Source organism: Elgaria multicarinata, chromosome 4, assembly GCF_023053635.1.
Source record: "Elgaria multicarinata webbii isolate HBS135686 ecotype San Diego chromosome 4, rElgMul1.1.pri, whole genome shotgun sequence".
NCBI lineage: Eukaryota > Metazoa > Chordata > Lepidosauria > Squamata > Anguidae > Elgaria > Elgaria multicarinata.
Window position 1 is genome coordinate 58,552,958 of NC_086174.1, and position 144,179 is coordinate 58,697,136.

The window sequence follows — 144,179 nt, forward strand, 5'->3', positions numbered from 1 at the left end:
CGTGACCGCAAGAGGGGGCGCGGGGAGCGAGCCTGCGCGGCCTAGTGCGTGATTTGGATGCCTATGTTGCAACTGCTGGAGGGGGCGGGCTCCTCTGTTTCCTTGGTGACTGGAAGTGGAGAAGGGAGGGCTTGAGGAGGCAGGACTCCTGCGTGCTATGGGCAGCAGCAGGAGTTGGGCGCCGCTGTCGCTGTCAAAGGGGTAAGAGCGGGGCTGGCGGAAGGCCGGGCTGGGCGAGGCGGCTGGGCGCGGGCGGCAGGAGCAGGTAAGCGACGCGAAGGAAGTGGAGTCGCCGTGGCTGTGCGGGGCCTAAAGAGGAGGAAAGCGGGTGCACGTAGCAGAGTTGCGGGCTGCCACACACGCAGAGGTGGGGGGGAGGCTGCTCTGCCACGCTGCACGCCAAACTCCCCCCCCTCCTCCTCCGATGTTGCACTATCAGTTGTTTGCCCCGACAGCCTTTTACATGCACCTCTCGACAGTCCTTCCCCTCATCCTTTCCAGTGGTTCGCCTTGCAGGGACACCGGGGTGGTGGTGGTAGGGAATGGCTGTGGCCCTTTCTCCCCCTCTTCCATTGTGCCGGTTCACTATTGCCACTGCTAAGTGACTGTGGTGAGGTAAGAGATTGGAGAGCAAGGCTGTCAGATGCTGCTCATCTGATAGGATTTCTTTCCCTCCTCTTAAACTCCTGCCCAGTGTGATGGATATTCCAATATTATTATTTTATTATTATTATTATTTTATTTTATTTTATTACTTTAAATGGTTGTTTCAGACAGTTGATTTCATTGCTCTGCGTTGTTCCTGGTGGTGGTGTGATTTGGCAACCTTGCGGGCAGCGGGTAACTTTCTTTTTTGTAAGAGAGGAAGAGCAAATTTGCATACTCACTAGAGATTTCCCCCCCCCCCCGCATCCTCTCCCCATATCCTATTCTCATTGGTGTTGCATAGTCATAAATGGGTTTCTGTCCGTGCCCCCCTTCCTTCCCCCCCTGCCTGCCTTTCATAATGTGTTCACCGCTCGCTCTGCATTATCATCTCTGACATTACTAGCTTTGATGAAAACAGTACTTGCCAGGAGGTTGATACTCTAGGCTCAAATCAACTCCCCTGCGTCTAGCTCTGAGCATCAGACAGGCTGCAGGAGGGTGGAAGGCAGGCAGTGAGAGTAATTAGCCATAGCAATACCTCAAGTTGTGTGCAGAGGGGAAACAATGCATTATAACATTGGTCATGAGTCTCATCAACACAGCAGCAGAATGCAGTTGCCAAGTGAAGGAGAGGAGTTCATTATAGCAGAGGATAAACAAGCATTGCTGGAAGCCTTAATGAAATGCATCTGTGTTTTCTCTTTTCCTGAGCTGCCTTGGACAACTTCCTCATATTGTTCTTGATTGCCCCTGCCACTGTCAATTTCGTTATCCTCCATGTTACAGCAAACTTGAGTCCCAGCAGGTTAAGAAATACTATGGTTCAAGCTGGGAGAGCTTACTCTGGTTCTTGGCAAAAAGGAAATGGGAAGGATTAGGGCTGACTCAGTTTAGGGTCCCAGAGGAAAGCAAATAACCTTCAACATTACAGAGGTGCCCCTCAGTACCAATGCCAGGCTCTCACAATATTCTAATTGGAAAAAGTGCAGGCTGTCTTTTCAGATCCAAACTTGATTCAAGTGCAAAAGGACCAAGCTGAGACAGGGCATGGAGGGGCTTTTGCTGCTTTTATGCAGAAGGAGCTCTGTTTCTTTTTGTCATTCATAGTGTGATAGGTCTTTCTTTTGTGTAACTACGTTTAGGATTGCAGCCCCAGGGTGATATGGTCTGGGAAAATGGTGATCCATGGTACACATTTCATTATTTATTTAACATTATAAAGATGTGTATTTTTTTTTAAAAAAAGCAACAACATTTAGAATGAAATCTATGGTGCCTTAGTCTTACAAAAGTTGCAGTAGTAGAATATCCTAGTGCATTCTGTTTTGTGTCAGTTTTTCCACTTTTGTGTATCTGGGTTCATCTTCTTACCACAACTCTCAGGTAGACTAAGTTGAGAGATAGTAACTTGTGCAAGGCTATCCAGTGAGCTCTGTTGCTGATTGGGATTAGAGCCTGTATTATGTTGTCTCTTAAATGTTTGTTTTTAACAAGAATTTAAAATATTCAAGGCATATTGTCATCTTGATAATATCTGCTGCTGTATGAAAAACACATCCAATAATTTGAGATCATTCACACTGATAACGCATCTCTTATCCAAGCCCTGGTGTTTAATTTTCTTCAGTGTAGTATGGCAAATTGCAATCTGTCCATTGAACAAACACACTTAAAGGGCATAGTTCTGCACCTATTATATGTTATCTTTTCTAGAGACGCAATTGCCATTTATTATTTGTAAAAGCACCCTAGAGCCACTAAGGTCTGCATATCTATAAAAGAATACAGGTCCCTGCCCAAAGGCTCTTACTCTAGTACTTAAATCACATTGGCAGCTTTCCACAGAACAGTTCTTGTTAAATATCTTTAACTAGATTTTTAAAAAGATGAAGTGGCTTTGTTAAATATGAAGGCCCTGTTACTTGTCATCTTTACCTAATGAGTTCTACTTTATAGTTCTACTCGACACATGTGACTTTTCAGTGACATGAGGAAGGTGAAGATTTTACATCATTGAAAATGTACTGCAGACAACCACAGCTGAAAAAGAAAAAAGTGCTAATGTTTGCTATCAAAAATCTTCATTGATCTTCTTCTGGTATTAATTTGAAGTTAGGGTTTCTCGTTGTCTCTGCCCTTCTGTTTGTGTGGAAACCTGAGTGGAGATCTGTGGACAACCAGCTTAAAGACTACCTCAAACTAACCTCAGGAATTTCCATTACATCCTAGTCTATATAAATCTATGAACCTTGAATCCAGATTCTAATGTGGAATATAGGTTGAGTTTGGATGTATAACATTCCTACATTCCACTTGAATGCAGTATGAATTTAACATAAAATGTAAATTAAAAATTGTTTTACTTAATGTATATAAATTCACTATCCATATGCATCATTTTGTTATTCTTATGCCTAGTAATAGAGGCACATCTCTTACTCCCCACTTCTCCCCACCAAGAATAAAACATGTTGAAGTACTCGCACAATGCATCAAATGCTAGAAAAAGATATTTAATTGGGAAAAAGCTATTGTTCCAAGTCAAATACCTTTGTTATTTGCAATGAAAGATAAAATGTAACTCCTGCTTTTGAAAGAATAAAACACACACACACCTCACAAGTGTTTAGATGAAACTTTAGATAGTTTGTTTACTCTAGGCAGACTCCTAATTTGCCCTTAAAAGAACTAGATGACTTGAATACATAAGGATATGAAAGCAAAATAATTACTCACTTCATCACTTGTGGCTAGTGAGAAACACATTAACCAGGCAGAAAAGGCAGTAAAAAAATAAGTTGATTCTTCCAGATAATTGATTATCATATTAATCATTTGTGGCAATGTATTGGTGGGATACCAAAAATGTGTTGCGACTAGTAACATCTGTAGACTTCTTTTTATTATTATTATTATTATTATTATTTATTTATTTATATAGCACCATCAATGTACATGATGCTGTACAGAGTAAAACAGTAAATAGCAAGACCCTGCCGCATAGGCTTAAATCCAGTTTATTTGCTCTAAACATGAAAGAATGAAGAAACAAAAATCTGTTTGCAACTTTTTGAAAGCAGACACGGCCCCAAATTGTTTGCCTGTCCAATTTCATATTGACCAACTCTGAGTCTAATACAGCAGTGATAGCATGACTGTATTGTGACATAATTTTATACTGAAGTCCAAAAATTCCGTTATTTTTATGTATATGAGAATTGTGACTTGCAATTTACATGGTGTTGGCATACAGACTTTTCCTTCTCTAGCTAGCAGGGCTGTTCACGCAACACGCTTACTCACACTCAGTGTTTGAGTGTGGCATGTTGTTAAACCATGGTTTGTTTGTTGAACCATGGGTTAGTATGTTGTCTGAACTCAGGACATTTTCTGCAGGGTAGCTTGTTAACCATGCAGTATGGCTTACCTTTCTCAAACAAAGCACCTTGAGAAGCCATGGTTTGTTGTTGTTAACCATGCTACACTGCATGTTTAACAAGCCACCTTGCAGAAAATATCCTGGGTTCAACAAACAAACCACGGTTCAAAAACAACCGGGTGAGTGTGTTGTGCAAATCCAGTAAATGGCTGTTTGTTCTACAGATTTGCATACCTCAATTAAATGTGTTTCTAGCTTGTCCATATAGAGGTGCAATGTCCAAGACTAGTAAATATAATCAATTCATGTAGTGTTGCTGTGAATGAAGAAATCATCACTTATGAACTTGAAACTGATGCGAGTGAGGGCATTGGTCTATCTAGTCCAGTAGTGCTACCTTGACTGGCAGCAGCTCTCCAGAGAAGGGATAGACAATCTTTTGTGGCTATGGGCACTTCTGGAAATTTGAGGAACTCTCCTAGACGCTATGACAAAATGGCTGCTATGGGAGGTATGGCAAAGCACAAGTAACCTGCCCCAAAGACTGAGTATAAGGCAAACAGCTCTTTTGAGTCCACAATTATAAGCACCAACAGAAACCTATTTCACAGCAATCCAGCTACTTGGAATTGTTTTTTTAAAAAAGAAAAAAATGGGAGGGTAGGGCACCTTGGTGAGCACCAAGAAAGGTGTCTGCAGGTGCATTGGTGCCCTGAGGCACTAGCTTGCCTACTCCTGCTCTAGAACCTCACACAGAGACCGTTTTCACCTCTGCTATTGGAAATCCTTTAACTGGAGATGCCACAAATTAAACTGGGACTTTTAGCATGAGTTGTACCACAGGGACTCAACCTGCACATTAGGCCCTTTTGTGCAAACCTGGATTTGCTGCAATTTCATATAAGAGTGTCTGTGTGTCTCAACAGGGCACATGGGTAGATGCTTAACTGGAGGCCAGGAGAGCACTCCCTCCCCAAAGTCTCTTTCCTGATGTCACCCCAGTAGATACTGATGCTGGAAGTGAGCCTGGCTGGCAGAAAAATGTCTTGAGGAGAGGCTTCAGCAAGGGTTCAATATCCCTCTCATGCACAACTTTTGTCCTAAAAAAACCAAATTCCCACTCCTCTGCTTTGATAGCAAACCTAGGTTTAGTCACATGCAGTTTTAATCCACTGTAACTGACTTACAGCATCTCTTATATTACTGAAAAGAGCACCAGAAAACAATTCTCAGCACTTTTTAGATACAATTTGGACATTTTGCTTGACACTTTTTCTTGTGTCCTAAGCAGTGTACAAGTACTATCACTTGCAACAAAGTCTGTCTTAGTGATGTATGAGAACCAATAGATATGATTCAAAAATTTTCATTTCACCCTTGTTATTAGAACCATTTCAGCTGCCTTTATACCATCAAGAGTTAAGTGATGTTGGGGATAATATAGTTAAATCTGAAGGGGTTGTCATGTGCCTCTTAGGATTGATGTATTGCATCCTTAAGGGCTCTTTCTCTGTATGTAATATAAGAGAAATGACAACAGTACTGTAATGTCTTATTGCCTAGCTTTTATTTATCATTACTCTGTTTAATTGAGTGCACACACTACTGTTTTCTGAAAGCTCACTTCATGAAACATCTTGAAATAAATATAATTCCTCCTAATAAAACAGGTGTTCTGTTTGTGTGAAAGCTCTTAAAACAAGAAGAGCTGGAAGACTGTAAGAATTACACTGGGTAATTTTGCTTTGTGGTCCATTTTTAGTGTGCTGTTGGTATCCTGATGGAGCCTAAAGTAATGTTTTTGACCTATGCGATATAGGCGTAGCTGGCTCAACATCTGACTTTTTTCAAATAGCATAATGCCAAATTATATCAGAGGTCTGCTGAAACTTATTTGAAAGGCTGCTGCTGGCAAGATGCTCCAAGAAACGTTATAGTTTTCTTTGATCGAAACTTTCATTTTGTTATACTTCTTCCCTGGAAGACTTTGGGGAGAAAGTAATATTGCTTTATGGATTCCTTTTTGAAATGTTTCAGAAGATAGAGAAGCTTATTGAATGTGGTTATTCTCCCCCACCTCCTACTTTAAATCATGGAATACCCAGAAGCTAGGACACTTTTTATCCTTATATGAAATTCATTTAGAATAAGTTTGGATGTATAAGCTGTATGATGTTTGATACTGGTAGTTTGTTTATATTTTAGCTGCTAAGCCACCTCCAGTTTTTTCCATCCACAGTGTTAACTTTCATTTCAGATTTCTATTGCCAGTGAATGTACTCTGGAGTAGGCCCTCTTCTTTCTCAAGGTGTCTGCTTACTAAAGTGCCAGTATCACCTCTATACATCAAAAGTACAAGCATATAGAAGTCAGACTGATTTTATTCTCTTGGGAAGGTGGAAAGTACTTTATGGCTTGTGTATGATGTACAGCAGTTGTTTTGCAGATTTTCTGCCTCCAAGGAACCTTTTTTCTTTCACATGGAGTGGTCTGTCAAAGAAACCCTGCATTTTGGCCATAGAACCTCTTCATAGTGCTTTGAACTTGCTCCATTCTCATTTCTTGTGGGATGCTAGCTAGGCGCATGGGGCCTATTCTGTGTAAACTGAATGTTTGACTTAGAGTACAGAATTGCAGAGAAAATTTGGTATTAATGACTAAGCTGCTTTCCAGGGACGTCTGTCTGCCATTACTGATCTTCTCATCAAGGGACCCCTGGTAAGCTTGCAAAGAACCCTCAGATTCATTAGAGAATACTTTACAAACTTTTTTGGCTTAAATAATGGATTATCTTAATAAGAAAGAAATTTGTAGACTTCCCCCTTCTGCATAACTTTTTCCAGTGGAACTATTTTCTGTGATGCTAAGTCAAAGGTACTTCATTATCATAAAACCCTACATGCCCTCCAATATCATTTTTGTGTGATAATGCAAGATGAGAGTAGAATTGTCCTAACTTCCCCTGACTTGATCCAGGGAGTTCTTTCTTTCTTTCTTTCTTTCTTTCTTTCTGCTTTTGGGACTTGCAGAGTTTGACAAATAATTCCTGGATTCTGTCCTAGGTGCACAATGTCCTGAACCAACCTATCCTTGGATTGAACTGTGTGGGGTAATACCTGTCCTCTGTAAGAAATAAATTTTGTTTCTAATGCATGCAGCAAACTTTGGCTTTTTGTAGCTGAATGTGTTTCATCTAACATCTTTCCACAAGGTATCCCAAAAGTAGAAATAAATGGCTCTTTGCTTAGCTTTTCACCTTCCTTTCTATGCAATGATCTATGTTGCACGAATGAATGAATGACCTATGTGGCTGAAGGTTCCTAATTTGGCTTTGATTTAGATGTGATATACAAAAGGAAAGCTTGACTTCAGAAAGGGTTGGACCTTGTATTAGAGAGGTTACTATAGGGTAGTCTAATTGAGGGTAATAGCCAATTGAGGGTAAGCTAGCTATTTAAATACCTGTGAGAGCCAGATTCTGTATCTATCATATTTAAAAATGACAGTAAGTCAAGCAAAGCCAGCTGAAGAATCCCTTTACTATTAACAAATAAACACAAACATTTATTTATTTATTTATTTATTTATTACATTTCTATACCGCCCAATAGCTGGAACTCTCTGGGCGGTTCACATTTATAGCTTCCTTGAAAAAAATCAGCAATATGTTAGTGCAGCGAAGATAGCCTCAGAGAAGTTTATACTGCGTAACTGTTTCTTAGCATACAAAATGAATGCCAATGGGTTAAAGGTATTTACTAAACATCCCACTGGAGCTGTGGTTTTGTTTTGCCTGATGTCCTCAATTCCTATACCCATTCAAAAACTCACACTGTGACCCTTGGGTGATAGCAGCGTCTGGTTATAACCAGCCATGCATGTTCGGTTGGTTGCTTGGAGTTATTCATGCACACAGGGTTGCTGCATGTGTTGGAATGTGTGTGGGGTTTAGTGGGATCATTTGGGGGTTCTTGTACTGAAATGAACAGGAAGTACAGACAGGTAAACTTTGGATATCTGAGTCCTTGAGAAGATTAGCAGTTGCTAATATGTGAGTGTGCGAAGGGTTTCACACTCTTCTTACAGTGGGATATGGCAAGGAAGCTTTTAAAAATAATAATGGGTAGCCCCTTAGGTTCAACTTGAATTGTGTGCATGGGGTCAGCAAGGCATTCCACTTTTCTGTAGAAGAGGAAGATACAATCTGTGTACTGAATGGATTCATTTGGTGAAACTGCTTAAAAGCAGTTATTCCATTGAACCCCAACTATCTTGTTCTTAGTTTAAAAGCAGCTTGTGGGGGCTGCTACGGGGAAACACAGATAGGACATATTTTCCCTTTATTGTTCTTGCACTAGCATCCTATAATGTGGGTTAAATTCTGAAAGGTATGTTCTGCTCATTAGATGTTGATTCAGAAGCTAGTTATAGTCACTTACCTCCTTTTATTACCACATGCAGCCTCTGGCAAATGAATGGGCATATTTCAGGGAACTAAATTAGTACTGACTCCCTATTTTCCTAGTGCTCCTTAGTACTGCCTTAGTACATAAGAATAGCTCTGCTGGATCAGGCCAAGGGTCCATCTAGTCCAGCACTCTGTTCATACAGTGGCCAACCAGCTATCGACCAGGGAACCACAAGTAGGACATGGTGCAACAGCACACTCCCACCGCCCATGTTCTCCAACAACTACTGTATATAGGTTTACTGCCTTGGATACTGGATGTAGCACATAAGCCATCAGGACTAGTAGCCATTGATAGTCTTCTCTTCCAGGAATTTTTCCAACCCCCTTTTAAAGCCATCCAAATTGGTGGCCATCACCACATCTTGTAGTAGTTAATTCCAGAGTCTACTATGTCCTGTGTGAAGAAATACTTCCCTTTATCTGCCCTGCATCTCCCACCAATCAGCTTCATGGAATGACCCCAGGTTCTATTATTATGGGAGAAGGAAAAATGTCTCCCTATCGAAATTCTCCACACCATGCATAATTTTGTACACCTCTATCATGTCCCCTTAGCCTACTTTCCCCCCGCCCCAACTGAATAATCCCAGCTGTTGTAACCTTCCCTCATAGGGGAGATTGTCCAGCCCCTTGAGAACTTTAGTTGTCCTTTTCTGCACTTTTTCCAGCTCAACAAAATCCTTTTTTAAGTGTGGTGACAAATTCTACACAGTGTTCTAAGTGTGGTCACACCATAGCTTTGTATAAGGGCAGTATGATACTGGCGGGTGGTTTTTCTCTCAATTCCTTTTCTAATAATGCCAACATGGAGTTTGCCTATTTTGCAGTGGCCACACATTTGGTGGACGTTTTCGTCAAGTTGTTCACCACAACCCCAAGATCTCTTTCTCGGTTAGTCATCGCCAGCTCAGATCCCATCAGGTTGTAGCTGAAGTTGGTATTTTCACCCCCAACGTGCATCTATTTGCACTTGCTTACATTGAACTGCATCTGCCATTTGGATGTCTGCTTTCCCAGCTTGGAGAGATCCTTTTGAAGCTCTTCACAATCCCTTTTTGTTTTAACCACCTTAAATAAATTGGTGACATCGGCAGACTTGGCAATTTCACTGCTCACTCCTAATTCCATTTACAAACAAGTTGTAAAGAATTGCTTCCAATACAGATCCTGGTAGACCCCACTATTTATTTCCCTCCTTTGGGAGAATTTACCATTTATTCCTTCTCTCTGCTTTTTGTTCTTTAACCAGTTGCTGATCCATAAGAGGACCTCTCCCCTTATTCCATGGCTGCTAAGTTTGCTCCGGAGTCTTGGTGAGGGACTTTATTAAAAGCCTTTTCGAAGTCCAAGTAAACAATGTCCACCATATCTCCCCTGTCTACATGTCTATTCTATTTCCTGTTGTCTCTTTAATGTGGTATTGGTTTTACATGGTATTGTGATCTGCCAGGAGGTAGGCAAGTCCTTATGATTTCCTAGATTTTTTTAAAATTACAATGTACTCTTCAGATTGCAAAACACTTAGACATAGCAGACATAGTGACCCAAATTAATGGGACATCCTGCTCAACTTTCATCATCTTTCATACATCCATTTTGCATACCTTGTGAAAATGTCGTGTGGCACTCAGGCTCATTTGCTAAACATAATTACCTTGATCTGTTTATTTTGGACAGAATTGCTGATCTGTCATTGTGGCGTTACTCCCCACAAGTCAGTTCCCAAATGTATGTCTGCAGTTTGTAAGTCTGTGGGTTTTAGAATGTTGGCCTGAGTGGGCGGAGTTAGAATGTCTTGGGAGGAGGGAGGAGTGATATATAAGGGAAGGACTGAGGGGATTGTGGGGGACTTGTTAAGTACTCTTAGAGTCTTTAGTGCTCTCTGTGTTTAGGGTACTTAAGTTCTGGGAAATTTGAGGGTCAGTGTAGAGAGTGGTGTCTTTGGAGTGTGGTGTGCACGTAGTTGATGTATATTAATCAATACTGATAATAAAGAAAGTTCAAGATTGATTGTGTGAGAAAAAGGAAAGTGCGTATGTGAATGAGTGAAAGGATTGGATGAAAGGTTTCAAAAAGGTTTTTAAATGTTTTATTTGAAACAAAACTTGTGAACTTTTAAAAATAAAATTTTAATTATTTTGTTTTTAACTACCATAAAAATCCCCACGTGTCTGTTTGGCATTTATCATCTAAGGTTTACACATTTAGCACCCACTCTGACAATAATTCACCTCAGCACATATAACTCACAGTGTTTTATTTTATATATTGAAATCCTTCTCCATTTAACCCCTTTCTCCACATAGTTTGGAGGAAGGTGGTTTTTTATCCCTTGCCTCAGGCGTATCACGCGGTGGTGCTTGGCTTGAGCAGGGAGTGGCCATGGCCGGGTCTGTCGTCCAGAGCCTGTGTCGTGGCAGTCATTGCATACAAAAATCCTCAGCCTTGCTTTCTTGTTTGTGAGGATTGTAATACATTTAGTAAAAAGAAGGGATCCTTCTAAAATTTTGCATGTGTGGATTTCAAAACTTGCCCTGTTCCTCTCTATTAATTTAGTGGTACAGCTGTAGAGTTGCTGGGAGAGAAGAATGGCAAGGAAAATGGTATATTATTATATTGTAAAATTAAATCCATATTAGCATTTTTCCATTTTGTGTGATACTATTTGGCTGAGAAAATCTGTCACTTAAATAGTCCAGTGCCAACAATAGTACTCTGAGCATGTGGAGATGCTCATTTAAGAATTGGGGCCTGCATTGAAAGAGATCTTTGGAAGAGATGTATCATGAGAAGTCCTTGTTGGAATGTAGGGAGCAAGCACAACTAGATTCAGTATTGGAGTGGCAATCCAGAGACGTTGTTCAGTGTAGAGGAGTCTGTGTGTGGGAAGCTGGAATAGGATAGGGTAGTCACCTGACTTAAAGAAAGTCTTAGTTAGTGGATGTATGGGTTTCTGGTTCATGTGTCATGATAATTCCTAAGTCGTTTCACCCAGGAATTGTTATGGCTGAGTGGCATCAAGCAAGTATGCTGCCTCCTGTCTGTTTGTCCCTTTTTCTTTTAGTTATTACACTTATACCTCACCTTTCTTCCATCATGGAACTGGAGGTGGCTACATGCGGTTCCCAGGTGGTCTCACCTCCAAGCACTGGCCACACTCAGACCTGTATACTTTCAGACCATGCGCTAGGGCCATGGCCTTTTTCTGGGTTGTTATGATGATGTCCAAACCCAGAACTCTGGGTTGTTTAGGGGTTACACAACCCAGAGTTTAACCCGACAACAGATCATGGGTAACAGAATTACTTTTAAATCTTAAATGCAATTTCAATCTGAGATTTGGACAATTCCAATTAGTATTTGTTGACTAAATTAGTAGTACTTTGTTTCCCTGGCTTGTATAAAATATGTTTAGATGTTTTTGACACATTCTTCTTCTATAAATAAAAAGTCATTATTTATAACACATTAGTTGAAGGAATAAACTAATAAACTTGTCCCTCTCTCCCAAGTTAGTGATTATTGTGTAGGAAGAATCCATGTTATTTCTTCCATGCACATGTTTTCACACTTCTCATGTAATTATAGTAATGTGTGGAAGAAGCTGGGGAAAAGTAGGACCCATGCTGCTGTAGTAAGATATGAAGGGACCATTTCTAGGGCATTATTAGACGAGTGTTTATTGTACATTCATTGCTGGGCATTCATGGATTTTCGCGGGTCCCTCTTACAACGTCGTTTGCGTCCTGTGCTCCCATTAATACCACTTCATATATTTCCTAAACAATGGTGCAAATCTGGCCATTAAATCATGTTAATTTAATTCTATATTTAGTTGTATTGTTTTTATTCTTACAATCAAGATTTGCATTTGTTTGTTACACCATACATTTTGCATACACCATACATTTTGCATATATTTTAACCTATAAATGGAATGCCTTTAAAATATTTCATATAGGTTCTTTCTTAAAACCAGTAGCTGTAACAGTTTGTGAGGACAAGTGTGAGAACATAAGAAGTTGGCCATTGGATGATTTTGGTCTCCATTTTTTTCTTTCCTATGTTGCTCCTTTCTGCTTTATTATCCCTTGATCCAGCCCCATCCTCAAATCAATGTAATAAACAAAAATGAAATATCCGACAGGATAGAAGCAAGTTACTGGGCAAACTTGAACAGAGTTTTCCACTGTTGTTTCTTAGCTCAAAATAGAATTGCTTAATATAACAAAGGTTTATCTTTCCATTTGATACTGATCTTTCAGGTTAAATTTTCTTGTTGTTTTTTCCAATATAATAAATATTTCTCGGGCTGGTGTTTCATTATTCTCTTAGACTTGTAGTTGAAGTGAATATATTGTAATGTGTAATTATTTAGGATTGGATAAATAATAATAATAATAATAATTGGAATCAGAGTTAATAATTCCTTCATGGGAAGAGGCAGTTTTCCTCTAATACTGAAAGGTGAACAGGATAATTCCGCAATGCAAACCAGTATTAGAATATTATTAGACTAAATTCAAGTAAAATTAAAGCAACAGTGACTTTTCATTGTATTGTGATTCTAATGTTCAGTTTTCAGCCCAAAATCAAACACATGCAATGCTATAAAGTTAAACAAATTCTAGTCCTATTGGCTTTAACAGGGGAGAGTTAAGCATTTGTCTAACTCCCCTGTTGTTGCTGAATGATCATAAAAGTGCTTGATTTTGGGTGGATTACATCCCAAGCCATATACCAGAAAAATGGGTAAGGCTTAGGATACATTTGTCTGTCACCCCTATTGGGGTGTGGTTCCATTTGGCAATTTGCAAAACTCCTGGGCACCACTACAAAATAGCTGCCACGGAAATTATGGCAAATGACAAGTAACCTGCCTAAAAGACTCTGCCTCTGTCTTTATCTCAACCCGTTAAACAGTTTTCATTACCAGCAGAAATCTATTTCTCATTCTAGCTGCCGGTAAGAATATGTGTTTATTTTTGTTAAAAAAGAAAAGGGCACCATGATGGGCACCAAGAAAAGGGTCCAGAGGAACATTGATCTAAACCATAATTTACCTGACTTACATAACTGACAATGAGCCATGGGGAACTTTGGGGGTTATGTTTTCTCTATGCATAAGAGGGGAGGAGAATCGAAGCTCGAGGTTGTTTTTGTTTACTAAACAGGGAATGTCCCAGAAGACTGTGGTTGAGAATGAACTAACTCAGGTTCGACCCTTTCTACACCCAAGAGTTATCCCAGGAAAATGGAGAGATCGTCCCTGCCTGCTCCCGGGAATCCAGGGATGATCCGGGGGGGGGGGGGAGGCGGTATACTAACAGCCTTAGAATTAGTTAAACAAGGCTATCAAACATTGTTCTCAATAAACTGGATCAATCTAAACAATCTCTTTAATTGTCTCATGAAGCTGTTGTATTTATGGAATTAAGGCTTCAGCTGCACACTTGAACATTTTGCTATCATGTGTCTAGAATCCTACAAGGGAAGGGACTGGGAGGAAATATGTCTTGGGGGCGGTGTTGAATGGTCGAGATTGAGAACCTTTCGCCTCCCTGCTTCCAAATTTCCCCTTTTGAAGCAACTTTTCCTAGAAGAAAGGGTAGTTTGAACTTGAGTCATGGGACCGAATCCTTTACAAATTAGGTCTGGCATTTTTTATTATATTTTATTATTATATTACTGGGACTTGAGGCTTTTTTATAGCAAATAAGATGAGGCTTCCTCATAGTTTTTACTAATAATTTATGCAGAAAATTTAAGCGTGAATATACATGAATCTTGGGTTGCTGAGATCACTTTTTAAAACATTGTATTGACTTCTGATGACCTTTCTATCTGCTAGCTTTGAATGCGGGTCTCCTTTATTTAGTGCTGCTCCCTTGTCGTCTCTGTTTACTTCTGTGTATGGATTGAGATGGGAGTAGTAGAAGAAAATACATTACTTGCCAGCCTATTGAGATTTTTAGGGATTAATTGCATGTGCACTGGCTTTTATGCTAAAGGATGCCTAAAAATGAAATGCAGAGCACAGCTTTATGGGTTGCATTCCCAATAAAGAGAAGGCTCCGGATTTGGAGCCCACCAACTATCCTATGCCTTCCCAGCAGGAGCCCGGCAGGGTCAGAGGAGGACAAGAGGCAATTTTGCTTTCTTTCAAAGTACAACAAGCAGCTAGACTGGTCTCAGAGCCTGCCTAGCTGACTTGCCTTTTGGCGGATGGTGCGGGGAGGATATTGTGTATCCGGGCTTCTCCATTCTCCTCCCCTCCCTGCTCACCAGCATGCTCCCTTTTCTCCCTCTCCAATTTCTCCTACGACCAACCTCATAGGAGAAACTTTATACAGTGGCTGGGAGGGGGAGGGGTGTGGGAGGGCAGATTTGTGATTGGATCTCCTCCTCTGTACTCATAGCTCTGTCTATGGGCGTGAAGGAGGTGATCCATGGCTACCCAGGGCCAAAGGATTGTCTAGGGGCCATAGGATTGCTCTCTAGCACATAGGTTTATTAGGCGTTGACTATGCATTTTATTTTGACTTCTGGATTTGTCTTGTTTTACAGGCCATTTATCAGGGGAAGTACTAAAATAGACCTATTTAACACTTCATAAAATACTATCAATGACAGAGGAAGTGTAATCTCTGGTGAGTCTTTAATATTGTATGTATTACAGATAAGATAATACAACAAGTATATCAATACAAGATCACATTGTCTGAAGAATCCAGAGAACAAGACAGCCTATTGTTTCCATACTGTGCATGTTTAGCAGTAGTAAATTGTTAACTGTAACTAAAAAAAAACCCCACAAACCATCCAGTGATATTGCATGATTTGTGTGGCCTTATAACCAGCAAATATATTTATGTTGTTTCTCTCATACATTTGAAGTAAACCTGGGGTTTCTGTTAAGTTAAAATTAGTAATAAAAATAGTCTTGTATTCTTATAGGAGTTTAAGGTCACATCTTAGCTGCCTATTATTATTATTAGTTATGTTATCAATATCATTGCTAATCTAGTCGTTTCAGTGGAATATTTTGAAACATAACAGAAGCTCAAAATTTGAATTTTCATCAATTTTGCATTTATAGACCTTTCTCTTGTTTTCTTGTCATATGTGTTCACTTGGCCTTATAAAGGACATCCCATATAGCATTTACAGAGCAGTCCTATGGCTTCCCAGATGGCTTCTGAGGAGCCATAGGATTGTGTGGATTCCCCCCATCAAAGAGTACAGACACAGTTATGACCTTGGGGGTGGAAATCTGAGTGTAATTTTTTCTGCCCTCCAGTGCTAGCAGCTGCTGCAGAAAACACTGCAGCGGCTTCTCTACCGAGGGCACAACAAAGTCCTTGGAAGGATTCGTGAAGGTAAAAGGGGGGCATTCCAGTAGGTGAGAAGGGGGAGGAAAAGCCTGATCAGCTGGAACCAAGAGCCTCTCCGTTGCCATCCGTGCCCACTGCCTGGTAAGTCAGCTAGACGGGATGAGAGGCTCATCTAGTTAAAAACACAAACAACAACAACAGAGGAGCAAGAGGCTTTAAAAGCCTCCATCTTCCTGCCCTGCCTGGCTGTTGCTGGCAGGGCTTTGGATGGACAGAGGGCTCCAAGATTGAAGCTCTCTGTCTATCAACTATCAGTCCGTTAGGATTACGCTCTTAGTTATTTTATTACCTTTGGTCTTTCCTCCACCTTCCAATATTTTATTTGAACAATCTCTTATATCACAGTTAAAAAATGAGTTTAATGGGACTGTTGATACTATTTGCTTTGTTATAATTGCCATCTCCTTCCAAAAACTTTTAACTTTGTCACATTCCAACTTAATATGGATTTCATTTGCATTTGATAAGTGATAAGAATTACCAGACAAATTTCTATAATGTCTTCCTAACTGGGAGTCAGATGCCAATTATATAAAACTTTGAAATGTTTTTTATGTATATTAGTGAAAATTATATTGTGCTTAATTTTGAAATAAAATATTTTCATATCTGCTCTGAAATGCTTTGGCAACAATGGATCCATCTTACATTTTATTTTTTGTATTTTTCCTTTCACATTCTGTTCAGTTGAAACTACAATAGGATATATCTTATCCAATTCTGTTAATAGTGTTTCAAAATCTTACAATTGTCCATTGACTAGAAATCAATGAATCAAATCTTGAAAAGATCTGAAACCTTGGGAAGAGTACTCCTCCCATTTTTTTGGAGAAATTATGTCATATTGTAAAAGTTCCCAATTTTGGGGGGGAAATGTTAATTATACCCATACCAGTGTGTTGCCCAATAATAGTTTTTAAACTATTATTATTAAATATTGGTAGCAGTGATGACATATAAGATGATTTCTTATATGCCTTTTCCCAACATACTGACGTTCTAATGAGAGTGTGGAACAACACATTCTTCTAGCAGTGGAATCCATAGAAGCTTCCATCTTTTCTAATGAAAATTATACTTTTGTATATTTTGTCATGAACATTATATTATACTATATTAACACGTTCTATGTATTACGTTGATAAACTGCAAACACTTTCAGTCAATCTTCCTTAGTTCTTTGGAAATTCAATGTGAAGTCTTGAAAGTAGGTTAGTTCTTTAACTTTCTTTCTTTCTTTCTTTCTTTCTTTCTTTCTTTCTTTCTTTCTTTCAATAGCTCAGACATGAGCAGTGCTAGTAACTCACTAGCACGTGAATTTTTGTCAGATGTCAGCCAACTTTGCAATGCGGTGGACCAAAGGGTGGAAGCCAGGGAGGAGGAAGAGGAGAAAACGCACATAGCAGCACTTGGACAATATCTTGTCCAAGGTCATGGATTTGTTTTGCTTACTAAACTTAATTCCATAATTGATCAGGTAATATTTTATTTTTCATAAATGTCAAAGTGTAATAGATTTGGCTTTTGCATAGAACTATGTATCAGAATTTGTTTCAGATCCAGAAGGCTGTGAGTGCTATGGAAGGCAGCATAGTCTCTATTATTATTATTATTATTATTATTATTATTATTATTATTATTATTTATTTATTTATATAGCACCATCAATGTACATGGTGCTGTACAGATAACACAGTAAATAGCAAGACCCTGCCGCATAGGCTTACAATCTAATAAGTTGTAGTAAACAATAAAGAGGGAAGGAGAATGCAAACAGGCAGAGGGAAGTGTAAACAGGCACCGGGTAGGGTGAAGCTAACAGTATAGAGTCAGAACAAACTCAATATTTGAAGGCTATAGGGAAAAGAAAAGTTTTTAGCTGAGTTTTAAAAGCAGTGATTGAGTTTGTAGTTCTCAAGTGTTCTGGAAGAGCGTTCCAGGCGTAAGGGGCAGCAGAAGAAAAAGGACGAAGCCGAGTAAGGGAAGTGGAGGTCCTTGGGCAGGCGAGAAGCATGGCATCAGAGGAGCGGAGAGCACGAGCGGGGCGATAGTGTGAGATGAGAGAGGAGAGATAGGCAGGAGCTAGACCGTGAAGAGCCTTATGGTTCCAAAAAGTGATTGAGGTCCATCAACTTCAGCTGGATAGAAGAGGTTACTTGGACTAAGTCTGGATACCCCTTTCATTCTGTGCTTAAATGTTAGGCTGGGTGGGCAGGAGGTGTACGCTAAGTGCATCCCTGATCCCACAGTTCTTATCAGCTAGTTGGTGCTGTTATGGGCTTCATTAAGAACGTTCTTCATTATGCCAGTATAAAATAAGAGCCAAGACTGCCCCCTGCTAGCTCACTGTACTAGTAATGAAAGCTGTTTTCTCCCAATAAAGTAGTATGATGTGAACCTCCCTGTAGGGCAGATCTATGTAAGACACTCTTATTTCTATCAGGATTGCTCTTACTATGTTAGGTTTTATTCCAGTTCATTTCAGTGAGATTTCATGCATATATATTCATGTGAATACTGTAAAGAAGAACAGTGAAACAGCAGCATTCATTTCATTGCTCTTTATAGTCACGGACACATAGTATGCTAAAGAGCAAATATGTGTACGCATTTACTCCTGTGAGAAGCAATATTTGAAATCTGTGGCAGATGATGATCTCTAACTTTCCCCCAAAATGGAATATAAACAAACCTTTGTTTCCCAAATAGGAGTTGACCTGTCGGGAAGATCTTCTTACTCTCCTCCTGTCACTTCTGCCACTAGTATGGAAAATACCTGTACAAGAAGAAAAGGCAATAGGTAGGTGTTCTTTACATATTGAAGGCAGTATCTGATATTGCGATTGTGCACTGATATTGCCACTCCATCTATTGTGCCTGTGGAATCAATCATTAGCGCAACACCTAAAACAACCCTAGAAACAAGTGGAAACGCTGGTTTCCAGAATGCAACAGGTCAGCAGATCTCCCTTTTGTGAGCTCGTTGGCATACCCTGTTCTGGAAACTAGCATTTCCCCTTGTTTCTAGTTACTTCATTAACCACTAGTTTCCTATTGTGCTCGCAGTGGGTCCCATTAGCACTGTTCATGAACTGCAGAGAGCTTGTAGCAGTTGGTCTGTGGGAAAGCTGGGATTTTCACCAAACTCTTCAAAATGTAAGAGTTTGGTATCAAATTTTAGTCTCCATGGGCTTGCCTGTTCCATTGGTCAAGTTTTTACAGTGCTGCAGCTAGCATTATGAATTGTTATGAGTTGAAATTATGCCCCAAACTAGAAAATACTCCACAGTTTGGCTTCAATTGACTTTTTAACTTAGTGCACTACCTAAAATTAATCTCTGGCTTTGCTAATATAAGGACTGTCATGTTTCTCTTTAATTCTGCTTTCTGCCTACCCAGGAAATTGTGTGTTTTTCATAAAGCAAGAGACAGATCAGAGCTACTGTTGTCCTTTGTGTCTTCAGAAATGGGCCTCAACCATTGCTTCTTTGTCACATAATGCGTAGTGTCGTTGATACTTGCAGCACCTGAAGATTCTATGTGCACAAAATACAACTAGGACCTGCTCATCTGTGTGGGCCTCAGTTCACATTAAGGGTCCCTTGTGTGATGCGGGAGGCCATATGAGCCTGAGGCTTGCTCTCATATTTCCCCCATAGGCTAAAACATGAAAATGTTCATCTGGGGGAATTTGCTCATTTCTGGGACTGTGCATTTTTGCATGTCTAAATATGCCTAAATATGAATTTGTGCAAATTTGGGAAATTGGAAAAAAACTGATTCTGCACAATCTGTCCATCCTTGGATTGAACACATACAGGATACCATATCTCGCTGCATGTATTAATTCCTGAATCATGTCTGAGCTGGCTGTGAGACCTTTACATGGTCCGAAATTATCTAACTGTAATTTCTGTCTTCCAATAGATTTTAATCTACCCTTCTCAGTTGATATATGCTTGACCAAAGAGACAACTTCAAGTTCTCTCAAATCTACTCAGGAAAAACAAAATATAGAAGAAAATTCTTATCTGTCCACTCAGGCGTCTGTAAAATCAAATTCTTCGTGGAAAAGTCGACGTCAGCGCAAAACTACCCATCGCTATTCTGTAAGGGATGCAAGGAAATCTCAGCTGTCCACCTCTGATTCAGAAGGCAATTCAGATGAGAAGACTACCATAATGATGAAGCACAGGAGGCCACAACTCCTACAACCTTTTCTAACAAACCCTCCTAAGGAACAATATGTTGTAGGTAAATCTACCTTTCTAGACACTGAAGAGGTCCAGAGTTGTAATCCCAGTAGAGAGAATGTAGATGACTCCAAACAGATCATTCCAGTTCAAGAAATTGGTTCTCCGGCTTCAGAAGAGCCAGCTTCTTCATCTGTCAGCTGCTTAGATAACTCTCCCTTTGACTTGTGTCATGTCTTAATGTCATTGCTAGAAAAAGTGTGCAAGTTTGACATTGCGTTGAATCAGAAGTCTGCCTTGGCAGCAAATGTGGTATCCACACTAACTGAGCTCTTGTCAAAACTTGGAGACTGTTACAGTGCAAACGTTGCTGCTGAAAATGAAGTAGTTTCCTCAAGCTGGACAGAAGAATCAGTTGCTCTGGTTCAGAGGATGCTCTTTAGGACAGTGTTGCATCTTATGGCTATGGATGTTAACAATGCTGATACCATGCCTGGAAATTTGAGAAAAAATCTTATTGATTTACTTAAAGCAGCTTTAAAAGCTAAATGTTTGCTGGAAAAACCATATGGTCTTCTTGCTTCAAGACAGCAGGGAGCTTTCCAGAAGGCAATTCAGGATGACATTGCCTTTTCAAGATACCGCCACAGAGCACTTCTCTTGCCAGAGTTTATAGATGGAGTTCTGCAAATCCTGATCTGCTGCCTTCAGAGTGCAGCCTCCAATCCAATTTATTTTAGTCAAGCAATGGACCTGGTTCATGAATTCATACAACACCAGGGATTCAAACTGTTTGAAACCACAGTACTTCAGATGGAACAGCTGGTTGCGAGGGACACTGAGGTAAATGCAGAGGCGTTGGACTATCTAAAAGCCCTCATCAATAGCATCATGAAAATAATCAGCACTATCAAAAAAGTGAAGTCAGAACAACTTCATCAGTCTGTGTGTACAAGAAAACGACACAGGCGATGCGAGTATTCCCACTTCATGCATCACCACAGAGACCTCTCAGGGCTGCCAGTTTCTGCTTTTAAAAACCAAGTCTCAAAGAGCCCATTTGAGGAAGTGGCAGATGGGGAGGTTCATTATCCTGACCGCTGTTGCTGTATTGCTGTTTGTGCTCACCAGTGTCTGAGGTTGCTGGAACAACTCTCTCTTGGCAGCACATGTTTTCAGATCTTATCTGGTGTCAATAATGTGGGCATATGTTGTTGCATGGACCCCAAGTCCGTAATTATCCCCTTACTTCATTCTTTCAAATTGCAAGTATTAAAAAACTTCCAGCCACATATATTAAGCGTCCTTAATAAGTTTATTTTGGACCAACTTGGAGGAGCTCAGGTTTCTCAGAAACTGACACAGGCCTCCTGCAACATTTGTACCATTGACTGTGACCAGCTTGCTGAACTAGATGATGTGCTACACGGAGACACTGCTGACGTTGTTTCTGCACCAAGTTCTTCAACTTCCTATCGCTTTCAAGGAATTTTGCCCAGTAGAGAATCTGAAGATATGTTGCTGAAGTGGGACGCCTTGGAGGCATACCAGAGCCTTGTTTTTGAAGAAGATGACAAACTGCGCTGCATGCAGATAGCTAGTCATGTTTGCAATTTGATCCAGAAAGGCAATGAAGTCATTCAGTGGAAACTGTACAATTACATATTCAGCCCAGTGCTCCAAAGAGGTGTTGAATTGGCTCATCATTCCCAACAACTAGGTGTTACTACAACTTTCAGTCAGACAGGCAGCTGCCATAAAAGATGTTTGCCTCAGGAAGTGCTTCAGATCTATCTACAGACTCTACCTGCACTGTTTAAATCCAGGTTTGTTCATTTTCTTCATTGTTGTGTGACAAAGAAGTGATTGTACACTTCTCCACCCCTCTGGTGTACTGAAAGTCGGGGAGTTGGGACGAACATTCATAGATATTAAACGTACTAATAGGTATGAGCAAATTCATCAGCTACTGCTGCTAAACAAACTCCACTCTTTAATAGGTCTGGAGTGGAGTTTTGTATGTTCCCACGAAAGTAAACAGAGGTTTCACTGATGCAGGACTGTGCGAATACTGATTTGGTTTCTATAATGTGCCCAGTGTTGGAAGATGTCTGTTCACCTGAGGTTGGATCCAGACTTCCACAAGTCTTCTCCTGCTTTTCATCTATTCCCTTCTGGCAGCCCCTGTGCCTTCCAAAAAGGGGCCGTACAGACTTCCAGATGGTTAAGGGGCCTATCTGGGTGGCACTCTCTGAGGTATGATGAGCTGATAGAAGAATCTTCTCCACGGTGTGTGCATGTGTGGAAGCACTTTCCACTCGCACAAGGAGCAGGGCTGGATCCAACTCAAACACAGTATAACAGCTCATATGTAGTATTTTAATGAGAGCATATAATATAATGTAGTTATTGCATCTCATATCATATCTCTAATTCCATTTTTCATACATTTTATTTAATTTTGTTTTGTTACATATAACACATAAAGATTAGAAATGTAACCATTGATTGATTACAAGTGCTGGGCTTTGAAAAGTCAAGAAGGACAAATAGGGCCCAACTTGAATCCCCGGCATCGTAGGGCTGGAAAAGACTCATGTATCAAACCCTTCATGGCTGCTGCCAGTCAGTATTGACAATACTGAGCTAACGTGGATCAAAGTTCTAAGTCAGGATAAATCAGCGTTCTATGTTCTTATGTGTTCCTGCAGCCTTTCTAACAAAATAAGCATACTATATGCAGATGAAGTCTATTTGGAACCATATGCTAGTGGCTAATCACTTTTTACTGTATTTCTATTTGGTCTATACGTAAGGAAGTGTTTGCTGTTTGTCAAAACCCTAAACAATCGTAGTTCTCTTGTGCTTTTAATTCTGTTGTGAAAGCCCCTTCTCTCTTCATTACTTACTTCCTCTTTTCCAGTTGTGTTTGTTTTTTATTTTCCCTTTAATTGTTTAGTAACAATGGCTATTCAGTAAAGCTAAGCACTTGACCCATTGATTTTACCATGAAAGTTACTTTATTCTCTCACTGAAATCATTGAGATTTAAATGTGCTTAGATAAGGTTTATAAGCATTTAATTTCCAAATGTTTCATTTATAATTTGCCCTAACCTAACATTGTGAGACAGATAGTAATGGGGAAAAGGTAACAGAGTATAAATACATGAAGATGAAATAGATGTGTCCTGTTGAATGAAGGGGAAGGCCATTGAAAATCTCTAACTGAATACTATCATCCTAAGACTTGGCATGCAGGTGATATAAATGAAGTTGGCATTCTCAGCTGATGATAGGAAAAATGGCTGTGATAGGATTTAGGGAAGCAAGTGATGTAAGGCCCAAAGTATTTTATACTTTTTAGGTCAGTGTCAATGCCTTATTATGTCCAGAATCTAGAACATTGGCTTAAGGTGTTTTAACTAGCTGTTTCAAGTCCTCAGATATGAGCCATCACACCCTGAACTGCCTACAGTCTGCCAACAAACCAAAGCAGCCTTCAAGATTGTTGTGAAAGTATAAATGTCAATTTTAACTGTTACACAGAAATAATGCTTTATTTCAATACGGAACCCATCCATTTCTAGAGTTTGGAACTGATTATAATTTCATAGGGGCATAACATATATCCTAGGGGTGGGAATTGGCAGAGATTCTATTCTAAAACATCAGGTGCTTTAACCTTGTATAGAAAAAGCAAATGAGGAAGTCTTTTGAAAAGTTTTTTTTTATATATATATATATTTTATTTTCTACAATACTTAAACATACACATTACATTTTGAAAAGTTTTTGAGCTTTAATTAAAATACACACTGGGCCTTTTTAGACAACATGCTAAGCCATGGTTGGGCCACTAACCTTTTTGCAGCAAATGGTTATTGAGCTTGTTTATACTGTGGTCATGTAGCTACCATGGTTAGGAATGGTTCACACGTCACGCTAATTGGTCATTGTTCACAGGATATGTTAAGCCATAATGTTTAGCTCAAAATGCTTAACCACCATGGCTTAGCGTGTTGTCTGAACAGGGCCAGTGCGATCTTGCTTAGTGAATGGCCAACATAATCAATTTAACATTGTGTTCAAATGTAGATTTATTTTACATTAATGTTAAAAGCCAATCTAGTTCATCTGAGATAATTTAGAAGTATGTTTATTGTTGTTTAAAATCAATTTTAAACATTGTTTTAGTGGCACACCTAACTCTGTGTTGGATTGTAACCCGAGTAGCTAAAAGATAATGCCAAAAATAGTGTATTAATTTTTGTCCTTGTTTTATCTAAATTTTTGCCCTTGTTTTATCTACTTAGTATCTGCTTTTCTCCACAGAATAATACGAGAGTTGTTCTTAAGTTGCAATGGAGTAAATCAAATGACTGAACTAAATTACTTGGACTGTGTACGAAGTTATTCCTTGAAAGTATTTGAAACATTAATATTTTGCCTTGGAGACCAGCAGATGGACCAATTGATGCCAGATCTAGATGGCTTAGACAGTGAACAAAAAAAGTCTGCATTAGACCTAAGTGCTCTGGTCCATAGGCAGCAAGAAGCTCCAGATGTGCCTCAAAGCCTAAGCAAATTTTATGCTGGGCTCAAAGAAGTTTATCCAAAGAAGAAGAAATCAGTCAGTCAAGATGTTCACGTCAACATGATAAACATGTTTCTCTGTGTTGCTTTTTTATGTGTCACTAAGGAAGCAGATGCCGATCGAGATTCAGCTAATGATTCCGAAGATACTTCGGGTTATGATAGTACAGCTAGTGAACCTTTGAGCCATAGACTGCCATGCCTCTCTCCTGAGAGTCTGTCTTTACCTTCCTTGGAACATATCCACAGGGCAGCAGACATTTGGTCCATGTGTCGCTGGATCTATTTATGCAGCTCAGTTTTCCAAAGACAATTCCATAGGCTTGGTGGCTTTGAAGTATGTCATAGATTAATAGCCATGATTATTCAGAAACTTGCCATAAAAGGAGCAAAGGAACAAGGTGAGGAGGAGATTTTTTTCAAAAGTGGCTCCTCACAGTTGGTGCTGAGCAATGAGAGAAGCCAGTCAGACCGTGATAGTCTTGATGAAAATCATGACAGTGGAGAGCAATGTGAATGGCTTTATCATGAACATTCCAGTACAGAACAAACTTCAGCTGATGGTACTGCGGAATCAAAAACAGCTTTAATGCAAGAAAATGAGTGGTCGCTCCAAGGTATAAGACTTTTGGAAGCTCTGCTAGCAATTTGTTTACATAGTGCAAGTAATTTCCAGCAGAAGACAGAAATGGAATCTCTTCTCCAGGTAACGTGCCATTAACACTCATGCAATAATTACATCCACAATGTCGATGGAAAGCTGTTTTATGGATGGGAACAATCTGTTTTGTATTTTAAACTAATACCTTTCATTCTTCACGGCAAACTGAACTTCAAAGCACATTTAATAAAATTACAGGAATATAATTATAACAGCATTTTAGAGGCTGGAGAAAACCAGGGTCTGAAATTCATCTCCAAAGAGATCTAGGCACATTGTTCAACCTGAGGGAATCTAATGAAAGTAGCCTAAATATAAGCCGCATGGAAGCTTAGCCACATCACACCATTTCCCCCTAGTTTGTAATGTAATATCTTGGTACTCACTTTCGCAAGGCTTGCATATTGTAATTGGTTTTTTGTTGTTGCCAATCATAGAGTTTTCTAACTTCAGAACAAGTCCATGGGGCTTTACAGGGTTCAAGCCATATATATTAGGTGTGAACTCAACAGAGAAACAAATAGACTTATCTAGAGATAGTCATGGCAACCTGTACGATGAGCACAACATGCAAACAAACCTGTTCACAACTGCATTTTAGTTCTTGCTTTCAGCAATTGTGAGAGGGCTGGGAATGCAAATAGAGAAGAAACTGTAATTGCATTTAGGACTATTTTCATTCTCAAATGCTGTAAGCGTAATTGTTTGTACTTTAATGTAGAATGTTTGTGTGGAAGACATATTACTTGAAATGAGGGACCAGCTTGCAAAATCTAGAATAATGGAAACTGACTTGGTGAAGCCTTTATTTGACTGTTTGCTTCGAGTTGCACTGGGAACTTATTTTGCTGATCTGGATCATTCTGAAGAGAAGAAAGAAAAGGTATGCAGACTAAAAATGCATGTTTCCTGTTCCTTGCCTGTTTGTCAGAAGTCTTTGTGGTTGTTAGGCTATTTCAGGTTTCCCGGTCCCTCAGGCAGGCACATGTTCTAGCAAACTGACATAGGACACCCAAATCAGTGAGATTTCTTTATTGTAGGAAACCCCATGGCAAAAGCTTAATGGTTACACACTTCAGAAATCATATAGCTGATGGTCAGTAGCTATAGGCTCCAAGAAATTCCAAGAAATTACTACCATGACAAGATCCCCGTCAATGTGGTTTCCCTGTTGCTATATCCACAGTTCCAAACCCATACATGGGTTCCAAATCTGGACAAGGGAGAGGGATGATTCCTGACATGATCCCTCAGGTAATCAAAGCAGTAAATTCTAAAGAGAGCAAGTCCAACCTCTAATCATATGTCTAGGTTTAAACAAGATCAAGGGAAGTTCCGTGGAGTTCCCTGCCAGTGCTTTCACACTGGCAATGCCTCGCCGCATGAGTTTAGGCAAAGGAAAGAAAGTTCAACAGTTGATGATCAAGCCCAGTCTGCCGGTACACGGAGCTGACGACAAAGATACACAATCCACAGCAAACATGAGTTCAAATCTATGAAAAGCCTCATAATACTTTTCATGGCAAGTTCTTAATAATTCAAATTTCCACTTAGGAGGGAGTATGTACAGAGTGCCCCCAAGTCTCAGACAATGAGGGGTCCAAACAGGGAGGTTTTCTGGGAATGCAGACCAGAAGTTCCTAGCAAAGGCTCCTCCCCTTTGCACCAGCTTAAAAAGGGAGGCATAGGCCTCTTCCAGACTACTTGTCAGACAGAAGCTTTTGACCATTCAGCAATGCCCCTGTCCAAACAGGGTGGCACTGCTCAGCCCACCAAGATGATGCTTCAACCTGGGCGATCCTTCTGCAAACCTCCACTCTTTATCAAGTTCTCACAGACAGCTTCTCTGCCAAGGCCAAGACAAGGAGGTGGCTGAAGGGAGTAGAGCAACTCTCCATTCCTGGTCCGAGGAAGCTGACAGATCGATTCACACAAATTCTAACATTCCAGAGGCTGAACAGGCCTAAAGCCTTCTAGCTTGCTTCTAATTAAATCTTAGCTAAAACTACAAGACCCCACGGCAGTGCTTTAACTATCCCTGACAGGCTGTCTTGATATGATAGAATGTTCATAAACATTGTAATTTCCCCCTCAATTGTTAGCAACAAAGTAGGCTGTTTGCAAGCAATTCTGCTTTGCTTGGGGATGTTACTGATATTTCTGAATGGGAAAATGTCACACAGGGCCTAATGAGTGAGTAGCTTTTTGAATATAAAAGCACAAGAGGTTAGCTTATCCTGAGTTGGATCACTTATCCACCTAGCCCAGTATTTTTATTTTACTTAATATATTAAAATATTTATAAACCATTTCATCACAAATAGATCAGGGTATTAAGCAATAAGTATGACTAACAGTAGTCGTACTGTGATTGCCTGTGTTCTCAGTTCAGCTACCTGAAATCCTCTTGTTCAGGGGTGGTCCTGAACCTGTGGCTCTCTAGATGTTGTTGAACGCAAACTTTCATCCGAGCCAATCAACATGGTCAGTAGTCAGGGATGCTGGGAACTGTGGTCCAACAATATCTGAAGGGCTACAGGTTCTCCATCCCTGCTCTAACTGGAGATGCATGGGTTTGAACCTGGGATTCTAGATTCCAAGCAAGTCCTTCTTTGCATGCGTTTCTAGGTTGGCTTGGAAGCTGAATGCTGAGAAATACTCTTTTTGTATATACCTTGTTGTCAGTTTGCATTTGTGTGTGTGCGCAAGTTTGTGTTCTCATTTGGGCAAGGCTTCCATTTTCTATAGGTAGTCTTCTTGGTTCTAATAGTACCTTTGACTTTGCTTGTTAACAGTGCTGTCACCTTCTTGGACTTGGAAGTACCTTTCTTGATCTGCAGTATACATTCTAGCTGAGTTTCTATTATTGTGGTTTTGAATAACTCCCAAGCTTTCTGAAGAGAGTTAGTCCTCTTGACTTTCCCTTAACATCCTCCTTTCTGCCGGTCCCCTCGTTTTTGAGATGGTTTGAAAAGTACGGCTTGAAGAAAGTCTCACTCATGACCTTACAAGCAGAAAGGTCTGTGTTCCTTTGACTGCAAGGAAGTGGGGGGATCAGGGCAGGTAGCCTGGAGGATTGTGGGCCAGAGTATATATGCAAATTTGAATGGACACAACACCTTTGGTTGCAGGCTTCTAGTTCATTAGGTAAATGCAGTCTTGCTAATTTCTTGAAACTACTTAGCCTGAGTTCAGAGTGCTTTTAGCTTTTTTCTGTCAGCTTTTGTGTTTCACTTCTAATTTCTGCACAAGAGTTAAATAGTGATATAACTATGGTATCCTTCTGGATAGGTTGTCTGGGTTGGGAGTTAGAGGCACTGTGTTGCAGTGGTTCCGCAGTGGATGGCTGATTCCTGAAGGTGGTGCTGGCGGATTATTGCTCTGTGTGCCATTGCATTTAGGCCATGGGTTCCACAGGGCTCTATTTTATCTCCTATACTGTTTAACATTTACATGAAAACCCTGGGAGAGGTTATCTGGAGATGTGGGTTGAGGTGTCATCAATATGCGGATGACACCCATCTCTACCTTTCCTTTTCATCAAACCCAGGTGAGGCAGTGAATGAGGGCCAACAAACTGATACTCAATCCAGACAAGATGGAGGTACTGTTAACAGGTGGTTCATCTGTCTGGCTAGGTGATGTTCAACCTGTTTTGGAGGGGGTTGCACTCCCCATAAAGGATTGGGTTCGTAGTTTGGGGGTGCTCTTGGATCCAGAACTGTCACTTGGCTCAGGTGGACTTAGTGGCAAGGAGCACCTTTTATCAGCTTAGGCTGATATACCAACTGTGCCCTTATCTGGACAGAGATAGCCTAACTACAGTTATCCATGCGCTGATATCCTCTCGTCTGATTTACAACAATGCATTATATGTGGGGCTGCCTTTGAAAACCGTCCAGGAACTTCAGATGGTACAAAACCTATTTTTTTAGTTGCTCAACTTAAACATTTTAAATATGAATGCCACAGGTCCATCAATCTGAAGAGGAGCCTACACCTCAGCCTGGTGATATATCTGAAGAAGCTGAAGAGTCACAGTGCTGTAGCTTTAATTTTTTTGCTGAAGAAGAAGGCTATGATGCAGATAGTGAAAGTAATTCTGATGACAGTGAAAGCAAGGATGAAGGTAAGCCTGAACTTTGACTTCAAGAAGTTTACTAATGACTTTCTGAAATATTTCTTGATCGCATTCTAGCAGCATTTATGCATGTGTGGAACTCTCCAGGCATTGTGGTTTCTCAGCTCTTTCTCATGAATGAAGGAATATGTATTCTTTCATTCATCATGTGCATCACATGTGGAGTATGATCCACAAACAACAAGCTGTATGTTGGGCATAGAAATTCAGGATGTGCTCTTGTGTGTAGCTTTGGCTTGCTAGTAAAATCTTCTTGAAGAATCAATTGAGGCATTTCCCCACAGCTCTGAATTTTAATGATCTGAAAAAGTTTTACTCAGGACTTGGTGGAGAATCCTCCAATTTAAATACAATACATTGCTAACTTGTTGGCTTCTTCATTCTGAAAACTTGTATGGATGAATCTGTATTCAATCTTGAGCTCTCAGCTGTCATCTTGAAGTCTCTTTGGCACTGAAATAGAGAAGTGATTATCATAGAATCATAGAATAGCAGAGTTGGAAGGGGCCTACAAGGCCATTGAGTCCAACCCCCTGCTCAATGCAGGAATCCACCCTAAAGTATCCCTGACAGATTATAAACTATTTCTCCTTCCCATAGTTTGATTATAAGCTCCTAGTTACAGATAATGTTTCAATGCTGTCTAATGAGCTGTTTCGAAAGGCACACATATTAACCTTTTACTCTTTTCTTTTAGTTCATGTTTGTGGTCTGCTTGACTAAGATAGGAAAATATAGGCCTTGTTCACATGTAACGCTAATCCATAGTTTATTTAAATCATGGCTTGTTGTCCTACCCAGGATTTGTCTAGCAGACAGTTGAACAAACCATGGTTTGTTTTCATAGCTCCAGAGTGTTTGTTTCCCTCCTCCTTCACCCGCGCCTTCCTTGTTTCCCAATTGCCTTTGTAGTACTGGCATGTAAGAAGGCTGAGTTTTTAACTGCTCTTGCCTGCTACCTCTGTAGGCTGGTGAACAACTCATGATTCTGGATTTGCACATGATGGCAATCCATGGTTTAAACAACCCACAATTTACAACCCAACAACAAACAATGGGTTCTCTTAGTGGTTTGTTCATGGTTAGCAACTGTAGTTAACCCATAGCTCTGGGTTTGCATGTAACAAACCACGATTCAACAAACCATGGTTAATTAAATCATGGTTTGTCTTTACATGCAAACCAGCTCATAGTGGCAGCAGTACCTATGGTCTGGAAAATTCCAGAATGTTATTCTTGTATCACAGCAGTTGTTGCTGTTGTATTCCTCCTGACCTGATTACTTCACAAACTTGTCAGATGAGTAGGCAATTCATAACATTGTTTTTTGCTTATGGGGGCTGTATTCTGATAGTGGGAGTGTCATAAATCAAAATATTACAACCTTTATAAAGCAGTTACCTTTTAGAGTTAAGGGTTTTCTTGAAAAACCCAGGCACAAAGTGTCTGTGTGTAGTATGGATGTACAAATCGGTCTGGGTCTAGTCTGGGGGATCCCCATCATGGGGAAAACTGGCCGCCTTGGGGTTTGACAGATTTTTCCGGAGTCCTTGGCCCAACTTGCAGATTTCAGCTATTTTTTTCCCTTTGAAAATGGCAAGATATGTAAATTGTGTAAACAATTTGCATACGTGGAGAAATTGTGGCCATAATTAATGTCTTTTACAGAAATTATGGCTTAGTTATACGTAAGTTGTACTGCAATTTACACATAAATCAGCACTTAATGGCTCTTCTGCTCTCCCTGCTGGTGCCAACATGAGCAGGAAGAGCTGGTCTCCTGAAGATTTCGAAGGAATCCAACCTCACTTAAATCCGTTGAGGATTTCTCCAGCGTCCCTAGTGTGTAGTAATGGTGGTGAGTAAGTACATCAATACATTAAAGATTTAAAAATGGATGATTATGGTAGTGAAACCATCTTGCAGTATTTACAGGTGTACTTGTCAATCTCCCACCCACTGTCAGGTCTGTCTCGTAGCATACAAATGTGCACGTTTGAATTTTACATTTCTCTAAGGTAATTGGATGCTTCAAGTTTACACAGGATCTTGGACTGGGCAGAAGATCCTGATTTCTGATAACCCCACCAGTTCCTAACTAATGAAATGTTATTGCTGGGCAATACGTATAGGGTTCAAACAAATAAATAGAGCCGATAGCAGTTAAATTACTGAATTTCAGCAGATGACCATGTGTTCTCTTCCAGGAACAGACACTAAGAAAGAAAAAGGATGCTTTGGTTATTCCAGTTTTCCCAGTGACCTAACTGAAAACCTTATTCAAGGGGAATTAATATACCCTGAAATCTGCATGTTGGAATTGCATTTACTCTCTGTTGGCAGCCCAAGCCTAGATGTGCTCTCTCATGTCTTCCAAAGCTTCTTGAAAGTAATCAGGCTGAAAGGAAAGAATGCAACGTTACTTATGCAACAGGTAAATGAAGCTATGTCTATGACCTAGTAGTTTTATTATTTACCTTGGTTTATGCTTTTAATATATTTACATAATATAAATAGATACATTTTATACAGCATAATCAAGAAGTTCTGCACAGATCTCCATCCATCTCTTTCTGAATTGCTTAGCCAGCATGGGTGGGAGAGATACCACTGGAGAGCTGCAAAAAATGTGAAGATAACGCACAGTTCGAGAAACCTTCAACTGGGAAAGAGCATCATTGCTCCATATTTTCTCCCCCTTCTCCACCCAGAACAGCTCTCTTCTGCTTTGGAGAGCCATCAGTATGTGTTGAGATGTTAGCAGCCATTACACTAACTCCTGTCTCCATCTAAGACCTATTTGAATGCTTAACCAAGACACCTCACACTAATCAAAGAGGCAGAGACTGCCAATCTTAGTTTATTTATTTATTTATTTATTTATTACATTTCTATACCGCCCAATAGCCGGAGCTCTCTGGGCGGTTCACAAAAATTAAAAGCATTCAAAGTATAAAACAACAGATGTAGGTATAACAGAAGTGAGGTACGGTCTGGAAACACAGTGATAGTGCAAGATTTAAGGAAACAGACATAGAATTTCCAAGGCTTGGAGCAAACAAAACCAAACACTGCTTATTAAGCACATGTGCATCTCTAGGCCACGTTACCATACCACCTACTCAACATTTGGTGGTTATTTTGAGAATGTGGCTTCAGCTAAAAAGAGTGAAGAAGTCAAGGGGCTGAAGTTGAGACTACTGACTGGGGGAGGAAGCAAGAGCTAAGGGGATAGGTCTGGTACAGAGCTCTTGAAAGAGACATTGGGGCTGGCACATAGGCACTTAGCTGTAGTCCATGGACAAACTTGCCCATCTCTTGGTGGATATTTTATTAATGTATGATAATTGTTCAGTACATAATTTTTATTTTTATTTTTGTTCTTATAGGGAGCTGTAAAGAGTCTTTTGGGAGGATTCCTCAACATATTGACACAGACAGATTCCAGTTTTCATGGTGAGTTATAAATCAAAGCAGTGTCTCCTTTTTATGGTGTTCATCACTTGGGCAGGAAATGTTAAGGTATAAATTTGTATATCGGCAGAAATAAATGGTTAAGAATGTTAGATTTTTATGCACAACTATGTGGAATCTTTACACTGAGAGATTCTGAAAGCTATAGACACAGCCAATCAACGATAAGCACTTTTAAGTTCCATTGATTTTGGTGGGAGAATCTTAAGCATGTTCTTAACTTTCCCTATAAAATCAATGAGATTTAAGTATGTTTAATTTTGCTGAATTGTAACCTAATTTTGCATGGAAATTAATACTTAACTTCACATGGCATGGCAATAAGTCCCCGTTAGGCCAGTTTATATATAGGGCCCCAATATTCTGCATAAATCTTATTCCAGGTGTCTTCTGTTAGTAATATATGTCCTTTTGGCTGATACGCCAGCTGCGCCCCTTCCTAGTGTTCAAAGACCTAAAGGTGGTAGTGCACATGCTGGTAACTTCAAGGCTTGACCTCTGTGCCTAGTGCAGAAACTTCAACTAGTGCAAAATATGGCAGCCACGTTGGTCACCGGTACATCTAGTGGTGACCATATTACACCAGCTTTAAAATCACTACAATGGCTGCCAATTAGTTTGACTCACCCCACTGCCCCCTGTCCTGCTGTACTCCTCCTGCCCAAGCAGTGGCACTGTTTCACCTCTGAAGCGCTGGAGGTTTGCAGGATTGATTCAAAATTTCACACAGTCTCCTCCAGTAAGGAGGCACCCAATCTACCATCAAACTCCTGCAGAATAACTCCAAGGAGGGAAAATCCTGAGTACCCCCCAAAGCAGGAAGTGGCTAGAAAACCTTAGGAGTTTGCAGGACTGGGACCAAACTCCACACACAGCCTCTCCTGGTTGGGAGGCACCTGATCCATCATCAAACCCCTGTGGATTTACTCTAGAGGAGCAAAAATCCTAAGTGCCCCCCAAAGGGGGAGATGCCTAGAAAACCTTGGGGGGGGGGGTTGCAGGATCGGAACCAAACCTCATAGCTAGTCTCCTCTACGAGGGAGGCACCTGATGTACTATGAAAACCCAGCACCCTAACTCTGAAAGCAGCGAAAATCCCAGGTGCACCAAAAAGGGAGAGCTGCCTATAACACCTTGGAGGTTTGCAACGTCAGGACCAAACCTCATAGATTGCCTCCTCTACACAGCTGCCTTGGTTGCTTTAACATGTTGTTAAACAGTAAGCCAGTGAAGATCAGAATGGCAGCTGTTGTGACCGCACTTGCTGCACAGCTCTGTAGCCAGCCAAAATAACCCACTGTGATCACCACGCAACACAATAACTCATGATGGGTTAAGTAACCCACTTTGCAGATTATTTATTTATTTATTTATTTATATCCCACCTTTTTCAAGGCAGTTCACAAGATTAAAACATACACAATTAAACTTTGGGTTATAAGAGTGGGTTATTTGGCCAAATAAGCCATTGTGGGTTTAAAAAACTCACCAGATGACACAATAACCCATGATGGATTAATTTAGCCATCCTGGGTTATTGTGACATTCGAACCCAATCTCCATCTAAAGTAACCTTCCCAAACCTGTTCTACAGATGTTCTGGTCTGCAACTCCCAGCTTTCTTGATTATTGGCCATGCTGGCAGGGGTGTATGGGAGTTGAAGTCAAAAACCTCTGGAGGGTACCAGGTTGGGTAAGGCTGGTCTAAAGAGTATAGAGCTACTGAATATAGCAAATAAACTACATGGGAAATGTCAGAGAAACTAGTTTAGGGGAGAGGATGGGGTGGCAAAACGTGTCTCTGAAATACCTTTACAGTTGCGTTGCTTACAAAACTAATCCATAATGTGACATAAGAAATCAAGACCACAGATACATGTTCAGTACTTACTTTTTTCTGTCATCTTGCTCAGCCATGTCCTTGAGCAGATTTCTGAAGAACATAGCTTTGTTCTTTGTACTCAAAATAGTATTTCTTTCTAAACTACTCTGAAATTTCTGCCAATGCCAAAAATGTTCAGAAATAATTTACTCTGAAGCCATTTAATTGACTTCAGTAAGATGATTCTTTGACTTGTACATTACTCTCTCAGCATTCAGAATATTTGTTTCCCCCCCTCTAATACTGCAGTAGTACACTTCAAACAATCTGCACATTTTTCTGAGTATTTAGTTTTCTAAACAAAAGATTCTAAACATAATGTAAAATACTATGTGCAGGTGTATTCCAAGTCGATAATCCTTTGTTATATATGTTTGTGTTAAGTAGATTGCTGTAATAGGATGAGAATGCTATGACTGTAAACCAAAGAGCTTATTCAGGTGTAAAAACACGCACACTTGTGGACATGGCTCAGGAAATTTCACTTTCTCATCACATCTATATGCATCATCAGAGGTTGCTCTCAATTTTTCTATGGACTGCTATCAGAAGGGAGAGGGAATTAGGAGTCTTACTGGATGGCTTATTGGATTGCAGCCTGTTTTAACATTTTTATCAGAGTTTAGAATAATTTGTGATAACTTTAAAATAAACCATGATGCTTCTTTTCAGCATGTCAGGAGGTATTGGTGGATCTGCTAGTGTCTCTGATGAGCTCAAGAACATGTTCAGAAGAGCTAACGCTTCTCTTAAGGATCTTTTTAGAAAAAACTCCATCTACGGTAAGAATTATATAATAAGAATTTTATAATATAATAAAAATTTTATAATATAATAAAAGAAAAACACTTTGAAGTACTGTATTTTCCGGCGTATAAGACAACTGGGCATATAAGACGACCCCCAACTTTTCCAGTTAAAATATAGAGTTTGGGATATACTCGCCGTATAAGACTACCCCTCTTCCAACGCACACCAAATAAAAATTTAAAAAACATCAGATTTGATTTCAATCCTATTACCTCCTTCTCTGCCTCTCAGATCTCACACACACACACACACACACACGCGTGCGCACACACACACAGAACACAGACCTCCATCAGGAGTTGCTCGCCCCCCCCTCTCTCTCCTCCTTCCTTCCCTCCCTCGCGCACTCTCACTCGCTTTCTCTCTCTCTCTCTCTCACACACACACACATGCGCGCACACACACAGAGAACACAGACCTCCATCAGGAGTTGGTTGCCCCCCCTCGCTCTCCTCCTTCCTTCCCTCCTTCGCGCGCTCTCACTCGCTTTCTCTCTCTCTCTCTCTCACATACACACACATGCGCGCACACACACACAGAGAACACAGACCTCCGTCAGGAGTTGCTCACCCCCCCCCGCTCTCCTCCTTCCTTCCCTCCCTCACGCTCTCTCTCTCGCTTTCTCTCTCTCTCTCTCTCACACACACACACACACGTACACACACACAGAACACAGACCTCCGTCAGGAGTTGCTCGCCCCCCCTCGCTCTCCTCCTTCCTTCCCTCCCTCGCGCTCTCTCTCGCTTTCTCTCTCTCTCTTGCTCACACACACGCACACACACAGAACTCAGGAGCTCGCGCTCCCTTTGCCTGCCTCAACCCCCGACACCCTCAGAACCCAAACAGTAAGTTTGGAAGTTACAGCACCCACCCTAGACACCCGGCATATAAGACGACCCCCGACTTTTGAAAAGATTTTCCTGAGTTAAAAAGTCGTCTTATACGCCGGAAAATATGGTAACAATGTTAATATAGTAGCCATTTGGGGGTGGTTTTTTTTTTTAACATTGGTTTCTGGCTGAAGTAATATGTTAATCCTTTAACCAGTGTTTTTGCAGTTTTCATAACATACAATGTTTTTCTTGGAAATTTGGGGTCAAGTAAGCTGGGAAGATGAGATAATTGCACTTTGCAAGAATGCTATTAGAAAACAATTGTGCCCCCTCTTATTCAGCCCATTTTCATGAATCACATAGGGACTCCCGGATAAAGAGGCTGTACAAAAGGCTTAACCAAGTCAGGCACTGGCAGGACCCAAAGAGCCCCTGCATGCATGCCTAGAGGTTGTGCCAGTTTTTTTCTTCTAGCTGCAGTTCTTTGTGTTGTTTGGAGACTGATCTGGAGGATTTTCTGACTTTCAGAAGTGGCTTGGTAGGGTAAGGGGGGGTGGGGTGGCGTCGATGGTATGGAGGACCAGAAAAGCCCCTCTGAGTGTGTAAAAAGCCGCATACAACCCTCGCAAGAAGTGCTGGCACCTGATTTTCAGCATCCTTCACCCCTTGAAAGGTGCTTTTGTGGGGACTTGAAGCGCTGAGTGGAGGAGGAGATGGTAAAGACAAGTTCTGATAGCACTCTTTCAAGCGTATTTCTCTGAACTCATCCTTTTGTGATTTTTATTGTGACCGTGTTGGTCAAGTGCATTTTGTCTTATCAGTAAAAATACTGAGAAATTGGAAAACTCAGAAGAAACGTTATGAGCTCCATTGCACCAGCATTTTATCGCACTCTCTTCATTCCTGATTTGTGGTTTTGCATTGTGGTACTCACACGGCGGCGTCACAGTCCTGCACTCATCTTGCCTCTTCCCCTCCCTATTCTGTCTTATTTTGGACTGGGGAAAGTCCGGTTTATTTTCTCTTTGTTGGTCCCTGGTCAACAGCTGGTTGACCACTGTGTGAAAATGGGTTGGAGGGAGACGCACCAAAAGTATGTGCAAAAGGAGGGAGACGCTGGCTCTGGTGCTGGTGCAAAGATTCTTTATTTTTTATTTTTCTTGTTAAAGAGGTTTTTGTTTTGGTTTTTAGACTTCACAAATAGTTTTTAAAGTTTAAAAAACAAAACAAAACAAAAAACCTTTTTAACAGGAAAAATGAAAAATAAAGAATGTTCTCACCAGCACCAGAGCCAGCGTCTCCCTCCTTTTGCACTGACCACTGTGTGAACAGAGTGCTGGACGAGATGGACCCTTGGTCTCATCCAGCAGAGCTCTTCTTATGTTCTTAAATCTGTGAATAGAATAAGTAACAGCAGGAATTAAAGGAAGATAAACTTAAGAATTGGCACATTTTCATAACTACATATGAGAGTAGCTAAGCAGCTGTGAGAGGGGCTGCTGTTTGGATGTTTTCAAGAAGCAATTATATGTTCAGAATGCTTTTGTTACTTGATAATTCTGTCTTTAAGGAGCAGGTTGGGCTAGATGATTCACTGAATCTCTTGCAGTGCTAATCGTCAGTCAATAAGAATTTTTCCTTGCTAATATGACAAGAGAGACAAACAATTTCATAGTATATTTCATGTAGATTGTAGTCAATTAAACTTTTGACAGAGATTAGGGATAGACAATTATTTTCTAACAGCAATGCTTTGGATTTGCAGTGTTCAGATGAAATACTTCAACCTTAATAAGAACCGCTCCTTCAGTCTATAGTTTGTAGCTTCAGTCACACATAAAATTTAACATGTTTTAGCATTATATGCATGAGTCTCTGGGAGCCTGATTAAAGCCTTGGGCTCATGTGCTCCCCTCTCCTCCTGCATGCCCAGGAGAACCAATACAATTATGATTCAACTCACTTTCCTTGATTCTTGGCTTGTCCTTACATACGAACCAGGAAAGGTGGTTTAAAAACAAATGATAACCAATTGCTAAATAAGCCAAAAACAAACCCTGAATTAAAAAAACCCTAGAATTTGTTTTTAAACTATGTTTCCTAATATTTGTATATAACGATAAATCATGAATTGGGGAAAGTGAAACAAAATCATACTTTATTCCTCCTCCCAGTTGCATGGGAGAAGGGGGGTGGGGAGAAGTGTGTGAGCCTGAGGCTTTGCTCAGATTTGCAGGGGTTTGTGCACATAACGCCAAATCATGGCTTTACATTATGTGTGAACCAGACCATTATATTTATGATTTCTGAATATATGTTGTCTCAAACTAGGCATACAAAAATAAGTAGAGTATTTTCTGCCAGTATTTTAAAAAATGAGCAAATATAAATAGATTTTTAATTCTTAGATATAGAATATATAGCATATTCAATATAGAATGTTGTAGTGGTCATTTTATTTTGTTCATCTCTCCTAAGAGTACGCTGCTTAAAGGAATTCTGAAGATTTTGGAGGCAAATACCGAGATGACGCCTTTACAACATATCTCATTTCCTTTGCATCAAATGCCAAATTTAGGAAGCAGCCCTTCCCAAAAACCCATTCTCAGTCTCAACAGCAAGACCATAGGACTACTCAGGCGAGCAAAGCTTGCACAGACAAAGAAGGAGCCAGAGGGTGAGAGCTTGTCTCACCATCTTCTTTCTTCCTGGCATGTTGCTCCAATCCATTTGCCTTTGGTTGGGCAAAACTGTTGGCCACATATGTCTGAAGGTTTCAGCATCTCATTGTGGTTTTATGTGGAATGTGTTCATGAAGCAGACAATTCCCTGGAGAAAGCAAGAAGAATGAAAAGGAGGAGCAAGTCCTTAATTTCGCACGACAGCAGTTTTGATGATACAGGTAAGTCATATCGTTGATCTGTAATACAATGAAATTCAATCTGTAGGAGTTCTGATGTGCTTAAAACGATTCAACTCGGAAAGGCATGAATTTCTAACTATGTATAGTGCTGTATATTCAAAGGACAGATGTTGATTTCAAAGAAATCAATGAATCTAACGTAACACAAGTATTATTTTTGCTGTGCTAGTGTGAAAGAGCTCTAGTGCAACACCAGTAGTGTTAGCCAGTATGTCAGGATTCCCTAGAAAACCGATTGGACTAGCTAACCCCATTGGCATTATGCTATAGGTCCTTTATGTACTGCAACATAATTTATGTTAGCATTTGCATCACATTGGAAATTACCCTTAGTTTGCAACCATAGACTTTTAAAAAAACCTTATTCTTTTGTAAGGTGTTTGAGATAGTAAGACATATACTGCAGCATTCTGTTTTATTAAAGGCTCGATCAAGAGTTCTTGTTCCTCCAGCAGGAGTGTCATTGAGTGGAATTCCATTGAGGAAATGCCTGTTGATGGAAAGTTGGGGAGTCCATCTTTGCCGATTTCCCCCCTTCCTCTGGAGCTTCAAATGCTACCACTTCCACTGTTCCAGAGGGTCTCCTGACCCTCCAGAGCATACTTTTGGGGGACATCAGAGGCTGCCGGGGAGGGGGGGAATCAGCAATGGTCTCTTCCTCACCATGCCTTCAGCCATTAAAAATGTTTGCTGAATCAAAAGTCTCTTGCAGACGAAACGAGTTCTTCCATCCTAGGGAGGCTTTTGCTGGTTCCAACCCAATGTTTATTAGTAGATGATGAGAACATTTTGGAAATATTTTTTTCTCAGAAATGCATTGGCCCTTTATTTCAAGTTTCGGCCATGATTAATTATGTTTAAAGGTAACACCTCTGAATGAATTACAGTACTGATATAACTAGTCTTCATTCAAACAAATGCTTGGTAAGTGTTGACAGATATAGAAATACAAAAGAGGCTTATTTCTCTTTTTATTGGAGACAGTCGGATGAGGAGAAATTGGAATGAATAAGAGTAGAAAAATAGATTTGCTTAGCTGAAGACAAAGCATTTCAATGTTATTGAAATATAGCATAACTGAGGAAGTGAGCCAGATTCAAGCTGAAGACACTTTGTAACATGAATGCAAGGGTGTATAAAGCAGAGGGAAGAAAGCCAAAATTTGGGAGAGATCAGATAATGAGTGTGCTAGGTAGAAAGCACAATGAAGTAACGTTGATAATTCAAAGAGGAAACTGAGGTTGACAAAAGGAAGTATTGCATTAGGTAAGCGACAAAAGCATAAGCATCAGGAGAAATGAACAAATGTTACATACAGAAGTAATAGGAGAAACAGGACTCGAAACAGGAATTGAAGGGGAGTAATGATGAATGGGGAGGGGGGGAAAACAGTGATTTGATGCAGAGTCGGGTGAAGTTGGGAAATGTTATCACAGAACAGTAGAAGGGATCCAGAGAAATGCCAGCAGAAGGGGACAGGTGGAAGGAGGTTGTCATTCCTGCCTTTCCTCCCTTGGCAGCTTCCTAAGCACGTCCCCCTCTGTAAAGCCCTGCCCAAGGGCCTGTGGAACCCTGCTGAATGGGGTTGATGGGGAATGGGGATTGCTGAAAATTGAATGGAGGCACCTTTTTGAGCAGAGCTGTCAGTCATGAAAGGTGTCTTCACCTCATCTTCAGCTATTCCCCATGGTCACCGCCACAGGGAGGAAAGTTGCCTTCATCCACCGTGTTCCACTGGCATTTCTGTGGATCAAATCCAAGAACTAATAAGCAAATCAAGAATATGATCAGCCAGATGACTAGAAATGGAGATAATAATTCTCAAGAGGTAAGAAGTGAAATAAATAAATGAGACCATCAGAATTATTCTCCCCTATAATAATTGGTAATGAAGAGGGTAAAAGAAAAAAAGCCAGGATTCAAAAGTACACAAAAAAAGAAAAGAAACGGGCCCATATTGCAAAAAAGAGAAAAACAATAAAAACAGCCACTTAACAGCTTTAGGCCCAAATAGATCATCGTTGGTTTCCAACTGCTTCATTTTGAATTAAAAGTAGTTGCAAGGAATTGCAAATCTGGATCAATGGTGCTGGAGAAGTTTTTTTAAAAACACACAAAACATTTCTTCCTTGCATTCTTCCCTTGATCCACCTCCTCTCCCATCTGATATGTCTTGCAGTGGTAAACATACAACCAACTGGACTAATATCAGCATAGGGGGGATTTGTGTTGGGGAAGCTATGCAGGCAGGAAAGGTTAATCTCCTCTGCTTTGATCAAAATTGAAATCTTCTGTAGCTGCTTTAAAGTGAATCTCTTGTACCTCATCTGTTAACTGCAGAGTTAACAGAGGTTTTTTTAAGCAAGAAAATAGGAATAAGATTAGCACACCAATGTTGGTTGAGATAGAAGATCAGAATTAGATGGAATGTCACTGATGAGTAAAAGAGGAGATGCAAGAGAGAATTATGCATAAAATAACTCCAAAGGATACATAGTTTCAAATTAAAGTTCATATACAACACACCCATTGGCCCCATTCAGAAGACACCTTAAACCACAGCTTTAACCATGGTGGTTAAGCCAGAAAGCCGGGCCGTGTTCAGAAGACACCTTAAACCACAGCTTTAACCATGGTGGTTAAGCCAGAAAGCCTTATTCACTATGGTTAAAACCGTGGTTTAAGTTGTCTTCTGAACACAACCCGGCTTTTTGGCTTAACCACCATGGTTAAAGCTGTGGTTTAAGGTGTCTTCTAAATGGGACCATAGTGAGAAAAGTACAAATGTGTTTCTTAAGTGAAAAACACTGATATCAAATCTTAGCTAGCTATATATTTATTTATTCTAAACTTGGCTCACTTGAAGGAATGAATAAGGGGTGATTTTTTTTTTATGTCTAAAAATTATATGTCAAACCAAACTAGGATTTCATCCATCTTATGGATTGCAACCTACAGTTTTATACTTTACAGAACGCAAGACAGCTATACCTGTTTAACTTTCTGTGCTTAACTATGCACTTGTTTTAACAAATGTTCTGTGTTCTAGAAGAAAGCAAACCTGGAGTTGATTACCTCAATTTGGGAGACAAACTTCTTGAAGATGGCTGCCTTCATATATTTTCATTGGGGTCCAAAGCATTGATGATACAAGTGTGGGCTAATGTGAACAGTGGAGCATTCATATTTCGGTACCATAATATAAATAGATCATACATTGTTTTGTCCCAGTGGAATTGCTGTAGTTAGTGCAAGGATGAACAAGTACATTCCATTAGCAATGATATATATTATGCACTAAAGATGTGTGAAATTTAGACAGACATTGCTGGGCTTGAGCTCAGAGACACATAAAATGGGTAAGATTATATTTTTATTGGATCAATTTTAATCGGTAGCAGAATGCTAGCAGTTGTGTTTCACAGAGTCTTGCTGAAGAAGAGATTTGTATAGCATCAAAAGCATGATTATCTAGGCTTCCTAGAAAAGTCAACATTCACTTTACTCTTAAATGTTTGATTTATGCTAATACCAGTTCAGCTCCATTAATGCAATTATCCTGTAGGACTCAGCTGAAATGGGCCTAGTTTTGTGAACTACCTCACAATGACATTCATGAAATATGAAGCAAACCAGGAGAACATATAGCTCAGTCTTAATGCCCTATCTCAGTATAATGATCGAAGGGAGATGGCAATTAACAGGAAGACTGTTTTAAAAGAACTTCGAGTTATGTATAGGAGAAGGAAAGGGTTACAAGTTTTGAAGAGCTAAATTTTTAAAAGGGAAACCAGTTCAATTGCAGGAGGGCATTGTTACAGGAAGAAGGCTAGAAGTGGGGACGTCATTTTAACAAATTGACAAATTCTTGTCACTGTAACAAATTGACTGCCTGTGCTGTATTTGCATTGCACAGTGCAGCGCCTCTATAGAAAGAATTAAAAACGAAGTTTTGTGGACGTAACTTCCACAATAGCCAGTTGCTAGGGGCAGAAGTCAATGTTGCATGAGCAGAAGGGGACTTTCTCCTATTTCACAGGGGGTGCAGTGGGGAGGAGGAATTGGTTTCTCTCGGTTCTGTTAACAGAAGCAGTTCTGTCTGTGGGAATCCTATGATGAAATATTAGACCACTGGAGCACGTGTGGTTGAGTAAAATAAACTAAAGCAGTATTTGGGAGTAGAACATTGTACATAATTGTAAAGGGTGATAGACTGGCAGCTTCTCAGTGGTTTTCCTCTTTGCTCTTCTCATAGTATGTGTATGGATCCAAATGATGAAATGAAAGCTGGCCTGTTAGCACAAGCTGAAACACCAGAGAACACTTTTCTTATAGGCAAATGGCAGCATTTAGCATTAACTTACCTGGAACAGCCAGAAAGCAAGAAGAATATCCACGGAACACTGTCACTATGGATTTCTGGTCAAAGGTAATTTCCCCGAGTTGTAAATGATATAAACAAATGATTAAAGAGACCTACTGTTTAAATTTGAATCTGGTGAAAAATGGAGTACTAAGAAATGCTAGTAACAGAAATAATGGAATGGTTGTTTATTTGTTGAATAAACTTTTCATACTAGAATCCTTCAGTATCTCAGGTAACAGTGGTAAATTGTGGGTTAATTAATTACCCCACGATTTGCCAGGGTTGTGTGCTGTTCCCATTTTGAATATGCAAGTTCTGATCAACCTGTTCAGAGTTTTTTCGTGATGTGCAAACCTGGACAGTATAGTTTAAGGGAGGGTTAAATAACCTACAATTAGTTCTAAATTACGATTTACCACTGTTATGTATGAATGGGCCCAGTGACTTGCAACCCTAATTGTGGAGATACACTTACAACCTTAATGTCAATGGGAGCTTTGTTATTGCGATGCGTATTTGACCATACATGGTACTCAACTGATACTGCATATGAACTGGTGACAAAACCTGGATGCATATGGAATTGCATATTAGGAATCAGTGGAGCAAGCAGCATAGAACTGGCAATGGGCACCCATTTCAGGACAAGTTGTTAAAAAATAGTGAAGGGTCACATCAAAGAAGTTTTCATCAGGTTGCAGCAGAGAACAAGGATGTCTCTTCTCATAATCCTTCCAGTGTTGCTGTTGTGGGGACATCTGATTCCTTCAACTCTTGCCCTAGAGAACACATATATCTTCTTGTTAAAGTGAGCTTATAGATACATATTTTTCTCTCTCTTGGATGTGCCTTGTAGTAGGGTTGAGCACAGAAAAATAATTTGCTTCTGAACTTTGTTGTTTGGATACGGTTAATCTAGGCTAATTTGGGAAAGACTGCTTCACTTCAGACTTAAGTCTCCATTGCCTTAACATAAAGGGGAGGGGGAGAATTTGCAACACTGAAAATGGCTAGGTGGAAGCCCCCCATGCCAAGGACCCTTGGGGTAACAAGGTCCTTGCTGGGGAGGTGGGCTTTTCCTCTCTCCTTTGGGGTGTGCAGCTTCTCTCCCCCGTGGAAGTCAGTGGAGTTCTGTCTCCACTGATTTGGCTGGGGGAGGAAGCTGCCCCTCCAAAAACAGCTGAAGTTTGTGGGGGGGGGAGCCCACCCTCAAGCATCCTTGGGGAAACAGAGTTCTTGTTGAGGGGCGGGCTTCCTCCCAGCTGTTTTCCAGAGGTGCATATTTTCCTCCTCTTAACAGGTACCTATATATGTGCCTTTGGTGCAGTAACTGCTTGCACTGTCAACGCAGAGACCTCCCTTAATGAATTATTACATTTATATCCCACCTTTTTTCCCTCCAAGGAACTCAAAGCGGCATATATATAATCCTCCTCTCCATTTTATCCTCACAACAACAACTCTGTGAGGTAGGCTGGGCTGAGAGTCTTTGACTGGCCCAAAGTCACCCAGTAGGTTTCCATGGCTGAGTGGGGACTAGAACCCGGAACTGCCGACTCGCAGTCCAACACTTTAGCCGCTACACCACACTGACTCCCTTAAGTTGTGCATCGGGGCTTTAACAGTTGCTCTGATGACTTCTGAAGCTTTGGGACCAATCTACTTTGCTTTGAACCACTTTGGGGAAGACTTGCTTCACTTTGGAGCAAGTCTGAATACCTCTAAAGTGTCGCACTTCAGTGTTCAGGCTTCATTCAAAGTAGAGGCATGGCCCATATACTTACATGCATATGGCAACTCTTGTGCAGCTCTTCTAGCTTCTTCTGTAAGAGGTGTTTTGGGATAGAAAGCAGGAAAACTCTTTGATATTTTGATGGGCCTGGTGTAAGGAAGTACTATGTTAATTAGTTGGAAGGGTCAGAGTAGAGTAGCACCAGGAATGGTAACTGCGGAGATTGAGGCTCCTGGACCAGGGGAGTGGAATTTCTGCGCCAAGCCTAGTGGCTTGGGAGATCTGGAGGTGAGAGCTGTGGCAGGTACATTGAAATTCCTGCCTTGCATCTCGTTTGAGAACCAGGATGTTGCATTGCTGCTACTTAGCCATCCGCTGCTATGTTCTGGCCACTACACAGGAGATAACAGAAGAGCATAAACTTATCAAGGCAGTGTTCTACACCCATAACTATTATATCTCCTTAAGGCAGAAGAGTGTGGAGCCAATTGTAGAACATTTATTTTGACCTCTTTCTGTGAAGCTTTCAATTATGGATAACTGGCAATAAATAAGTGAAAGTACATATTGTCAACCTCTTATTTACCGGCACCTTCTAACTGAAGTTATTCAGGATATACTTTAAGCTGTATTTTTTGTTTTGTTTTAGAAAACCAGACATCAGTTTAGATTATACGCTCCCAAGGAAAACAAGCTTATCATCTGATAGTAATAAGACCTTCTGTATGACTGGCCATTATACATCATGCCAAGATGATTTTTTGCAGTTGGCTGGCCAATGGGACCTGGGAAATCTGCTTCTTTTCAATGGTATGTTGTTGTCGTCGTCCTCTTCTTCCCTTTGCTTTATGTACAGCTGGTCATCTTGTCCTGAATTTGTATCATATGTGCAAGAATTGTTTTTGTTTAATATTTAGAACATGTTTTTAATGTTTAATGTATTATTTTTATACTTGTATATTTTCTTACGGTTATTTTGTTATTGTTTTTTGATTTCATGATTGTAAACAGCTTCAAGGGCATTTGCGAGATGGGCAGTACAGTACACAAATCTAAGAAACAGTGATGTTGATGAAATTTTCCTCTTCTGTACTTTTATAATAACAGCAGAACAATTTTATTTTACCTTTTTATTTTGTTTTTAATTTAATTCTTTGTGTGAAAGAAAACTAGTGAATCTTTGTGGCCACAGGAATTAATGTAAAGGTCTTTTTTCTTTTCCCCCCTTTTTTTTAAAAAAGAGTTTCTACTCATTTAGAGTACTACCACGCCTGTATGTAGCCACTCAACTCTGAGCAAATTGTAGCTATTGAGTCCCACTCCTTGCCTCAAATGTCTTTCAATACCATCAACTATGGCATACTTCTGAACCACTTAGAAGGATCAGACTGGGGAGCAGTTTTGTGCTGGTTCCGGTCCTTCCTGGAGTGGCAGTTTTCAGAACCTGGGGAACTACCGCACACCACTATGGCCATTGGCCTATGGTGTCCTGCAGGGTTCCATTTTATCCCCTATACTTCTCAACATCTACCTGGAACCACTGGGAGAAGTCTTCAGAGGACTGGATGAAACCACTGGGAAAAGTCATCAGAGGATTGGCTTGCAAATATTATGATTCTCTCTCATTTTCATCACATTCCATTTATTTATTTAGTTTCTATACCGCCCAATAGCCAAAGCTCTGTGGGCAGGTCACAAAAATTAAAACCATAAGGAACAGTGTAAAATATAAAATATGGAAGCTTAAAACACCACAATACAACCAGAATAAAACTGAGCAGCAGTCCAAGGAGTCTGTTGAGGTCCTGAATACATTGCTTGAGGTCAATAATGGATTGGATGGGAAGAAACAAATTAAAACTTATCCCAGACAAGATAGAGGTGATCCTGGTTAAGGAATGAGAATTTAGCATGTGCTGGATGGGGTAGCACTCCTCTTGAAGTCTCAGGTTTGGTTTTGCAGTTGAACATCCAGGTCGTAGTCTGGAGTGCTTTTGTCCAGCTTAAACCAGGGTGCCATTTGCGCCTGTCCCCAGGGAAAGCAGATCTGACATCATGAGCTTTCATTGAGTTTGGATGACTGTAATGCACCCTGCAAGGGACTGCCTTTTGAAGAATGTCCAAAAACTTCAGCTGGTCCAGACTTCTCTCAGCCAGGTTATTGTTACCATGTGACTTCCTTTACCTGTTTCTGGGCCCAATACTAGTGCTTTTCTTTAAAGGTCTAAATAGCTTAGGTCCAGAAGGATGGCTCCTACATGTGACCCTGTCCATACATAAAGATCAGTTGGAGAGGCTTTCCATGCCCCAACGTTGTAGATAAGGTTGGTTGAGACATGAGAGAGAGTCTCCTTAGTGGCCATGTCTGGGCTGTGAAATTCCCTGCCTAGAGAGCCTCATCTTGCTCCCTCTGTGACATTTCTTCGATGCCTTGTGAAGACCTTTTTTGCATTTGGCCTGTTGTGCTGTTGATGCATTTATATTCTTCTGAATATTTCCATTTTAGCTGCAATTCTCTTCTCTTGTAACCATTTACAGTTTAGTACGCTTTGGTTGTTTCTAAAATCTTGTACTGAGAGCCACCTCGAGTTTTTCTCTAGAAACAGAAATGCAGGATATAAGTCTTCCTAATAAACAAAAGTGCTGTTTTCTCGAAGGTGGTTGATAAAGGGTGATGCCGAACAATGCTGTCAGTGGAAGATTGAGGGTGAGGACATGAAACTCTGAGTCATTATGGCACCGTATGGCAAACATTGCTCCTGTGATTTTTACTATGAGGATTTTTACCATGAGAAGTATAGCATCTTCATTGTCTTCCTTCAAGAAATTTTGAACTTGTATCATGTTCACTGAGACCAATTGTACTATGGACTATTTTTCACGTTGCCTTAGGACAAATTTTGCATATTTGAGATCTAGTTACATGGGAGCAATGTAGCATATTAGCAATGGCTCATAGATTTCAACCACTGGAAATCCTGAGATCTTGAAGACACTTTTTTGAACATCTTGTGACTTACACGCATGAAACACAATCCCGAACAAGTTTTTACCTCCTTAAATATAAACCTTACAATTGCAAGGTAATATGAAAATCAACTCCATGGTGACCTAATTTAGCAACTGAGTGAAATATCTAACAGTATGTTTAATCCCCCTTGAACTGGAATATTGAGAAGTCGAAATACAAGTTTTTATTGTATATGAAGCAGCATATATTGAAACACAGCAATTTTTTTATTTTTGTAGGTGCAAAAATTGGTCCAGAAGAAGCATTTTATCTCTATGCTTGTGGACCAGACTTCACTTCTGTAATGCCTTGTAAATTTGGCAAATCAATAACAGATTATTCCAAATACATAGATAAAGAGATTTTGCAGTGTGAACAGATTAAAGAACTCCTAATGACAAAGAGAGAAGTGGACACTGGAGCTTTAATTGTAAGTTTGTAATCTTAATGCTCAACTATATTTAATGTATGCTAGATGGCTATTTAGAGTAAGCCCTTTCTGTGCCATGAAAAATGTAGCTGTACAGTATGTAATCATCAAAGAGAAAATAGATTTTTGCTCTGTATTCTGTGGTAATTTTGGCTTTTTGTGTCTGCTTAATTGGAAATATAAAATCAGTAAGTTTGAACCACTGATTTAGAGCCTGTGTTGGAGTGAATGTACTAGAGGGAAGGGGAGACCACTCCTGTGAGGATTATAATCGTCTTCAAGCCAGCTATCAGTGGGAAGAACTGTTTGAGGGAGGGACAATCTTCTGTTTATTGGGCTAATTTATACGACTAAACAGAGGATAGATAAAGAGAAGATAGGTTAATAGAACGGGTATGTTGCAGCACTTCAGCTTGGGGTGGGGGAGGGTGAGAAACAAGTGGATCCTGTTAAACCTTCTGAGTTTTTAACGAAAACAAAATTATGTAACTGCTTAAAACTAACATGCTCTTAATGTTTTGAAAGTAAAAGAGAAATCATTTATGTTTTTAAGCCATTATGCTTGGTGGTGACATTTATTTTAGTTGTGTAGCCAATTTTGTCTCAATGTCTAAGGGTAGGTAACAAATATAAAGACTTTCTGCTGTCTAAGTGGCTCACAAGCTTATTTATTTATTTATTTATTAAATTTATATACCGTCCCATAGCTGAAGCTCTCTGGGCGGTTTACAAAAGTTAAAAAACAGTGGACATTAAAAAAAAAGTATGCAAAATTTAAAAGTATACAAAATTTAAAAAATTAAAAGTATACAAAAATACATAAAAACAACAGGATCCATACTAATGCAAAAGCTGTGAAATAGTTTATACTGGATGCATGGTGGTTTGCAATCTAATTTGTATGCTCTGTGCTGTGCCTTTCTTTGGGGTCTGTTCCATTTTGGTGGCACATTGATGCTTAACGCACCTAATTTGCTCCATAAGTAAATGTAATCACACTGTGTGTCATCACACTGTATTGGAAATAGTGTTTGTGTTCAGGTCTTTCCATACCATGACATAATTTAAGAGATACAGTGCATTTTACAGTCTTTACTCAGCACTTTGGATCTGCTGAGACTGCTGCCAACCAATTGAATAAGTGGGAAACGGAAGGCATGACAAAATGAAATGCAGTGAATATAAGCTCTTGCCAAAACACTCCCCCCATTTATTCATATTCATTTTGTGTCCCTGAGGAGCTTATATTTCTTCCTAACCCAGTTCATTTTCCCTAGTTCGTCTCCCCTTTCATCCAGTAACTTAACACTATTGAACAGTTATCTCAAAACATAGGCCTGGTTCACATGTAACACTAACTCATGATTTATTCAAACCATGGTTCCTACTAGAGTTTATTTGGCAGATGACCAAAAAAACATGGTTTATTTTCTCATCCCTGGTTTGTTTCCTTCTTCATTCACCTGCTGCCTCCCTGTATCCCAATTGCCTTTATGGCACTGCGGTATTGGTATGTAAAGAAACTGTCATTGTTGTTTTTTACTGCTCTTGTCTGTTATCTCTGTTGCCTGGAGAAAAACACCATGAACAACCCACGATTCAGGGTTTGCACATAATGATAACTCATGGTTTAATTGATCCACAGTTCACAACCTAACAACAAACCATGGGTTCTTTTTGTGGATTGTTTGTGGTTAACAACCAATAGTTAATCCATAGTTCTGGGTTTGCATGAAATGACAATCCACAATTCAATAAATCATGATTGATTAATTAAACCCATGTGCAAAATAGGTCAATCTCCGCAAAGTTTCAGAAATCTTACTAAACATGTAGAAGTGAACTGCCGTGCTGTTTTACCATGACAGAACTTAATAGAAAAGTGTGTATTGAGTATGAGCTCATTAAATGTTGTCTTATTTCAGGAAAGCCTTGCTGCTGTTTACACTACTTGCTGCCCTGGTCACTACACAATCTATGAGCCAGTGATCAGACTTAAAAGTCAAGCAAAAACTATTCCTTCCCAACGACCTTTCAGTTCAAAAGAGGTACAAAGCAATTTGCCAGATCCTCATTACCTGAAAATGCTACAGCCTGCTGAATACAAAGGTCTTCAGGGCATACTGCATGAGATTGGAGGAACAGGGTCATTTGTCTTCCTTTTTGCCAGGGTAAGATGTCAAGAAAATTGCTTTGTCTTATTGGCACATTTATTATGACACTTTGAGGTGTTTTGGTTGCTAGGATATGGGGAGGCATTAATATAAAAGGAGAGTTCCATAAGCATGGGCCACTTCCAGACAGGCAACTCCTGGTGTTATAAATCATTGCACTTCCACTATAAGCTACAAGTGACAGTACAACAGACTTTCCACACTATCAGGGCTATTGTGCCTTTTCTGTGTACAACCTGCTATGATCTGTCCACACTACTGGGTGTGACACAATTGCTATGAGAGAAAAAAGGGGAAGTTCCAATTCACCTCAATGGTCATTTAAATTTTTTTAAACAATTCTTTTTTAAAAAGTTAATTATTTAATTTGCACTCAGTGCTTATTCATTTCAGCATGATTGCCCATTACTGACCATCATGAAATGTAAAAAAGAAAAGAAAAAGTGTTTAACACTTAGTTTGTATTGAAAATGAAGATCAGAAGTGTTTAATTGGGGGGAGAGTGCTGAATTCTAAGCGACTAGAACGTCAGTGGGTGCGTTTGGATAAGACGGATGACTATTTGCGTGGCACCCTTGGGCACCACGGAAGGGCTGCTCCGTGAAGTGGACTATCCCCACTCAGTTGAGTTGTCGTTGCTTCCCCCCTCCCGCTACTCCCCACTGAATGGCGATGCTGGTTACCACTTACCTTATTCAGGTGCCACCATTCCGTGGCGAGGAGCAGAGTGGGGAGGAGAGACGCACCGCAGGGGAGATGCTTGGGCATCTGATTCCCCTTCTCTTCTACTGAATGGGCACGGGACACACAAGGATGTGTCCTCCTTGTCACACCTTCTGCGCTCTCATATTGGCAGATGGATCCTTTGCCCCCCCGCCCCGAGATCCATTTGGGGATCTGCTCTAGGGGATGGAAAGGGCTCCTTCTATCCCTTCAAGCCTATCTCCAGACTGATCACGGGGTGGTGGTTGTGGCAAGGGACATGCAAGTCCATGGGAACACGTGGGCAGCGGCGCCCCACCCAGGGACAGCACAATAGGCAGCTATCAAAGTGCTTGCCGGCACAGGATTATTTCCCCTGCCGATGGAGCCCTGCAGGGGTTTCTACCGCTCTTGCCTCATGACTCTGTAAACATGGGAAACAACTCTGAAAACTGTTGGTTATCTCCATTGCTTATTTCTGGGAAATAACTAACGGTAGTGTGGTTTTTGTACGACAGATGACATGCTACTCAGTGGGGGACTATTTAAGCAATGGTCGATTAAATAGTCCACCATTGACTAACATGTCCTCTGAACTGAGACAGGGGGTGTTCATTGTTAAACTTTTTGTAAAAAAAAAAAAAAAGCTTGACAGTCCTATTGTACTATAATGCATTTAGGGTGCATTCCTATGGAGTTAGTCATCAGCCTCCCAGATCAGAGGCTGATTAGTATCCAATGCAGGGAGGCCAGAGCGCAGAGACAATATAGGAAGTGAGGTGCATAAGAAGCTCCGTAAAGCAGCTTCTGGGATCGCCTCCCTTCCCCTCCCCTGGAACCACCCCCTTTTCATCTTTTCTGTACTCCCTTTCTGAGTGTGGAGACATAGCAGGTGCAGCAAGAACCACATCAGCTTCCAGGGGCCAGGGGAGGAGTGTGCGGTTTCTGCTTCTGACCTTGGTTACTAGAAGCTGAAAATTCCTATTACCACCTAGACAGCATCTAGTGGCCATAGGATTGTGCCCTTAAGCATTGTTTCGCCAATATTTTAAAAAGTTCACTATTTTAGATTCCTAGACAGAAAAGATATAGCCAGAAAAACATTGCAGTGCTAATTAAAAGTTCAGTTAAAAACCTCAAACAGCATGATAAAATGGTGCCAACTGAAAATGCAGGAGTGAAGATGTGCTGATTGGCAATAAGTCCCCCTGCCTGATATATCACTGAACAGTCTGAAACCCTGGCCCTTTAAAGAGATGGAAGAGTAGTACTAAGGCCATCTACACCTGTGCAGATGGCTCTAGTCTTCTATTTAAAAAAAGTCAGTTTTTTTGCAGACTGAGAAAAGATGGAAGAACCACAGGGAAAATTCCAGGAGGACAAATGATTCAATGGCTGCATTGTGTGGATGCCCTGTAAAAAGGGATTAAAAGAAGCATGGTAATTCCACGGCAAATTGTGTGAAAACACCCATAGAAATGGAGTAAGAAAGGAGAGCTGGTACAGTGTAGAAGCTAAGAGGCTGAGCTATAAGTTTAGGGATGCCTGATGAGAATTAGACTTTAGGGATGCCTGAATAGAATTAGAATTCAAAGCACCTTGAACACTCTGAAGTGCTACATGCGTTGTTATTAACAATATGTCCAATGCTTTGTTTCAAGTTAGAGCTGTACATGGTCCTGTGTCCCTTCACAAATCTATCCATGCAAGACAGCCACAAATGTACCACCAACAGAGATTAGGTGCTTACAGATTAAATAGCTCCCAATGAGTCCATCTGATAAGATAAGCCATGTGCAAATTAGAATGCATTTCAAACTTGGTCCAACATGCTTTGTCACTTAAGTAACATTGACTTATTTTTAGATTGTAGAGATCAGCAACTATGAAGAGACACAAGCTTTAGCTCTAAAAGTTATCCTGGCCTTAACAAAACATAACCAGCAGAGAATAAATGAGTTAGAAAACTGCAATGGTTATTCAATTATTCATCAGGTGTTGATAAAGCCCAAGTGTGTTGTTGGATTTCACATTTTGCAGGTAAGTTGCTATGCTAAAATGTTCTATTTTCATTAGCTGATGTTGGCAAGATAGTTAATTTAATTTTCGGTCTATGCTAACTTCTAATTTATCCAGTTCGGAGTATTTAGGACCGGTAACAGAGGTTTAAAACAAAAATATGAGTAGTCCATTAAACAACCCTGTAGTAGGTAAAAATGTAACTGCTTAGAAATTTTCAGATTGTTTGGAGCTGGTTCAGGGCCACCCCTACAATTATAGACAGTGACCCTGTTCAGATGACACACTAAGTCATGATGGTTAAGCATTTTGAGTTAAACATTATGATTTGGCATGTCATGTGAACCATGACATAGCGTGTCATGTGACCATTCCTAACCATGGTGGCTACATCACCATGGTTTAAACATGCTCTCTAACCGTTTGCTGCAAAAGGGTTAGTGGACTAACCATGGCTTAGTGTATTGTCTGAACAGGCTCAATGAGGCGACTGCCTCAGGCAGATGATTTTGGGTATTATGGAAGGGCAGCAATAGTTAGTTATTTAATTTATGATTGTATTTTTGGGAAGAGGTGCTTGTGGGATTTTCTGCTTCAAGAGGCAATATAACATGGTTGGCCTTGGGTATTATGCATCTTGGGGATGGGGGCGTTTGCTGCGCTGCCTCAGGCAGCAGAATATTTTGAGCTGGGCCTGATCTGGTCATACCATACTATTTAGGTTAGAAATATAAACTTGAGTTTCATCCTTCCTCTTTAGACCAGATTTTTTTTAGATATCCTTATACATCCTTGAAACTGTTATTGGCCTTTAATTTCAAATCACTTTTTGCCCTGTAATGTTGCTTGTTCCTTTTCTAATAGGTGTTGCACTCCAATGCTTATCCTATTCATTAATCTCCTTCAGATTCTATAGTTAATCAGTATCGTTGAAGTTACAGATGACTTACCCAAGCCATCACCACTGTGAAGTAGAATAGTCCGAATAATATTTGACTTGATCCTGTGATGTTAGACTAAGGGAGGATTTGCGTGAAAGCAAGGAATAAGGGTGCAATTGTATATGCACCTATTTAGGCACAAGACTCATTGATCACATTGGTGCATATACTACAATGATGTTGAACTTATTCAGAAGTAAGCCTGCAACTAATATTTTCTTCAGAAGAAGTAATCATGTTGGGGGGGGGGATTTGTTCTTTTGCTTTAACAAAAATTAATCTGTTTGAGAAGTAGAAATATTTATTTTTATTTATTTTTATTTATTTATTTCATTTTTATACCACCCAGTAGCCGAAGCTCTCTGGGCGGTACAAATATTCAGAATTTTCCTAATATAACAATTTTCAGAAGGGTAAATTTGTTAGTCTTTAAGGTTCACAAAATTCTTTGTTCTTTCTGTTTTTCAAGAACGCTCTGAACATTGGCAGTGGGTCGTGAGATAAGTAAATAGTCACAGCCAAACTAAACGAACAATTCCTTTAGAATTTAGAGCTAAAAGTAATGTGCTAGTTGTAGATAAGTGGCCAACCATAGCTAAATGTGTAGCGTTAGAACCTAACAACATAAGAAGAGCCCTGCTGGATCAGACTGAGGATCCATCTAGTCCAGCACTCTGTTCACACAGTGGCCAATCAACTGTCAAACAGGGACCAACAAAGCAGGACATGGTGCAACAGCACCCTCTCAACCATGTTCCCCAGCAACTGGTTGTTTGAGTTTGGAAGGAGGTTTTCATGCTCATGTAGTCTTGAACATATGTAGAGTGTGAGAGGCATTGCTAGCATTGTTTTCAACACTAAATGTTTTGTTCTCCTTTGAAAGACTCTCCTTGAAGGATGCTGCAGTGAGAAGATGATTCATCTAAATGAGAATGGACAATTTATACTTGATGCAGAGTCTAGAGCAGTAATCCAAGATGTTCAGTTGTTGGAAGAGCTGCTACTTGATTGGAAAATATGGTCGAAATCCCAGGTGACATAGCATTTCTGTTGGGGATGATGGGAAGTGTAGTGTAACAAATCTGGAAAGCATCAGGTTGGGGAAGAGTGATATAGAGGCATTTGCTCCCCGGCTTACAGAAGTGCACCAGCCCACAGCACAGCAAATCGAAGCCCTCAACTCCTTCCACTGGAGATCCAGGCCCTCACAGGCATACAGCGTTTGTAAAGAACAGGCATTCGCTATTTATGCAGGTGGGCCTGGTCTACTTGCTGCCTTATGAGGAGTCAGCAAGTTGATCATCTGGGAAACAGACAGAATAACCTGAGATTATCCATCCCCTAACCCATAGAAATAGCAATCTCTTGCTTTCCTATTAGCAGGGCAAAGGGCAAAGAGGAGTAAAGAAATTTGGAGGGAGCTATGTATAACATACTGTCATTTTATCCTTATGGAATAAGGAAAAATGTACTCGGACTTTGTCATCATGAAATGATGTGCATTTCCAGTCTAGCCGAATATTTTTTACTTTTGTAAAGTAAGGATTGGGTTTTCTTAGTTCTTTAAATAAATGCATAACCAGTGCCTATATAAACAGCTCAATAGTGGTAACTCATTCTTCCTGTTCTTCCCATGCTTTCCTGGAAAACTTTTCCTTTGATCAATCAGTACCTGCATACACATAGCTGAATTTTCACAGTGTAATTGAACATGAATGATATTGGTTGTGTGAATTGTTTCAATATCTAAAATCAAGCAGATGATGATGGTGATTATTTATTAAATTTATGCATCCCCTCCCAAATAAAAAAATAGTCTCAAAGTGACACATATACAATAGAGAAATCCATGATTGATATAACAGAAAAGAATCCCGCCAAATCAATGTAAACCTTAATCAGCACAATAATACAAATACAAGTAAATAACATAAAAACATAATCTTTGTGAACCGCCCAGAGAGCTTCGGCTATTGGGCGGTATAAAAATGTAATAAATAAATAAATAATATGAAAATTGTTCATCCACAAATACACCCAATTATATAAAATCTTCCCCTGCTAGAATGAACACCAGAAAAGCATCCCACAACAGTTGAGCCATAATCGATGTCCAAATGCCTGGGAAAGTAAGTAGTTCTTTCCCTGGTGCTGTAAAGATGACAGCGCTGGACAAGCTTCTTGGGGAGAGTATTCCGTAAACATGGTGTTATCACAGAAAAGGGCTGTTCTCCAGGTTGGTGTGCGGAAGGCATCCCACAACACTTTTTAAACTTCTTACCTCTTTGACTTTCTTTCTTATAACCAGGCTTTATTTTTTCATCCTCTCTTACCAAAAAACAAAACCTGTTGTTTGACAAACCTGTTCAGATGCTTGAGGTCCAGAATTGGTCTCCAGCCTTTGCCCTTTTTGGCTACTAGAAATAAGATGGAATAACTAAACCTTCTCCTCATCTCTCATTCTCTCTTACTGTCAATGATGTTACGCTTACTCCAGTCAAGGAAGCTCGTAGTCTTGGCTTTATATTTGATTCCTTGCTCTCCTTTATTCCTCATATTGAGGCAGTAGCTAAATCCTGTCATTTTTTCCTGTATAATATTGCCAGGATTCGATCATTTTTGTCTGTCTCTTCTGCCAAGACTCTTGTTCATGCATTGGTTATTTCTCAGTTGGACTACTGCAACCTTCTTCTCACTGGCCTTCCTTCTTCTCACATCAGTCCGTTGGTTTCTGTTCACCACTCTGCTGCTAAGATCATCTTCTTGGCTCTCCGCTCTGACCATGTAACTCCACTTCTGAAATCTCTTCATTGGCTTCCAATTCACTTCAGAATCCAATATAAACTTCTCCTGTTGACCTACAAAGCTTTTCACTGTCTAGCTCCTTCCTATCTCTCCTCTCTCATCTCACACTATCGCCCTGCTCGTGCTCTTCGCTCCTCTGATGCCATGTTTCTCGCCTGCCCGAGGGTCTCTACTTCACTTGCTCGGCTTTGTCCATTTTCTTCTGCTGCCCCTTATGCCTGGAACGCTCTTCCAGAACACTTGAGAACTACAAGTTCAACCGCAGCTTTTAAAGCTCAGCTAAAAACTTTTCTTTTTCCTATAGCTTTTAAAACTTGATTTTGTTCTGACTTTATACTGTTAGTTTTACCCTACCCAGTGCCTGTTTGCATTCTCTTCCCCTCCTTATTGTTTTATTATGATTTTATTAGAATGTAAGCCTATGCGGCAGGGTCTTGCTATTTACTGTTTTACTCTGTACAGCACCATGTACATTGATGGTGCTATATAAATAAATAATAATAATAATAATAATAATAATAATAATAAATACCTTCGTATTTTTCTATGGATAGTACTGGTTCTATCGCTCCTATTTGAAGTAGATGCTGTATGGCGGTAGATATGATGTGATTCTTGGTGGCGGATTGTGATGTGGGGGATGGGATGAACCGAGGGGGAGGTTGTTTCCAAAACTCTATGAGATAACCATGGGAGATGGTGTCCAGGACCCAGCGATCGTCTGTGGATTGTTCCCATGCTGGGAGGAAATGTTGAAGTCTCCCCCCGATGAAGGGTTCCCTGGCGTCAGAACTGCTGTCGTCCAGACCTTGAGGCCTGGAAAGTAGAAGGGGGTTTGGCAGAAGCGCTAGAGGAGTTGGCGCTTCTGGGCTGAAAGCAGGATCTGGACCATGCTGGTTTAGGAAACCTGTAGCTTTTGGATCGAAAGGAAGATTGGTTAGTGGTCCGGAATGGGCGAAAGGATGTATAAGACCGGATGAGTTTTTTATCTTCTCGCCGGAAGGATGAAGGCATAACTTTTTTCTTATCCTTAGTCTCTATGAGGACATCTTTTAAGGCCTCTTCTCCAAAAAGGTGTGCACCTGTGAAGGGTACAGTCGCAAGATTTCCCCTTGAGGGAAGGTCAACATTCCAGTGCTTAAGCCAAATGGAACGTCTGGCCACATGAGCAGCTGCTGTGGAGCGGGCTGAAAACTGAAGCGCATCTTGTGTAGCATCAGCCAGGAAGGCAAAAGATTTAGAGAGTTTGAGCAGTCCTCTGTATAAAGTAGGCTGATCTAATTCCTTATTATTTATTATGTCTTCCACCCATAAGATGGAAGCTCTAGCGAAAAAAGATGATACTGCTGAGGCCCTTAAAGCTAATGCTGAAGCTTCATGCGCCTTTTTTAAAGCTGTATCTGATCTTCTTTCCCCGTGGTCTTTTAGGGGAAAGTCACCATCTTTTGGCAATACAGCACCTGAGAGCAAGGCCGCCACATTGTGAGGAAGAGTATAAAACCTCTGCGCTGTACTGACTCCCTTTTTTCCCTGGAGGGGAGATTTCCACTCCTCCTTCATTAATTTATTAAAGGAATTGGGAAAAGGTACCTCTCTGGTGGCTGGCTTGGGTTCTGGAAACATCGCTGCCCCTCTAGATAAAGATTGCTGTTTGTCGGGTTGTACTGGCTCACTAGCTAGAGAGACAATTGCTTTGGACAATAAAGGTAAAAAATCCTCTTTGTTAAAGAATCGATCAGCCGAGATATGGTCTGTAATTTCTATGTCTGACCATCCACCCTCCTCTCCTTCTGAAAAGAACTCCTGCAGTGACATTATGGAGGAATCACTGTCATGGTGGGGCTCAGCCAAGGGGCTCTTGGATTTGTTAGAGCGACCTTTGGCTATGGAGTGTGGGTCTGGAGTCATCCCCAGAGCCTGCTGATGAGTGCAGACTATGGGAAGAATTGGGCTGTTTTGACCTGAAAGCCTTATTTTTGTTTTTTGTTTTATCATTGTTTTTATTTTTGTTTTCTAATTGTGGAGGAGGAGAGGAGGAAGACTCAGAAGTGTGCAAGCTTCTGGTGCGTTTTGCAGAACGGCTTGATCTCAAGGTTTGCTTGTCTAACAAATGGTCAGACAGATTATCCAGTACTGCCTTAGTGATCTGTGCTAAAACAGATTTATCTATTTGAGCCATGCTTAGGATAGGCGTTGGGGCTATCTCATTATTCTGTGTCTGAGCAATGGAGGAAGTGGAAGGAGGAGGGGCTTCCCTTTGCAAGTTGGAATCGAAACTGCAACTCAAAATGGCCGCCCACTTTGTTTGGCAGGAAACATCCACGTGGGGGAGAAAGAATGGATTTGATCTCACCCTTGATGCTGTTGGAGCATCTAGCTGCTCCGTTGCTTCCTCCTCTTGTTCTGAGTGGAGAGGGTGGCGTGCTGAACCCCCGACTCCCTCAGTCTCGGCCGCATCTTTTGAGGCCGGGATCGCACCATTCCTGGTGTGTAAGAGACTCAGCGAGGGGTCTTGGCCTCTGGGCTGGTGATCTCTTTGATCCTCCGTGGCTGGGAGACTCAGTAGGCAGCCTAAGCCGGCAAACTGGTTATCTCCTTGACCTTTCTGGCAGGTCATCCTTTTGTCTGCTGATGGCTTCCTAATGACTCTCACATGAGTCATTGTTTTCTTTTTCTTTTGAGGCTTCGAAATGGTTTTCTTTGCCGGAGGGGTCATAGAGAATGATAGGCAAGCGGCAGAGAAAAGGAAGCAGAAAAGGTTTTTTGTTTGTTTGTTTGTTTTTTGGTAAGAGAGGATGAAAAAATAAAGCCTGGTTATAAGAAAGAAAGTCAAAGAGGTAAGAAGTTTAAAAAGTGTTGTGGGATGCCTTCCGCACACCAACCCAGAAGGAACCTTCTCGGTAAGTACCAATGTTCCGTTTTCAAAATGATATCCCCTTCGCAGCTTCAGTGAAGAACCTCTGAAGCTGACCTCTGGCGCTGGTTAGATTCATAAGTTGAGAGGTGGCCCTTGAGGTACTGGGGTCCTAAGCTAAGGATAGTGTGTCTCCTCTGAATGAATCCTTGGAGGCGGTAATGCGCTGGATGAGGAAAAACAAACTGAAGCTGAATCCAGACAAGATGGAGTTCCTTGCGTTCAAAGGCTCCAACCTGGGTTTGGAGGTGGGTCAACCAGTTCTGGATGGGGTTACACTCCCCCGGAAAGACTGCGTTCTCAGCTTGGGGGTGCTCCTGGATCTGTCGCTCCAAACGACAGCTCAGATAGATGCGACGGCCAGGAGTGCCTACTATCAGCTTCGGCTGATACGCCAGCTGCGCCCCTTCCTAGAATTGGAAGACTTAAAGATAGTAGTTCATCTTTGAGGCTCGACTTCTGCAATGCACTCTACATAGGGCTACCTTTGTGCCTAGTCCGGAAACTTCAACTAGTGTAAAATATGGTAGCCAGATTGGTCGCTGGTACATCTAGGGGTGACCATATTACACCAGCTTTAAAATCACTACAATGGCTGCCAATTAGTTCTGGGCGAAGTATAAAGTGTTGGTTATTACCTTTAAAGCCCTGCATAGTTTGGGTCCAGGTTACCTGTGGGATTGCCTTCTCCCATACAATCTCGCAGGGTTGTTGTTGTGTGGATAAAGTGGAGAGGAGGAGGATTATGTACACCGCCTTGGGTTCCTTGCAGGGAAAAAGGCGGGATAAAAATGCAATAAATATAATAATAATAATAATAATAATAATAATAATAATAATAATAATAGTAGTAGTAGTAATAATAGTAATCTGCCCCACACACTCAGGTTCTCTGGGAAGAATTTACTTCAGCCAGCAAAAACTAGATTAATAACTGTTACCCAGAGGACCTTCTCTTCTGCTGCTCCCAGACTGTGGAATGGTCTGCCAGGAGAGATCCGGCCAAATCAACAGTCTTTCTGAATATAAAAAAAGCAATAAAGACTGATCTCTTCTGGCAGGCCTACCCAGTCAAATTTTAAGATGCCTGGCTGTTATTTTATTTATTTATTTATTTATTTATTACATTTCTATACCACCCAATAGCCGGAGCTCTCTGGGCGGTTCACAAAAATTAAAACCATTCAAAGTATAAAATAACAGTATAAAACCATTATATAAAATACAATATAAAAGCTCAACCAGATAAAAACAGCAGCAATGCAAAATTACAAATTTAAAACACCATGTTAAAATTTATCTATAGACTGTTAAAATACTGGGAGAATAAAAGGTCTTCACCTGATGTCTAAATGCATATAATGTAGGTGCCAAGTGAACCTCCTTAGGGAGCTCATTCCACAGCCGGGGTGCCACAGCAGAGAAGGCCCTCCTCCTGGTAGCCACCTGCCTCATTAATACATTAATGTATTACTATTATATGTTTTAATCAGTTTTATGTAATTTATAACATTTTTGTATTCTATTCTGTTCCCTGCCTTGATCCAGAGGGAGAGGTGTGCAAGAAATAAATTATTATTATTATTATTATTATTATTATTATTATTATTATTATTGACTTTATAGATTAAAGCCAGCACTTTGTATTTGGCAATGTTCTCCACCTGTGCCTGTGTGTGTTCCTCAAGTACAAAACAAATAAATAAGCTTCTGAATGTTTTCATGATTCTTTACCTTTATTGGAAGAGTTTGATCACTGAAACTGCATCAACTAGACTGAAGAGTGTAGTTATAAAATTCTGGTCCTTATTAGTTTTCAGATCCAAATTCAGATCCAAATGTTAATAGTTCAAAATATTTTACTGCAGTTTAGAAGTAAAATATGAATCTTGCATATTACTACAGCTTGCTTTCCCCTGACAGTGGGACTAACTTGTTTCTATGCTTTTGGATTGTGTTATTATTGGCCAGTTTTTCTTCCTACCTGCCTTGTAAATACAGTTTTTATGGTATCGTGTTATACATTCGTTGTGATTTTTGAGTATGCCAAGGCTATTGCTGTTTCTGTTTTTTCAGCAAGGTGTTTGGGAAACACTCTTATCCGCTCTGGAAGTACTTATCCAAGATAATCATTGGCAACAGATGTTTAACATTAAGCAACTTCTGAAAGCTCGAGTTGTGCATCACTTTCTGAGGACATGTCAGGTTCTGCAGGTACTGCACCATAACTTGAGCTTTAAGCATAACAGATACTTGTCTTATAAGAGCAAAATGTACATGATTTCATAGCCTTTGATTTTACTTTTCGAGGCGTCATGCTCTGCAGCAGCTCTCTTTATAAAGGTATTATAAATAGTGTTTATCATAAACCAAAGACCAAACAGAAGCTGTTGAATAAGGAAACCATCCTTCTCTTCCAACCCCTGCTGATACAGCTAATCTATTTATGATGTGGCTTTCAATCTGACTTGTAAATGCCATTGGCTTTGTTTGTACATAAAACTAAGCTGTGGTGTGGTTTGTTGAAATCATGCTTGTTGTATCTGAACCTATCCCTGCAAACAAACCTTGGTTTGCTAACAAGCTATGAACCACAAATAGAATCCAGGTTTTTTGTTGTTGTTGTTGGTTTACAAAATCTGGGTTGTTTAAATCATAGTTTGTTGTGATGACTGAACCCAGAACTGTAGCTTATCCCTGGCTTGTTTGCATTGTTGTCTGCCTTGACAGTGAACCCACTCTGAAGGTTAGCAAAATGGGTGGGAGAGAAACAAATCAGAAATAGGGAAAACAAGCTGCAACTTGTTTGCTTGTCTGATACATAGTGAAAGCAACAAACACAATTAACATAAAACATGGCTACTTAGCATTATGTGTGAATACAGTCATTGCATTGCTAATGGCACTACATTATGAAACTATGTGAAAAGAACAATCTTCGTAGGGCTTTTAATTTTTCTACTCCAGAGGTCTCTTATGCCCATATTAGAATGTGTTCCATGGATGCCCATGAACATCAGAATATGAGTTAGTAGGTGTGTTTATGAGGTTCCATAACAAAATTTCTCAATTCCAAATTTTGTTGGAACAGCAAAAACAAAACAAAACAAAATTACTTGTTAAAATGGAGCTTAGCTGTGCATTGCTGCAAACTGTGATGTTGGCATTTACAGGACCACTCTTAGCATTGTCAGTTGACGCTCCCCATAATGGTTTAGGATTGGGATCTCAGCTTAATTACCTTATAATACTTTTAAAAACAAAATCTGTGTACATATTAAATAGTATATAGAATGAAGTAGCAATTTCATATGAATCTATTTTTTCATTTAGTTGCTTTTATATTTGTCTCCTAGGAACACAAAGAAGAACATCTCACATCTTTGCCTGCAGAGGTTTGCACATCATTTGTGAAAATAATTGAAGAGTTGCTTGGTTCTCCGCCAGATCTCGAATTGTTGACATTGATCTTCAATTTCCTCTTAGCTGTTCACCCTGCTACTAATACATATGTTTGCCACAATCCCAGAGACTTCTACTTTTCCCTGCACATAGGTAAAATGTTTTGTTTGACCTGAACCAGGAAATAAAAAACTAGGGTTGTTATATCATGTTGCAAAAGCAGACTTCCACTTGTGCAATGGAACCTTCCTCTCCTTTCCCCACCTCACCCCCAAATCTGCTCCAGAGGCAGGCTGCAGGGGAAGGGGAAATCTGTTCTGCAGATGGATGCTGTTCTGTCTGAGAAAGATGCAGGTTGGATTCCACCCTAGCTATATAAAAGCTCTGGAGATATCGCCACTAATCTTTTTATTTTTTGTCAACAGTAACCTAAAACATTTTACATACTTGTTTCAGGAGGTTCTGATGGATGGCAATGAAGGCTAAGGGTTAATAAAAAGCATAGTTGCAGTCTCCACTTACAAGTGTTTAATTTTGTTGCTTAGAGTGAAATCTTTTGAATTAACTTACCTTGTTTGCTTTTTCTAGATGGCAACATTTTTCAAGAGAAGGTGCAATCAATCATGTATTTGAGAAATTCCAGCAGTGGTGGAAAATCTATTGACAGCCCAACTTTGGCAATTACAAGTCCAACTGGATTTTCTGCTGGACATCAAGAAGGTACGTCATCAATATGCATTCTTAATAAGGGCCCAAATGGTTTAAGCATTGGCACATGATTTAAAGCTCCCAAATTGGAGAACTGAACATAGAAACTTGAAAACTGATCTAGGCTGGCACATGCAGCTGTGGTGATAAAGTAGAAGCAGGGTCCTGGCTCGCCCAATTAGAAAACACCTTAAACCATGGCTTGAACCATGCTGGTTAAACCAGAAAGCTGGGTCGTGTTCAGAAAACACCTTAAACCACAGTTTTAACCACTGTGAATAAGGCTTTTTGTTTTACTCACCATGGTTAAAGCCATGGTTTAAGGTATCTTCTGAATGGGGCCAGAGTGGAGCAGAGTATACCTTGCAAGTTCTCCATTGCCGCAGCTGACGTTCCAGTTGACCTAATAGCATGAGGATCCAGCCTTGGCAGAAGCAATGACAAGGCTCTTGCTAATGTCTAGCATCAGATGCAGTTGGGGATAGCCTATAGAAAGTGTAGGCACCATTAACAACAATGCAGAAACATACAACACTTCCTTATCTTTAGATACTTTGTGCTTGTAAGGACTAGATTAAATTGAAAACAGGGTTACAAATGAGGGATGGCCATGCCTGAAAGACTGATAAGGAAGCACATGCAATTTAGAAAACTCTCAAAAAGAGCTTTCACTTCCAGTTCTCATCTTGTTGAAATTCCAAATTACATTTGAAATGACACAGATATGATATGTCCACAAACAACACAGTCCTGGCACATTTTGCATTTAGCGCTTCTGAAATATTTTTTGCAAGTTTTGCTGTTGCTTGCCTAGTGGATTGAAACATGACTCAGAAGTCATGTGTGACATCCGTTTTACTTGGAGACATGTTGTGAAATGCTATACTTGTATGAAAACTGCATTGCTAAACCAATTAACAGCCTATATTTAGCAGAAATTAATTATAGTGCAGCAAGAAACTTTAGCAAGGAAGGAATGCTCTCCAGCAACTTGTCATAGGTAAGTGTTATGAACCACAGTCCTTCCTAGATTTTTGCAACCCTATGTAAAAGCCCTATTTTATGCTTTTAGAGTTTCTGAATAGGATCTAACTATATCTTATGTTCAAGTGCTTATAAAGTCACACACACACACACCAAGTTAGTTCTCCCATTAAGGATTCAGAATGTGTATTTATCTGCCTTTGGATCCTGCAAGTGAAAAACGTGCACACATCACTTAAGAGACTGTTTGGAGTGCAGAAACCAAAACAGTGGCAGAAAGAGGGTGAATGTTGGTATTTGCTGGAATGTCGCTTCACTTTCCCATCCTGATGCAACATTTGTGTTCACTTATGGACAGTCTTATTTGCCTTGTAATTCCTGCAAACAATTTTCCTGGCCTCAGTTTGCACAGCGAAAGCAGTGGCTGGGCTTTATAGAGTCATGGCGGAGGTAGAACATGTAGTTCTTCCTAGAATATGATAGGCCACTTTGGTTCAATTGTCATATTCAGTTCAATTAAATTGAAGTGATGGTGAAATGTTTAGACTAAGTTGTATTACTGAGAGAAGAATGGGTTGTTGACAACGAAGAGAGCAAAACTGAAGGGGTGCAAGCAAACCTAATAATAAACAAAAACTTAGATTTTCTCCAGAAGCAATTTGCAGGTCTATTGCAGGAATAGTGAAAGTAGATGTGTTCATGTCATAACAACCATTTTTATTACAGGCCAGTTTAAGAATTGTTGTAAACCGCCCAGAGAGCTTCGGCTGTGGGGCGGTATATAAATGTAAATAAATAAATAAATAAAAGCATATTTTGCTTTCTCAGGAAATGATTCATCTGGAGTAAGCGAATCGCAGACACCAGTTCCTCAGGGGCCTGAACGACTCTGTAAAAGTCTACCAGCATCTCCTACTTCCTCTCCACAAGGGCGTCGGAAAGGGTTCCGTAGGAATGTGGGCAGGAGTGTTGAGAACTTGTATGTAGTTGGAGAGACTGGCTTGGCTGAGCTGCTGCAGAAAAATAATTTTGTAAAGAGCTTGGAGGCAATTAAAAGGATTCAGGAGGAGCATTTAATCAGCAGCTGTGAGTCTGCCAAGACAGTTGTGGATTTGGAAGGGTTTACTTCTGCTGAGACCTTAGGTATTTCCAAGGAAGATGTGGCAATGTTGGAAAAGGCTCCTGAGACCCAAGAAGCAAGTGCAGGAATAGAACTTAGTGAAGAGGGCGCTGCTCCTGAATCTTCTCTGAGGCGTCCCGACAATCTGAAGGGACTGTCCCCCTTTCAGAAAAATCACAGCCATTTTCCAGGCTTTGGTTTGCCCTTTTCTGTTCACAGTGGATCTGCTATCGCTCGTTGGCCGAGCCTGGCTGATAAAAGTGTGCCTTCTGAAGACTGGGAACATGTGGCCTTTTCTTCAGCTAGTGAACAGGCTCATCAAGAATCCAAAAACACTGCTGATAGGTATGTAGATAGGAGATATTTCATCATTCCATCAAATGTTTCTCAGATTGGGCTTTTGGGGAGGATGCAGGACATGAAAAGTACTTCACGTGTTGCTCACACTCCCATTTGGGAGGGTGACTGGCGTGCAGGGGAATCCGTTATCTCCAATCAGTAATTGGAAATACCAGCAGTTGTTCTCCCAGCTAACCCTGAAGGGCTTCTGCATGGGGAGCAGGAGGGCCCTCAGCTGAGGTGGAGATTCTCCATTCCTGTTTTAGGGGATTGTTCATGTGCTAACTTTTCAACTCTGCCCCTGCAAATGCAGTCATGTAGATAAATATATTGTTAGCTGTCAGTACGCATATACACCCAAGAGCAATTTCTTCACTTGCAGTGTTACTTTCTGCTGTCACAGTTGTTTCAGTGACTGCAACAGAACTTATCACTGTATTGCCACGCTTCAAGATGTGTTTCTCCATGTGACTGCATACCCAAAATGACTCTGGGAACTTTCCTTTCAGACAACACTTCTGTTTAAAAGTTATCGAAATACTGGAGCTATTCTTAGCAGAAACATTTAAGCATTTTTACAGAAAGACATGGGTCCCTTCCTCTCTATGGGATTGAAATAAGAAATGACCCTGCAAGAAAAAATGATGCAGTAGAGTCATGGTAGAAGTTTGGGGGAAACGGCCTTTCGCCAGTTTACTATTCTTCTTAAGGGATTCCTCCACCCCTCCAAGTCTGTCTGATGGATGCAAGCTCCTATTACTATACAGCAGTACAAATATAGGGTATCATAGTAATACTCTCTCTTCTTCCCATCAGATCAACAGAAGACTGTCTTGTACTGGTTTGCTGTGGTTTTTATCAACTTCTGCACAGAGTTCTTTTAATATTGCCGGATGCCATGCTTCCAGATGTGATGGACAAGCTTATTCAGCCAGACGTTCTCATAGTCCTTGTGAACCATCCATCTGCTCTCATACAACGAGGAGTCATTAAAGTAGGGGGGAGAAAGTGTGTGTGTGTGTGTATGTGTATGAGAGAGAGCGAGAGAGAGAATGTATGTCTATGTCATGAGTGGTAACCCAGGTTTTAAATAATGGCCTTTCCTGATGATCTTTCCCCCGTCCCCATAAAACTAGAAATGAGGGATCCCAGATTCTGTCTGCTCTTCTCGGTGCAGAACAAAAAAAAGGGGGGGGGCAGTAGTTCTTCACACATCTTATGAAATTCACAAAGCCCAGTAAATGGCCTGGAAGCAGTTTGGTAAAGCTGGGCCATGTGTATGCCTCTTCCATTCCTTTGATGGGAAATTATGTGAATGGGGGAAATAAATATAATTTCTTCAAAAAATATGTTATTTGCTGCCACAGGAAATGATGTGACTACTAATGTAGGTAGTTCTAGGGGAAAATATCCATCAACTATGATTAGCCATGATACTTGAATGGAGTCTCCATGTTGGGGTTACTTCTGGTTACTAGATGTTAGGCGCAACCAGGGCATGACCTTTGACTTCAGGCCCTGCTCATAAGGTTTCTGAGGCAAGTGACTGGCCAGTGTTCGAAAAAGAATGCTGAACTAGATGAATCCTAGTTTGCCCCAACAAGGCAGTTCTTGCAGTAATCAGTTGTTGCTGAGACTGTCTAGATGCCTGAACTGAATGAGGCAATTTTGTTGGAGTTAATCATCTTTTTACCACCATCCAGATAGAACCACTGTTTGGCTGCTAGGAAAGTGCATTCCCTGCCACCCTCACCCAAAGGCCTTGGCCCAATTAGCTTGCCTATTAACTTTTATTTGTGCAGTTTGGACTGTGGCTGCATGTGTATCATAGGCAGAACGTAACCCCCTCCCCCACCCCCATTTGCCTGTGTGATTGTGTTGTATGCTCTTTAACTTGCAGATAGTGGTGGAAAATCAACTCCTATTAACTCCATTCCACCATACAAGAAAGTACATTCTTTGGAATATTTTAAAAAATCCCACCATACCACTGAAAGCATTTAGATATAAGAGGAGCAATATAAGATACTTCAGTGAATAAATATGGGAATATGTTGGCAGTGAAAATGTCTGTGTATGTATCACTATTTCATATTAAATTATATTGGCATTCAGTCCTACAATATACTTCTTAAATCATTGAAATCCTTCCATTGAAACAAAGCTCAAAGTGCTGTAGGGATTATTCTTTAGTATAGGCAGTGTTACCATTTCCCCTCCCCCTCTTTTTTCTGTCTTACCTGTGAGAAGGTGGTTTTAACAGACAGAATACAAATCAATGTGTCTACAATAGAAAAGTTGTTGATAAGAAACAATCAAGATCCCATATTATTAACAAACTATTCAAAACTTTAATTTGTGACGTATGGGGGGGGTTGCCTACTTTTCGTTGCTGTCTTTTGTTAAATATTACATTTTGATGAAACATCTTGTGGAAGTTAGTTAATGGTTGAAAAGTATTTACAGATGGTGTACCAATCATTGCGATGTACTAACAAAAGATTGGGGCAAATCCAAATACATTAAAAACATATTTTCTTTCCCTAGCTCCTGGACACATATTTCAGCAGAGCAACAAGAGAACAAAAGGAAAAGTTCTTGAAAAATCGAGGTTTCTCCTTATTAGCTAACCAGTTGTATCTTCACCAAGGAACCCGAGAAGTTATGGAATGCTTTATGGAAATGCTGTTTGGTCGATCAGTTGGCCTTGATGAAGAGTAACTACCTTTTTCCCCTCACTCCATAGATGTGTTTATTTTTAGCTGAAATAAAGATTTAGCAGTGTGCTATAGGCAAATGTAAATTGTTTTCCATGTGCCTGCATCTTCCCGCAAAGAGCCCTTAAAACTAATTCACTTTGAGGAGCACTAATGGAAGTTCATGCTCTAAACTTCCATTAGTGCTCCTCAAAGAGAATTAGTTCGTCGATGTTTGTTGCTTTTGTTTTTGTGGCTTTTGAATTTGTAGTCATTACACTAATTGTTTTTGATACTGTATGCCCAGCTGGAACATCAGTGTGTCTCTCCCCCTTATGGGAGTGTCTTCACAGTGGGTTGGCGCCTTGCTCTCAAACCCTGTGTTTTCCCAGGTAATCCCAATGCCGAAGGGAAAGCTGAGGGTTTCTGGGTGGCCGGGTACCAGCGCCACCCCTCTCTCTCTTCCTGGTGGAAGGTGATCAATTGCTGGCCGCCTTCCACCAGGCACTGCCCCCAGTTTGACCCTGGATTGGCCCCAGAGTGATGTCAGATGGCGGAAGCGCTGTATTGACGTTGCTTAACTCCACTTAAAACTCTGACTTTTGCAAATCACAGTATTACAGGGAAGCCCTGCAGTGGCTGTGGAGCTGTGCTTGCATCGTCTCACCTCCGCAGCACAGATCCGCAGCCACCACGGGGCTTTCCCCAGCATATAGACAGCCCCTATGTTCAAAAGACACTCTGTGCTGATCTTCGTAAGAAGAGGGGGGAAAACATTCCTTTTCCTCTAGGCCTCTTAGTCATAACTCTAAATGGGATTAAGAGATTGGAATTCCCGTTGCTCTGTTGCATAATTATGCCTGACTGTTTTTAAGCCTGTATGATGAAACAGAGAGCATGCCTAAACGCCAGATGTCCTTCATTAATTTTGATAATATTAACCTTGGCCAGATATAATAATGAACCTAGATAGAAAATCATTGGGAAGGACTTCATGCATGTGAGAGCGGAGGAAAAAAGGGAGGTGTTTCCAGGGCCTGTTCTTGATTCCCTAAGCTGGTGTAGTGTTACTTCTACAACAGGCATTAGGTGTTTAGTGCTGGCATAATATGGAAAACCAAATGAGCATAGAGTTGAGTACTCATTTACAGCTAAATTAGACAGAACACTTAATGCATATAAGCATTTCCCTAGTCTGATTTTTGTTCTTTAAATTGCATCTGTGGGCAAGAGGGACCAGGATTGAGGAGCACATGGGGCGGGGGGGGGCTTTAACCCTCTCCTGCCTTGCTGCAGTTCCTATCAAAATCTTCCTCTTGAACCTGCTATTTGCCTTTGGAGAGAAGCTACTACGCATCAGTGAAAGCTTCCCTCTAAGGGCTAACAGCAGCTTCAAGGGGTAATTTTCATCAGGGGAGGAAGGACTAAAGCCTCCATTCCCTCCCCTCCTTGTGCTACATTACTGGTCCCTCCTGCTCATGGCTGCTATTTAAAGAACAAAAAAATCACACCAGTGAAATGCTTACACACATTTAACATCCTGTCTAGTTTGGTCTTAAGTCAATGTAGATTGTTATCAAGACAGATGTCTGCTGCACTCTTGTGTCTGAGTACGTGCTAACTCTAAAATGTGGATCTATTTCTGTCTTCTCATCACAAAGCAAGGATGTTTGCATCTACTAAGACAACATAGAGAAAGATGACATAGGTGTGTTTCGGTGTAAGAAATAAGTGTAAGACAGCACTTCCAAAATAGCTACTGGTTTTGAATTTTAATCTTTCATTGTGTGAGACTTACTTTTTCCAATAGGGAAATGCCAGATAAGAAGTAATTTATTATTTTTCTTGCTCTTTTTTGTTCAATTATTAGCATTTTCCTGAGCTAATTTGCTCATGAAATCATTCTTCACAGGCTAAAAGCATTGGGGAGAGATGGTGCTTTTTACCTGGCAGGTATCCATCACCTCCACTATCAGGAAAAGAGAGGTCAGCCCAGAAGCATCTAGAATGAAGTGACAGCTTCTACCAGTTCCTAATCTGGCATGCAGAGCTGTAGAATGATCAGAAAAACCAGGACTGAGACCAGATATGGCTCATGGAGTGTCTTTGGGCCATTCCTAGTTTTTAAGGATTAAAAGGGAGCAGAAAATTTTAACATCCAAGATTTTATTGTTTCAGTGCTGCATATCAAAGCCTCTGTTCATGACCAATGTATTTTACTTATAGCTAAGATTTATCAGCTTTCATCTTCCTGATGGTTCCAGCTGCAGTAGGACTTAATTGCAGCCAATAGGATGACTAAGGGTACAATCCTATGTATTTTTAGACAGAAAAAGAGTCCTACAACTCCCAGAATTCCCCAGCCAATCATACTGGCTGGGGAATTCTAGGAGTTGTAGGACTATTTTTACTATCTAAACATGCATAGGATTGCATCCTAACAGGATTTTTACTCCCCAAACTAATATGATTTTTCTCTGTCGTGTAGTACTGAATTATATTTATTACCGCTTACGATTAAATCCTAGGACTTGCTGACCTAGAAAATTAAATAGTTAATGCAGTGTGTCAAATTACAATGCTATACAGTATTTGACTAATCCATATGTCTTGTTATAGCTGAACTAATATTACTACATATGAACTTGTAAATCCAAGTTCCAAGTGCCAATATCATTTTTTCCTAGTAATTCTAATATAAAATATCAATAAGATATGTATTATTTTTGTGGTATATTTAAAGATGCATTGCAATTTTTTTTTATATAGTTTTGATCTAGAAGATGTGAAAAGTGCTGGACTTTTTCAAAAATGGTGTGTGATCCCTGTACTGGGTCTTATAGAGAACTCCCTCTACGATAGCATCCTGCTACATAATTCTTTCTGTTTCCTGCTGCAAGTTATAAATTCATGCTCTAAAATGGCAGACATGCTTCTAGATAATGGCTTGCTATATGCACTGTGTAATACTTTAGCAGCACTTAATGGATTAGAAGCCAAGTAAGTAATGTATTTAGTTTTGTACTATTTTAGAATTGCTTTAGATTAGTCTAGATCTGGGATTCTTAAGTGGGAGGCAACCTTCCCTAGGAAGGAATACGTAATTGACAGAGAAGTATTTCAGAGAGAATCTTTGCTATGATGTGTTAACTTTTTTTTAAAAAAATGTGGGGCATTAGATGGCACAGTCTTATTCAGAGCCATGTTGCACATCAGTCCCCAGTCCTTTGAACTGGTTAGATGAATTCAAAGTGGAATAACAGCCATGTCAGTTTAAAAACAATAACTATTTTTAAAGTACTGAATGAGTATACTCATAATTGCATGAAGCTATTTTGGTATACAGATTTCATTTTTATGAGAATGTAAAATAATATTCCCATTCCTAAATTAGTTATGGGTTTAATTAATCTGCAGTTTCCAAAGGGAGTGGGTTGTATCTAATATAGGCTCCTCTGACGAGGGTAGTACTACTAGCTTGCCATGTTCCACTTATTTAGTTTTGAATGCAACTATGGATTTATTTATAATGCTTCTGTATCACTTAATATAGTGGAATCTCTAAAATGCATATATAATACAATATAAAATATTTAAAAACATTACAGGAAAGACAATAATAAAACAGGTCAGTGCCATAGTCACTAGGCAGGTCATATTCAGCATCCTTGTTTGGACTATGCTTTTTGAACCTTTTCTGTAATGTTTACAGCCTTTATCAGATGTATAAATCGAGGGGTGGAAGGGAAATGTTAAGAATTGCCAAGTAAGTAGTGGGAATGGGATAGAGGTGAGTCAATTGGTATTGGAATGTAGGTAATTCTTTCATAGGAATATGGAATTTGAATAACTAATATCACTTTCTCTGCAGCATGCTCTCAAATGACTACGGACTTCTTGTGTGTGATATACAGCAGTTACTTGTAGCAGTGGCAATCCATTCCTGCAGCAGTTCAGGTTCTCAGTATTTTCGGATCATTGAAGATCTCATGGTCTTACTTGGACATCTCCAGAAAAGCAAGGATGAAAGAACACAGAGTAAGTTCCAAATTCCTTCGTGATGCACAGGGAAGTAACTTTATTTGAATTGTTTCGTTTATGGAATAATTTGAAGGGAGTCTTACTTTTTCATTTGATCTCTACTGTTTTCAGATATGGCAGTTGCTTTGCAGTTCATTGTTTTACAAGCAGCTGTTGAGTTCATAAAAACTGCAGGAAATCAAGACCTGGAAGAACTGAGCAACTCATTCCATTTACCTCTTGCACATCATCAGGCTGTTTTTCAAAAACGTAAAAGCATTGCTGGTGAGGAATGAAATCCAATACAGTTTTCTGAAATTAACAACCCTTTACCGTTTCTTGTAATGAAACTTGTCCAATTATTTGTTTAATTTTTAAGCTTTGTAGCTGAGTGGGGATTTAAACCCAGGGGGCTGTCTATACATGTTAAAAGCCCTGCCGTGGCTGCGTGATGGCGCTGCATCGGTTATATGACGCAGTAGACACCTTGAAGCCACTGCGGGGCTTTCCTGTGAAGCTCCACATTTAAATAGCCGGGGACTTAGCCCAACTTTCCAGGCTGCAGTGAGGCGAACACAGCCCTTACGCTGTCTAAACTCACTCTGTCATTGAGGCAGAGATGTTCCTAGCTGAAAGGCGACCCCTGTTTAGTCACTGGAAGCCTGGGCAGAGGGCAGGGAGTGAGCTAGCGAGCTGAATGGCTGCTGGAAAGCCCACTTTGCTTTCAGCGTGGGGATTAGCTGCTGCCATGCTGCAGCAGTGAAAGCGCAAGGGTTTTGCAAAAGCGGTGGCAACCCAGTGCTGTCAAGGCAGCACCCAGGGCTCCCCAGTCTAAATTCAACATTCTCTCTACCCTGTATACACTGTCTCTCTTTGTGATCCTGTACAACAGGGAGGGAGAACACATAGCTCTCCAGATGTTGTTGGACTTCAACTCCCATCATCCCTCACCATTAGTTATGCTTGTTAAGGTTGATGGGAATTGCAGGCCCAGCAACTGAAGGGCCACACATTCCCTGCTATACAGTGAGACAGTTTTAAAATGTCTGTACATATACTTGTATTCTTTTGTGCAACTTTTGTTCTCCAAATGCTTGCTTTTGGCAAAAATGCACCAAATTCATATCTGTTAAATAACTGTTTTACCAGTGATTGAAAAGTGTAGTATTTAAATATAGTTAAACCTCAACAATCTAGCCCAGGGGTGCAAAACTGCAGGCCCAAGGGCCAAATCCCTCCCTCCTGGGGTCCCTTCGGGGTTCCCTAGGTGGCCACACATCTTTCCCTGGTGGGTTTTGAAGTTTTTCACCTGTTCTAAAAGGTTGAAATGCCTCTCGTAAGGGTTAGTTACTTGGCAGTAAGAGTTTTAAGCTAAAATATGTTGGTAATTTTGACTCTGCCTTTTGCCCCATTCACCATTGGAATGGAATTCAGCCCATGGGCTGAAAAAGGTCTCCTATTCTAGACTGAGGTAGAGAATCTTTTTTGGCCTAAGGGCTGTATTCCTTCATGGGGTCTGCATACCAATAATGGTCTTGTGCAAATCCAAAAGTGGATGAGGCCAAAGCCACACCTACAGACCATCATTTGAACCCCACCCCCTTTTTAATCCCTCTGTTTGGCAATTAAGCTGTACACACACATACGCACACACACAAACACCCACACCAATTTTCAGAGGGCATGTGGGGAAGGGTGGGTTAACCATTAACTCAGCTGTTCCCCCTCTAAATATTGTCCTTCTTGAGGGGCAATTAGGCTCAGGAAAAAAGCGTGCATGTTAATTTTCTTTCTAAGCCTAATTGCTGCATAGAGGGGAGTCATAGAGGGCTGTGCAGTAGAGAGTGCAGACTGTATCCAAGGCTCCATGAATAGGACGTCCTACACCCCTCATTTGGATTTTTGTAAGTTGTCGAGCATTTAATATTCTTCCGTTGTTCTAGAATTGATAACTCTTTTGACAGACTGGGTGGGTTTGCATGTAACACCAAGCCAGCCCTATGAATAAGCTATGCTGTGTGGGTTGTTTGCTAAACAACCCATGTCACACAATCCTCCAGCCAGTTACTCAGTCCTCAGGCAACTCCGCCATGTATTCTGGGAACTTTGCTGCAAAATCCATTTTGTCTCCACCTTTTTGGAGCACTTACTGCTACAGTTACTGTGGTTCCCTGACAGTTTAGCATGTAAGTTGGTTTGGCGCTGAAGGGTTTTTTTTAATTGATTGGGTGCTGCTGTCTATTTACTTTTGTTGTGGTGCTTGTAACTTATGTTTCAATGTATCTGTTTTTATTAAGATTTAGTTTTATTCTGCATTTTATTATTGTTACTATTTTTGGCAGAAAGGCAGAATATAAAATAAATAAATAAATAAATAATAAGAGGCAGGCTCGGCTGGATTACATGAGGGACATCACAACTTTATTAGTATCTCAATAAAAGGGCGCTAAATTCCATGCAAAGAAATGTGGAAGTGGAGCTTGGACTGAGGTACAGACTGTACTAGCTCATCATCATTTGGCTATGAATGAAGGGGGCGGAAAGGTGGTGCAGGCATTTCCTTGGACACATCTGACCATATTTGTTTCACTCAGCTGTGATATTGGCCTGCTACGGTCCTGGCCTTTTCACATCCAGAGAGCCAGTTCAGCCTTTGCATTTCAAGATTCACTTTTGTATTGTGAACCATTTTATAACATGACTTTACAGCAAGATGCTATGTACATATTTTAGTTATGTTATGGCATAGAACTGATACTTTTTGTTAATTATTTAAAACAAAGGTTCAGTTGCAATGAAAGACTCCATAATTCCTCATCGACAAAGAGAACATTTATATTCCTACGGTCAACTTCAGATGCTTTCCTCCTTGAGTCTGTTAAATTTGGAATCGTCCCTCTTGTCCCCTTTTGGATCTACTTTCTATTCATTCCCTACAGAAAAAGGTGCAGTAATGGTAGTTATGCCTACCAGCTCATTCTGAGAAAACATTTATTGGGAAATGTTTTTGCAGAATTAGATTTAGAACAAATATATCATCAAAATACTTTTTTGATGATATGTCAACCAATTAGATTTCTCAACCTCTTTTGACAATTAACCTGACTAGTGTTTTTTTCCTTTAGTTCATATTATTAAATAAAAATTAACTTCTAATATTGTGGCTCCTTTTAAAAGAAAATAAATTGGAGATTTCCCCCCTCGCAATCACCACTAGTTCTTGTAGAGGATTGAAAATTAAAAGTAAATTAACACTTAAAACTTCAGCATGAGACTGTTGTCAGTAGCACTTATATTTCTGTATCATTTTTGAAGCACCTAGAAAATTTTCTCTTGCTCAGTCGGACACGTTGCTAATGAGAATGCGTACAGTTGCAAGTGATGAACTCGATTTAATGATGCAGCGAAGAATGAGTCAAGACAATCCTGCTCGTGCGACTGAAGCAGAGCTTGTACAGAGGCTACAGAGAATTACTGTTCTGGCAACCAATAGGTTCATTTATCAAGGTAAAGATATTTCTTCAAAAGTTTATCTTAAAACCTGTCCCATTTCTCAATAGCTCTGTTAAATATCATCTTTCTTAATTAAACCTTTCGGACATAATGCGAGTTTTTCTGAACTAGGGAAGGCATCTCCATTTCTGGCTGTTTCAGCTCAAAAAGCATTCGTATTAACGTTTTGATTGCAGAGATTTTTAAAGATAAGAGATGGTTAGAATATTACGAGGCAAAATTAAACAACCTAATATATACACTACAATTGAATGGGATCGAAATATAAATACATTAACTTTATTAAAGTGAGAAATTGATACTTTTTTACTTTGGCCCTTTCTACACGTAAGGGTTATCCCAGGAAAATGGAGGGATCGTCCCTGCCTGCTCCCGGGATCCCCTGTGTAGCATTTGGATGCACAGGAACGATCCAGGGATATAGGGCTGGTGTAGACAAGCCCTTTAAAATTCTTTGAGGCCACCTTTAATTGTAGAATTCTCTCAAGGCAGCATACCGAATTTTTAAAAATACAAACGTATACAAATAAGCAATAAATATACAGTACAATATTTATAAAAACACTGTACAAACAGATAACAGCAATAAAACCTGTAGCCTACTGATTATAAAAAGGCCAGTGAAAACAAGTTAATTCGGCTTGCTTTTCACTATCTTCTTGCTATTTGGAGCAAGGAGACCAAGAGAGAGGAAATAGCCTCCATTTACTTCTTGGGATGGCTAACTTTTGTTATGCAAGTGGCTCAGTAAAGCCCAAACTAGACATGCCACTAAATATGTCGCTCCCCCACCCTGTAATGATCTTTACTCGAGCACCATGACTGTCTAGCCAATGATGTGGGATGCAGTTAGATCCAATTATTGATCATAGAATAGCAGAGTTGGAAGGGGCCTACAAGGCCATCGAGTCCAACCCCCTGCTCAATGCAGGAATCCACCCTAAAGCATCCCTGACAGATGCTTGTCCAGCTGCCTTTTGAAGGCCTCTAGTGTGGGAGAGCCCACAACCTCCCTAGGTAACTGATTCCATTGTCGTACTGCTCTAACAGTCAGGAAGTTTTTCCTAATGTCCAGCTGGAATCTGGCTTCCTTTAACTTGAGCCCGTTATTCCGTGTCCTGCACTCTGGGAGGATCGAGAAGAAACCCTAGCCCTCCTCTGTGTGACAACCTTTTAAGTATTTGAAGAGTGCTATCATGTCTCCCCTCAATCTTCTCTTCTCCAGGCTAAACATGCCCAGTTCTTTCAGTCTCTCTTCATAGGGCTTTGTTTCCAGATCCATATACTTCTGTAAAGTACTTGGGAAATCTCCAGGATTTGTGCTATACAATTTTTCAGTTTGTCCAGGGGTCCTCCAAAACTATGTTTTATTTCAGAAATAGCCATGCTTTAGCTGAATTTCGTCTAGCTCATCCCACTGTTGTAACGGCTTCTATCAGCAGAATTTTGGAGCCGGCTGCCCCATACAGTCCCCTGAACACCCTCAAAATCTGCTCTGTAGAAGTGGGGGATTTTCCAGAGCAGATTTGGTATGTGTGTGCACCAGCTGAATTGGAGAGGAGAAAGTCTTGTTGCACAAGCAAAAGTTTGTTCGTGCAACCTTGGATCCCACCTCTTTTTTTTTGTTGTTGTTCACTTTTTATGGGACACCTGCATGACATTGTCAAAACAATGCCCTCCAGAGTGTTTTCTTGTGGTGCTTCTGTCTTCAGGCCATAGGAAAATCCAGCTTTGGGGAAAACCCCAGAATAGTAGTGTGATCTCCGGAGGTGTCGATCACCTTAGTGCTACTCTTTTTTTTTTTTTAGTTATTAGAGGCATGATTTTTGTTATGTGCAGTAACAACATATCAGGCGACTGAACCAACTGTCAGGCATCATCACTATTTTCCAACACCTCAATTTTATCAGCATGTTCAAAACATAAGTTTAATTTGCATTAAATTGCCTTCTCTTCAATTTTTTTTTAATTGAAATATTTGTGCCATAGCATTTAAATGAAAAGACATTTTAGCACACATTTAACAGATTTAATATATTTTTTAAAAATGCTGCGTTTCCAGCTGGCAGACTTTTAGCCAACTGGAATGGTCTAGCACTAAAATAGCCTATCTTTTAAAAGTAATATGAAACTAATAGCACCTAAGTAAAAAGCACTTTAGTGCAAATTAAAGAATTGGGGGTTTTGTTTTTGTTTTTCGTTCTTTTTAAAGGCTTGCCTTTTCTACATGAGTGTGCCTTGTGGCTGTAACCTTGGGCGATGTACACATGCAAAAAATGTTAGCCTCCCAAAGTGTGGGAAATAAATTGCAATTCCCCATGTAGTTTACAAGAGTGCTGATTTGACTAGTGCTAGGTGCTGCCAATCTAGTAGTACCCCAGGAATCAGACTTAAGGGTTTCCTTTTATTGTTATGGTAAAGTATAATAGTCCTGCATATTTTGATGTATGAGGCCATAGATATTGTATATTGCAGTCATACTCTTAAGTGATTGATTGAAGTGTGTCTGTGTAAATGTTTGTAAATTGCTTTATTATAATGGATATTTGACTTGTGCATCGTTAGGATGAATATGGCCTTGGGATGGAATAGTTTGAATTTGACACTTACCTAACAATGCTTTTGAAAAATTGCAGAACTTTCTGACACTTGCCTTGTTATGATGATGGAGGCCCCAGTCCAGAGCAGGCTTTCAGTTTCACAGATGGAAGAGGATGACCAGGAGGATCAACAGGAGCCAATTACCCGTAAAACTCCCTTCTTGAAAGAATTGTTCAAAACAATGATTGAAGGAATTGTGTTATCTGTTGTAAGTAACCACGTTTTGTGTTCTCCTGTAGTTCATTGTCTTCCCTGTCTCTAGTCTGCTTTCATACTCTGGCCATCTATTATTTTTTATCTCCTTTTGGGGGCGTTTTCAGACCATTTTTTTAAAAGTACAAAAGAATGGAAAGAAGCTTACCCATTATTATGGTTATAATTTTTCTGTTTCAAATTTCAACAGTAAACAAACAACTACTTTTCAGACCATTTATAATCTAAATATCTCTTAGGATGCTTGAATAGAGGGCAGAATACATTTGGTATTGGAACTTATAATTTCTAAATGAGTCCATCTTATTAATTAACTGTTGAATATGAATTTTATATACTAGCTTGAATAGTATTAAACGTCCCAAACTTTTCAATCTAATTTGATTCTATTTTTTTGTTGAGGGCTGAAGTCTTTTCAGTTATTTTAGTAAACCTTGCAGCCTCTTCATCCATCAGTGTGTGTCTTATGCATATCTGATTTTTTTAAAAAAAAAAGGATATCTAATTTAATTAAGGCGATTGCGTCATATTAGTATTTCATTTGCACAATCAAATAGAGACTGAATTTCTCAGATTAAAAAAGCATTCATTAATAACTTAGTTTTTCTTGTATTTAGGGTCCAAGCAGGACTGGCACCCCAAGGCAGCCCTGGAAAAGAATTCTCTTGTCCTGTAAGGATACATTTCGAGTGCAGCTTGGAAGACTGCTTGTGCATGCTTTATCTCCAGCACGCTCTTTACAAGAAAGAAAGCAAACCTTGGAGGTTTTATCTGAAATAAACCAGCAGGAAATTTTGCAAGACTGCCTAAGTTCAACTTTGCAAGTAAGCATTGTGCTACTTTTAAAACATGGAATGCGAAATCACTATAATACTATTAAACGCTTTGGGATAATTTATTCGAGATGTGGTGAACCCCCTGTTAAAATGTGAAAACTCCATTGAGAAAAGTTCCTTTTCTCAATGCTCTGTCATAATAACTCTGGGAAATAACATTTTGAATTTCCAGGCCTAATATAGTAGGCTAACCTCCTGAGAGGACAGAATTTTGAACTGGAGCCACGTTGGCAGATCTCAACATTGTTGGGGCAAGAAGAAGAGATAATTTAAGAGAAGGCATTCCCTGGGATGTTGCATTTTTAATTGTGTTTTTAATTTATTTGTTTTTATGATTGTTTTAATGTTTTATTTTAATGTTGTTCTTATTATGTGCCTTGAGCGCCATTTTTCATGGAAAGGGGGGAAATAACTAAATAATAAATACATAATTAAGGCCCAGACCACAAAGGTCTTTAAAGGACAAATAGAGCACTTTGAATTGGGCCTGGAAGCAAACATTTAACCAATACAGTTAATTCAGAAAGGATGTAAATATGTTCTTGCCAAACCAGGCATGTCAATAAAAGGCAGTGGCATTCTTACTAGCTGCTTTTTCCAGATTATCTTTAGAAACACATGAATTACTTTATAGTAGTCCCAATTTGGGAATCACCAAGGTCTCTAGTAACCTCCCACAGTTGGTGAACCAACTAAAATTGGAAAACGACATTCTGGGCTAGAGCTACCCCCTGGGTGTCCAGGAGTATCCTACCACTTAAAGGAAAGTGTGATCCCATCAAGAACAGATATTTTCCCAGCTAGCGAATCCATCCCATGACCACCAGTTATATCAGCATTGTGGTGTTGAGCAGCGGTACCCGTCATAATACACAAGATTGTCAGATATGTCGACAGTAAATTGGTAGTACAGCTGTCCTACTCTTCTTGGCAATTTTATATAATGCTTTTATATATGTTTGGGGATGCCTTTCGTCACTACATTTTTGAGCAGCAGACTACCAAGCCATATCATAAATTGGCTATCCAACTCTCCTCAACTTCGCCATGTTACATGGGGAACTGCTGTTCAGGAAAAAAAAAACAAGTCCAAAGCTCCTTGGGTGCATGAAACTAGCTTTATAAGCAGGTATACTATGAAATATTTCCATAAAATAAATACATTTTAGGCCTGTATCCCATAGCTCTAAAACTATACATCTCAATTTATTTATTTCAGCATGGGCCCAAATTGTCACTCTATCTATTTGAGCTAATGCATGATCACAAGGATGAACTAACTAAAGACGAGCAGCTATCAGTGGGGGCATTTATGAACACATTGAAACTTTGTGGCTACAAATATATTCCCCTCAATGCACCACCAAAGCCAGACCTCGTAAAAGCTATGAAAGAGGTGCGTAAATCTATATAATAACTTCCTTTACTTAGCCTGATTTGATTAATGTTGTTGACATATTTCCAAATAATAATAATGTATAAAACACCATTGTAGGTCATACATTTGCCTTGTTTAGGGTGTGTGTGTGTGTGTGTGTGTGTGTGTGTGTGTGTATATATATATATATATATATATGTGTGTGTGTGTGTGCTTTATTTGATTAAATGCATTTCTTAGCCACCTTTCAAGGCTGCAAGGATTGATGTCTTCGTTATAAACTGTAAGCTTTTGTGCCACATGACATTGCTTTCCCAAGATGTTTGTAATGTTCTTGTGAGGCCAATAACAACGTGAAGCTTACAAAATATTAAAATGAATATGCGAAATAACGAGTAAGTAATATGAAAATACTTGAAAGTAACTGAAAAAGAAAGCCATTAAATATGTGCTGTTGTTGTTTTTTAAAAAAACTTTTATCAGGACCAAAAGAAATATGAGGCAGAAGAAGATGTGAACAAAGCTGCTTGGGAGAAGACTATGGCTAATAACCGGCAAACGTAAGTTGTTAGTTTCTTTGGTGAGGACAGAACTAGATGTTGCCAAAAATAAGGAGCACAAATCAGAAAATAAGGAGCACAAATAAGAAAACATGCAGTATTACTCTAATTCCTCCTCATACACCTCTGGCTAACATTTGATTAATAATGAAATGCAAATGTGGTATCGTTGCATTGGTTTTCCCCTTCTCTACCCATCTCTGTGGAACAGGGAATGTAAAATGGATGGCATGCCATGGGATTCATTATTGCACATTACAGAGAAGGAAGGGGATGAACTCAAAACTGCTCGAGGCTGCTATTTGCAGCAGCAACAGTTCCATGTTCTTGGCAATCTTTATTTCCACCCACTGCATTCTGCCTGAATGTCTTTGGTGCTTACATAGTCCCTTGAGAACTCTGCAGAGTCCAACAGAAAACAAAAGCTATTGCAAGTTAATATTTTTCCACTACTCTGTACTGGGTCTCAGATTCCAAAATATTAAATATTTAGCACAACTATATACATTATTTATTTATTTATTTATTTTTGCATTTATATCCTGCTTTTTTTCCTCCAAGGAACTCAAGGTGGCATACATAATCCTCCTTCTCTCCATTTTATCCTCACAACAACAACCTTGTGAGGTAGGTTGGGCTGAGAGTCTGTGACTGGCCCAAAGTCACCCATTGGGTTTCCATGGCCAAGTGAGGACTAGAACCTGGATCTTCTGACTCCCAATCTAACACTTTAGCCACTACACCACACTGGCTCTCACATATAAATGCTATGCTGACAAAAAATGTCCATCTTCTTGAGTAAAAATGTGCATCTTCTCTGGATGCTTCTGTTGAGTGAGGCTGGTGGCTGCTAAGGAGAGGGTATTTTCAGTGGTGGCACCCCAGTTTTGGAATACTCTCCTCAGAGACGCTTGCCTGGCACCTACATTGTGGCCTTTTCAGCACTGGGTGAAGACCTTTTTTATTTTCCCAGGATTTTTAGTTCTTCAGTTTTTTAAAAAAGGCATTGATGCATTGTTAGATCTTTGCACTGCTTCTGGCTTTTATTTCAGTTTTATTCCTTTTTAAAATTATTTATATTACTTTTTACTATGCACCCAAGGAAGCTTTAGACTAAGTTTTTGTATTACTTTTTACTATGTTGTTGTATTTTGTGATCTTAAATTTTGTTTGGTGAACCACCCTGAGAGCTTCAGCTATTGGGCAGTATAGAAATGTAATAAATATTTTCCCTACAACATTTAAAATTTAACATTTGTATTACCCTTGTAGGCCAGGATCCAGGACCCTCTTTCCTGGCTTAGGAGTGCTTCCATGCTCTCACAGAAGAGTTGTTGACTTTTTACTTCCATTCTGCATCCCCCTTAAATCATGTTGAATCCAACTTTTAAGAGAGGCATTTTAGGTACCTTGATGGACTATAGTGAAAAAAGAGGGCAAAACACTTTGGTTGATAAGAGCCATTTAGATTCGAGTCATAAATTGTTTGTGGTGCTAATGTATTTTGACTGTATTTATCCTTATTGTAGACAGGGATAACCTTTTAAATTGATGTTCCCATTCAGTCTCTTCCAGCGCCTGGATGCAAAGTCAAAGGATATTTCTAAAGCAGCTGGGGATATCACCCAGGCTGTGTCTCTATCCCAGGGAATGGAAAGGAAGAAGGTGATTCAGCACATCCGAGGGATGTATAAAACAGACTTAAGTGCCAGCAGACACTGGCAGGAGCTTATTCAACAGCTTTCACATGATAGGTAAGCAACTTCACAAGTGATGATCTTCCTTTGAAGCTTGTCCTTTCCTCTTGTCTCAAAAAGGAGAAAAAAATCTGAAATACATATAGGTAATATTTGTTCATTTATGAAGTACTCAATGTGGTGTTTTTTATTCACTTGGACATCTAAAGAGTCCAACTGAACACTCTTCTCTTGACTGCTTTACTATATACTTTATGCTCAAAATAGTTCACAACAAAGTGTGATGAAAAAACAGTGCAGCAATGTCTGTATAAAAGACTGCTCAAAAGCATTTGTGGTGGCTTGAGCTATGACTTCATCATCATTGTGTGTCTGCAAAGTCAAAAACCTAAGAAGTGTTATGATTCCAAGCCCAATTGCTGAGATGTGAGGTAATTAAGAGGTCCACTGTGTAAGCCATGAAGCGTTATTCAACAAATAAACATCACTTCACACCTTATGGGAGTGTGAATGCTAGGAACTATCCTCTGAGCTTAATTAACCTAAAAAGCTAGGCAGTTGCCCTTCAACTAAAATGGATGGTTTCCCCGACAGTCCCACAGGCACTTTACCTCAGGGAGAGTCTTTTTTGGAGAAGCCTCTGGCCAGTGGCTGCCCTAAGAGACTGCCTCCCACCTCCTCTCAATTCCTCCTGCTTCACCCTGTGGCAGAGTCTAGAATATGTCAACTCCAATGTCCCCTCCTCCTCTGACAGAGACTGAGTTCCTAGAGGTGGGGGGTGAATGGTCTCTGAGCCTTCAGCATCCTGTCTGATAAGCTCCTAGGAAGATTCATTCTGGACCCTGAAGAGCCTCAGAGAATCTCCTCCCCAGCTTTCTGTCTTGGCTGATACATTTCTCCTTCATCCTCAGATTCTGAGTCTGATTCAATCCTCCAAAATCCCTTCCCCCACACTAGGGAGAACAGGCCTGATCCTGACAAGAAGACAAAATAGCTGGAACAAATTTACAAATAAATGTGGATGTCTTTTCTTTTTCCTCTCCAAAATCAGCAAAGTGTTAGGATTCAAATCATATGCAGGATGTGAATATTGTTGCCTGAATAGAAATTTCACTGCCGTGTCTTCAAGGACAATTTAATGTTTGTAAAATGTGGAATAAAAAAATTCACGTGTCAAGACCAATCTTTCCAGTTTAATGCAGGTCACTGAAAGCCAGACCAAACTGATTTGCTAGTGCTTCAAAATTATTACCATCTCCGGCTTTAAATCTCTTAAGGGATTATGTATTTCTTATCTGTGTGTAGTATAACTGCACATTTTATAGGTATGATAATATTTTGAGGCTCTTCAGAACTAAGCTGTTGGATACTAAAGTGACAGCAGAAAGGTCTGGACACTCTGGATATTGCACCTCAACTAACAGTGAGGTGGTGACGATCAAACAACCCATGGATAACAAAATGTGGATTGTTTGTGAGTGCATCCAAGCATGCTGACTTTTGGAAAGTGTTGGGTTCGCACATCACAACAGCAACCTAGGAAGTTTTTGGGTGGTTTCAGAAGACAGATTGAAATCGGAAGTGGTAAATGGCCAGGAGGCAACACACTTCCTCGCTCCCGTGCAACCATACCAGTTCCTGGGTTGTTTAACCCAGGAATTGGCATTACATGCGAACCAGGTTTTGTTCTAATCCTTATTCAATTGCTTCTGCTTTCAGAGCACTCTGGTATGATCCTGCATCTTACCCAACATCTTGGCAACTAGATCCAACAGAAGGTCCTAACAGAGAGAGGCGCCGTTTGCAGAGGTGCTACTTAACTATTCCAAATAAGTACCTTCTCAAAGATAGACAGAAAACAGAAGGTAAGTTTTTAATATGCTCTGTGTTTCCAGTTACTCCATCTGAATTGTTACAAAAAATAATGTTTTGTTTTGTTTTGCAATAGAGGTTATAAAACCCCCTCTGGCATATCTGTTTGAAGACAAAACACACTCCTCTCACTCTTCTACTGTAAAAGATAAAGCTGCCAGTGAGCACATAAGGTTAGTTTGAATGAGAGATAAAGAGCTTAAATATAATCATGTTTTTGGAAAATGAGTAAATGTGACAAAGCAACTATGTTCAAGGAAGAATTAATATCATGCAGGATTGCAAATACCCACTTGTCTAATTGCTTGTGGTGAGTAAGAATAATTTCCAACTTTTCTTCTCTCCACCACAATTTAGGCCAGAAATCTCACCACCACTGTGTGTGTGTTTAGACTAGTAACCTTTTGGAACTTTTTGCCAGGCGAACATAATTTGTAATAGCATATAAAGCTAGAAAGATTGTTATTGCTAATTACAGATGTTGTGAATGGTCAGTGTATATCTGGATATGTCAGACTGCATTTCATAGCCTTTTGCCCCATTGCTTACAATATTTCCTATGTAATCTGCCAACTGAGGATAACACTTAAATGTTTAATGAAGTGGGCTATAGTCCATGAGAGCTTAATGCTACAATAAATCTATTAAGGTTGGAGCCAGAAGAGCACTAACTCAAGCAGATGGTACTTCCCTTTGCACATTGGGAATATTTGTGATTCCTGCCAACTTCTCTTACATCCAGTAGTAGGCCCCCAATCCTCAGAGGTGGCTTTGAGGTGGGGACAGGAATACCTTGTTTCACAAATGGATCTTCATTCACAGTTGTTAGGATCTACCACTTTAGCTTTTAAAGTGCAATAACAGTGTTCACTGCAATATATAGTGATACTCTGAAATATAGGAAAGAATATTTATACAAGAGATTAACATTTACTGCCTTGAGAATTAGGGTAGTAAAAGCCTTGATAAATCAATAATGAATCATAGAATTTGGAAAGGTTTCAGCAGATCATGTAACTATCTAAGACTGGATACCCTATACCTAAAGTCCATGAAAGATGCTTATCCAACCATTTCTTGAGTAAGAAGAAAAGGAAAGGAAATAGGTACAGCATTCTAGGCCTTCTATTTTGAACTGCTCCTATAGATTTAACTTCAGCCAGGATCTGTCTTTAAATTATGAGTAAAAATTAAAATATCATAATGAAGGCAAAATGTCTCTGGGTGTGATCCCTTTAGTCCGTTGTTTCTTAGATGAATATTACGTAACTTTTGTAAAGTAGAGCTAAAAAGGTTAGTAACCTTACATAAGATGCACAATACATTAGACTTCAGTGACATACTTAAAGTTCGGGAACGTTATGAATATATTAAACCTGTTATATTTTGAGAATAATTGTTTCAAATATGTATTAGATTTCCATAAAAATGAGTCAGTGGTACTCCCTGTATACCTTTGCAGAGTTAATCGAAGATGCATCAATGTGGCTCCATCTAGAGAGACTCCTGGTGAACTGCTACTAGGTAAGAGAACAATACTTTCCTCAATTCACATTTGAGTGAATAGTGTTGCTGTTTTATAAAAATGGCCGTTTTGTGAACAACGTCTTTGTTACCTTGCAAAACAGTGGAAACGGAGAACTATTATTCTTAGAGTCAGACTAGCCATGATGTAAACCTATGATTGCATTTAATGATGTGAGTATTTTATTTCTTCTAAATATGGGTGGAGGGAAGCAAGCAGGATCTGGACTACATTGCACAGGCAGGCAGATTTAATCCTTCCTCCCTGCTGTGGGCCCCATGAATATTGGCCTCCCTAAACCTGTTATAAGTTCCAGGAGGGACGCTACCATTTATGCTGATAGAGGATTCCCTCATGGGTCAAATAACAGTTTAGAGGGAGCAGATTTTGTGGGGGCGGGACTGGGGTGAATGTTACCCCCCACCTCCTATGGACTGTGGTCATGGTCCTGATCAGGGGGCCCAGCAGCTGCTGTTTGAGGGGGGGAAATTGCACACATCTTTAAATGCAATCACACATTTAACATCATGTCTAGTTTGGCTCTCAGCATTTCAGCTATATTTCTGCAGACTAACAAATATTTTTGTCAAAATGAGTGAATTTGAAACTTCAGATGCCTTGGTGAGGTTCATAAGAGGTGAAACACTAAGGTCAAAGCACAAACTGCTTAAATGTGACTAATTTTTGTAGCTTAAGTGTTTGTGTTTTCTGCCTTTTCCACCTTTCCCCTCTTTTGTAGTACTAATCCTGGCGCCCAGGTCCTTCTCCTTCGTCTGCTCTGTGAGTCTTTACTAATGGGCTGCTCTTATTGTATGCTCATTGCTGTAAGCTCAATACAGTTTTTCGTGCGTCCTTTTGCCGATGCTATCTGCCTCCCATGCATCTCCCGTTCCTTCTGGTCTTTTTTCCATGACAAAATAGACCCCGGTAAATCTGACTTATTTTTTTAAAAGCGAAACTTGCTGCCATTTCTTGTTGTGTGGAAGAAAAGCAGCACAATAAAATCACCCACTGAATGGAGCATGTGGTCATTGCTGCTTCCTCTTTCTTTCCCAATGTAAAAGAAATCAGCATTATCGTGGGATAGCAGCAGGAGGCCATAGTGACAGTAGGGAAATGGGATTCTCCCTCCCCCCCCCCCCCCCGGGTCTCATGACGTTCTGGGAGTGATCTTCCATTCAAGAGATGTAGTGCAGAACATATTGCTGGCTGAGGAATGCTGGCAGTTGTAGGATTCTTTCTGTCTAAATATGCAGGAGTAGAGATTAATCATGCTACATACTTCATGGTTTCCAACAAAATTTCTAGGATGATCTTAAATTTAAACTATGTTTTGTGTGCTGGTTTAATTAACTATGCCTCTCTATGGATACCAACAGCTTAAACCTTTGAGGCAAAATTAATAACTTGTTTAAGAAGATACATTTTGATAGTTGCATGGAAGTTGCATGTAATAAATGCTTTATAGTTATTTTTAGAAAGTGTTCAATACAGTAATCCAGTGTCAACTTAGTTTCATTTTAGTTTCTGATATCAATGGCATATTTAAATACCTACCATGAAAAGTTGGCACAGTATAAATATAATTGTACTATAAATATAATTATTAAATGTTCTTCATTGTGCAGGCAAATCTGGAATGTATTTTGTGGAAGACAATGCTTCTGATACCATCGAAAGCTCAGTAAGTAATAGTTGTGAATAACTGCATGCATGTCATGTTATAAGTGTAATTCCAGCAATAACCTGTAATTGTGTTAAGTGTCCTGAGAGTTCAGACACACTTTTTAAAAAAGTGTGTGGTGAGCAATTTTTGTTAGACACATTAAAAAAAACACCTTTGTAAATATTTCAAAAGTAGCCCTTCCCCAGAATTTCTCAAGTAGGAAAATATCCTGAAAACATTTAATTCTAAGTGATATGGGATATTGGGATAACATTTAGTCAAGGCTTTGCTTTATGAACTGAAATAAATGGAATCAGGATTTATTTATGAATCGTACTTTTATTAATTATGTAAAGTTTGTGGAAGGTATTTATTGCTTCAAATATGCCATAAAATCTATAAGTGTTATTTATTAAAAGTACTTATATGCCACTCAATAATAAAGTTGATTAATAAACTATATAGAGCAGCCTTCCTCAACCTTCCTCCAGCTGAAAGCCCCCTCCCTCCTGCTACCAACTGTAACTGCAGAGGCCACCAGAGAGGGAGGAAGCAGCAGCCAGGCACCTCTCCACCGTGCCTGGGTCCAGCTCCAGCTGAGAGCCCCCTCCCTCCTGCTACCAACTGTAACTGCTGAACTTTCCAACTAAGATTGTAGTGTCTGAGTTTGCTTTCCTTTTCCCCCTCCTCCTCCTCCCTCCCAATCCCCTTTCCTTTTGTGTCATGTCTTTTAGATTGTAAACCTGTGGGCAGGGACTGTCAAGAAATACTTTTGTAAGCCGCCATGAGAGCCTTTTTTGGCTGAATGGCGGCATAAAAATACTTAAATAAATAAAATAAATAAATAAACTTGGGGCGCTCCAGATGTGTTGGACTGCATCTCCCAGAATGCCCCAGCCAGCTGGCTGGGGCATTCTGGGAGTTGTAGTCCAACACATCTGGAGCGCCCCAGGTTGAGGAAGGCTGATCTAGAGGGTTAAAGATATTAGCATGTCATAGAAATGCATTTTAAATCCACAACGTTTTAAAAAAAGGCTAATAACCATAACGTCCTCTATCTTCAGAGTTTTCATGGAGAAACTGAACCAGCATCATTTTCTTGGACGTTTGAAGAAATCAAAGAAGTGCACAAGCGCTGGTGGCAATTAAGAGACAATACAGTGGAAATATTTTTAACAAATGGCAGAACTTTACTATTAGCTTTTGACAACACAAAGGTGAACGTTTTGCATGTCTGCACAGCGCTCCTGGGCAGAGATTTACCTAAACTACTTCAGTAGGTTCCAAAGTGAGCAATCCAAAGTGGGGCTGGGAAAATGCAGAGCAGCGGATCCACTGCACAATCAGTGCCCTACCAGCTTGCACTGGCCTGTGGGGGGCAGAGAGCAATTTGGGATCCAGCAGATCCAAAACCAGTTCTGACAACCCCCATCCCCACCCACAGAACACCACATTTCAGGGCTTTCTGCCAGCAGTAGCAGAGGCCATCATGATTGGGAAGGGAAGGTTAGGATTGTGTGCTTACTCATAGAATTAATAAACCTTAATTTCTCCCTGTTTTAATGAAGAATTTGTTTTTGGCCAATGAGAAAATGTGTGTCTGTGACTGTGAATTTTTGTTTTCTTCCGTTATTAGTGTGAAGTCAGTTACACCTGGTATCTTTGTTACTGCAATCAGTTTTGATTCTTGCTAAGAGAGGAAACCGTTTTTAGTTATGAAACCACTTACTCTCGTTTAACAGGTTTAGCAAGAAAGTAAAAGGAATTTGACAGAAATGATAGTCAATTTAATTTTAACTGGCTTTCAGTGATGGTTGCTAGCATTTATTCTCAAAATACACAGCATGAGTACCCAACCGTGACAAGAATGATGAGTATAGAAATTTACATAGTAATGGACATATTAACACAGAAAACATTGATTTCAATGTTCCTATAACTGGATAACTCTTTGTTTAGGCAATCTTGTGATGATTGTTGCAATTCAAAGAGTAGTATTTATTAAAATTTATTGATTCATTAAAATGTTATTCCAGTTTTCCCCAAAGCTCAAAGCAGTGTAACAACCAACTAAAAAAGGAGAAAACAATATTTAATGCCACTACATTATCATACATGAAAGAAACCACATCAGAAAAGTACAGTTCTAGTCAAGGGATTGACCAAACAATTTTTTTTTTACAACCATTGCAAAGGACAGAGAGGAAGCCTGTCTTGCTTCTTGGATAAGATTCCACATTTGGGGAGTTGGTGGGGGTAGGGCTATTGCTGAAATGTCTCAACTAGCTGCTACGGTGTGAATCTAGCGCATAGATGGCCCAGTGGTGCTATTTCATAAAGTAGTACAAACAGTTTGTGTGTACATATGTGTACTTGTGGCTTATGATGGGAAGCTTGTACATTTACCTCAGTACTGTTGAAACTAATACATAGTACTGTTTGAATTATGCATGTAGGTATATGTGTGTTAATTTGGCTGAAGTACTGAAACAGAATATCCTAGGAAGTTGAAAATGTGCATGATCCAAAAGACTAAATCATTCATGGTTTGGTTAAAGCTTAACGTTTTGATTCTTTTTAGGTGCGTGATGATGTGTACCACAACATCCTAACAAACAACCTTCCTAATCTCTTGGAGTATGGCAACATTACTGCATTAACACACCTGTGGTACACAGGACAGATCACTAATTTTGAGTATCTTACTCATTTAAACAAACATGCTGGCCGTTCCTTCAATGATCTCATGCAGTATCCAGTATTTCCCTTTATACTTTCCGACTATACTAGTGAAACACTGGACTTAAATGATCCATCTGTTTATAGGTAATAAGAAATGCCATGAACTGTTCCTTTCAAATTTACCAATTGCTGTAAAATTCATGTATTTTTGTTAATAAGCACCCATTTGCATTCATCCTTGTATTTCTTAACTACAGTAAATATCAGTAATTTATGAAATTGACAAGTTGCTATTATTTATAATCATTTCAGAAACTTGATCAAACCAATAGCTGTACAATCAAAAGAAAAGGAAGATCGTTATGTGGACACTTACAAGGTATTAAAATATTTAATCCAGTCTTTAATGCCAAATTCGTATGGAAGGAGAACTCTGTGTAACCCCATCAAATTTCCCTTGCATTATGTAAGCATATGCATCTGTTCCTGGCTGCTAATTAAGATGAGTGAAGGGGACTAAAATACTCATAACTCAACATCCCTCCCCTTACTGGCTTCTGATATGAGATACTTCCATGTTTCTTCACAGTTGACTTCGCAGTTGAATGGCAGCTTTTGAGGGATGCTTTTCTTGGCTGCCATTGTTCATCCTCCAACTCATATTTAGGCTGTTGAGCTACTAAATATCAATGGCACTGTGAGCTATAATCTAAAGGAGCTGTTGTGTAACTAGACATGTATGGATTTTGTAAATTCTGTTCTGTCTGCATTTGGTGGAATCTCAACTCCCTTTCATTCCATCGTTCGCTCATTGGCAGAGTCATTTTTTTCCAATTTCCCAAATTTGCACAAAATTGCATTTGTATTTGTGAAAATGTGCATATTCCCCTCCCCAATGTTCGAATCCCCACAAAATGTGCAATTTCATGCTTTAGCTTACGGGGAAAATGCACATTTTTGGTCTTTTTCCTTTTTTACACATTTTCCAAATAAATTTGCATAAAATTTTGGAAAGTAAAAAAAAAAAAAAACCAGTCCGCAAGTTTGCAAAATCTTTGCAACTCAGGAAATGCCAGTCTGCTCTGGAATCTGTGGGTCAGATTCATAGCAGATTTCCATTCCGGATTTTGCCAACATCCCTACGCCTGACTAAATATTAAGTGGCAAGCTGTGAAGAGATTTTGGCTATTTCGCTGATGTCCATGTTAGAGTATACTTCATAAATAATAAAGTAAAATAAAAATAAATGAGTAGATTTCTACCATGTGTTATCACTGGGCTTTTAGAAAGGTTCTGTGAGAGTGGGGAGGTGGTATTCAGCCTTTTCTGGATGGGGTCACATTCCCTGTAAAGGATAAACTTTACTGCTTGAGGGTGATCTTAGATCCAGTCCTATTATAGAGGGTCAAATGTCCTCTGTGGCATGAAGCACCTTGCAGCTATGTCTGGTGTGTCAGCTGCAATCTATCCTAAACGGATGGATTATAACCACAGTTATATACAAATGTCTCTTTTGGACTACTGTAATGTATTGTACATGGGGCTACCCTTGAAGACTACTTTGGAAACTTCAGTTAGGACAAAATAGGGCAACTTTACTAGACTATTAACTGGGACTGGGTGCGGAGAACATATCTCACTGGCTCTGTCTGCTTCTGAGCCCAATTCAAGGTGCTGGTTCTCACCTTTAAAGCCCTATTCAGCATGGGACTTGGTAACCTGATAGACTGTCTCCTCTTGCACAAACCTTACTTGCTGATTAAGATCATCTTCAGATGCCCTTATCTTGCATTAAGAAATGATGCACGTGATAACTGAAGAAGGGGGACTTCTCTGTTGTGGATTCCAATTTAGGGAATGCTGTTTGCAGGGAGTGTTGACTGCGTCGCCATGTCTGTTTTGGTGGCAAGCCTTTTAGGATCATCAGGTTTGTATTCTGAAACTTCTATCTGTTTTATGCTCTGCGGATTCTGTTCTTTCCTTTGTTGCTTTTGTTTTTATCTTGTTGGTTTGTAAACATTATTTTAAAACTTTTAGTCCAAAGGAATTTCAAAGCAGCTTACAAAGAGGTGCATTAAATGCTTAAAATAAAAGATAAGGATCAGCTCACAGTGTTACTGATTTAAGAGCAATGCCAATGTGATATTACTTTCTTCTACTGAAATTGACCTCTTTCTGTGTGTGCTTCCTGTTGCAGTATCTAGAAGAAGAGTACCGTAAAGGAGCTAGAGAGGATGACCCAATGCCACCCGTACAGCCTTATCACTATGGATCACATTACTCCAATAGTGGAACAGTACTTCACTTCCTAGTTAGAATGCCTCCTTTCACAAAGATGTTTTTAGCTTATCAAGGTAAAACTGCTCTAGGCTTTCTATGATATAAATCATATATTTATCACTTCTTAATGAAAGCTGTTTTGTAGTTGTTGCTATGTGGATATTATATTAGGATATTATTTATGAAGTGTGTTATGAATTTAGTATGTTTAATGCATACTGTTAGAAATATTTATACAGATACTTTGATAGTTTGTAGTGATTGGATTGTTAAGCATAATTTATGGCATTATTCAACGATGATGGTGATGATGTAGCTATGGAGCAGTAAGGCATTTTTAAAATCGTACTTCAAACCTTTTAATATGACCATAGAAGAACCTTTAGATTGATAAAGGTTCACTTGCTGAAATGTGCCACCTCCTTTCTTACTGTGCAGTCAGGAAAAAACCCACTTTTGTTCTATTTTGCACTATTACAAGAGTCTACAAATATATAGTTAAGTATGACGTAGAAAGGAACACAATATAACCAGTTCAATATGGCTTTATTCTGCAGATCAGAGTTTTGATATTCCAGACAGAACCTTCCACTCCACCAACACAACATGGCGCCTTTCATCATATGAATCTATGACTGATGTAAAGGAGCTCATCCCAGAATTTTTCTATCTTCCTGAGTTTTTAGTTAACAGAGAAGGTATATTGAGAGAAATGTGAAGCCAATCTCCCTTTTAAAAAGTCCTTGTCTATATTTACTTGACATTGGTTGCAGGTTTAAATTAATGACCCCATTTATGAACAAATACACACTTCTCTTAAAGCAGGAATGGAAGAAGAGGATGTAGACAGCTATAAGCATTGGCAGGTGGAGCTGGAACCTGCTAGAATTTCTGGCCTCACCAGTGCTTGGGTTTTATAGTTGTAGACCTTAATAAGCAAGGAAAGAGCATTGGTAAAATTAACACACTGTTTTAATTGTGTCCTAAAATTCCATGCTATTAGATCAGTGGGAGTAAGGTTCCTAGAGAGCATTTGCACCTTGACTTAATCGTAATGGCGTAGATTTTGTGTGGATTATGAGAACGGGGTCCAGTGAGCAGCCATGTTGTGGCAAGTCTGACTTGTGAAGGATAATACCTTAGAAAACAATAGAGAAGGATATCTTTCTGAGACATTGACTGAGTTCACATGTAACATCATCATTATTATTATTATTATTATTATTATATTTATTTGCCCAATGCTGGGCCTCAAGGCGGCCTTACAAAGTTTAAAATATACATAGGGGGGGGGGACAAAACCATAAACATTTAAAAAACACAACAAAATTATAAGACATTAATATAGATGGAGGGCCAGATTATTCTCCAAAGGGCTGCTGGAACAAAAAAGTTTTAGCCTGCTTCCGAAAGCCCATCAAGGAGGGAGCCAGCCTAGCTTCCCCGAGAAGAGAGTTCCAGAGCACCACAGCAGCCACCGAGAAGGCCCTCTCCGATGTTCCCACCAAGCGTGCCTGTGAAGAAGGTGGGACTGAAAGAAGGGCTTCTCCAGAAGATCTCAAAGCACGAGCAGGCTCATAAGGGAGAATACGTTCTTTCAAATAACCTGGACCCGAACCTGTGAACGAGGCAATTATAGATTTAAATTGAAAGTGGAAGTGAGGAGCATGCTCCCTCAAGAGCAGCAATTCATGGGCTAATTCATCTAAAATTACGCATTTTGTGCGAAACAAGTTACTGTCCTGGTTCACACACAATGGTATTCCATGGTATATTTAACACATGAGTTGTTGAATTCTGCATTTTTATAATGTGCGAACCCAGCAGTACTAGAAACCATGGTTTGTTTAATCACGAACAACCCAGAAAGAGAACCTGTGGTTTGTTGTTCGGTTGTGAACTCTGGGTTTGACAAAGTGGCCATGCATTGATGTTACGTGTGAACCCAGAGCTGTAAGTAGTTCTGACACAAACAGAAGTGGTGGCAAGAGTGGTTTAAAAACAACAACAGCCACTCTACATGCCAGTACTATAATGCCACAAAGGTATTTGGGATACAAAGAGGGAGCAGATGAAGGAGGAAGGAAACAGGTTGAGAAAACAAATCATGGTTTATTAAATTGTTTGCCAGACAAACTTGTATAGGAAACCAAACTATAGGTTAACCATGGGTTAAGTAAACTATGGGCCTGTTCAGACATCACACTACGCCATGGTTAGGCCGCTAACCTTTTTGCAGGAAATGGTTAGTGAGCGTGTTTAAACCGTGGTTATTTAGCCACCATAGTGAGGAATAATTCACACAACACACTAAGTCATGGTTCACATGACATGCTAAGCCATAATGTTTCGCTCAAAATGCTTAACCACTGAGGCTTAGTGTGTCATCTGAACAGGGGCTATGGGTTAATGTTTTGTGTGAACCAGGCCATTGATTCCCAAAATCAAAGTGGGTATCTTATGAAAGTGATTTGAAAGAACTCCATCACAGGAAAGGTATTTGTAAATGTTAAGCTGTATTGTGGCTCAGAGGCACATAGCTATACAATAATAATATGTTTTAATTTTTTAACATAATATTGATAAGGGTGCGTTCTTCTACACACAAAATGTGGAAGGACTTCAGTTGTAGTGGCTAGAATGTTGGGATCAAATGTCGAGACTTGAGTACAAGCTTTGAGGCTGAGCAGGGACTCAAACTCAATATAACCTACCCCATAGGGTTGTTGTGAGTATAAAATTGGGGGAGGGAAACACTGAAGACCCTGCTTTGAGTTGCGTGGGGGAAGAGTGGGGCATGAATGTGCATATCAGTTCTTTATATTGGCTACTTAAACTTAAACCAACTAGTGTAAATCACTGTTTATATTTATAGGATTTGATTTTGGGGTGCGTCAGAATGGGGAAAGAGTAAACCACGTGAACCTTCCACCCTGGGCTCGAAATGATCCCCGGCTTTTTATCCTGATCCACCGTCAAGCTTTAGAGTCTGACCATGTTTCCCAGACTATTTGTCACTGGATTGATTTAGTATTTGGGTATAAGCAAAAGGGCAAAGCTTCAGTTCAAGCTATCAACGTTTTTCATCCTGCTGTAAGTATCTTTTTCATCCATCACTTGTCTTTGACAGACACACTAGAAATGATTTTGAAGGAAATATTATTGCACACTTCCCATTCCCTGATCAGTGAGAAATTCCAGGGGTATTGCTTCTCAGACTGTGGTTTCGTTTGGAAGAGATATATGGCACTTTTGAGTATGCACTTTATTTGTAAATATGCAAGTAGAGCATTAGTGGAAGCAAATAGTATGGACCAGAATAGGATTTATTCCAACTCTCAGTTCAGCGCTCCTGCTAGGACCTTTGTCTTGTCTGGATTAAGCCTCAGTTTATTAGACCGCATCTAATCCATTATTGCAGCCAGACATTAGTTCCATACTCTCTCTGCTTTCTTGGCATCAGATGAAAAGAAGAGAGAGAGCTGAGTATAATCCACATATTGAAGACACCCAAATTTCAATCCTGGGATGAACTCTTTGAGTGGCTTCATGTAAATATTAAATGGCCTGTGGTGTCCTTCATGTTGCTATGTTGTCTTCCTATGCTAACAGCTAAACAATTGAGCGGGAGTCCACCACCACCTTCTGGGACTCAAGTACAATTGGTGCCACTGCTAAGCAGTGCACCCATTTCCCTTCTCAGATGGAAGGACACCATGGCTAATGATAATGAAGGCTGCTGAGAGGTCCAGCAGAAACAACAGGGGCACTCTCCCCCATCCTGGGGAAGATCATCCCTGGAGATCATGAACCAAGACAACCAAGGCAGTTCCTGTTACAAAATCAGTCCTTAGCCCAGATTTAAAAGGATCTAAAGTTAGCCAGTAAAGTACTTTCTCATGCTAAAGAAAAGAAGAGGTAGATAGCAATTTCTCTGATTAGAGTTTCATTTTGTTTAGAGTGACCAAAATGTAGACAAAAATAGGAAAGAAGTCTTGGGCTGTTTGCAAATGAGGTCAGAAAGATCACAGCAGCCAGGAAACACTGGCTCTCTCGTTCTTTCCAAGTTTGGGAGTTGTCTGTTTTATCTTATGTGTTCTGTATCATTTATTCTGAACGTAATAAAAACCAAGAAAAGGCAAGAACGCTTCCTGCTCATATGGAGCCTTGATACCCTTTTGCTCCAGCTTCATATTATGTTTGGTTACTAGGGAGTTGTGCTTAATATATAAAGCCTCCAGCAGATGCAGATGCAGTCAAGTCTTAAGTGCTTCAGACTGTGCAGTGAGAACCCCTTCTCTCCTCCTCTAGCCCTACCATAGAACCTCATATTCCTCTGTCTGGCTCCCATTTTAGACATACTTTGGAATGGACGTGTCGGCTGTTGAAGATCCAGTTCAAAGAAGAGCCCTAGAGACGATGATAAAGACATATGGACAAACCCCTCGCCAGCTGTTCCACACCGCACATGTCAGCAGACCTGGATCCAAACTCATTATGGAAGGAGAACTCCCTGCTGCTATGGGATTATTAGTGCAGTTTGCTTTCAGAGAAACAAAGGAGCATACTAAAGAGATTGTATATCCGGTATATCAATGCGATTCATAAGGCTACTCAATTTAGTTTGTGTCAACTGATGAACCTTGCTTTGTGTATCTATTACAAAAAAAGTATATTTTGAATATTGGGTTGGGTCCAGTTTTAGTTATATCTAGAGTACACCCATTGAAATCAATGGTGCTTGTGTTAATCCTATTTTAAGTCCCATTGATTTCAGTGGGTCTACTCCAAGTATGACTATATCTGGATCCAACTCATTTTTTTTTTGTAGAAATAACTTGGTAAGGGAATATCTGGAAGGGAATTTATCATTTTCCTAAAGCTTCTGTCAAAGTATGTGTATGTAGAGGCTGTGATTTAACCGCTACCTTGTATTTTCCACCACACTGTTTTCCTTGGGCAAGGAGGCTTTTTTGCTGGACTGTAGAGCATCTTCCATGCTTCAGGATGCTCGTTCATTTAATTGTAATGCCCATGTATTTTTCTATAAGGAGCTTTAGCAATGTTTTACCACCAGAGAGGTCAAGCCCTTTTTCTTTATTGAAAATGTTTTTTAAAAGCTTTCACTAACGTTCTTCAAATATTGTCACTAATTTTTACTTTTTTGCTTATAAGTGAAGCATTTAGTAAAGAATTTTGTACTAAAATCCAGGATTAGATCTACTATATTTCTTTTATCCAGGAAGCCAGTTATTTACTCAAAAAATCAAAAGATGAATCTGATGTGACCTACTCTTGGCCTAGGTTGGACATCATGATCCCAGTCCAATAGGCCATTGTTTACTAACCTGAGAACAAGCCCTGTGCTTCTGCACTGCCTCCCCCACCCCAATCCCACTGCTTTTATCCTTGCACCAAGCTTCATCCACACTTTCTTTGTTTCTAGAATCATCATTTTCCATTGGGAAACTGCTTTAAGAGCTTCCTCAGATATGGACAAGGATTGTCTTTTCCCAGGCTGATAAACTATGGTTTATCAGCCATAAACTATGGTTTATCAGACTAGGATTGTTATTTATGAACTGTGCCTTTCAGTCTTATGCAGTTCTGTACCTCCTATCTTTCCTTTTGGTCTTGGTTTAGTACCCTAATTGTAACTAAAGTTAATTTTTTCTGTAGATAAATAGCTATCTAATATTAATTTATATTAAATAAAATTCCAATCAACTTGACGCTTAAAAGGCTTAATAACAATAGTGATTCTTTAAAATGCCTTCACTGACAGCTGTTTTATTTTGTCGCCTTTGTTCTAGAGTCCTCTACCCTGGATCAAAGGCTTAAAGTGGGGGGAATATGTAGGTTCCCCCAGTGCCCCAGATCCTGTGGTCTGCTTCAGCCAGCCACATGGAGAAAGGTTTGGCTCCCTGCAAGCTCTGCCAACCAGAGCTATTTGTGGTTTGTCCCGAAAATTCTGCCTGCTGATGATATATAGCAAAGAGCAAGGTAAGGATGCTAGCTCCTAATAGTCTTGCAGAAGCATTTGAAAAAGAAATTATGAAGGCAACTGCTCTGTTGTCCAGTCTTCCATTCATCCAAAGTTTACAAATGTTTCTGAGGCCTAACTCATATGTAAGGTGACATAATTGCTGTTGAGATCACTAACTGTATGAGTGTAGAACAGTTTGTGAAGTAGCTCCCACTTGAGTTGTAGCAATGTAACCACATCTGCACAATGATCCAGAACCAAGTGGTTCTGCAGAAGTAGCAAAAATCTTTCCCTTATCCATTTGGTATTGCAGCTTCTCACATGGCTTGAGGTCTTTGTACAGTCATGCAGCTCTGATTGCATGTGAACTGGTTATAATAACTGTTTAACAAAGGTTGATGACTGTGTGTGTGTGTGTGTGTATCTATCTATCTATGAAACTGAAGGATTTTAAAGGTTTCTATTCTACGACAGCTTCAGTGTTTGAGATATGGATACACAGAATATGAACAGCCCAGTTAACTAAAGTTAAAAATGACCATATTATTTAAGGCTTAAAATGGGAGTTGTGAAAGACTTAACTGGAGACACCTGTTTGTTGCTTAAACATGCTAACAGTAATTGTAAAACTCAAAAATAAGTACACAATGTGTGACTTTCCTTGTAGGGTAGAATAGCATGCATTTCCTGTTTGATCTGAATGTCTTTTCTATTGTTGTTGTTATTATAGGTGTTAGAAGCATGCACAGTACAGCTATCCAGTGGTCAGCGATTCTCAGTTGGGGTTATGCTGACAATATCTTGAGACTAAAAAGCAAGCAAAGTGAACCCCCACTTAACTTTATACAGAGTTCACAGTTTCATCAGGTAAATCTTTTGAATTCTCTGCTCCCTTAAAGTAAAGAATTCAGTGTTGGGGGGAAATTAAATAGTTATCACTACAGCAAAAAAATTAAATAGTTAGTCCCCTGCAGCAAAAACAGCACAGCCTGGTGGTACTTTTGTGACTAAAGACTAGTTCAGAGGTAGTGAACAGTTTATTAGACGAAGGACAAGCCTTGTGCCTGTACGCTCGTTCCTTCCCCCTCTCCTCCCCTTATGTTCCTCACTTCAGTGCTTCTGTTGTGGTTTATTAAACCACATTTTCCCATTACATTCAAACCAGGATACTGGTTTAATCTGCTTAATAACCAGGATATGAAACCAGAGTCGGATGTAAAGGGAAATACTGGTTAGCAAACCTCAGGTTTGCTTTATTATTATGCAAAAGAAAAAAGGTGGGGAAAGAGCATGTGGGTGCAGTCTTAATTGTTATGTCTGAATTGTCCCTAAGAGATTTATGGCACGAGCTTTCATGGGCTAGAGTCTACTCTGGCTCAGTTCAGACAACATGTTTCTTAGCGGTGGTTTGAGAACTCCACGGTGGAGTTGTTACACCACCATTGAGAAATGCGTTGTCTGGCAGGAAAACTCCACGCAAAGGTGGAGTTTTTTTGGAAAACACTCCACACAGAATATCCACACTGTGCAGAGGAAAGTTCCTCCACAACCGTTGTGTTGTGTGTTGTATGGTGGGCTCCATGGAGTTTTCTGTTGCATTGAGTTGACTTTTCCCACTGGCTACATAGTTTCCTGGCAAGTGCTGCTCTAGGAGAGCTGCCGGGATTGTTTTTTTGTGCAGCAATGGCTGATGGGATAACATTGGGAAGACCGAGGGAGGAGAGAGGGCAGAGGAACTCAATCAAAAGCCATGTCGACTTTTACTCAACTCCACAGTAGCCCAGTCACACAACGGTGGAATTAGAACATGTTGTGTGGGGAGTACCCCCTAAAACTCAACCGTTGAGTGGAGTTTTCATACTGTGTTGATTAACATGTTGTCTGAACTGAGCCATCGTCAAATACATTAAATATTATTCTTAGTTGGCAATTCCATACTTCTGAGCAGTGGGCCACCCATTAGTACACTGGCTTTTCATAGCCTTTTGGATCCACTGTTTAAAATTTCTTTTTGCTGTTCTGTGTGTGCATGCATGCATACTTACGCTACAATAAATCAATAGCTCAAAAGTTCATGTCCTTCACTGGCTTTCCTGGCTCTCTACCTCCTTCCTCTTGATTATATAGATGTAGACAAAGTTGCTAGTATGTCCGTGAGCAAGTCCATAAGAATATGATTCTTCATAAAGGCAGCTGTTGTCATACTACCATGAATGACTAGATACTAACAAGGTGAAGTTAATGGATTCTGATCTGGTGAGCCTATTTACACACAAATGCTGGCTTGCATGAATGCAGTGAGGCTTTTCATAGTTGAGTCGTATTTTCCCCATCTTGCTTTGAAAGCTACTTCTAGCACCTCTACAAGTTATTCATGAAGCTTCTTATGTGGCACAGTATAATGATTTTCAACTTAGGAAACAAAGGATCCCTGTTCTACTCATGAATCAGTACTTGATGCATTTGCACCCTAATTAATCAGTTGTCGCTTTCTCTGTGGCCAAGAGCTATTGCACCTCCCCCTCCCCACAAAAAATGAAAGACAAAACTGCTAAACCAACTAAGAAATATAAACATATAAAGTGTTTATGTTTAAGATGTTTTAAGCATTATGTAAGCCACCTCTTTGAGATCAACACAAGGGCATAAATGTAAAAAAATGATGTTACCGTTTGAATGAATCACCTTTTCTTGTATCTAAGGTAACAAGTTGTGCTTGGGTACCAGACAGCTGTCAACTTTTTACTGGCAGCAAATGTGGGGTCATCACAGCATATATGAACAGATTCACTAACAGTACAGTAAGTAAATGAGAAAGAAACCATAACTCGTTAAAAACCTGGCTGTAGTTTGTCTTTATTTATTTCCCATCTGTAGTCTTGCTTTCCTAACCTCAAAGAAGAAACATCTCTGCTAGAACTGATTTCTCTCCCTCTCCCCACAGTTCTTTTTAACCAAATCACTTTTCTGAATGGGTTCTTAATTATAAGAAAATGTTTTATTTTGACATTGCTTGAATTTCAAACCGCTCCATATCTGAACAGATTTCAGAGCAGTGAACAACAAAAGATACAAAATAAGATCAAAGAATAAAACATCAGGTTAAAATTATAACTACTTAAAAAAAAAACAGAATTCTGGTAAAACCGTGGCCAGTCAGACAAGAAAGGTGCTATTGATGGTGCTATATAAATACATGAATAATAAAACTTTCCTGAAATAGACATGCTTTCAGGAGGTGCTGGAAACAGTAAAGTGTTGGCACATGCCTGACCTGCAAAGGCGGGGAGTTCCACAGGAAAGGAGCTACCACACTGAAGGCTGTTCTCTGGGCAGACTCAGGCCATAGGTCTATGTGGAACCACCAGGAGCAGGCCCTCTGATGACCTCAGGGACTGGGTAGGTTAGTAAAGGAGAAGGCACTCTCCGGTATCCTGGGCCCACATTATTTAGAGCTTTGTACCCAAGAAACAAAACCTTGAATCTAGCCCAGTAGCGAATAGGCAGCCAGTGCAGTTCCCTCAGCAAAGGAGTTGCATGCTGAAAAGGGGCAGTTCCCGACAACAGTGAAGCTGCTGCGTTCTGCACTAGCTCCAGCTTTCAGAGCAGCCTTAAGGGCAGCCCCACATAGAGCACATTGCAGTGATCTAGTCTTGAGGTTACTAGCATCTGTACCACTGTGGCTAAGTTATCCCTGTCCAAGAGATTGGCAGTTTGAGCCGTTGTGACCAGTTGGGCCTCTGGCGATAGCAATGGATCTAGGAGTATTATTATTTATTTATTTAGCACCATCAGTGTACATGGTGCTGTACAGAGTAAAACAATAAAATAGCAAAACCCTGCCGCATAGGCTTACATTCTAATAAAATCACAAAACAATAAGAAGGGGAAGAGAATGCACCAAACAGGCACAGGGTAGAGTAAAACTAACAATAGAAAAGTCAGATCAAAATCAAGTTTTAAAAGCTTTAGAAAAAAGAAAAGTTTTTAGCTGAGCTTTAAAAACTGCAATTGAACTTGTAGTTCGCAAATGTTCTGGAAGAGCGTTCCAGGCATAAGGGGAAGCAGAAGAAAATGGATGAAGCCGAGCAAGGGAAGTAGAGACCCTTGGGCAGGTAAGAAACATGGCATTAGAGGAGCGAAGAGCACGAGCGGGGCAATAGTGTGAGATGAGAGAGGAAAGAGAGGAAGGAGCTAGACTGTGAAAAGCTTTGTAGGTCAACAGGAGGAGTTTATATTGGATTCCGAGGTGAATTGGAAGCCAATGAAGAGATTTCAGAAGTGGAGTAACATGGTCAGAGCGGCGAGCCAAGAAGATGATCTTAGCAGCAGAGTGGTGAACAGAAACCAAAGAACTGATGTGAGAAGAAGGAAGGCCAGTGAGAAGAAGGTTGCAGTAGTCCAATCGAGAAATAACCAATGCGTGAACAAGAGTCTTGGCAGAAGAGACAGACAAAAATGATTGAATCCCAGCAATATTATACAGGAAAAAACGACAGGATTTAGCTACTGCCTCAATATGAGGAATAAAGGAGAGCGAGGAATCAAATATAAAGCCAAGACTACGAGCTTCCTTGACTGGAGTAAGTGTAACATCATTGACAGTAAGAGAGAATGAGAGAGGAGGAGAAGGTTTAGGAGGAAAAACAAGCAATTCAGTCTTTGCCATATTAAGTTTCAAACGACGATGAAGCAACCAAGCTGAGATATCTGAAAGACATGCCGAGATACGATCATGAACATCAGGAGAAAGTTCCGGAGATGAAAGATATAATTGTGTATCATCAGCATACAGATGATATTGGAGACCATGAGATTGAATAAGATTACCCAAGGACAACATGTATAAAGAAAACAACAACGGGCCAAGCACCGAGCCTTGCGGAACCCCTACCGAAAGGGGAAAAGAAGAAGACGAGCTGCCATTAGCCAACACGTTGAAAGAGTGACCCGCTAGATAAGAGGCAAACCAGTTATAGACGGAGCCACAAAATCCAAGGCCCATACATGTACCTGATCTTTCAAGGGGAGTGCCACCCTATCCAAAACAGGAAATGAGGCTATCGGGAACTACTCACCCACAGGACTTCCGCCACGCCAGGATTCAGCTTTAATTTATTGGCTCTCATCCAGCCCATTACACATGAAGCAGGAGAGCCATGATCAGATCACACAACATTATATTTAATTATTATTATTTTAAAGCAGCTGCAGAAGGTTACAAACTTGATGGGAACAGGGATGCTGAAAGAAAAGGTGTACATTGATGGTGCTCTATAAATAATAATAATAATACACCCTTTTCCTTCTGCCATTTGTGTAATAATTGCCAAACTCCCCCCCCCTCTCCTCGGCTACCGGTATATTTTCTGCTGTGGGGATAATAGCAGCTTGGAACAGGCAATTTCATTTGACAAAGTGTGTGTGTGGGGGGGGGGGAGAGTTAAAACACACACACCTGCCACTGTTCCCATCAAATTTAGGGCCCCTCTCTGGCTGCTTTAAAATAAAATGTGAATGTTAGGTGATCCAATCATGGATCTCCTGCATTGCTTGTAGTTTAATCCTCATCCATAAGATTGTGTGGACTAAATCTGATAGTTGTTCTCCAGCTTGGTAAAGACATGAACATTAGATAAATTGTTCTCAGGAAGATACTATTGACAGATCAGGCATAGGCTTATTCCCATTGAAATTAATGTTGGTTGAATAATATCCTGATTAATAATGTGTTTCCTATGTTCCTCACTCTGAGAACTTGGTAAACAAAAGCAGTCCTATTCAGTGCTCAAAAAAAGTGATTGCAATATGGGCTTATACTTGGTGTATAAGTACATTTTACATCAATGTGAGAATTTCTCTTATTGCTGCTCAGGTGTGTCCCTCTGTAGAATTCAACCATCTTTATGGGAGCCCCATAGCTCTGGCATCTCTATGTACCACAAACTGCATGCAGTACAGCTTCTGTGCCTAGTCAGCTCCTTGAGATGAAGCCATATGGTGTGACAGCATGTTCACTAGCATCTGTTTTGGCTTCTGTTCCCATCTGAATAAGAGTTTAGACCCTCAAATTTTGTTCCCCAAAAGTTTCGCAGCGGAATAACTTAATTCAGTTCAGTGTAAGAAATATTGAGCAACTGTTCATCTTTCTGTATGTGTTACAGAAGTATATACACTGCAATTCTGAATACTTTGTACTTCTATTTCTATCTATAATACCAGTGCAGTATGCTAAAATGTCAGTGTAGTGCTTTGATTTGTGACATTGTGTGAGCGCAGTAGATTATTCATATACCTAAACATTTATTTACTGGCACAAGAAATCTTAGGGTTGGCATATTAATGGGCTGTTGAAGTCTAGCAAGCCCTACTTCTGGTACTCTAACAAAACATTGTTGTGACTAGTGTATCTAGAGAAACTGTTAGGTTTTGTCTGTCACCTCTGCCTTCTGTCATTATCAGCTTTTATTATGATGATTCTGCATCTTAATTAGCTCTCTGTCTTTTAACAGAGGAAAAGGTGGAATTAAATAGTAATGCTGGGTGAAGTTGTTTTCATCTCGCTGATGTTTGTGTTTAACTATAGCAATGTAAAGGACACATCCGCTGTGGAATTACTCAAGTAACAATGTGTGCTGCAAAACAGGGCAGCTGCATAGAGCTTTCCCCTGTGCTAATAACTATGTGAGTGATCTGAAGAAGCTACCTTTCACAGCTAATACCATACTACTGATTGTTTGTCAGCCAAGTACTCTGTTTTAAAGAAAAGCAGTGGAAACACTTTTAACCTGAGTCTTGAGCAACCCTCACTTAACGTTCTTTGTAGTTGAAATGGAAAAACACAATTGTACAGAATAATAGCCCAGTTCTAGACAAATCTACTCAGAAGTCCTACTGAGTTCAATGGAGCTTAGTCCTAAGTAAGTGAGTATAGGGTTGCAGCCTAAAAGTTATAAAATGGTATACTGATTCAAGCGAAAATAGTTATTAATTAATATATATATATATATATATATATATATATATATATATATCCCCCAAGTCTAGCTTCAAACCTCATATTTTCCCCTGCATGTCTCCCCCACCCCGCCTTTCCATTTAGTAGAGTTTGATCTTATTGAGATCTTGTTCCTTTTCAGCCTTCTGAGATTGAAATGGAATCTCAGGTGCATCTGTATGGTCATACTGCTGAGATCACCAGCTTGTTTGTCTGCAAGCCCTACAGTATAATGATAAGCGTAAGCAAGGATGGAACCTGCATCATTTGGGATCTGAACAGGTACAAATATCTTTAAATAATTACTTTCGTTATCTCGAGTTCTGAATTTTAAAGACAGAAAAATAATTTAGGATTGATTTGGTCTGTTTCATTCATCATAAAATGAATAATGTTTAAACCTTGTATCTATCCCACCTTTACAGCACCTATATAAAATTTAAAGTAATATATAAAATAAAAAAGTAATGGGATATTCAAAATTGATATTGTTGTTGATATTGGAGCATTTAACAACATGTTTAATGCCATAGACTTTACATTTGTAAACTAAACTCAATTGCTAGTAGTCTTGAAAGCTAATCCTCTAATCTGATTCTTACAGGCTCTGCTATGTGCAAAGTCTTGCTGGACACAAGAGTCCTGTAACAGCGGTGTCTGCTAGTGAAACAACAGGGGACATTGCAACCGTTTGTGATTCAGGTAAGCTGCCTTATGAAGATCAAACAATGTAGAGTTATAACCTTAATAGCCACAAAGGCCTCATTTTGATGAGCACAGGATGGAAAGCACATTGCTCTTATTCTCAGTAGTATGAGGAAACAGGCTCTGCTCCGTCAGTGTTACACAGTGGAGCCAACCGTCCCTAAAACCTGTTCCTTCAGTGCTTGGAAAAACATATTTCCAGGTGTGGGGTGCGGGATTGAACCAACGTCATCCATGAGGGAGGTTTGTTCCCTGCCCCTCTCCAGGCTCCCACTGTTACTGGTAGTGTGAATGGGATTGGGAAGGAACTCATGTGACAGATCTCTATTTCGATAAAATAGAGGTGCACAGCTGTGCAAGGGCAAAGGAAAGAATAAAAGCTCCCTGTTTACAACTACAGAATGCGCAGTTTCGGATATGTGGAAATGTTCCAAAGAGGGGAGAAATGGATTGGAACAGAGGCAATGGCTGAATAGGAAAAATGGGGGGATAGGGGGGGAAACGGCTCAATTTATCTTGAGGAACAAAAATCCCCAATAATCCTGGACAGTGTCAGAAGCCTCCCTATGAGAGTATCCCACCACCCCAATTTCGCCCCATTCTAGCAAACTGTCAGGGAGTAATAGCTCCCACTCACTTTATACCCACTGTTCCATGTAGAACCCAAAATCCCAAGATAGAGCTCCATCCAACGAGCGTTTTATTACACGCTCATTACTGGGCACTCACAGAGTTTGCTCAGGTCCCTCACATGACGTTGTCTGCCTCCTGCCCCTTCTGACCTTCCTCATGCAACAAAAAAACCCCTCATTAAGTCCATTTTTTAAAAAACTTGGAATTCCTGCTCTCTCCTGCTGTGTGCAGGAGAAGCAGCGCCATTAGAACAGCGGAGTCAATGGGCCTCATGCTCGTTTTGTACTTCCTCTTTTGAAAATAGGAAGTAACTGAGGAACGAAAACACCGGTTGAGAAGTAAAGGTAGAGAGCATGTTAACCCCCGGTGTGATGGAGCTTTTATTCAGGGCAGGATCTGAAGGCTTGTTACCCACCCCTCTCCAGGCTCCCCCTACTGCGTTGTGGGAATAGGAGTGAGAAGGAACTAATGCTGCAGATCTCTACTTTGATAAACAGGAGATGCGCAGCTGTGGATCAGCAAAGTAAAGAATAAAAGCTCCCTCCAGAAATGTGCAGTTTTGGATATATAATGGGGTGCACTAATGCATGCAGCATCACAGAAGCTAAATCAACACAACTTCGGAGAAGCAAAGTTAAGGCAGCAATAAAGAAGCGCCTAATTATGCCACTCGATGGAATGGGAAAAGAAGTGATTGCGGAAGGGAGGGAGAAGGGGCAGCCCCACCCCTTGGCCATGCCCAGGATTTAATACAGAGGAAAGGGGTACATTGCAGAGGAAGTGCCATGGTGGCAGCTTCAACTAAAAAGAATGTATTAAAAAGACTCTGAAATACTGTGATTTTTCAAGGGGGAAGTAGCTGGTTAAGTGCGTGCTGGCCACGATGTAATCTGTCACAAAGGACCTGACAATGCACCCAGAGAATTGCCAAAACATGAGTAATTCAAGTATCAGTCCCTCTAATAATGAACTCAAGTGGTTGAGTGCTTATTAGTTTGGAAGTGAAATGGGGCCACCTAATAAGGTACTCGTTTCTACAGATTTAGGGGGCTTCCCAGGTGTACAGAAATATTAAGTCTGTAAAAAATTTTTAAAAAAAGTTTTGTTTGTTTTTTTACAAATCCTAACAGCTTGAAGAGGATCTGCAGCTTCCAGAAAGTAGAGCAATTGGAGGTGTCAGTGGTGGGGCAGGGTAAAACTGGAGGTGGGCAGGGGGAATCAGAATAATAGAATAGCAGAGTTGGAAGGGGCCTACAAGGCCATTGAGTCCAACCCCTTGCTCAATGCAGGAATCCACCCTAATAATAAGAGGGAATTAACCTGCTCAAGCCCTTGTAGGGAGGAATTTGGGTTGGTGCACGATGAAGTTAAACTTCCCTCCCTGCACTTATGCAGGGATGTTTTAAGAGGAAGGAAAGGGAAAAAAGATAAATTTCCCCCTTCCTGCTCTCCAGACCTCCCACCCCCATATAGGTATAAAATGTTCAGGCTCAAGCCTAGCATTCCAAAAGCATTCCTCTATCAAGCTACAGGTACTCTATCAGGTTAAGGTAGTAAAATGTGTATCTGTGTTGGCGCTGCCTTATATCAGGCAGATTATTTGTCCATGTAGCCCAGAGCTGTCTGCAGGGGCTGTCCAGGGACTCAGACAGAAGTCTTTTCCACCAACTGCTACCTATTAGTATAGCAGAGGAAGGCCACTGGGTGGGGAGATAACAATGCCTTTTTCCTCCCCTTTGGAAAACCCTCCCTCCGCTTCAATGCCTTGAACCAGGATTGCTGTTCCAGGCTGACTAGATCCCTGAATAGTTGTTGTTCTTTTAGGGGCTGGGGATATATAGCTCAACAACATCTTGTTTCAGGACTCACCTCTGCAGTATGTTTACCAGCAGAGTATCACACTGTTGGAATAATCTAGCAATGATTACCTAGATGGACTGTTCGTCCAAATAGTTAAGGAAAAAGCCTTAACTATTTGGAGAAATGGTCCATTTCGCTTATCATTGTCTGTAGGGACTGCTGGCAGATCTCCAGGCTTTCCCAGCCCTCGAGATGTTGGGGATTGAACTTGGGACCTTCTGCATGCAAAGCATATTCTCAACCACTGAGCTGAAGCCCTGCCCTAAAGGGCAGAGACTGAGGTCCTTCTTGAGACACATCAACCAAGACTGGCCAAATAAAAGGTATCAGATGGGACCCAAAGAGCCCCTCGCACTTGCCAGGTGTTTCTAATAGAAACTGAAGGTCTGTCAAGCTTTCCTTCTAGCTGCAGCCCATTATATTCTATTGAATACTATTCCAGTGTCCGTCCGTCCCCTGCAACATTCAGCAATGGATTTGAGGTGTGCGTAAGGGGCCTGAAAAGTTATGGGGCTTTGCACAGAACACCATGCACAGCCTTTGAATTCCAAACACCATATTTACTATGCAAGTTCATGTTTGAAACGACAGTATTCTTTGCACACATGAATATGCAAACAGACTCATGTGATCTTGTGGCCTCCCAAAGATTTAATGGCCTAACAGGTTTGAAGGGGGTTGAATTCTCTTGAGTCATAGCTATGACATTTGATTTGTTATCCAAGATATTGTATTATAAAAGCTCTGTAAGGGGGGAATACAAGCTAAAATTGCTTTTGTTAAAATTATATCTCCCGCTTGCCTTCTGATACAAAATAATGGGCAGCATGGGGGTTGCATTAAATTGTTCATTAACTATAGATGCAAAATCAAGACAAATAGCAGTGGTGTTCCCAATACCTCTGAAATGGAATTAAACCTGCAGCGTAGGTGTTGCTAAAAGAGAGGAATCCAGAAGACAGTATGGATTAACTGTAGCCACTGCATGTAGGTTACTGCATGTCTTCAGATTGCATGAAATGATTTATCAGCAAGTCTCTAAAACCCTAGAGCAGGGGTGGATATCCATTTGAGGTCCAGGATCTAGTTTGCACACACACACACACACACACACACACACACACACACCCCTATGGGCTGGATCATATCAGGGCATCAGATCCAATGCTTCGATAAGGGAGCCTGCTTCACTCAGGTTTTCCCCAACTAGGGAAAGCCAGCTCAGTTCCCCTTCGCTCTTCAGTTGGAAAGTGCTGGAGGAGCAAAGGGGACTATCCAGGGAAAGCCCCAAGGAGAATGAAGCTGTCCCCTTCACTCACAGCTTCCAGGCGCACAGGATTTCCCTGACTGGGAAAAGCCTATGCATACTGAAGCCTCCTCTGGCAAGGTTCTTATTAGGATATTGAGAATCTCTTCTACTGCAAATTATCTATAAAAATATAATTGCTTTGCTGGGTCATCCCAAATCTAATCCAGCACTCTGTCTGGAACTGTGTATCTCTGCAGACCTCACAAGGAGATGTAATGGAGAAAGGCCTCTGTTCGTCCTCAAAATCTGGTAATAGGAGTTCTGATCCATCTGAAGAAGAGGAGGGCAGGGCTAGATCTAAAGGGGCTTAATTTTAGGAGAAATCTTTTAGTGGTAGAGGCAATTTGACAATGGAGCCAATTACTGGGTTTGGGTGACAGATAAGTGTCTTCAGGCAGAGGCTGGAAAGCCATCAATTAGGGATGCTATAGCTCTGAATTTTCTGCATTGAGCAGAGGGTGGATTAGATGGCCTTCAGGGCTCCTTCCAACTCTGATCCTGGGAATATAGAAATTCAGTTTTGTTTGTTAATTTAGTGAAGTAATGGTCAAATAATCCTTGTTGTTAGTTTGCCCACTAGGAATAGGCTCCAGATAGCCTACATTTTCTTCCAGATGTTTAGAGAAAACTGTGGTAAGGTGATCTAGTACATTTGTGGAAGTAAGGCTGAATAATCCTCCGAGCTCACTGGGACACTGGTCCAGAAGACAGTTTCCTGTGTTTCCGTGAGAGCTTTCCCTGGAAAACCCAGATACCTTTCTCCAAAACCCCAGATACCTTTCTCCAATAAGCACAACCTAGGAAGCAATGTGCACCGCATAGCTTGCATTAGCTATGGGCTTATCTTTCCATCAGCTGAGCTAATACCTTGCATGTCTTTTCTGGGGGAATTTGAAATAGAAGTTTCCTGTTTCTGGTTTTTAATGTATCCATTTTAATTGATGTTTTGTTTTAATATTACTATAAGCAGCCTTGACAAGTTGCTTGTATCTGAAAAAATCATATACAAATATTTGAAATGAAGAAATACATTAAAAATGTTTGAAATCCTCAAACGTAGGGAAATTTCAGGGTACGCCTACATTGACTAAGAAGTTTCCCTGGTGTCCAGTAGCATCTTCAGGGTTTTTTTTTTTTTTTTGGTGGTAGCTGCTTATGAGTTGCATTGCCTGATGAGAATGATATTGGTTTTTATTACATGTGGGTTTTTGTTTTTTCAAACATTGTTACTGCCAGAAAATATTATATAATTCACTGCTTCTATATGATTGGATAAGAGTCCCTCATTCTTTTAATCCTTTTAGTTGTGTGGTCTTTGGACTAATATATTGCTTAGTCTTAATTGTGATCTGAACAGTTTTCTCCCTTTCTCAAAATACTAGAACCCGGGGTCATCCCATGAAGCTGATTGGTGAGAGATTCAGGACAGATTAAAGGACATACTTCTTCACACAGCACATAGTTAATTTATGGAATTTGCTCCCACAAGTCATAGTGATGGACATCAACTTGGAGGGCTCTAAAGGGGGGGGGGGGGTAGATAAATTCCTGGAGGAGAAGGCTATCAATTACTACTACTTCTAGTAGGTATGTGCTACCTCCAGTAGCAGAGGCAGCAAGCCTATGTACACCAGTTGTTGGGGAACATGGGTGGGAGGATGCGGTTGCACCCGTGTATTGCTTGTGGGTTTCTGGTCAACAGCTATTTCACCACTGTGAGGACAAAATGCTGGACTAGCTGGACCTTGGTTTGATTCAGCATGGCTCTTCTTATGTTCTTATGATTTTATTTTATAAGGTATTATTTCTTTTCTATTTCAGTTGGTGGCGGCAGTGATCTCAGACTTTGGACAGTGAACGGTGATCTTGTGGGACATGTGCACTGCAGGGAAATTATATGCTCTGTTGCTTTCTCTAACCAGCCTGAAGGAGTCTCTATCAATGTTATTGCTGGAGGACTAGAAAATGGAGTTGTAAGGTGAGTGGTTATAATAGATCATTTTCCTTTTTGGTTGTAAGTGCTGCTTATAAAATGTAGAGCCCTCTTCTGAAACTACCATACTTTTCTTTCCAAACATCTGTTTTTAAGACATATTTCTGAAGATTTCTGTGGAGCAATGAGAACAACACCCTCTATATTTCTACAGTGACCCTACTTTCGTAGTTTTATAACTGTATAAGGAGAGGGGGAGCACTTGCTTCGGAGGGGATATTCTTGCAGCAGATGAAAAAGCCTTTTTGCTCTTTAAAAACAAAAACCAGGAGACATTTGCTCTAATGCTGTAGAGGGGGAGCACGTACTGTCCAAAGAAAAAAAATCTTTTTAAAACGTTATTGAAATGGCAGGTACTCCTATAAGGAGCGCATAGCACAACTTCTTCTTTTCCATTTTATGTAACTGTGCATTTTAAAACGTAATTTTAAACTTGAAATTATTCCAAAACTATTTATTCTGTGTGTGAGAGAGGGACAAGCTTACTGACTCATGGGCACAATAGACGCTGGAATATCTTCCATATGAGGAAAAGCTAACATGTTTGGGGCTTTTTAGAGTTAAAAAAAAAGACAACTGGGATAGAGAAGGAGATGGTAAAAGTTTATAAAATTATGCATGGTGTGGAGACAGTAGAGAGGGAGAAATGTTTTTTTGTATTTAATAGAACTTGAGATCATCCAACCAAACTGATTGGGAAGTACATTCAGGGTAGACAAAAGAAAGTATTTCAAACAATCATTTATAGAATTAGCTTCCACAAAATGGTGTGATAGCCACTAGTTTAGATCCCTATCAAAGGGTGTTCAACACATTCCTGGGGCTATTGATCACTATCGGACTTCCCAGTAGCATTTAGCTGGCCACATTTAGAAACAGGATGCTATCATAGATGAGCCTCTGGTCTCATCCAGCAAGCTTCCTTCTAATACAAGTATAAAATCTATACCTGTATTAGACCATCAGGGTTATACTTCTGAGGTCTAGATTGAGTTTTAAGAGAGCACTGCTACAAAACTGAACAAAAATGAATGTATGCATTAAAGTCAGTGAAAGTACTACAATACTCTCTCCAAATCTGTAAAAAGCTGTTTATGTAATTAGAAGACTCCTGCCATATATAACTTGTCTTTTCTTTTTCTTAGACTGTGGAGTACGTGGGATTTGAAACCTGTGCGGGAAATTACATTTCCTAAATCAAATAAACCCATTGTGAGGTAAAAAAAGAAAAGAAATCATTTTATAGCATATAGCAATTTACTGTATACCCGTACACACACAAAAATCTGCATAGAGAAGAACGCTTAAAATCTGCTTTGCTTATCTTTAGAGTTTCTTTTAAAATTCTGGACTTCATAATCCAGGAGGAACACTTGATATGACTTTAATAATAGTGAACACTATTTAATATGAGATTAAGCTATTAATCTTCCTTATTAAATGTCTTCCTTATTAAAATATGCAACACATAATTTCCCCGCTAGATTTGAAACCGGTGGCTCCCACTTTTAGCCAAAGGAAAATACACTGTGTGAGTGTGGTGCCTCTTTATAAAACATAAAGAAAGTGCTGATTCTTACAGTTGTCTTTGTAATGTAGTTGTTGCTTCCATTTCGTTGGATTCTGTGCTACTCGGGTAATGTTTAAAATGGCAAAGGCCACATAAGATGAGTAGATGTTGTGGTTGCTTCCATGCCAGTGTAGTAGAAAGAGAAATAAAATAATTCTTGTGGGTGCATTAAAGCACAGTTTTAATCTGGCTAAATGGGCACTCTAGCACAAGAGGCAGCAGGAGGAGCACACAGATTCTAAATTTTTTTTTAAAAAAATAAACCAAGAGTTGGAATATGTGGCAGTTTTTCTTGGTACATACTTTTTGTGTGAGTGTAACTGCTGCTGCAAACATTCTTAACCTCATGCATTCACTGGATTCTACTCTAAATGTTGTCTTAAGAAAAGTTTTTTGTTTTTTTAAAAAATGAGGACAATCGATAAGCTGTTTTCTTTCTCTTGCCGCACCCCCTTCCTCTTTTTAAGGAGCATCCTTAGGCCTTCAAAATGTTCCATATGCCATGTAGATGTGACAGAATTGTTTTGTTTGTAATTCTTTACAGCCTTACATTTTCCTGTGATGGTCATCACTTGTACACAGCAAATAATGAAGGAACTGTAATTGCTTGGTGTCGCAAGGACCAACAGCGCTTGAAGCTCCCCATGTTTTACTCATTCCTTAGCAGCTATGCGGCTGGCTGATGACTCTTCATGCTCTTTGGCCTTGGTTCCTTCAGAAGCACTTTCAATCCAGACTAGATCATAGAGCCTCTCTCATTTAACTAGATTTTGAAATACATTTAACATATTTATGATAAGTGAGTAGGTCAATGATACATCAGTGAAGGACTGCTATGTATGCTCATGCACCAAATTTATAAAACATATCATGGATATAGGAAAGTTCTGGCCTGCCGTTTTTGGTACCAGGTGAGTGGTAGAAGCGCTAACAAAGAAGTTTAAATGCTGCAATGTATAATGTAAAGAATATTTTTACGGATCATTTCGTGGACGTGTATATTCTAAATCCTGAAGCACTAGTTGTGACTTTTGCTCCTTTGTGATGTAAAGAATAAAATAGAATTAAAATACTTCAAAGGTTTATACAAAAACAAGTCAGTGTTTGTGTGTAACTTATTAGTAGATTGCAGTACACCTTACTCTAGAATAATATAACTATCACCAGTGTTTTCAAACTCAAAAATGCTTTTTGGAGAAGTAAATTAACTCAGTAGGTGTCTCTGCACCATCACTGATAAAATACTGGCATTATAGTTCTATGAAATGTGATATTCTGTGCACTTTACTTACTGTCTTCTTAATTCATAACAGATCATCAGTCTATAACAGGTAAAGTACATATACCTGTAGTTCTAATAGGGGAAATTGTGACAATATGAAAAAAATACAAATATGTTCTTGCAAAATAATTTAAGTGTGGGCCTGTTCAGATGACACACTAAACCATAGTTTGGCCACTAACCCTTTTGCAGTAATTGGTTAGTGAGCATGTTTAAATCACAGTTATGTAGCCACCATGGTTAGGAATGGTTCACATGACACTCTAAGTCAGAATGCTTAGCTCAAAATGCTTAACTACTGTGGCTTACCGTGTCTCCTGAATGGGGTCAGTGTGTATTCATGCAGTCGTGTGTGAACATGCACACGCACACACATGTACACATGCTCTGAATACCGAGTGTCTTGTGGTTTACACTCTGGAGGTCAAGAATGGGAAAATGCAGTAAGAAATGTGCTTCTGATAGTCATATCACAATTTTCATAATTTTATGACTTGTGGGGGGAGTTTCATTATGACAATTTGGCTAACATTTTGAGCAACTCAATTCAGCTCAAATATATAATGTCCTCCAAAACTATTATTACGATCTGTGTGGTTTTTTTCAAATGTGGGGAATCGTGCTGAAAAAATATTTATTTTTTTATTTTATTAAAACAGATAAAAGTTGGCTTAAATATTTCATATAATTGCAATATTAACCATGTTATTCTGTCTCCCCAGGGGAAAATTACACAGGATTGTATTCCAGACTTATTTATACTTAAACCTGATTTGCACATAACACTAAGCCATCGCAGGTTAATTAACCATTCCATAACCCACACCGCCCAAATTTGCACAATAAGCCATGGTGTGCATCCACTGCGGCTTGCATATTCAGAATGGCAGCTGGCATGTGCTGCAAAGACCCACACTGGCTTAGTGTTGCATGCAAACTGGCCCTTAGAGTAGACCACTGAAATCAATGAGACTTAAGTTAGTCATGAACAAATTAGAGCAAACCCCTTAAAACTGATGGTAAGTATAACTAAATATGGATCTAACTCATGATCCGGAATTCCACAGAGATGCAATGATTAATACATTTTCTGGATTCCACTTCTTCAATTTAAATCTTCCTTTCAGTATTAACTTTGCATGTGTATCCTTAAAAACAGTGTACCATGAAAACTGTAGCTGGTCATCTTATCATAAATATGCAATCTGTATCCTTGCCCTGATAATTCCAATACAGAATTGTAGAAGTCTTTCCTTTAAAATATGGGAATTTTCTGATTAATCAAGAATCTAAAAGAGCACAACAGGCATGAGGAATCTGTTGTGTGGATATATGCATGTCTATGCCCAATCCTCGAAAGTCTTGCATGAACTTCCATTACAGCCTATGGATCTCCACATATAAGACTTCAAAGTAAGCAGGCATTTTGGTGCATGTTTTAATTATGTTTACCATGATCTTAAAACTAAACGCTCATATTGCAGTGGTATGCTTCAGTTAACTTCCTTTTTCATTGCTTTCGGGGCATTTTAATCGCTCCTAATTTGGGATATGGAATGTCACTTAAGAAATCTTATTTTTAGGAATAGAAATTATTATAAATCTTAAATATGCAAAACAACTGGCCCTGTTGAAATGCAGTATTTTTATGCAGATACATAAACTTTTTGAATAGAAAAATATTTACTCAGCATGATAACCCTGTTCTGGAAATTTCAAAAACACCTCATGAGGATTATGCACATCTTATTGAATATTCCTGCAAATAATATATTTATAGTATATGTTCACTGCACCTATATTGTTGGGTAATAAAGTATTTATTTCATACAAACTTAGATAAGCCATCAATTTTATAGAGATAAAAACTATGACTGCAATGTATTACATTCTAAGTTTATTTTTCTTTTGAAAACTCATGTCACTTACCTCAGTAATAGTTTTGCTTACATTCTCTCTGTTGCTATCTGTGTTTTAAGATCAGTTAGATGCATAAAACGAATTCTGTCAGGAATGAACTGGAATACTATAAATCTTCAGTGTCATCAGACAAATCTTCTCTGCCCAGAAACTATTGATAACTCTGAGAAATAGCCCAGCTCTCAGCTGTAGCTAGTATCTAAGGTCCACTGTTAGATAGGTTTAACCAGCCAATTTCTTTACACAACCACAAGTGTGCACGTGTGCAAACACACACACACACACACACACAATTTTCTGAATGCATCCCTCTGTCAGATCACCTTGTCAAGATGCAGCGTTGCCACTTTCAATCTGGGTCATTCCATGCCAAATCAACACAATAAATTACAAGTTAACTGCTACATCCTTACTTGAGATGACTCTGTGTTCAATTACAAATAAAGTATACCTGTGTGGTGAATGTTCTGGACCTGCCTCTGCTGCAAGCTACTAGTAGAATTTGTAGAACTGGAACATCAGAAGACATTACAAGAATGGATAACCATTGACAGGTGTGTTCATGACTAAGTCAACGGGTAAATGAATTAATTTGACTGCATTTGAAGGAAACATAATTATCTGAAAGGTCACCATTGTATTGCTAAACTGCAACTTCACCATTTAACATTTCAAAGCACCAGATTCAACCAGGTATGGGCATTCTTCTGGCTGATATTTGAGAAATATATTTGCTTCACTGGAAAATCCACACAAGCCACATTTTATCTGTTTGTTAACTACATTACTTTTGGGACACCTAAACTCCAAGTAATTAGTATATGTATGTTTTTTCAAACTTTATGGAGCATACAGTTTCAATGGTGTACTCTTGCACTAGGTCCTGGGTGACAACACTTAAGATTAAATCCATGGTCATCTCTCTGGTTGGTTCCATGACTAACTGTTCTAGGACACCATCATTTAGGGCATCAAGAAATTTAATCTCTTTGTCATGACTGGAACATGCATATATCCATTCAACACACTTTAATTGAAGTCACCCATTATTACAACACTTTGTTTGGAGACCTCTCTGGTTTCATTTATCATCTCAAGATCACCCTGAACGTTCTGATCTAGGGGATGATACCATGTTACTAGAACTAAATTAGTTTTGGAGCCTAGTCTTGTCACCCACAGCAGTTCTGTAGAGGAGTCTGTTCCTTTTAGGTTTTCTGATCAGCTCAACACTATGCCTACTTTAATGTACAGAGCAACACCTCTTCTAGTACACCCTGGCATGTCATTTCTATATAGATGACATATCCAGAGATGACCACATCCCACTGGTTCTATCCTTCCACCAGGTTTCCGTAATGCCCACTATATCTAGGTTCGCCTTTAAAACCAGTTACTTGAACTCTCCCAATTGGCTTGGAGCGTTCTAGCATTAACATGGAAACACCTAAACATGGTAACCCTCCCCAGTTGCCTCTGGCATGTGCATCTTCTGCTATAGCACTTAGGTCTCTTTGACTAGCTATCATGATTCACCATGTGGTCATAATCTATTTCCTGCCCATCTCCATTTGGGCAATAGGAAACATTTTCATCTTCATCCCTTAGGGATGATTCAACCCAAAATAGATGCTTCCCAGCTCCTGCAGCTTTCCCCCAAGGTTCAGTTTAAAAGCTGCTCTGCATCCTTTTTGATGTTTAGTGCCAGCAGTCTGGTTCCATTTTAGTTCAGGTGGAGCCTGTCCCTATTGTACAGGCCCGGTTTATTCCAAAACATTCTGCAGTGCCTAACAAATTTGAACCCGTCCTCCCTGTGCCACCATTTCATCCACATATTGAAACCTCAGCTTCACTTGTCTAGCTGGACCTGTGCGTAGAACAGGTAGCATTTTAGAGAAAGTCACCTTGGTGGTCCTGATTTCACCATTCTACCTAGCAACCTAAATTTGGCTTCCAGGGCCTCATGACTTCATTTCCCCATTTCACTGGTACCAGCATGTACCACAATCACTGACTCCATCTAATCTCAGCACTATATACAAAACTATTTAGACAGTGTGTGATGTCCACAATCTTCACACCAGACAAGGAATTTACCGTGCAGTCTACACGCCCATCACAAACCTATATGCCTGTGTCTAATGATCAAATCTCTCACTAGCACAAACCTCCCACCCCTTGGAAGCACATCCTCAACAAAAGAGGTTATTTGTTTATCACCCAAGGAATGGGTCCCTTCTAAGGGATTATTTCCCTCTTCCTCGGAATAATGTCCTCCTTTCCCAAGACCCCCATTCTCCATGGCAGCAGAGGAGCTGTTGCCCAGGGATCGGGACACTGCTACTAGGTTCACAAAGGATTTGTCCACCAACCCCTCTTTCTCTCTTAGCTTCTCTAGCTCTGCCACCTTGGCTTCATAGAATCAGAATAGCAGAGTTGGAAGGGGCCTACAAGGCCATTGAGTCCAACCCCCTGCTCAATGCAGGAATCCACCCTAAAGCATCCCTGACAGATGGTTGTCCAGCTGCCTCTAGTGTGGGAGAGCCCACAACCTCCCTAGGTAACTGATTCCATTGTCGTACTGCTCTAACAATCAGGAAGTTTTTCCTGATGTCCAGCTGGAATCTGGCTTCCTTTAACTTGAGCCCATTATTCTGTGTCCTGCACCCTGGGAGGATCGAGAAGAGATCCTGGCCCTCCTCTGTGTGACAACCTTTTAAGTATTTGAAGAGTGCTATCATGTCTCCCCTCAATGTTCTCTCCAGGCTAAGGAGGCTTCAAGGGAATGAACCTCTTCCCTGAGATTCAAAAGCTGATTTCAGCAAGTACGCACCCATGACTTCTGTCAAGCTGGCAGATAGTCATACATGTGGCACTCAGTGCAATGCATGGATAGCCCCCGAACCTCTGCTGGCGTTCTACCTTCATAACTTTTTTTATTGCTATTAATGGGTTTGTTTACCTGGAAAACTAAGTTTAGAATTTTCCAGTTGTTTATATTTATATATTTGTTTGTTTGTTTATAGTTATTATGAGAGGACAAGTAAAAGTCACATGCCCTGGTGTCCTCAACCTGTTGCTTAACTTGCGCAGGTGCTTAATTCACTTGTGTGCTGATGCTTTGCAACTTGGGCCCCTCGAACTTGGAGAGCTCGCTCCCTCACAAGCCTGCCTCCTTATATATCTCTAGCTAGCTTGCCCCAACTGCTGCTGCAGCACTCAAATAGTGTAGTCCTATTTCCAGCCATTACTTTAATTATGCAAACTACAAGCAAGCAGACATTGCCTCAGGCTACAGACAGTATCCTGATACTTCCGTTAGGGATAGGCTTTTATGAGAGACTTTGCATAATATAGGATCCCGTAGACTTCAATTAGTTACCTGGGTTAAGGCACCATGAAAACTGCCCCTGGCTACAACAACAACAACAACAACAATAATAATTTCTTACCTGCGTCTCCCTTTGGATCGAGGCGGGGAACAACATTAGAACAGGAATCAATACATCTTAAAAATTCTTGATTTTACATTGATCTGGATAGGCCTGCCGGAAAAGGCTAGTCTTTAAAGCTGCCTTAAAATCACACACAAAGTTAATTTTACGAATCTCCTCCAGCAGGCCATTCCACAATCTGGGGGCAACAGAAGAAAAGGTCCTCTGGTAAACTGATGTCAGCCTAGTTTTAAATGACTGAAGTTCACCCCAGAGGACCTGAGTGTGCGGGGCAGACGATATGGTACTATGGACTCCCCTTCTCAACCAGGAGAGCCTACCAAGTCCCACCCTCAAGGTGGGTCTTTCATGGGATTGTGTAATTTCCCTACATTTTCCTTCCCTTTTTTTCTGATGCCTGACTCTTGTGTCTTTGATTCTTACCCCCCTCATCCTACTCATTAGGAGCCTGCATTCCTACAGGTGTAGAGATCCCAGCCTGGCTGTCCTCCAAATTATTAGCTGGGCTTCCTCCTCACTGCTACTTTTATTCTTACTGGCCTCCTGGTCCCGTAACCTTGGTGCCTTGACAAGGCCTTTTACCTGTCTGACTCAGAATCAGTTCCATGTCTTCTTGGGGCACATCTGCAGAGGTGCTGGACCCAATCCCTACAATACAGCAGTTCTGGAAAAAGCCCTTTTCTTACATGTGTGGTAAATAACAAGTAAGGAGTCCAAACTGTATGAAGGGGAGGCATCCTTTTCTGGTTACCCCGTCCTGGTTTTATTAAGAGCTACTTGGTTACATTCCTTGTTCACAAGCTATGATTGGTTGTTGATTACATCATGTTAGTTGCTGGCTGCCTCGTGTGCAGAAGGTGTTTGTTAATGTGTATACAGCATGAATATACCATATAAGGATTTAAGGAAACGCGTGTTTATGGTGCCCTCTGTGCTGTATTGTGTTTATGCTGCGTATTGTTCTCTCTGTGGCTCTTGCATCAGCGCATACTTGACATGGTTAGCCAGTATCAAGAAGTTCCTTAGCAAGGCCTAAGGTTATCACTGTTGTCCTTGTTCCAGCACATTCAGTATGGCCTGCCAATACTGAATATGTGCCAGAGACGGAACAACAGTGAACTGTGTTCCCACATACATGTGGTTCGCCAAGTGCGCCCTTGTGTTAAAATCTATTTCTCTATTTCTAATCCACAGACTCTCACAGAATTGTGCCAGTAGTTGGCTTTAAGAAATTGAAGTTTTAAATCCCCGGGATAAAACTCAAGTTGCTTGTAAGGTTTTGAATAACACCGGTTATAAATAGAAATGCTTTCAAACTTTACACTTTTTTAAAAAAAATATGTTTTGCCTTTTATAGCATAAGTAATTTCAAGCAAAAAGGTTTGCAGGTAATCAAGAATGAGCCCATTTTTAAAATGTGAAAATGCTTGCACTTTTAAAAATGATTTGCACTTGCAAAGATGCAATATAAAATACAAAGATGATAAAATACAAACATTGCTTTCCTAGAGCACTTTATGACTCATTAGAAATACATCATTGTTCCTGATGTGATGCTTAGTAGCAACTGCCTTTTACCATAGTTAGTGCTTAAAGGAAATGCAAATTAAAAAGATTTATTTTATTGTGGATTAACATCTGTTTTAAGAGTGCAAAGTTCTAAGAGCAAATACAGATGTACATTAAAAGCGGGACTGTACTTTGGAAGTGCACTGTCACCACCTGATTACATGTACCTACTCCTCTCCAGCATTGAGTTTAGGGAATCTATTTCTGCAGGTTGGCAGCAGAAGCCAGCTGTGCCTAGCTGACTGTAAAACTGCTCTGGGGATGACAATCTTAACTATTCTGCTTTTTAAAAATAAGGATCCCAAATTAACTTTTAATTAGGACTGCAGTGTTTAGTCTATCAGTTAGATTAACCTATTTTAGAAACTTTCAATAGACTACAAATGTGACTAAATTGATGGGGCATAATTTTAAAAAATATTTTGAAAACATACTTATTAAAAACTGCAGATGGCAAACACCATCTGAGAGGCATTCCCCGTTACCCTTCAGAACTAATTTTACTCATATACAAATACAGTATGTGCAAATTTAATCAACTAAAACTGTTTTGTTCAACTAAAACTGATGATGCCTCTACTTTTTATTGTATAAAGAATTAAGGGCACAATCTTATGCAATCCTAAGCATGGCTGGCTGGGAAACACTGGCAATTGTAGGACTTTTATCTTTCTAAATATGAAAAGGTTTGTACCCTAAATGACACTAAAAAAATGGCAATAGACAGCCTGACGTTTGAAGGAAGGGGCAAGAGCGAGGACCAGCTCAATGCTGAATATTTATTTGTTATTACATTTATGTATGGCCTTCTTTCCCTAGGGCTTGCATGGTCCTCCTCTCCACTTGATCCTCACAAGAAGCCTGTGAGTTAAGTTAGTCTGTGTGTCTATGACTGGCCTAAAGTCACTTGGGCCCCGTCTTGACAGCAGCGCGTTGGCATAAGATCTCAGGCTTCTACATTGGCACTCCTTCCTGGCATCTGCACCGGAAGGCGCGGCAATGCAGATTTGCTGCTGCCAGCGGGCCAAGCACCGGGGAGGGGAGAGGAATGGGGCAGCTGGCTCTCCTCCCTCTGGCTGCCCCGTTCTTCTAATTGTTTTTTTAATCTGTAGATGCGAAACTTCTACAGCCTTATGGGTAATCCCCCCATTTCTTTTTTGTTTTTTAATCTGTAGATGCGGAGGTTCGCATCTACAGATTAAAAAACAAAAAGCGGGGAGGAGCAATGAGGCAGCAGGAGGGGGAGGAAGAGAGCACCTGAACCAGTCATCTTCCAGCTGATGATGGCCAATCAGGGGGTGCCATCGGCTGTGGCACGCCTCCACTTAAAAAAAGTCAGGGTAAGTGCCTGACCTTTTAAAAGCAGAGTTTAGGGGGTTTGCCCCTGTATGGCTTCAGAATGGTGGCTGCGTCATATAGATGACCTGCTGTCACTTCGAATCCACGCCGGGGCAAAGCCCTCGTCAGGACAAGCTCCTAGTGAGCTTTATGACCAAGTGGGGACTAGAATCCAGATCTTCCCAGTTGCAGTTGTCACTCTAACCACTCCATCTACAAAAAAAGATAGTGAAAGAAAAAGCTCCACCATAAAATCCTTGGTGACTGCTCCTTTTGATATATTTTTTAACATTTTTAGTTATGCTACACACATTATTTAAGGCATTTCAAGACTGCAGTCTTCCCAACATGGCTTATAATACAAAAACATACAATTGAATACAAATATAACAGAATCATAAATCAGTCTTAAAACAAATTTAAGAGTAAAGCAGTTAAGACAAGCCAAATTCAAAACTTAAACAACAGAAGCAGCATATATAATAAAAAAAAGTTACAAGCCAAAGAAAACAATTTTTTTAAACCCTTTTGAAAATAACAGATGGAGCCAGCTATATATCTTTTGGGAAAGAATTCCATAGGACAAAACCACCACTGAGAAAGCCCTATCTCTAGAACCCATCAACCTTACAGTTCTTAATGGCAGGCCAGCAAATAGGAGCATCAATTTCAACACATGAGCAGGTTCAAAACTGTTTTAAGGGTTTAAAGGTCAGATAGCATGTGCAGCTGGTAACCAGTGCAGCTGGTACAGATTTAGTGTAATATGACCCATAAGTCTTGCCCCAACATGGGAGCAGCTGCATTCTGCACCAGCTGAATTTTATTATTATTATTATTTTATTATTATTTATTTGTAAGCCTACGCGGCAGGGTCTTGCTATTTACTGTTTTACTCTGTACAGCACCATGTACATTGATGGTGCTATATAAATAAATAATAATAATAATAATAATAATATTTATATAGCACCATCAATGTACATGGTTTCCAAGTTTTCTTCAAAGGTAGCCCTATGTAGAGCGTGTTGCTGTAGTCCAGTTTGGATGTAAGTAGTACATGCGTAATTGAGGCTAGACCTACTTTCCTGAGATAGAAAAAGATGTTGTGCCAACTAAATCCTAACCCTTTGAGTTTCAGGTCTCCAACCCCAAAAATGTCACCTCAGTGCAATACATGGCTGCCCTGTAGGTCTGGGAGGGTTGCTGACTTGGGCCAACAGTCCCATGAATGTGGATCAAATGGTGGTTGCTTTCTACACTCCTTGTGACAAGCAAGCCCATAGTTTTGGGGCAAGGCAGAGACCCATGCTAAATTGTCTGTGGGCAAAAAATGAGTGATTTGCAGGGCACAAATCTTTCTCTGGGCATGCAAGGCAGCAAAGTGTTCAAGTGAAGAAGAAAGGAACTCTGAACTCTGGCCCTGGAAATGTGGTTTAGGCACTAGAAAAAGATAGCAAGAGGGCTAGGGGGATCATGAAGAAGGGGATGGGAGCCAAGAAGTGAACCCCAGGGTGATCTTGGAACTGAGGGACAATCAGTCTGTGCTGGGTCCCATGACTCAAGGAGGTGCCCAAACTGAAGGGCAGTTATACATTTAAAACAACGTGACTGTTGACTTTGGGGTGGACACAGCATGAGGTAAAACAAAGGGATCACACTTTTGATTCTGTTTCTGGGGAATGAAAGGGAACCTCAAGGAGGTGCCTGGCTACTTGATTAAGTTAAAGTGAGCTGACTAAGCATGGCAAAGGCCATGCTTCTGAAGGATTAGTAGAGGTAAACAGAATGAAAGGGTACCACAACAGGTGCCCAGTTGGTGTTTAACCTGCTAACCTAGGTTGAAGTGAGGACACTTCAGGATTGGAGTAAGTTTCCTGCCTTGGCTATATAAATTGCCCAGTGTTTTTTGTAGTAAGTGCAAAAAGTATAAACACTTTTTAAAAACACACGATATTAATTATGTGCTAAGGCCCTTGGTTTGGGGTATTGCTATGAAGTGTTTAGGAACACTTGTCCTTCACACTTTTTTGTATTCAATATGGGAGCCATCTGTATAGCTCCAGCAAATATGATTCCTACCAAAGTGTGAAGCAACGCTTACTCACTCCTCACTTGTCATATTAAATTATAGATTGAGATTGCATGACCTTTCCCTGTTAATCAAATCCAGATCTGTTTGTGACACAGTTACTGTTAGCAAGATTTTATGCAGTCCACAATTCCAGCTCGTCCTTTTTTTCTTTCATGTGCAAAAGCAAACCTGCGAACTTCCAAAGTTTTTACTGTGCAATCGCACTGCTTCATTCAAGGAATTTTATGGAGGATGCAGACAAGATAGCCTTCCATTCCTAATTCTCCCTTGTTTTCCCACCACTTCTTCTGGTTTTTTTCTCCTTACCATGGAAAATCTGTTAGGAAGAAACCACAGATTAGCTGTGCAATATCTGTTGACTGATAGCATTAAGACTTTTCCATCTGGAAGCACGCAGAATTTTACAAAGGATTCAAATGACATAATCAATGTGTGTTTTCCCACTGCTTCTTCATTTTTTTTAAAAAAAAACACACACACAGAAATGATCCGTTAAGGAAGAAACGATGGAATAGTTGCACAATGGGTATTTCCAGGTTAGGTTTTTATCGTACCATCACTCGGCCTCGTATGTCTCTTTTTTCTTATCGCAGAAAACCCAATAAGGAGAAAACGGTGGAACAGCTGCACGATGCTGTCTGAGGGGTAATGCTAGGAGCCCTCCGTCTGGAATCACCAATACCTTTTGATGGGTAGCCATGAGAGGCCTTCGTCTGGAAGCACGCCCTGTTTCAGAGCACGGTGCATCTGCCGTGGTGCTTTGGTTGGTTGGTTTTTCTCTTTCAAAATTGGAACCTATGACGTGTACGTTGGCTTTAATGTCATTATTTATAACATTTATAACCCTTCTTTCCTCAACGAGTCCAAGATCTGAGGCAATTCCTAAATTCAACCCCCTCTTTCTGTCACTGTGTATATAGTCCCAAAGCGTCGCCTACTTCATTTCCCACCCACCCCCGATGCAGCTGCTGAATGGGTGAGGAGCAGTTAGCTGGCCGCTTTTATTGGGGACTGAACGTGAGGAAAATTCACCCGCATTTCTCTCATTCTTCGATACTGAGTCTACCTACGTTGGAACAAGCAAAACACTCGCACATAAAATAATAATTCAAAAAGGAGTCTGGAGCAACCAGCGCTCTCCTTCTCCTCCTCCTCCTCGACCCCCCCAATTGACGTCACGAGCTGGAATTCCTCTTCGCCGGGGAAACGGGGCGCGCGCGCGCCCAACGCCTGGAAAGAGCTCGACTGGGTTCAGCCTCAGCAAGAAGAAAGGGCGGCGGGCAGGCAGGCAGGCAGGCAGGCTTGGCAGGGAATGAGCCAGCGAGCCAGCCAGCATCTCCCAGGCCTCCTTCTGAGAGGAAGGCGCGTCCAGGGGGCGTGGCGGGCAGGTCGTGCTCTCGAGCCCCCCACTGCATTGCTTCTCCCCCTCCTCGCGCCGCCAGCAGGGCTGGGGAGCCTCCCAGACATGTGCAGCCTCCACACGGTTCTGGCCGTCCCTGGCGTGTGAGCTTCGCTGCCGCTTCGCGGTCTCTCTGGCTGCTGTAGTCGCCCAGTTTCTCTCTGCAAGGGGTGAGTCTTTGCACAGGGCGCGCGTGGGCGGGGATGTAACGGGAAAGTATGGATGCAAGGAAAGCGCCACACGGCTAGGGCTGGGCGACGGGGGTGGGAGCAAGAGACGTCTCAGGAGTAGGCGAGAGAACAAAATATCTTTGGAGGGGACGTGTGTTTGCCGAATATGCACGTCTGCTGTCGACCCTGGGTTACGCACGTTATAGGGTGGACTTTATGGAAACGCGGCTTACCCGCAATTTATGAAGGGAGCGAAGGGAGAAGTGTTAGTCGTCCCAGAAGAGAACAATATTTCCACTTCACTCCTTTTCTTGTTCATCTCCTCCGGGTGCTTCCAGACGGAGGGCTCTTAGTGCCACCAATGAGAAGGCACAATGCAGCTATTCTCAATTTTCCTTGAGGCGTTTTTCGCGGTAAGAAAAAAGTCGGAAGAAGAGGTGGGAAAACACGGGAAGCTTACATGTGGAAGATGATGTCGTCTGGACCCTCTGTAAAATTCTGTGAATGAGGTAGGGTGATGGCTTCATAAAAGCCTCATCTGGAAGCACCCCAGAAGGATGGCCTCAGTCAGTGTTACCAATTAAAAGGCCTTGTCCAGTTATTCTGTCTTTAGCCTCCTTAACAGATTCTTTTGTGGTAGTGAGTGTTTCAGTGTTGTATGTTAATAGACCCTGTGCAGTTTGTTGGCCCAAATAATAAAAAACCTAGATTTCCCCAGTACTTCTAATCTTGGTTAGTCTGCTGGTAAGAACTAGTGCTATACTACAAAATTTAGGATAGGTAGCCTGCAACCCCATCTGTGTTATGAGAATAGCCCTGTTAGATGCTATTGTAATAAATAGTTGGAGACAGTTAATCTGAATGTTATGAATACATAGATAGCAGAAGTTGCATAAGCAGTCAAAAATGCAATAATGCACTACTTGGTACACATCTCTTAGAATTCTTCAGATGTAAATGAGCTATGAATTTATCAAGATGAATTCACACTGAAAGCAGATATTTCTTGCTTAACTTGCATTTGAAAGGCTTTTCCAAATAAATTTGGAATATGTTTAGGATATAGATAGCCTATTAGAATCCTCTTTGGTCGCTGGTGGAGTGCAAATAGAATCTTGCACTGTAATAGGTATTATGAGATGAAAAACTAGCACAACAAACTAGCACAGCAAAAGCATAATTATGAGAAATGAGAAGGACAAAAGACAAATAAGGAGAGGACATGGTAGAAGTTTACAAAATTTATGCATGGTGTAGAGAAAAAGAATAGACAGAAGCCCCCCCCCCCCCAATAATACTAGAGCTTAGGGTCATCCAACGAAGCTGAATGGTGGGAGATTCAGAACATACATAAAGAAATTCTTTTTTCAGACAATTCATGGTGTGAATAATCCATGGATTATTCACAATGGTTAACCTAGATAGCTTGAAAAGGGGATTAGACACATTCATGGAGAATATTGCTATCAGTGGCTACTAGCCATAATGGCTATATGCTACCGCAGGAGTAGAGACAGTGTGCCAGTTGCTAAGAAACACGAAAAGGTGAATGCTACTGCATTTATGTCCTGCCTGTGGCATTCCCATAGGCATCTGGTGTGGCCACTGTGGGAAACAGGGTGCCGTATTAGTTCCAGGAAGGTTCTTACATTCTTAATGCAATTGATTAAACTTGTCAAAAAGAGAAATGAGGATAATGTCCCTACCACCACCACCACTGAAGCCACATGTAATTCCTGTTCTAAAGAGATTCATTAAAAGAAGGAAAAACAACCCTAAAAGGTTTATAGTTCTTTCCTGGGAACCTGTAAAAATTCACATGGGATATCATGCTATAAAGGGGACCTGAGCTCCATTTTCACTGTTAATTTGGAGGGGAGAGAATTGGTATCATGGGTGCTCAATTCCCCATGTTCAGGATTGTTTCGGTGGCCAAGGAGCAACCCCTTATTAGCTGCTGCAAAGATCTTGTGATGAATTAGGCAGGGCCACCGTGCATTGATGCACAGATCTAGATTTCTTTTATATATCAATAGGTGACTGTTAGCAACTGTGGACCTGAAGACCCTCAACAACTCTGCTTTCTTCCTCCACCTGCTCCCACACATTTTTTCACAGCCAGTCTGTACATGGGCTCTGCATTTGGAGATAGATGCATATGCACATATCAGCCAACCTCTTTTTTCCAAAATAAGCTGTCAGCTGAACTGCTAGGCCATAGTTACAGTAAGGCCCTCTTTCTGCTGTCAATTTCCTACCACTTTCTGCATTTAACTGACTTTTCCCAAAGTCAATACTTTCATCTTCTATTAAGGAAAAATATTTTCCTCCTAGTCAGGGCTATCCAGTGTTTGCAGTGTCACATGTATGACTAGCTATCTCCTGGGTAGAAGTTGTTGATTGTGTTCTTAGTGCATTGGACTGCTGGTGGAGGATGACCTGGAAAAGCTGTGAGAGGCAGATCTATATGTACATCTCTTAGCTTCCAATTTCCTTGCCTTGTAGAGCTTGAGTTCATGTGATAGCCTTAGCTCTGCTCTTAAACTAGCAGGTTTTCTGATAATTGAAAATAAGATCTATAGAAAAGCCATGAAAGGGAATAGTGGGTGGAATTACTCTATACGTTGAGACATCATACAGTCCAATAAATTTAAGAGGAATAAACTTGCTCACATAATTTTTGAAAGTTGATATTCCAGGGCAGAACCGAATGCCGGGTTTAGTATCCAGGAGTAATTTTCTTTATTTTACATTAAGTTCTGGCTCGAGCCCCCACCCAATTTGACTCCAATTTGAATGTCAGGGTACCTGTCAACTCCACTCCTGAGATATGGTAAAACAGTATTCATATTTCCAAACAGCAGCAGTGGCAGCAACAACAAAAACAGTAATAGACAAAAAACCAAGTATATCCCCAACTTCTTCATGTGTCAGTGAGAGTCTATGTCCTTTAGCCTTATAGTTAATCCAAGGATGCTGTCAGTGAGTTGGAGTCTTTCAATTCCTCTGCTAAAATGTAAAAACAGACCAGCAGGTGGCAACAGCAGGCTCCAGTAATTCCTCAAAAAATATTTGAGTGTTGGCAATACCTGATCTAGCCAATAGGAATTGCAAAAACTGCTGCTGGGATAACTCAAAACTTCCCTTCCTGTGTGAGTAGTATCTTGGGTTTCGGAGCATGTGGTTCCCAAAGAATACCAAGCACTGAGCCTATTCACACATTTATGGGAATTTGAGGCTAGTGGAAGTGGCTCCTTATTGAGATTGAGTGTAGTTTCAATCAATGGAGTGTAGTTTCAATCCACCCCTTTTTATTGTAACCAATCAGAAATTACTTAGAAAGGTGGTTCTGCCTTCCTAATGGATTTGAACTTCCATGACAAAAGCGTTAGACAGCTCAGACTAGTTGGCTATTGTGAAAAAGGAATTAAACTGGAAACATGGATTCGGATATTTTGGGTTTTTAGATTGTTGGATGTTTTATTATGTTCTTCATGGTTTTAATTTTTGTGAACCGCCCAGAGAGCTTCGGCTATTGGGCGATATAAAAATGTAATAAATAAATAAATTCACAAAAGGGATTCAGAGTCCAAAACACTCTAGAATTGGTACAGTTGGTTTCCATCAGAATATATGGGTTATCTAAAGTTTTATGCCTCTCTGATCAAAACCCTGAAGTGATTATGAGATGAAGAAAAAAACTAGAGTCATTAAAGGAGAAAATGTTGTAATAAAGAATGACTTTACCCTTTATTGACTGAACAAATGCACTCCCAGATTGTAACAAAGACACTGCATTTCTGGATACGATAAGTTAATGTGCCTTATTCATTGAGCTATCTCCCAGGGAAGCAACCCTGGACTTAATTCTGTGTGGTGCCCAGGTTCTGGCAAGAGACGTAGGTGTTAACAAACCCATCAGAAACACTTAGCATTATGCTACCAAATTCAACATGATATGTCAGATGAAAGATGCCTAGAGTGTCTAATATGCCCAATTTCAAAATAGGAAACCTCAAAATTACCCCCAAAGCCATGATTTCCCATTATGTGAATGAGCAATGGTGAGCCTCAAGCTCCATTCCCCTCCCCTCTCTTTTGTGGCTATGAGGAGATAATAAGCATCCACTTCTGCTTGTAAACAAATCAGAGTTCCCCACTATGTCCAAATTAATGGAACTGTGGTTTGTTTAAACTTTTCATTCTCATTAACTAGAGTTGAAACAAACCACAGTTCTGCATTTTCTGATGCATTGGGTAACTTCAGCTTGTTTAAGAAAGGACGCTTCCAATTACCTCATGACCCTGAAAGAGGAGAGCAGAGTGGGAAGTGTAGCCACAATTTTTAATTATGTCTGAACTGAGCTTTTAGGTGTTTAGTCTTAAATACTAGTAGTAACAGTGGAGTGCCTCTCCCTGTCCTCTCACAATTTATATTTGAGGTAGGAAAAACATTGCCTAGATGCAGTTTGCAGCTTATCATTAAGATGGTAATATGGCAAAGGGCAGTTCATATATGTGAGCAAGCCACTTGTTTTCCCAGTCCTTCACTGATATGATAACTTGCACAGAAACCTCAGGGTGAACTGGGCTGTGTTCAGATACATCTCCCAATAGCAACCAGCCATTTCTATGATTGCAATAGCAGTGAGGTTCCTCCAAGTAATACAGGAAACATTGTGTGTAGAAAAAAGACAAATAGCCAACTCATATGTGTGACTTGTCCCATAGAGTAGAAGCTATTCCTACTTTTTCTGTGAACCTAGAAATGTATAACATTATAAATCAAATCTGCTCCTTTAAATTATGGTTGAATGGTATAGAAAGGAACCAAGCCCTGTCCTTAAACACCAATGCAATGTGTTCCAGTTTGCCATATTCTTTATCAGTTACACCTTCTAAACAGGCATCAAAGATAATTCCCCCGATCAAGCAATGCATTCCCCCAAGCAGGGTTACAAATAAATTAGTTATTGTTTGCTCTGTGTCTGAAACGGGCAAGAGAATAAGTAGCTTTGTAGAATTAGGTTCTTCTGTAGTTTCTTAGGTTCATTTGCATCAGTTTAGGGCTTATTTAGACATTTAGCCTAGAAATAATGTTCTGCATATAGTGGGACATGGGCAGGAACACAGAGAGAAGTGGATTTATTTTATATAATTAATTTTTTTAATCTCACCATGTTTATGGGCTTAAAGAAATAAGACTCTTGAACAAGGTTTATTATCTAAGGCGGGTACAGTGGAATTTGGCAAATAAGGTTGGCAGAGAAGTTGATCTATCATAGCAGGCTTATTAGAGGATAAGAGAAGCAAGATCAGTTTACAGAAATCCCGAAGTTAATGGGACAAATAGTTTTCAGCCTCCAGTTTCAAACAGTACTTGTACCTTCCATTAAAAACAACACCCAAAAAACAAACACCTTTACAAACTTTACTGTACTAAGTCAACCATAACCACTTATAACAATGTTATTCTGTTAAATGTATTCAAAGGTTTCAATCTTCTATACATGTACCTGTGAATAAATTTCATTGAATGCAACATGCATACATAGGAGTAGACATGCATGCATAGGATTGCACTATAAATGCTGTTTATGTTCTTTATACTCATTTATGGAGGGAGCAATCCTATGTCCCTAAACAGCCTGGGAGGGAAGGGGACAGAGGATTGTTCGGTTTCCTGGCTCCAAGCTCCAAAACTGTGCTTCCCATTCCTCCCCCTTGAAGCTAGCATATACAGAACTTCACTGGCTACTTCTCTGGACTTGGAATGTGGAGATGGGGAAAGGGGGAGGTGTTTCCGGGGGGCAGGGAAGGGAGGAGACTGACTGGGGATGTGAGACGTCCTCCTAGCCTTCCCCAGCTGCCTTCTCTCTTCCTCCCCGAAGCTTCTGCTAGACAACCGAAATCACCCATCTAGCTAAAATGCAGAACAGGAGGTATATCCCGTAGGATTGTGCCCCAAATTAATTTAAAAATTAAGTAAAAGAAAGATAATATTTTTAAAAAAGTTCAAATTCCTTGTCAGCTGTTTTAATCTTGCTCTGTTTCTTTTTAATAGAAGTATAGGTATTGCATATATCAATTTTGTTTGGGTTGCTGAAAGAAAACAAAGAACAAGTTTATTTTGGCTATTCTAACTTTTAAAATATAAATTAACTGCTTCTCAAGTTATTGAAGTTGCAATAAAAAGAGTATAGAATATATTCTCTTTTAAAAAAAGAAAATCGGATGTGACTTATCAGACTTAGGGTGTAATCTTAAGCATGTTTAGAACTTGTTTCTTGCAATCCCTTTCAAAGTCAAATACCCCATTTTTGAAAACTAAATTGTGATTCTAAGCTTCATTTGTTATATTTGTTGTTGTTGTTGATAAAAATTACATTGCCTTTTTGATGCTTGCACTTTACTCAAGTCAGCTTACATCAGTTAAAATTACAATTCTGCAATAAAATCACAGCATCAGTAAAATACAATACAGGTGGGAATGACAGATAAGGTTTTGATTTTAAGATTGCTTTTATCCTTCTGGCAAGGCAAAAGTCAGCTTGAATACAAAGATCTTTATTAGCCAGCAGAAAACAGCAAGAAAGGGGACTAACCAAACTTCGTGGGGCCAGGTCATATCAGAGTCCACCACTGATTCTGAAGACTTCCCTACATGATGTTGTTGTTGTGTAATCAACATTCCTCAGGCATGGATTTTACTGGGAGCTTACATCACACAGTCATTCTACTATTTCTTTTCTGTGATTTCTCCTCTCCTAACTCATTTTCTTTTAAGATGGGGAAAATGCAGTATTTTTCCTACTTGCACCACCAGACCACCATTGCCTGCCCATGTATTGTTGCCGTATCGCTTTATGTGGGCAGAAATGGGCGGTGTGGTTATGAGGGTGCGACAATAATGGGGTGGTGTGTTGCCTTCCCATTCTGGGCACTTCTGTCTCCACCATTTGTAGTTGCATTGGCAGTATTTGCCGTGGCTTTGCTGGTGATGAACTCAAGGTACAACTTTTGGTACTATAAACCCAGAGATCTTCATGATTCTTATGCACCACATAATACTTTTAGCAGTGATGCAGGGTGATATTTTAAGGATTAGGAGATTCAGGTATATCAGGGGTGGGCAACCTCTAGCTCTCCAAATGTTGCTGGACTGCAATGCGAACCACTACTGACCACTCACCATGGTGTCTGGGCTTGCTAGCACAACCCAAGAATGGGACAAGACAGTGAAGCCCCCTTCTGCAATCTCTGCTGACTTGTCCCATTCTGGAAGCAGTAGTTTTGGGTAGTATCCAGTTGCTCTAGCAAACTCTACTTTCATGTTGTGCTATTGCTTGTTCCTGCTCGTGCAGTGGCAGTATTGGATACCGCCCAGTCTCTCTACCCAGCCTGAGACTCCAGTTGAAAAAACAAATGCATGATTCAAAGACTTAGGAAACCCAAGGACAAATCCTAAGAGGGTCTCAAGATAGTGTCCTCTCTCTCTTTCTAAAAAGCTAGAGTGTGTAATTTGTACCCCATTCTAAAGTATCAGGTATGAGCTGATAAAAAGTCAAACCCCAACCCGGGAAATTCATATTGCATTGAGGTCTGGACTGGAGATGTACAGTGCAACTCTGTGTATATGTGTACCTACTCCCAATTAAGTATGTATAGGAGTGTAGCTGTGGAGGGACTCGAAAGGGCGGGTCCCTGTGGTTCGCTGAGTGGTGGTCACAGACTCTCAAGACACAATTTCTCTAACTTTAGAAGGTTTATTACGAGCAGCGCTGCAAGGTAACAGCCCCAGAAGACCTGAGGAACTGCCCAGTAACTTCAGGAAAGGCTAACATATTTATAGGGTCAGTTCTCCTTAGATACAATGGCAGAACTTTCCCACCAATCATAATACAGTTTTGCAATACAATAACCAATGAGAAGCAAGGCATTTAGGCATGTGCAGAGTGCAAGTACATCTCTGACTAGAAAAACAATACATAGATGGGTATTGCATTAGTTACAGCAGCTAAATCTCCATCTGTTTCCTTTTGCGGTTAGCTTGCCTTGAAAATATCTTACTCCACCCTCTAGCTGCCCGTGTTGAGACACCATCTTGTGACATGATTTCAACATCAGCCATTAGTTGCGAAAAGTAGTTGCAGTCTTAATATATGTGTTAGTTACGCGGAAAGCTATGAATCTTATGATTTATAAAGCAAAAGCATACATTTTCCTATACCTGTGGGCATAGGTAAAAGAACCACCCAGCTTGATTTCCTCCACACAGCCTTAGTGGAAAATTCAGGTGGTAACCTGCTGTGATTCCTATTGATTGTCACACACCAGCCACTGCTCAGGGACTAGACGGGGATCTGAGCCTTTAACCAAATCTTACCATTCCTGCTTCATATAACCTACTCATGGCACCTCCTTGCACATAGAAATGGCAGCAGTGTATAAGTATAAATGTGATATGTGGTGTAGTGGCTAAGGTGTTGGACTGGAAGTCGGGAGATCCGGGTTCTAGTCCCCACTCAGCCATGGAAACCCACTGGATGACTTTGGGCCAGTCACAGACTCTCAGCCCAGCCTACCTCACAGGGTTGTTGTTGTGAAGATAAAATGGAGAGGGGGAGAATTATGTATGCCGCCTTGGGTTCCTTGGAGGAAAAAAGGCGGGATATAAATGTAATAAAACAAATAAATACATAAATAAATAAAATGTTGCTAATAGGCAAATTGGATATTAGATGTTCTGAAAGACTTTGGGGAAGAGTGATTGTAGAGGAAAACAGGGAAACTTTGAGAACTGAGCAGAAAACGCCGTTCTACCAAGGACTATTCTGTGAAATGAAAGAAAAGGTATAGGGAAGAAAATTTGGCTAGAATGTGCTTAGGTGTGCTTTTGACTTTGAATGTACTTATATCTATTTACCTTCGGAAAATCAACTGTTTGTAATGCTCTGATTTTTCTCTTCTAGGAAAAATAGAATGAAGGAAGTAATGTCTAACAACAGTACAACAAGTATATCTCAAGCAAGAAAAGCAGTGGAGCAGTTAAAAATGGAAGCATATCTGGATAGGATAAAGGTAAATTTAAATTATATTGATGTTTACATAATATTACTTCATGATAATATTCTTAGGGACATAAATGTTTGGTTTGGTTATGCTAAAATGAAGGCATATTGCTAGAATTTACAGGGTGTACCACTCATGCTTTAAAATCAGTGGACCATTGACTTGAGGAGGATCAGATTACACCTAAATTATATCTTGACAGACATTGTAGCCACCCTTTCCTGTACATAAAGATTGTTCTCCATCCATAGAGACCTCCTCTTAACAGAGGAAAAAGGTAGTTTATTTCCATTCCCAGAGGAGTTAGTACATTTATTAAATGTCAGGCTTGATGCATCCTGTTCAGAGTACAATTTACTTTTGCTACATTGAACAAAGTAGTAATTGAAGGTCTGTTAAAGCCTGGATTTTCTTTGCAGTTTGCCAAACAAAAGGCACTTTGCTCACAATAGTATGCTAAATGATGGCACAAACTGAATCAGAGATGATTCACACACACACACTCACACACACACAAAACCTGATCTACTGGTTTTCCCATTGCAGAGTCTTAAACATATACACAAACTTCATGCTTTTCTCAGAACTGCCACACATAAACATTCTTATTCATGCACGAACACAAACAGAAGCAAGTCATCCCCTGTACAACACACTCTGGATTAAGAGATGTTTAAAATTAAATTCTGCAAAACCTGCTGCTGTGTAGAATACAAAGATCAGTGATCAGAAACTTTCCCATGTCTCTTGGAAATACTATCCCTGGATGACAAAACATACAAAAAGAATATAGCAAAGATAGCAAGCTGGTTGGGAGCTTACATAGTTTGTTGGCAGGACATTCTCTTTTCCTGATCCAAAGATCAGTGGTGTAGCTCATAGGACACAGCACTGGTACTTTTTTTATTAGCAAGGGCGCTGATGTCATCTGCTACCCACATCAGACTTGCCTGTTCACTCTGAGCTTAGGTTCAGTCTTCCCATTACATATGGAGAAATTAATTTTCCCACCAGCAATATGTTGTTTTGTGAAGTATTTGGGGGTGGCTTGGTCTTGAATGGGCCATTAAGACACATTAGCTTTACAGAAAACGTCCTTCTGGTGGAATTGAAAACTGCTAGGACTGGTCTGTTGATGTGGATCAACACAGCTGCTTGCATTTTTGGACTGTTGTTGGGCGCCTGGCTATGGGACTGTCATGATTAGCACCTGCATGTTAAAATTTACCACTACACCACTGCAGAAGATGGTCTGAAAACATGTGATGTAGTTCTGCTTCTAAACCTAAGCAGGTTTAGTCTTGTTTGGATGGTAGGCTACCTGGGAACATATGTAAGCCAATGGTTGCGTTCAGATGATGATATTTTGGCTTATTAAGCTAAGAATTGCACAAGCCCTTTCTTTGTGCACAGATCCTCTTTCCTTGTGCATAGATAAATAAGCCACTTGGACAAAATGGGAAATGATGGTTATGGGCTGCCTGGTTTAATTGAGACCCATGCAAAGGAGTTCCATGCACACAAAAAGGCTTGTTTATATTTCAGCTTAATAAACCAAGATGTTTGTCCAAACTGGGCCAATGTGACTGTCTTCAGAGGGAAAGTGAGGTATAAGTGCAATACATTAATAATAGTCCACACAGTTTTTTAAAAAAAATATACCTCAAAAGAGAAGAGCAATAGCTATGATCCAGAAACGAACTCAGCGCTATTGAATATTATTGTAAGAGATTCGTTTTTTAAAAAAAGTTTTGTGAAATTTGTATGAGTTAGACATGAGAGTGGAAGAGATAATTTGTGTAACTAATGTTTGGAGATATCCAATGGCAGAGATAGACAAGTAATGGCCCTCCAGATGTTTTAGCTTATAATTCCCATTAGCTTTAGGCAGCGAAGCCAATTGTGAGGGATGATGGGAGTTGTAGGCCAAAACATTTTGAAAGGCCACAGATTGCTGACCCCTGCCCTATGGGAAATCAGAACTGCTGATCTTGCTGTCTTCTAATCGATTGCGGGATTAGGAATAGATTAAACCATCTCGGCCAGCAGAAAAATGTGTGATTGTGCTTTAGCAAATGAACGCTGTAGGACTTCAGTGAATCAGTGAAAGAGCCCTACAGCTCTGTATGAAGTTTGTTCCCAATCCTGCAAACCTCCAAGGTTTTATAAGTGGACCTGAGATTTTCACTCATTTGTGAGTACTTGTGCAGGGTTCTGATGGTGCATCGGGTGCCTCCTGAAAAGAACAGCGCGACAACTCTTGCCATGCAACTCTATAGGCAACCAAATAACCCAAGGTGCCTGACAAAGAACACAATAATCCATGGTGGGTTAAATAACCCCTACTGCAGACTGTGGGTTATCATAGTGGGTTATTTTCTCCAGATAAGCCATTGTAGAATTAACAATTCCCAACACACGACACGACATGATATCCCACAATGGGTTAAATAAACCATCGTGGCTTATTTAAACCAGTATGAGTTATCGTCTCGTCCGAAGCCAGTCATTGTCTTTCTCTTTTTAAAGAGGCCACAAGAATATAGTTAACTATTTCTAAAATAGTGTTGTGAGATCAACAGTGGCATTACTGAGATGTTTGTGGATGTGCTCATTTTAGACTCAAAGTAAAAGCAGAGTGGGTGTCTCTGCAAGAATAGTAATTATGTCTGTCTTGTCATGGAAGGTGACTGTAGTAATTGCAGCATTTTCTCTTGTCACTGAATCTTATAATTATAGTTTATCTAACAGGATTATATTCTAACTTGGGCTGTTTTTAATCACCTCCTCTACTCTGAAATGTAATGGTAAAATTCCACAGTTCTTTCTAAAGGCTTCTAACTCTCTTGCTTAAATCACAAATGTTTGATAACTCAGGCCTCTGGGTACTCATTTCAACTAGGGAAGGGGGTGGAGATTGTGGTAATATACTGTGCAGTATATAAAAGGGGGTGGAGAAAAAGAATGAGTATCAACTTTCAATTAATGACGGAGCTGGAAGCTGTCATGGGAAACCTCCTCCCACCTCCTACACTTCACTCAGACAGCATTATTCATATCCAACAACCATCTCTCAAATATTCATAAATAAAATGGAACATCTCAGTGTTTGATACATCCACATTTTAGTGGAACAAATGGAAGTTGGTAGAAGAAGGAGCTCATGGTACTTGAAGGATAAAGAAGCCCTATTTGGGCATTTTAAAAAGTGTGTATGTAATGCATTACATAGGCCCTGGGCGTCTACATCTACACCACAAACATCTGCAGGGGAGGGGACCTACACACATGCAGCTGTACACCCATAGGTCCCCACACAAACAATAGTGTGAGGCTGTGAGTCACATGGAGGTGTATGTGCATACAGTTGTACATGCATAGCCACCCCCCTTCAGACATGTGTGTTGTCCAGCTGGATGCCTGGGGTGTTTATGTAACATAGACTACAACCGCCCAGAGAGCTTCGGCTATTGGGCGGTATAAAAATGTAATAAATAAAATAAATAAATAAATAAAATAACATGTGCAACCTTGAGGGGACAGGGCTATCCCATTTACATGTTAAGGTAAGTAATTTTTTGAATGCCTAAATAGGGCTTAAGACTTACCATTATGTCTCAAACAAGGAAGTTTGTTCTAAGACATTCTGCAACAAAAAGTGAAAATCACATTGAGGGTTTTCTGAATTATAAAGTTGGAATGTGCCTTAAAGATCATCTAGTCCAGCCTTTCTCAACCTGGGGCGCTCCAGATGTGTTGGACTACAACTCCCAGAATGCCCCAGCCAGCTCTGCTGGCTGGGGCATTCTGGGAGATGCAGTCCAACACATCTGGAGCGCCCCAGGTTGAGAACCACTGATCTAGTCCAACCCCCTTCAGTGCAGGAAACCTGCTGCAACATCATGCCTGACAGGAGGCCACACAGCCTCTGCTTAAAAGCTCTAATGAAGGTGAGTCTGCCACACTCCAAGACAAATTTATTTTTGGTCAGTAAGTAGATTTAGCCCACAATTGTCCTACTGTACTGCATTTACATTGTGGTTGGCAGGAAGATTTGGAAACTAACATAGGGAGCCACCAAAAGCTAAGTGGTTCCAAGCTGTAATGTTTTGTGAAGGACGTGTCTTCCAACTTAAATTTAATTTGATGCTTTAGAGTTGTGTGGAATTAGCTAACTTCTTTTTGTGTTCTTTGCCTTTCTCCACTCCTGCCTTTCTCCATTCTGCAAGTGCAAAAGGTGACTAGCATATCCAAGTAAGCTTTTTTGGACTTCATGTAGTTGTGCCAGAATGTACCATATAGTGTTTCAGTGAGACTAAAATAAAATCAACGGTCGATATAAAGGGGTGATACATGAATAAAATCTTTGCCCATCGACAGCATGTGGAGAAAACTATGCCCACATGGAGAATCCTGCCCAGGGCATGGAATATCCTATTGCTCTGTAAACGAAGAGGATGTTAATTTGGAAGCAGATGGACAGATAATAAATATTGCATTTATTTGACCCGTGACAAGGTGCAATGTGGTTTAAGCCCAGTGGTACCACTTATTGGAGAGCCATCACTGATAATTAGTACCGGAACACAAAGTCTAACAAGCCACTTAAACAACTTAGAAGACAAGAAGCAATACAATTTGATGTATGTGAGGTGTCATACTGAACTGTAGAATGTGTAGATTTGCTTTGCCCATTTATTCAAAAGAACATGGGATGGCATGTTGTGCTCTTTGGGCATTCCTTATTCACTGATCTGCTGCACATTTTCCAGGTGTGAATCTAAAAACAGTATGCTTGAGGTATGTTTCTGCTTTCGTTGGTAGAAATTGATACTTTATGGAAATATTCCAACTGCTTGAATAATTTCATAGGCAATGTGGCACTAGTGATGATGCTTAGGTTTGTGTATCTCTTCCTCCCCACTTTTTGGTTTTTTTAAAACCCTTCTAGGTATCCAAGGCTGCTGCTGATTTACTGGCATACTGTGATGCTCATATGGGAGAAGATCCCCTTATTATACCAGTGCCTGCATCTGAAAATCCCTTCAGGGAGAAGAAGCTCTTGTGTACTATCCTTTAAGTTACCTTGCAATTACAAATGTCCTCTGTGAAAATACAATACTGATGGTGCATGCTTTTCCTGGAGACTTCTTCCGTACAATAATTTAGTGCAAAAGTGACTATTTCTAAGAAAACAATACATTTTTATGTTAATGTAAGTATTTTACATGGAATAGTCTAATGTCAATTTTCTATCAGTGCTCTGTGCTAAACATTTCTGCTCTTGACTATTTCTTTGTCATTTTGTAATGAAGGAACTGTATTTGGTTTCAGATATGTGAATTAGATTTTACCAGTTAATTTTGTGCAAGGATGTATATTTGTGAGAAGAACTGTTACCAAGATGAGCAATACCTACTCTCAACTTTTAAACATCTTTTAGTTTCATTTGAGGAAATAGAGTTCAGCAGATAGGGTTGTGCTTGATGACACTTTAAACACTGAAGCTTTTTTTTTTAAAAAAAAAACCCTAAATTTTGTTGACTACCTTGTGGCTAGCTGTTTGATCTGCTACGCTGCTGCACCTTAGGAACATAGGAAGCTGCCTTATACCAAGTCAGAAAACCGGTCCATCTAGCTCAGTATTGTCCACGCCAGGGGTGGAGAACCTATGGCCCTCTAGATGTTTGCATCCAAATCCTGTCAACCCCAGCTACGAAGGCCAGTGGTCAGGTGCGATGGGAGTTGTAGTCCAGGAGCATCTAGAGGGCCACATGTTCCCCACCACTAGTCAATGCTGATTGGCAGCAGCTCTCCTGGGTTCTGGAGAAGAGTCTCTCCCAGCCCTACTTGGAAATGCTGGGGAGTGAACATGGGCCTTTTGCGTGCAAAACATGTTCTGTAATACCGAGTACGATCCTTCCCCTTGTTTTTGACTGCATCAACAGCAACTGCAGATGGAGGTGTTTGTTTTTTTAAAAAAAATCATTTCAGCCCATTCAAAACCTGCAAGTGGGGCAGAATACTGCTTGGACATTTTGCCTCATATCTCGGATTATATAAGGACTTACACTTCTGTGTTTGTTTTTAATGAAAGCTGGGAATCCAGGCCAACAAATGGACATGGCCAGAATCCAGCAAATGGGCATGGCCAACAGGTGGCATGGCCAGAATCCAGACAAAACTGGGCTATATGGAAACTAGTCATAATGGAATAATAGTAACTGTCTTACTATT

The 144,179-nt window shown here is 40.2% G+C and overlaps 2 protein-coding genes across 2 annotated transcripts; both read left to right on the top strand.

The window, feature by feature from the left end:
- Positions 1-246: 246 nt before the first annotated feature.
- On the top strand, positions 247-116,724 carry LYST (lysosomal trafficking regulator). Its single transcript, XM_063124348.1, has 52 exons — positions 247-265; positions 17,171-17,369; positions 18,602-18,692; positions 19,820-21,911; positions 24,419-25,385; positions 26,062-26,223; positions 29,313-29,469; positions 31,689-31,915; positions 32,871-32,937; positions 35,510-35,619; positions 38,960-39,383; positions 42,454-42,595; positions 43,660-43,833; positions 46,152-46,312; positions 48,752-48,942; positions 50,868-51,113; positions 53,685-53,858; positions 55,662-55,811; positions 62,574-62,711; positions 63,854-64,052; positions 64,488-64,619; positions 66,420-67,056; positions 67,867-68,044; positions 69,598-69,767; positions 72,516-72,746; positions 73,618-73,784; positions 73,899-74,051; positions 77,082-77,273; positions 79,916-80,088; positions 80,711-80,917; positions 82,149-82,325; positions 82,791-82,867; positions 84,433-84,621; positions 86,284-86,429; positions 86,513-86,609; positions 87,899-87,960; positions 89,590-89,645; positions 90,692-90,844; positions 92,209-92,453; positions 92,622-92,688; positions 94,507-94,663; positions 95,147-95,287; positions 97,465-97,682; positions 98,946-99,176; positions 100,403-100,592; positions 101,306-101,442; positions 103,278-103,376; positions 107,715-107,854; positions 108,177-108,274; positions 113,901-114,057; positions 115,218-115,289; positions 116,187-116,724. The coding sequence occupies exons 2-52, from the start codon at positions 17,178-17,180 to the stop codon at positions 116,323-116,325; spliced, it is 11,352 nt and encodes a 3,783-aa protein (XP_062980418.1). The 5' UTR covers positions 247-265; positions 17,171-17,177; the 3' UTR covers positions 116,326-116,724.
- Positions 116,725-137,846: 21,122 nt separating this feature from the next.
- Positions 137,847-143,950, top strand: GNG4 (G protein subunit gamma 4). The gene is made up of 2 exons (XM_063125651.1): positions 137,847-137,951; positions 142,894-143,950. Exons 1-2 carry the CDS (start codon positions 137,853-137,855, stop codon positions 143,020-143,022), a joined length of 228 nt encoding a protein of 75 aa, XP_062981721.1. The 5' UTR covers positions 137,847-137,852; the 3' UTR covers positions 143,023-143,950.
- Positions 143,951-144,179: the final 229 nt, after the last annotated feature.

Coding starts and splice junctions, on each gene's coding strand:
- LYST (XM_063124348.1), top strand. CDS start 17,178: ATGAGCAGTGCTAGTAACTCACTAGCACGTGAATTTTTGTCAGATGTC. Junction 86,610..87,898: donor GCTGCCAGTGAGCACATAAG/GTTAGTTTGAAT, acceptor ATACCTTTGCAG/AGTTAATCGAAGATGCATCA. Junction 103,377..107,714: donor ACAGATTCACTAACAGTACA/GTAAGTAAATGA, acceptor GTTCCTTTTCAG/CCTTCTGAGATTGAAATGGA.
- GNG4 (XM_063125651.1), top strand. CDS start 137,853: ATGAAGGAAGTAATGTCTAACAACAGTACAACAAGTATATCTCAAGCA. Junction 137,952..142,893: donor CATATCTGGATAGGATAAAG/GTAAATTTAAAT, acceptor AAACCCTTCTAG/GTATCCAAGGCTGCTGCTGA.